Raw genomic sequence first — 144,179 nt, 5'->3', positions numbered from 1 at the left:
TTAATACATACAGTTGAAGTTTGAATAACTGTTCCTTCCATAGCTGTAGTTAAAACCAAATGTCATATTTCAAGTCGATTCCCGAGTTCCTAGCTTTTTTATTCCATTATTTTCATGAATTTTGCGTTGCTTTAGTAGTACCCTGTAAAAAAATAAGAAAATAAAAAAATAATTTGAGTTTTGACGTCTGGAATTCAAATTATGTTTTTCACAATCACGTGTGTGTATGTGCATGTACGCGTGTGTGTTTGTGTCTCTGTGCAGGCATGACTGTGTGTGGGTAGGTGTGTGTGTGTGTGTGTGTGAATGTGTGTGTAGGATATGGACGCAACCTGGTGACGGTTTTCGCTAGAGGAGCAGCATCGGCAGGGGCCGGTCGACGGTGGTGCTGCAGAGGGAGGCGGGGGAGAAATAAAATCATATAAGAACATCAAAACAGTCAAATGAGAGCAATAAGCAATGTGAATGCTCAAAAAATACTGTCTTTTTACAAGAAAAGGCCTTCTGTAGAAATAGCTGTAGAGATTCTTGAACGATGCAACTTCTTCTTAATGTAACTTTAAATTTCGACAGTCATTGAAATACTTAAGTAACGTTTTACCCGAGTAGCATCAACTCATTTGCCGATCATCGGCCGTTCATCGAAATCCGATCAAACTTTGATCGGCCGATAATCGGATTCCGATGTGTTTTCATCAGAAATTGCTCCAATGTGTCTCATCGGCAATAGTAGAATCCGATTATCGGAATCCGATGAATTTTGCTCCCTATACCGATGAGTTTGGAGCAATATACGAACAGTGCTGTTCCGAGGCGATGAATTTCGGATGAAAATTCGATGAGATTTGGAGCAATATACGAGCAGTGCTGTTCCGAGGTGATGAATTTCGGATGAAAATACGATGAGATTTGGAGCAATATACGAGCAGTGCTGTCCCGAGGTGATGAATTTCGGATGAAAACACGATGAGATTTGGAGCAATATACGAGCAGTGCTGTTCCGAGGCGATGAATTTAGGTTGAAAATACGATGAGAAGTAATAACAACCGCAATATAGGGACAAGCAGGAGGAAAAAAAAATTAACAGTTGGAAGATGGGTCCGCCATCTTGGATGATCACGTGATCCTTCCGCGCGAACTTTAAAACTGTCAGAAGGGGTATTTTCAGATGACGTCATTTAGGACAATTATTTAATATATTTTAATTTCTTTTAATAACTTGCTTACTTAATTTCATAACTTTTGACGAACGTGATTCATGAACTCAATCTACGTCGCTTTAGCCATCAATCGAACCCTAGACCTCTGGAATACGACATTCATACGCTAACCACTAGACAAGTAATGCTCGCTCCAAGGAGGAAAATAATGTATTAAATGGAAAATCATTTGTGGCGCCATCTACCGGGGGCAAGGCCATGACAGATTTCTGAACGGAAAGTGAGAATTTTATTCAGTGAATATACTTGTGGCGCCGGCTAGTGAAGAGTCGGAGTCGATCATTTTGCCCATAAACCGAGTCGGAGTCAGTAATTTTGGGAGTCAAATTGAACGGAGTGGAATTGTTTTGGAGATAAAGAGAAATCATTCAAGAGTCGGAGTCTCATTTTGTTCGCAATTCCAGTGAGGTAATCGGGGTTGGAATCGTGCAGCTAAAGTTGAATTGATTTTGCAGCAAATCGGAGAAAAACCCTTCCAAAATCCAGGAGTCGGATTCGGAGTCAAAGTCTCATTTTTCCTCCGATTCTCAACCCTGAATGTTGATCCGTATAGCCTTATGTTTGATCAATAGTCGGATATTCGAATAATAAAACTTATCCTATTTTAACAGTTGTGAGATTTCCAAAAATTTTAGATTGGGAAAATTTTTATTGGAAAATTTAAACGACCTACTTATTTTAAGATGAAATGTAACTCGGCAAAGTTTCATCGGAAAATTTGATGGTTACGATCTCTTTTTCCGATAAATTGTAGCTCAGCAAATATTCATCGGAAAATTTGATCGTTACGATTTCGTTTTTCGATGAAATTTCGCTCGGAAAATTTTCATCAGAAAATTTGATCGTTACGATTTCGTTTTTCGATGAAATTTCGCTCGGAAAATTTTCTTCGGAAAATTTGATCGTTACGATCTCATTTTCGGATGAAATTTCGCTCGGCAGATTTTCATCAGAAAATTTGATCATTACAATCTCTTTTTCTGATGAAATGCAGCTCGGCAAATTTGATCGTTACGATCTCTTTCCGATGAAATGTAGCTAGGCAAATTTTCATCGGAAAATTTGATCGTTACGATCTCTTTTTCCGATGAAATGCAGTTCGGCAAATTTTCATTGGGAAATTTGATCGAAAGGATATAGTTTTCCGATAAAAAACAGTTCATCGAAAACCGTTCTCGGACGATATCAGGGTGCATTACGCAATGAGTTTAGGAGGAGTCGATGATCGGCCGAGCAAAATCCGATGAGTTGATGCTACCTGGGTAAGTATTAAAATGACTGTCGAAATTTAAAGAAAGGAGCCCAAATTTAGCGACTTAGCAAGAAATTGAAGAGCCTCGCGATTTCACTTTATTTTATGAGTAAGTCCATCCTTTTGCAAAGCGTGTGAAAGATGCGTTCCATCACTCAACGAAACTCGCTAAACTTGGCGACTTTTCTTTAAAATTCGGGAGACAATAAGACTGAATACTTTGAAGAAGGGGACACGAGGGCAAATAGTTCATGTGTCCAGAAACATGTTTTCCAATACTCTTTCAATTGCTAATTGTTTCGGATTTTTCTATTATTACACTGTTGAATGGTTTCTTGGTTAGCAGTTTTGCTAATTTATTCCAACTCAAATTCCTTACAATGAGTGCCATTTTTCACTCAACTCCCCTAAGAGATTTAAACATTGTCAAGGTGTATCTCATCTAACCAGAGCTGCATTATAGAGTGGTTTGACAATTTGTTCAAGACTTATATCATCATTGGATGGAATCATTTGTGAATCGTGAGATATTCATGACACGTTTTCGCAAATAAATACATTTTTTATATTCAGAGACGAAATATCAAAACCTAGAAATTGCTTTTCTAAGAAAATACACCCATGATTTATTTCCGATCTGCTACCGTATTCCGATTATTATATCCAAGAAAGTAGGCTGCGCACATTTCAACGCTACGTGCTAAAAGAGAGAGTTGAAATTATTCGTCTCCTAACGCACTTCTCTGAAAGTGAGATTGAAAAATGTATTAAAGTGATCCGTCAATACAGAAGCAAAAATATTTCTGCTGATATGAAATCTAAAAGGAATGGAGTTTTATGGACTTAAAGAATAGATCTGGAACAGGGAAAAAAGGAAGAAACATAGATGACACTTTTAAAAGGTTTTTTCCCTATCATAACTATAACTCAGGGGACAGAAGAAATGTACGACACAACTTGATAAAACTTTAGAATAGTTTTAGGACAACAATCACCTAGAGCATTTCGACAGACATCGTTATTTTGAGCATATGCAACATTTTGCTAACTTTATTGAGAACCGCACCTTTCCCCCTCCCCCTCCTTCTCTCGACATAAAACTACATTATTTTTTCTTTTCCTCGCTAGAAAATCAGGAGTGATTCTTGAGTTTGTTTTAACATAAAATAAAGGTTTGTTTTGTATAGATCACTCCCCCCCCCCTTCCCCGTTTGTTCACGTTTTTGCACAGAATTTCCGCTTATCGTAAGATGAAAAGAACAATGTTACATATGAAGAAGATACGTGTTGCTTTTGTCAAATGGAATTCTGAGGCGCAAATTAAGATTACTGTCAGTTTTTTTTTTCAGCAACCGTTTCTCAACCCTTTTTCTCATCCCTCCTTTAATTCCAATTTACGAAATATCGTGAAAGGGGTTTTTATTTAACCCCTTGCATGATATTTCATAATATATTTGTATTTTTAGGGTGAAAAATGTTTCCTTAATTCAGACACTAGTTCACTTTAATTAATTCCAATACTTAATAAAAAACGAAGTTCTGGTAAAAACAAATCTAAAAATTAAGGAAATCGAAAAAAAAAAACATAAGTTGGTAAAACACGTTAATTCAACTTTTGCTACCAAAGCAATAATTTTCTTGAGCCGAAATTTTCGCGAAAATGAAAATATCAATGATTTTGTGAGATGATAACGTCTCGATTGTATGTACAGAATCGGAAGCTGAAAAAAGTGCCACAACTTTTTTTACGCAAGCTTAAATTTTTGCGATAACGAAAGACAAGTAAAAATTGCGAAAATAAGTGCCATTACAGTGATATTTTTAATGTAAAATTTTTTCGAGCAGGCACTTTGGACATGAGAAAATGTGAAGGCCCTTGGAGGAATATACTCTCAGCAAAACAAGAAGTTTTCTTTTTGTTTTAGATGTTCATATGTGTTTACTGATTATGTATAACAACAGTAAACATTCCTACAGTCTGTATTTAAAAAGTAAGTTCAAACTTAACTTTTTAACTGAATAAAAAATTATTCTCTTTTTTTCCTTCGTTTTACTCGTACTCTTGAATTTTTAAAAAAATAAATGGTTAAAAATTAAAAAAAAAAAAAAAATACACCAAGGGAAAGGGGCTAACAAGCCATCTTTAAAAGTGTTAAGTTAAACTTCTCCAGTTACACATTTGTTAATGCAAGTTTCATGAGATTGAGTATAAAATTATTAGAGTTTTCTCCTTTTGAAAAAATATTAAATATTAGTGGTACTCGCACGGCTTTGCCCGTAGTAGAAAAATTATTAGGTCATTCGGTTCGCCCGTATATTTACAAACAATGAATGATGAATTTCTCGTTGATGTGCCATGTTAATTTGCTTATCCATGTTGTGGTAATCTACTCGTTTATGTTATGGTTATTCGATCGGTAAAATATGCTTCAAATTGTCGAATTTTTGAAAAATCGTTTCGAGGTGCTCACTAGAGAGGGTCATTGTCCTATGGTAAAAAAAAAAGTTTCCGATTACTATCGGGCAAGAAAAAAGGTGCCAAATGACGCGTTTTAAGGTTGTATATAAAATTTCATTTTAATCAGGAGTTCATTTTTTGCCTCCAGATTGAGTTTGAAAAACCCGTATTAATGAAAAAAGTCTATTTTCATAACAAAACTGAAAAAAAAAAAATAATTAGAACTTTGATATCTTGAATTCAAATTTTGTTTTTCGCAATCCCGAGTTGCGACAAAGCATTAATTGGGGGCTATTGTTTCTAGAAACAGCTCCTGTTCCCCCAAACCTACACCTCCTCCTGGGCGTTTACGTATGTATAGTTGTGTGTGTGTGTGTGTGTGTGTGCAGGCGTGTGTGTATGTGTAAGCGCGCGTGCATGCATGTGTAGGCTTGTGTGTGTGCGTAGACCTGTGTGTATGCACGTGTGTGTATGTGTGTAAAAGCTTGTGTGTATGTGTATGAGCGCGCGTGTGTGTAGGACATGGACGCCATCGACCAGGAGAAACGGATTCCAGGAGGCAGTGCTCGGAGCCGCGCCTGCAGAGGCCGGTGGGCGGTGGTGCTGGTGTGCCTGGTCTAAGCTGAAAAAGGAACCAAACGCCAAGGACGGTGAAATGAAAGCAATAAGCAATCGTGATTGCTCAAAAAAAACAAAAAACAAATATGTATATAACACTTTAAGGTCGTCGAAGTAATTATCATTTATCTACAAAAGCGTTTATGATAACCATTAATTTTTAAAATTGAAAATATTCATATTAAAAAAACCTTAAAAGAACTTCTTATCTAGTTTTGGCATAAGTTTCCGGGACTCCAGTTGGTTCTATATTAAAGATTCTCTTTTTGCACAATCTAGTGGAAACTTACGTCAATTCTAACTGCCCTTCCACAGGGGTGCCATACCCCACACATGCTGGGATGAACCCACCCCCAGAGCAAGAGCCCCCCCCTCCCAAAAAGAAAATAATAGGATCCAAAATCTGTAAAATCAACCTTCTTAAAAATTTTAATGCCGCAGTCAGCGCCATGAACCCCCCTGGTGGGCACCCCTGCCTTTCAATGCCCTGTGTGTATGGCATGGCAGGCATAGTAAACAGTTCTTTTTTGCCTGAAACAAACGGTTGAATATCTTCTTCGGAGATTGATTTCAGTATTCGTGGATCAGACATTTTTTCCATTCATTGAGATCAATGTAAGATTCTGCATCAAATTTAACAATAAGAATTCGGAAAAATTGTCTTTTGGGAGTCTATTTTGAACACTACGAACTTCTAAAATCCAACGGGCTGCCAATTCACGGATGTGCTGTTCCAAATATGTCAGCATTGAATAAATTGAATTTTAGGACATGCGAAAACACTGTTTCTTTGGATTACGGGATCTATTTTGCACTTCAACTCAGTGGATCTAATTGCGGTGATTTTGAACAACTGTCGAGTCATTCTGCACATAAAGGGTAACTTTTGATAGCAAACCAGATTGGAGCATAAAAGTTGAGAACATATGTTTGAAAAATTATTAAACTTTCAGAAGGAGATTCCACTGAAACATACAAATGTAGAATTCGATTATCACGAGTTAGTCATAGAACATGATACATTTTGCTCGGCTTTGGCTCTTGCCAGAGCTGATTTTCGTGCAGCTTTGCGCTTCCGACGAAGCATGTTCTCTCAATTATTTCTGATGTACTGCTGAAGCAATAGCTACTCCAGTCCTGTCGTTTACTTCGCATCTATCACATGTCCGTGAAAGCAAATTAAAAATCCACTGTATTGCTTGTAGTAGTAAGTTTATCGATATAAGTGTTTGTAGTTTGAAGCTTGTAAAGAGGTCCCTTGAATTCATCCTCACTGTACGTATCCGATAGAGGAGATGCGATGACGTAATGATACTAAAACTGTCTTCACTTTCTTCTTGAGACTGAATCTGCAATTTCTTTCCCTCTCCATGCTTTTTTTTCCGGCCAAATGTAGTCTTTAATAGTTTTGCATTTGCAAGATGAAGTGTCAAATAGCAGTTTACTACCTTGGTAAAATGATTCTGATTATTTTCTTAGTTATTTTCGGATAGGATTTCGAAAGATTGCTGCTGCATTTCTAGAGCTAGATTTTTAGCAACTCTTACTCATTTATGTTGCACAGTAGGCAGGGAGCTTTTTACCTTATTCACTCATTTCAGCCAATTCTAACACCTAAAATGGCAAGTGTGGATTTAAACCAGGTGCAAATTGAATATTTCATCACTTGTTTCTGTAAACGAAGTAACATTTATTCTTATTCCAATCTTACATGGAACGTATCCTATTTGGGTAAGGAAATTCAAACTTCAAACTCAATCCGGAGGCAAAACGACTTATCAGATAGGAATAAAACTTCAAACCTGTTAGTTTGAGACCATTTAGCACCTTTTTAATCCCCTGCCCCTTGACATTTCGAAAAAAAATGTTTGATCCATCCTTGTGTTCACTCTTCTGCTACGAATTAATTGTGTGCCAAATTTCATGAAAATCTGCTGAACGGTCTAGCGCTATATGCGTAACAGAGATCCAGACATCCAGAAACACAGACTTTCAGCTTTATTACTAGTAATAAAGAAGTATAGCATTTTCTTAATAGTTCATACAGGGATTTTCATATTTGACAAAAAGACACACCACCTCTACAATGACGATTACCGATCCCGGATCACCTAAAAGAATTTGAAACTTTAGTCACTGTCGTGTATATGCCATAAGGAAAACATTCTTTGCGTATTTAGCAATAATTGAGGCAGTGGGAAGCAAAATGATGTAAGTACCAAAATTAAAACTTCGGATAAAGACAGTACAAATAATAAGGAAACCTGTCTTCTGCTTTAGGGCTAGGGATGGTACTAGTAGCTTTGGTGCGTGCTGTTATAAAGCATGATTTAGAAAAAAAATCAATTAGGGTTACCTAGGGTTTGAACTTTGAACGCGTTTCATTTGAAACTTTAAAAAGTCCACTTGCATCCAGTTGCTTCTCACTGTCTCAATTTTAACCTTTAACACACTCTGATCTGTTTTAAATAAAAAACGAAATCATAATTTCAATGAAACCAGAAGCAGCCCTTTATTAAATTAAATTTAAGTTTCCCGAAAGTATTTCTTGACTTCTAAATTGTGATAAAAATTCCAGTTTTGCGAAAACTGGTTTGATGTGTTTGCTTTTTGAGAAACTACTACGCAGAGAAAAATCACTAAATGCTATCTCAATTCATTATAAATCAGTTCAGTTGTAGATTTATTAATGTTTTTCATTTATAAAGAATTCTTCATCATTATACTAATTTAAATTTGCTTTGAAAACTATTGTTTTGTTGCCAATTTTGATAATCTAAAAGTTTTTAATGAGCTTTAAAGGGAATATTTTTAGAAGAATGCTTAGAAAATAGAATACGTATTGTCATGAAATAATGAATAGACATCATGTTTGGATTTGTATCGTTATAAATACGTGACTAGAAAAAAAAATTAAAAGGTTCGCCTTTAGAGCAGCACTGAAATGAAAATACGATGCTAGACTAAAAGGTTGTAATGGAACTAAAAATGCATTTTTGATTATCTGAAAACTTTTTTTTACATTAGGTTGCGAATATTTTGAATATAATATTAATATATGATCTATATAAAGAAGTCGGGACTGTCGATTGTTAAAAGAGCATTCTTATTTCCTAGATGGTATTAAATGTCGATTCGATTTTCGAAAACTTCATGCAAGGAACAAATAGTAAAACCCTTTGTAAATTGAAATCACTGTGTTTAGTACAAATTTGCGGCGATAAAATGATTTTATTTTTTTTTACTTATCAAACAAAAATTACTCACAATATACATTATTATTCTAAATTATACCGCGCTAATGTGTTACAAATATGAAGCTTCTGTACTAAATGGTACTGATTTTTGCGTGGGTTTTAAGTAGGATATTTTTTTTCTGTTATGAGATGTTTACAAATCGCTCAAAAACTATGGTGTAATAAAGTAGAATTATGAATAATGAAAAATAATAATAGCCTTCTTAAAACATTATATGAGTCAAGGGGAAGCAAAGGGATGTAAGTTGCAAAATTAAAAACTTGAAGATAACCAGTACAAATGGTAGGTGAACCTCTAGTCTGTCTTGGGACTAGAGATAGTACTTGTAGCCCTGGTGGGTACGGTTATTCAGCATGATTTAAAAAAGAAAAATTCAATGAAAGCCTACCTAGGAACGCATCTTTAAATGCGTTTTACTCAAAACTTCAAAATGTCCACTTACATCCCTTTATTGCGCACGGCCTCATTTAATGTTCTTCTCAGAAAGGAAAGGAAATAGAAATATTTCGCGTTCCTTAGTAATTTCTTCTATTCGACTTCATTAAAAAAGTACACCACCACTGGAAAAATAAAGCTTTTAATCTTTGAATCCCAAACATTCAACAGCATTTGCCACCTTGTAAGAAATGATTCTTTTTTTAAACGGTTTCTGTTTGATCAACATATTGGTGTCGCAGATTTATCGTAATATCTAATTTACTTTGTGCCGATGGCAAGTAATATTTACTGAGATTCCTGTTTAATAATAGTTTTGTAAGAAAATTTTAAACTTTCTGAATGTTGAAGGAAAAACGTATTAAATATTTTTTGTGAAAAAAAAAGAAAAAAACTTCATTCTACTTGAAACAAAAATTTAAAATAGTAAAACACGCTTAACTGACGTCGCGTCGTAGTCTTATGGAAAGAATAGTAGTTCGAAATTTACGAATCCATTTACATTCTTCCTGAAAAGGGCAAATTTATCGTTGAAACAAAACTTTCATTAATCAATTTAATGGCATCTAGTAGCCCGAAAACTCAAAAAAAAAAAAAAAAATGGCGCTTATCGTTTTTAAACAGCCAAATAGCTCTCAATGTTTCTAAAAATACTACTTTCTGCACCTCTGAATGTTAATGAAAAAAGTATTCCTATTCTTAGCTCTTTTCAAACTTTTCATCCTTTAAGTTATTAAACACGGGAATACGTTCATAAATCAAATGAATATCTTAAAAGAAATTACTAAAAACTTTTTTTATCGTAGAAAAAAACTCTTTTTTCTAAGAATAATATGTAGCAGTCTAATTTCGTAGTTTTTCACTTTCTTGTGTTAGAAAATATATTTCCACGCAAAAAATAGCAAGAAAGAAAAAAGGAAAAACGGGGTAAAAAAGATACCAGGATTGAAAATTTTTAATGCATTTTTACGTTCGTAAAGTATGGAAGACCGGATTTTGTTGATCCACTTTTTACATTTTAACTTTTCTGATTTTTGTTACAAAATTCCTACTTCAAAATAACATATTATGCAACACTATAATTATTTTCCTATCAAAAAGGGATTTCAAAATCTATATTGACATTTTTGCTCCAAAATAACATTTTAGGTAATGCCTTTACTATTTTCGTATCGAATAACAATTTCAAAACCTCTGTTGACACATTTTTTCCATGTAGAAATGTACAGTGCTGACCAAATTATTAGACTAAGACTGCTTTAAAAGCAAATTCTTTATTGATTACATAACTATAGAGACATTAACGAACAGTGAAATAATTATCTAATATTTAGTATGCATTCCCTTGTTCTTGATGAGCATTTTAAGTCTTTTTGGCATACTTTTCACAAGGTTTACACCATTTCTTAACCTTTTAAAAAAGGAGGTAAAAAACTGTTTATACTCACTATTATATTTATACTCACATACACATGCTCACTAATTACCTAAGACTAACTTTTAATATAACAGAACACACTAATAAAAAGAACTAGTGAACTGTTTAAACTGATTGAGGTTATGTTCCTGGTAGGTAGATAAACAAAGAACATAAACAAAGCAGACAGTGCTGCCACCTGAAAACATTAAATTATGCTTAAATAACGTAATATTAAGTGTACAGAATGTACTGTACTTTAAGAGTAAAATAAAAAGTATTTTAATACAAATATTGTACAAAAAACGAAAAAAAGCCCTCTTTAGTCAAATAATTTGGCCAGCACTTTATATTCCTCTTTCATTTTAAAATGAATCGACGTGACGTAATTCGGGTCAAGTTTATATACAAATGAATAAACTGCTATGTTGAAGCAATAAGCAAAGAAATGAAATTAAAAAACGCTTGAAGAAATCAAGATGAGTCTTTTAAAATGTTTGGAGTGGGCCGTGGTAGCCCGATCGGTAGAGTGTCGGATTCGGGACCGGAGGATCCCGAATTCGAACCTCGATGGTCGAAGACCCACCGTCGTCATTGAGGGGGACTGGGGGACGTTAAATATGCTCGTGGTCTCAATGTCCTCCAAGTGAAACGATACCTCTGGGGGTGCTAGCACTAGGTAGCTATTAGCTCCTGGACTAGTTCTAAATTCTCATTAACTGTTCGATCCGGTGATGGTGCTGCCATCTATAGGTATATATAATAATGGAAGCAAGGCACTTAGTATGCAGTCCTCGACAAAAATACAGTTGTAGTCAGCTGTGACTCTGAATAGGAATAGGAATGTTTGGAGTACTAGCCCTAATTATATGAAAAGCAGAAATCTAAGGCCAATACAAGAATAAGAATGGTTCTCTTTTCCAAAATACCAAGAGTGGATTTCAGGAATTTTGCATTTTTGGATGTATTTGTTTGTGCTTTCCTTATAAAAGATATTCAATACAAACTCTATGCTCCCCCTCCCCTGAAAATTTTTGAAATGATTAAACTAACATCAACTATACGAAATTAGTAAAGGGATCAAACATAAAATATTAAAGTACCATGGAATACGCAGGAGAGCACTTTAAATACCCATACTTCCGATGTTTTTGCAAATAGATACAAAAAAGTATTTTACAGAAATGATAGTCATTGAAAATCTAAAATATCGTATACTATCGCAAGTAAGCATTGGTGGCCAGGTTGCCAGTTTTTTTTTCTGGTAGCGTATGTTACATTCAAACTTCTGATACTATAAAGGCAAGTTTTTTTTTTTTTTTTTTTCATTTTTTAAGCCTGAATTGATATGAACTATGCTTGCAACAAAAAAAAAAAAAAAAAAAAGGATTAAACAAAATTAAAATTTAAAAAAAAAAAAAAAAAACCCTTCGAATTTTCAAAATTAATTTGAATTCTGAAATTTTGAATTCAAATTATGTTTTTCGCAATCACGAGTTGCGACAGGGCCCTAAGCATTGGGGGCTACTGTAGATACAGCTCTTGTCCCCCCAAGCCTACCCCTCCTCCTGGGCGGTTACGTGTGTGTGTATAGTTGTGCGTGTGCGTGTGTGTGCAGGCGTGTGTGCATGTGTAGGTACGCGTGCTTATATGTGTAGGCTTGTATGTGTGCGTAGACCTGTGTGTATGCACGTAGGCGTGTGTGTGTGTATATGTGCATGTGTATGAGCGCGCGTGTGTGTGCACGTGTGTGTAGGACATGGACGCCATCGACCAGGAGAAACGGATTCCAGGAGGCAGTGCTCGGAACCGCGTTTGCAGAGGCCGGTGGGCCGTGGTGCTGGGTGTCCCTGATACAAGCTGAACAAGAAGTTCTGTCTAGAACTAGACGAGCCTACTTTCCCGTATACCCATACTACTTTCTAGTACCTGATCAAGATTCTCAAAAATAGCAGTTATTGTTTTTATGCGAATAAGAACAGATTTGTAAGCGATTATATGATGGAATAATGAAAATACTATTGAATTCATTTCAATCAATTTTCCAAATATCTTCGTTCAAAGATTGGAAGCAGGATTTCGGTTTTTGTTCTGAAAGATAAATCGAAAAGCAGTTTTAGAAAATTGTTTTGTATGTAAAAGTATTCACTTGTAGACAATTGAAGAAAAATGCTTCGATTTCTTAAAATTACTTGTTATTGTACATTTTTTTTTGTCGATAAATTCAAATTAATAATGTTTTTAGCTTGAAAGTTTTACAAAAGAAAAAGAAAAGACATTTGAATTTTTGACTTTTTGAATTTAAATTATATTTTCCACGATAACGAGTGTGCGTGTGTATTTATGTGCAGGCATGGCTGAATGTGTGTAGGTGTGTGTTTATGTGTGTACGCGTGTGTGTAGTAGTATTACACACACCCTTAATGTGTAGTAGTAGGCGTGATGTTTTTGTAGGCTTGCGTGTGTGCGTGTAGGCGGTCATCTTTGTGTGTGTGCAGGCGCGTGTGTATGTATGCAAGCCTGTGTGTGTGTGTGTGTGTGTGTGTGTGTGCGTGTAGGCGTGTGTGCGTTGGATATGGACGTCCAGGAGGTGCGGATTCCGGTGGGCAGTGCTGATGGTGGAGAACCAGCATCAAAGAAGCTGTACCTGCAAAGGCCGGTTGACGGTGGCACTCGCATAGGCCCAGTTCCAAAAATCAAAGTACGTCATTCAACGGTTTGTTAAAAATAAGAAGAAAAACGTGATAGCCAAAAAAAAAAAAAAAAATAAAATAAAATAAATAAATAAATAAATAAATAAATAAAACCAAATTTTGTCGCTATCTTGAATATAAAAACTTGAGACCTGTGATAGTAAATTAAAATAAACTGTTGACTTTTGAGCCATAATTTATAACTCATCTAAAAAAATTAGATGCGTAAAAAAAAAAGAAAAAAAACCCGAACAAATAAAATAGCAGCAACTTTTAAACAAAGCAGTTAATACACTTTTTTCCATTTAAAAAAATCTTAAACAGCTTTCAAAACGGAAAAAATAATAATTAAATATTAATAAGCTCATTAAAATAAAGACATCATATCAAAAAAAATCGTCTTTTTCCCCCTGTTGCCAAAAAAAACATTTTTTTAAATGAATTAATTGCACTCACCAAAACAAAAAACAAAAAAAAAAAAAAAACAATAAAATGTCAACTTAAAGAAATAATTTTCATTGTCAAAAAAAAAAAAAAAAATCGTCTGCGCATATCTTTATGTAGAAACATAAATGACTTCGAGTTTATTTGCCAAAAATTGAGTACCTAAATCGAAACTTAAGCGTAAAAATAAAAACAAGTCATATAAACAATAATTAATTCACATTTAAAACCATAGCTGTGGAGTCGGAGTCGAAGTCAATCTCATTTTGAGATAAAGGAGTCGAATCTTTAAGAATCGGAGTCAGTCATTTGTCCTCCGTGTATACATTTTTGCCAAAGCTACGAGTCAAAGTCGGGGAGACGGAGTCCGATTAACTGTCGGGCACAGGAGTCGGAGTCAGAGTCAAGTGCCCCTAAATTCTCGGAGTCGAACTCTGGAGTTTAGCGTCAAGAGTTATTTCCAACAAAATTTGTTTGAAGTAAATCCGCTTTCAAGTACAGAATCTACATTGACTTTCAAGTTTCCCCGTAGGCGCTATTGTTAAGGGATTTGAACTGTTCAAAATTGAACGGAAAAGTGTTCAAATCAAAAAGATATTTCACATACAAGTTTTTCATCAAAAGCTTTTTCCTACAAAGTTTGTTTGAAGCAAATTCGCCTCACAGTTCGGAATTGCCTTGAATTTCCCCGTAGACGCTAATGTTAAGTTTTTTTGAACTGTTCAAAATTGAACAAAAGTAGTTCAAATCAAAAAGTAAAATATGGGAATGGGGTGTCCTCGCCGAGATCTTTCGAACAAAAAAAGTTTTTTCGAATCGGACTATTCATTCAAAAGTTATTAGGGGAGGACAGACAGACTGACAGACTGACCGAAAGACCGACGGACCGACAAACATTTTTCCTGATCTCAATACCCTACTTTCCAATTTTTAATTTTTCGATATTTATTTAATTATTTTAATTATTTTTGACATTTTTTGTCTTTCGTGATATTTTTAAGATGCATTGAGCCTTCTTTCATGCTTTTTTCTTCTTTTTCTGACTTTTACTGGGAAAGTAGGCTAAAAAGGAACCACAACATCAAGGATGGTCAAATGAAAGCAGTAAGCAATCGTGATTGCTCAAAAAACATCTTGTGAATAGTTTGTTCACAGCGTGCATCCTAGTGGATTAATTACGATATTATTTATTAAAATTGTCTTCTTCTTTTCTAAAGTCGTTAAGCATGTCGTATTTGTTGAAGAAATGTACATTTAGCCAGAGTGTGAAAAATAGACCGCAGCGAATGCAAAAGTGAAACCCCACGTAATCTAAAATGAGTTTCCCTGGTTTTAGGACCGCAGCCCGTAACTCAAAGGCCATTTACTGTCCATAAATTGAATTCGCTTTTCTGATTCCCACCTATGCAGTTTCTGGGGAATGCAGTCTACAGATTAGCTTCTGAGAAAACGAAATCGTAAACACGATTTTCTATCTGTTTTGAAAAGATAGTCAATTTTTCTGAGATTACCAGTCGTCGTCATTACGGATTATACGATTCTTTTTCAAATGAACTCTAGGTTTATTGCAGTGATTCTCAACCTGTGTTTCGCGAACCACTAGTAGTCCAAGAGCATCCGCGAACAGTTAATGAAATTTAATATCTTTTCTGGGGGGAGGGGGTAAAAATTAAGGCACATGCTTTTTTGGGTTCATCTAATGCCCCTATCATCCAATATAATAGTTAAGAAATACTATTTATTTTGCTTAGCATTCGAACGGTACCAAATGGTCATCGGTAGTGAAACAATTGAGAACCACTGGTTTAATGCGTTTAGGTGATTTTTTCTGCTAAAACCAAACGGTACCAACATCGTTTTAAAGAACGGTATCACAAATATTTCTGCCACATCGTACAAAAGAGCTCATTACAGATATATTTTTTTTTCCCCCAGAAATCAATATTTAGCATTGAAAAAGTGTTTCCAGTCATTCCGCCCCGGTGGCAGTAATTATGTTTTCTATCTGTGCGGTTTTTAAATTATTGCTATGATTAAAATTTATGGCTCAAAAGCCTAGAGTTCATTTGAATTTATTATAAAATGTCTCAAGTTTTTATATTCAAGATTGCGACAAAATTTAGTTTTATTCATTTTTTTCAGCTATCACGTTTTGCTTCTTATTTTTAATAAACCGTTGAATGTCGTACTTTGATTTTTGGAACTGGGCCTATGCGAGCACCACCGTCAACCGGCCCTTGCAGGTACTGCTTCTCTGATGCTGGTTCTCTAACATCAGCACTGTTCACCGGAATCCGCTCCTCCTGGACGTCCATATCCAACACACACACGCCTACACGCACACACACACACACTTGGATACACACACGCGCCTGCACATACACAAACATGCCCGCCTACACGCACACACGCACGCTTACAAAAACAACACGCCTACTACTACACACTACGGGTAAGTGTAATACTACACACATAAGCACACACCTACACACATTCACACATGCCTGCACACAAATACACACACACACTCGTGATTGCGGAAAAAATAATTTAAATTCAAAAAGTCAAAAATTAAATGTCTTTTTTTTCTTTTGTGAAACTTTTAAGACTAAAAAGATAATTAATTTGAATTTATCGATAAAAAAAATATGTACAATAACAAGTAATTTTAAGAAATCGAAGCATTTTTCTTCAATTGTCTACAAGTGGATACTTTTACGTACAGAACAATTTTCTAAAACTGCTTTTCGATTTATCTTTCAAAAACAAAAACCGAAATCCTGCTTCCAATCTTTGAACAAAGATATTTTGAAAATTGATTGAAATGAATTCAATAGCATTTTCATTATATTACCATATAATCGCTTACAAATCCCTTCTTATTCGCATAAAAACAATAACTGATTTCCGATACTTTTTCCTGTGCGTTTGAAAGAAAATGTTCTGAACGCGTAAACCGAATAAAGAGGACATGCAAGATACATAAGCAAACGAAGCAAATATTTTCTAATAATATTTTCGTTGAGAAAAATATTGAAAAATGATTTATTCCTTTGATGCTAAGTATACAGGGTGTTCCGGTTTAAACTGCAAAAACTCTATTTTCGCAACCGCAAGTCCTAGATACATACTTCAAACTGCAAAAATGTTCCAAATCAGATGCGGAGTTAAGATATTGAAGTTTTGAAGCAAAAATAAAAATTAGTCAAAAAGTAAAAATTTCAACTTTTTATACGGTTTAGAAGAATGACAGGTTATTAAAATAAAAAACAACAAGGTATTACATTTTTCATTGCTATTCAAAAAATCATGCAAATATTATGTCGTGATACGCAGACACACACTAATAAACCTCGAACTATTTGAAGAACCACACTTTGCACACATATAACTTTTACCGCTTGTTAACTGCTATATTTCCCCCAAAAAAGATGTTATTGACGCCGAGTGTAAAGTGGTGTAAGTCACAAAACGCTGTGTTTCATATCTCGATGAATATTGGTCGTACTAATTTCAAACTCTTTGTATTTTTATTGTTTCTCAATGGAGATTATTTCCCTAAATAAAATTAGGGGACCTGGGGCCCGTATAAAAAGTTAATTTTTTAATTTTTTTACTTTTTTTAATTTTTATTTCAAATTTTCAGTGTTTTAACTCTGCATCTGCTTTTGAAAATTTTTGCAATTGAAAGTATGCATCTAGGACTGATGGTTGCAAAGACAGAGGTCTTGCAGATTAAAACGAAACACCCTGTATATAACTTTATGCAATCTATTTAGAAAATGATAAAACGGAAATTACTTGGCAAAACACAATGATGTGCCTGATAGTAAATAATATAAATCCGCGGATACGGATTAATTGTATCTATATCCGCGGATACGGATTATTTGTATCTAAATTCGCGAAAACGCATGTGGACCTCAACCGTTTTGCCCAGTTTAATCCCAGTCCAATTCCAAATTTGTGACGGAAGGTATTCCCGGAAGGGTAGTGGTACAACGTCTTTAAAATTTCCATCAAAAGCAGGAAAAAAAATCCAGAATAAGAATGAACGTGAAAGGCTTCATTCTTACAATAAATACAGAACGTGATTTATTCATAAAAGTTCTAAGGAATAGTTACTGCCGTAGGCAGGTTAACGACGGCAACTGCAATTTTTGATTTTTTTTTTTCTTGCAGGGTTGCCAACCTGGTAGAAACTATTTGAGGAGCATCTGTGCTGATTTTGAAATTTTGCGGATCAGCTCTGTATTTTGTATGAGAATCAATCTATATACATAACAAAATAAGATGTTTGTGTGTGTGTGTGTGTGTGTGTGTGTGTGTGTGTGTGTGTGTGGCGCGCATCCCGGGAAAACGGTAAGGCCTAGAAAGATGAAATTTGGTATACTGGTGTAGTTTTTGCTGAAGTTGTGCACATCGGGCTTCGATTTTTTATATTTTAATTAGAAAGAAGTTATTTAATGTTTTATGTGATTTTTAGCACTTTTTCGTACTTTTAACCTCAAAGACCCCGAACCAATCGCGCCAGACAAATATTTTTTGTACTATAGGGTCGGAAATTTAATTTTAAATATGATGAACAAAAAAATTTTGAAAATAGAGCAATTTTTGTATTTTTTATAAATTTTTGAAAAAAACCTTTATTTTGCGTTTTTCTCTGGGTTTTATAATTTTCTAATATCATCCTGCGAGAAGTATCAAAGCCTCATTTCTAAAAGTTAAGTTGGTAGTACTAAAAACATTTCGCCCTCTTCAGAAGAAAAAAGTTCTTAAAAATACGCAATAGTTTTTTTTTTACAATTTTTTTAATGCTGAACACATCATGTCTTAACACGCATCAGTCGAAAAAAAGCGTTCTTTAATCTTCTAAGGCTCTGACGTCACTACTTGGATTTCGATTCAATATTTATGACGGAATCTTAATCGCAAACAATGTTAATCTTTTTTTTTTACTATATAGCTTACTTCTAATTTTATAACGTGATGACCACGTGTTTTTCCGGCAGCGCTTGCTTTTTTTTTTCCTTTTCTTTGTTTTATTTAGGGATTGCATTTATTTCTTTTTTCATTCTCCCCCCCCCCCAAGCTTGACGTTTTGTTGTATCTATATTACGTTACATTTCATAGTTGTGCGCATTTAAGTCACTAAAAACAGCGAGATTTTTTTTCTTTGTCACTTACTTTACTTTGTTACTTTTGGCACACTACGGGGAATTTTGGAGATAACTTTTTTCTTTTGCTCTACTTAAATGAAAAAGCGGTTGTTTGAGTGATCTTTGTTTTTATTAGGAAATGAGATGGAGGTTAAAATAAATAGAGATGGATAAGAAATTTTAGAGATAGATCGTATAGGTATATAGCCGCCAAATGCGTCAATCTTGGCGTAAAAATGTGAATGACACAAAAAAAGATAGAGCTGGATTGATTAATACTGCTGCCAAATTTATTTAAACAGCCGCCAAAGGCGGCAAACTTGAATTAAAATGGTAAATGACAAGTTAGCCAAACAGCTGCCGTAGGTGGCTGCTTGCATAGAAAGGTGAATGGCGTAAAAAGGCGAACCAGCTGGTCGCCGCATGCGGCTAGTCTTCTATCTATACATATAATAAAATAAGATGTTTGTGTGTGTGTGTGTGTGTGGCGCGCATTCCGGGAAAACGGTAAGGCCTAGAAAGATGAAATTTGGTATACTGATGTAGTTTTTGCTGAAGTTGTGCACCTCGGGCTTCGATTTTTGATATTTTAATTAGAAAAAAGTTATTTAATGTTTTATGTGATTTTTAGCACTTTTTCGTTTTTTTAACCTCACAGACCCCGAACCAATCGCACCAGACAAATATTTTTTTGTACTATAGGGTCGGAAATTTAATTTTAAATATGATGAACAAAAAAAATTTTGAAAATAGAGCAATTTTTGTATTTTTTTATAAATTTTTGAAAAAACCTCTATTTTGCATTTTTTTCTAGGTTTTATATTTTTCTAATATCATTCTGCGAGAAGTATCAAAGCCTCATTTCTAAAATTTACGTTGGTAGTACTAAAAACATTTCGCCCTCTTCAGAAGAAAAAAGTTCTTAAAAATACGCAATAGTTTTTTTTTTTTTTACAATTTTTTTAATGCTGAACACATCATGTCTTTCCACGCATCAGTCGAAAAAAAGCGTTTTTCAATCTTCTATGGCTCTGACGTCACTACTTGGATTTCGATTCGATATTTATGACGGAATCTTAATCGCAAACAATGTTAATCTTTTTTTTTTTTTTACTATATAGCTTACTTCTAATTTTATGACGTGATGACCACGTGTTTTTCCGGCAGCGCTTGCTTTTTTTCTTTCCTTTTCTTTGTTTTATTTAGAGATTGCATTTATTTCTTTTTTCATTCTCCCCCCCTCCCAAGCTTGACGTATCTATATTACGTTACATTTCATAGTTGTGCGCATTTAAGTCACTAAAAACAGCGAGATTTTTTTTTCTTTGTCACTTACTTTACTTTGTTACTTTTGGCACACTACGGGGAATTTTGGAGATAACTTTTTTCTTTTGCTCTACTTAAATAAAAAAGCGGTTTTTTGAGTGATCTTTGTTTTTATTAGGAAATGAGCTGGGAGGTTAAAATAAATAGAGATGGATAAGAAATTTTAGAGATAGATCGTAAAGGTAGATAGCCGCCGAAGGCGTCAATCTTGGCCAAAAAGTGTGAATGGCACAAACAAAGATAGAGATGGATTGATAAATACTGCTGCCAAATTAATTTAAGCAGCCGCCAAAGGCGGCAAACTTGAATTAAAATGGTAAATGACAAGTTAGTCAAACAGCCGCCGTAGGTGGCTGCTTGCATAGAAAAGTGAATGGCGTAAGAAGACGAACCAGCTGGTCGCAGCAGGCGGCTAGTATAAAATAATTAAACCTCTATTCTAAAATTGTTTTTGAACTCTGATAATCATTCTAAGCACTAGAGTTTAAAATAATTATTTTTGAGTTGATGTAACAGCTTTAAGCACTATGTCATGCTTTAAATAAGCGTCGGTTCGCGGATTCCATCAAAAGACGTATCGTTTTTTCGAGTAGTTATCCTAAAATTGCCAGAAAGATGGGAAATGTAATGACCAACGATGGATAATACTTCGGAAACTGAACATGAAACTATTTTTTCCCAATAAAGCGTCAAACTTGAAAAACAAATAATTTAAAACTTATTTGTACAACAGATAATTCTATAAGAAATAAAATTAACTCAAATGAAATTCAATAGTGTTTTTGCTACACATATGACGCAGTGAAAAACAAAGGGATGTAAGTGAACTACTCAAAGTTTCAAGTAAATCCTCTTTAAATTTCAGATCCTAAGGTAAGTTTTCATTTTTACTTCCTTTTACAAAAAAAAGAAGTATTGTATTCGCGAAAAATTTTCGCCCAAAAATCGACCTTCATTTCCATTTTGCTCACCTCCGAATGAATGTTGAGTTTTTTTTCGACTTGGCTGGACGTGGATAAGTGCCTAAGAACGTATAGACACGCGAAATATCCATTTTGACGATTCCCGAGTTAATTACAACGAGTTTTCTCGTGACGTCTGTATGTATGTATGTATATATGTATGTATGTATGTGCGGATGTGCGGATGTGCGTATGTATGTCGCATAACTGAAGACGTTAAGGCCTAGATACTTGAAATTTGGTACGTAGACTTCTAGTGGGGTATAGTTGTGCAACTCCCCTTTTGGTTGCATTCGGGTGTCTCTAAGGGGATCTTTTGCCCCTTTTGGGGGAATCATTGTTAATTTCGATGTAAACTCAAGTGGTGTTACAATTTGGCGGACACTTGGCGATATATCGCCAGTCTTTTGTTTGCCAAGTTTTGTCGCCAACTTGGCGACAAATTTGGCGATTTGTTAAATTATTTTTTTAAAATCTGGTTTCAATTTGGTCACTGTTGGTGATATTTAGAGAGTAAGCTATTGAATCACATAAAAATTACCAATAATGGGAAAATGACTCTAAAATGGAGTAAAAGAAAGTCATCATGTGGACATCAGCTCGTTTTTTTTTAATCATGCTGTATAGCAGACCCTAGTTGGGCTACTAATACTATCTTTTATCCCAAGACAAAAGAGAGGTTCACCTACCAATTGTACTGGTTATTTCCAAATTTTTAATTTTGTCACTCACATGACTTTGCTTCTCATTACCTCACATGTAAAATATAGAATTGCAATGTTTAAGACTAAAAGATTCGTTTAAGATCCGGCATACTTAAAACGGATACAGACACAGAATTCATTTTCCATCTTATATCCGTGAATACGGATACGGATATCAGGCACTCCATTGGTAAAAAGTTTTAAAAAAGTCATTTCTTTAAGAAAATGTACAGGGTATCAAATGATCTAGCGAAGGATCATTATCATGAAAATAGCACAACTCATGTCGACATTTGAAATTAATTAATCAGTTTAAATATTTCCGTTTACAAAAAATCAGTGCACACGATGATATTTGTTATTAATTTTTCATTTATTTGTGTATTAGTTAAGTGACAATAGTTTGCTCAACAGTAATTTATGAACAGTTAAAAAATTGTTCGTGCGGACAAGTAACAGAGTGAGGAAAAAAAACTCTTAAAAACGTTCTAAGCATAAAAAAGAAGTTACAAATACAGAACAGGCATAAAATGAAATATTGATTAAAAAAATTCATTATCACGTCTTCAATTTCAGTATTAAAAAAACAATATTTTTTCTTCTAATCAATAATGCAAATGTAAGGAAGATAACTTTTAACAACTCAACTTAACTACCAGAAGCAAATAATGAGACTTGTATTGTTTGCTAACTAGAATGGTAAGTGGATAGCTACGCACGAAAAGTTATTGAACGTACATTTGGAAAAAAAAAAGTAGGTTCAAAGTCATAATTGGTTGTTTTTACTGGTCTTAGAATTATTTTAAAAAAAAGAAGGAAGTTTTGCTTCTTAGCTTAAAAAGCAAAATAATAGGTATTTCCAAAATTTAACGCATTAGACAGAGTGTTGCAATAGCGCTAATTGTGTGATATTTTAATAATTTACTGGACATAGTTCCATAAAAACTCAGAAAAAACTGTTATTAATGATTTAAAATACTTCAATTTAATTCCTTGTCGACAAAGCAAAATTGCTTAAATCGCAAAAAAAGGACGTTTTTAAAAATATTAGGAATAAAATAAAGTATGCGTGTTTGTGTGTAGGGGTACGTGTGTTTGTGTGTAGGGGGGTTGTGTATGTGTGTAGGCATGTATGTTTGTGTGTGTGTGTGCATTGTGCAGGCATGAGTGTGTGGGGGGTATGTGTATGTGTGTAGGCATATGTGTTTGCGTCTGTGTGCAGGCATGAGTGTGTAGGTAGTTGTGTGTCTATGAGTGTGTAGGTATGTGTGTTTGTGTGTGTATGTGTTTGTGTATGTGTATGTAGGTGTATATACGTATATATGTGTAGGGGCGTGTGTGCGTGTAAGTGTAGGATATTAACTCAACCTGGAGACGGCTTTCGCTAGAGGTGCAGCATCGTGAGGAGCCGGTCGACGGTGATGCTGTGGAGGGTGCTGGTGGGAAAATAAAATCATAGGAACGCCAAAAACAGTCAAGTGAGAACAGTAAGCAATCGTGATTGCTCAAAAAAAAAAAAAAAAAAAAAAGAGAGAGAGAGAGAGAAAGAAAGAAACAAAGGGAATAAGAGACATAACCTTGCTAGCAGAACAAAAAAGTTTGTTTCCTTTTCGAAAATAAGTTCCATTTATATTTCCACTTTGATTTTATTCTCGAGTTAAATTATCAAGAATCGTTTGGATGCGAAAGGTAAGTTTTGGATTCCGGATTTCTTAAAAACAACTCCTACAGCTCTCTTAATGCTCGTAGAAACTTCGATCAAACTTCATCTTATGCAAAAAGTTCCAAGCTTTTGAATGATCTATACAATAACTTAAGCATGGGCATGAAATATTTATCCCTCAAATTATCAAAACTATGTGAAAAATGAGCTTAAAATTGCAATAGAAAAAAAAAACAAAGCCTATGAACATGTTTTTGTTTAATTCAAGACTCCAAATTTTAAAACAGAATTTAAAAATGAAATTAATTTTTTAACTGAAATTAACAATAGGTTATTGCAGGAAACATCTTGCTGTATTTGAATCAGCTGCTAACTGAATTTTTGTTGAAACCATGTGTCGGATGTGGTTTGCACTGTTTTCATAAGCATTACCCACACATTAACATAAAAAACTCTAAAGTAAAATACTGATTACAAGTCTCATCACGTCAGAGTATCTTTCTTATAAACTTTTTTTTGGAAAGCAGTTTCAGAAAAGAACCGTGTTACAATGAAAAGAAATGCATTAATCCTCCATTAAGTACTAATAAACGTTGTCAACAAAAAATAGAAATAGGCTTTCAGTTTTTTTTTTCATTTTAAATATTTTTTACAAGGCATTAATCTTTTTATTATATTTGGATATTGGGGTTGTTTCCTTCAGTCAAAAGTACTACTTTTAGTCACTAAAATTGATAGAATTAGTAAAAAAAAAAAAAATAACATGGACCCAGAAAATACTTTTATTCTCCCAACAGTTATGTTTTAATTAATTTTTTTAAATGTCCGATTTTGAAAACAAAATGTGGTCTTTATGACGTCACAAATGATGTCTTTTGGCGCATTTTACACTGCGTTTCCACGTTATGATAATCAAGAAGCGAATTAAAATTGCGCTCTACGCTTGCTATCAACCCTATCGTTGCCAATACACTTGAGTAAAGCTACGAATTTAATATTTTGTTCTGTGAATGGCAACACTGAATGGCATCTCATCATTTGGGATGTCACACGACAGAAGCGTAAGCAATGAAAGCGCACCGATTTAAGTTTTTTTTTAAAAATATTAAACTTAAACAAAATATTTAAAAAATGGTCAGATCTATCTTTTTAAGCATGCTCTTTCAGAAAAAAAATACTTTTAAAATTTTGAAAACGACCCCATTCTCATTATATTGCAGTTCTCACAATCTGAAGGTCGTTTTGTCCTTTTACTCATCACTTATTTTCTGCACGGTTTAAAAAAAAAAAAGAAGAAAGAAAGAAAAGAACAAATGCGTGACAGATGTTACATTTTGAAAATAAACTTTTTCTTTCTTTCTTTTTTCAATTCCATCCTCTATTCATGGATTTAGAATTTCAGTTCGAAAATGTATTTTCGTCTGTCCGAAAAAAAAATAAATAAATAATTCGTCACGCAAGCAGAAGTTCAGTGAAAGCCAGAGGTAAATGTCGAAAACATTGATAGTTTTTACCATCCGAGGCCCCTTCTTTCTCTCGGCATAATAATAAATACTACTGGAAAGGAATTTTTTGACATGAAAGCAAACATGAGTGCTTACCGAACCAAAACGAACTCAAATTTTGTTACATATTCAAATTATTATTCCCTCAACGCGCATTTTTTTTCAACAAATGCTAGCAAAAAATTATTATTATTATTTTTTTTTTTTTTTGAGCAGTCACGATTGCTTATTGTTCTCACTTGACTGTTTTTGGCGTCCTATCATTTTATTTTCCCACCGCCACCCTCCGCAGCATCACCGTCGACCGGCTCCTTACGATGCTGCTCCTATAGCGAAAGCCGTCTCCAGGTTGCATCTATATGCTACACACACGCGCATGCATGCACAACTACACGCAAACATACACACACATGCACACACATACACAAACACAAACATACACAAACTCATACACACGCGCGCGTACACACACAGCACTGCATACACAACATGCACACACATGTATACATATACACACACTCATGCCTGCGCACAGATACAAACACATATGCCTACACACACGTACACATAACCCCAACACACAAATACATAACCCCACACACACAAATACGCAGGTCTACATACACACACTCGTGATTGCGAAAAACATAACTTGAATTCAAGATGTCAAAATTCAAGTTATTATTATTACTATTATTATTATTATTATTATTATTATTATTTTTTTTTTTTTTTTTGAGCAATCACGACGAGAATAGTTTGGTGCGTTGTTTTTTTTTTAAATTTATTTATAGAGATTAATTTTCGTCATCATAGTTTAAAATCGTCTGCGTTCATTTAAGGCTTAAGTCAAACAGATTTTACCTTAAAAATCGAGGTTTTTTTTCGCAAAATCACGTTTTTTTCCAGTAAAAACACGGATATATTGAATGAATTTAAACTGTAAAAACAATTCAAAAACGTTCCTGGAAAATAATGGGCAAATGAAGTTTCCAATTTATGCAAATAATGTATCCTACAAAAAACATCAAGGTTTCCCGCTAAAATTTAGTAACCTTCCTGGAATTATCCTGGAATCTTTCTGGAAAATTCAGTAATCTCCCCGCTTACAGCCAGTCTACTTTCTGGAACATTCCGAGAAAACTTAGGTAGGTTTAATGTGTTAGCTTGGCAACTTCCTGCTTTACCAAGAAAGTTCCAAAAGTAGTATTGCAATCCTGCCCAAAACTAAGACAGAATTACAAACAAGTACCATGAATCTAACTCGCCTGCAGTTCTTTCAAAGCTACTGATTCCAGAGGCTTATTCGCTGTCATTAATAGCATAGTCAATCTTCGCGGGTTGTATCGATTGAAGCCGCTACCACTTATTAAATAAGCCCAGTTAATATTTATACTGGTAGCTAGAAATCTTATCCACGACATTGAGAAGTCTGCGTTCGGGCAACTTGTAGCAATTCAGGAAACTTTTTCACAAACATACTTGATTTTCTCAGTAAGTGGATAAAAACTTGTGAAATCCCAAAACGTTTCACGGAAATAAGCAGGAACGTTTCGGAATTTTTTGACAGTGTAAGAGCAAAACTTCATCTAAATACAACATTTCCAGGTTACCAATTCCCACCATTGAATACTGATAAGAAGCAAGAAATATCATAACTGTAAACGCTGTAAATAATATCTTAATGATAAGTGTACGGGTGCAAATTGGTCATAATGAGTATGATATCTTAATTACCGCATCCTAAGGACCATAAAATGTTTTGGGGTTAAAATAAATAATTATAAACTGCATCCATATTTAAATGCATATTTATCTTTTATTCTCATGGAAGAAAGTGAAAATAAAAATACTTTCCAAAAAGAAACGTTTTCTATTTGATTATTTAAAAAATTTTTGATCAAGTGAATGAATAAATAAAAGAATGAATGAATAAAAGAAGGCTAATAAAGCAATAAACAAATAAGTAAATAAAAAAAATAAATTGATGTATGAAAAAAAACTAAATAAGTGAGTATAATTGCGGAAGAATAGGAGAATAAGTGAATGAATGAGCAATAAGTAAATTAATAAATGAAGAAATGTAAATAAATCGATTAATAAATGAATATGTAATTGATTTAATAAATAAGTAAATAAAAAAATTGATGTATGAAAAAAACTATATAAGTGAATATAATTGCAGAGGGATAGGGGAATAAGTGAATGAATGAGCAATAAGTAAATTATCAAATGAAGAAATGTAAATAAATGAATTAGTAAATGAATATGTAATTGATTTAATAACTAAATAAATAAATAAATAAAATAAATTGATGTATGAAAAAAACTAAATAAGTGAATATAATTGCGGAGGAATAGGGGAATAAGTGAATGAAGTGAGCAATAAATAAATTATTAAACGAAGAAATGTAAATAAAGGAATTAATAAATGAATATGTAATTGATTTAATAAATAAGTAAATAAAAAAAAGAAATTGATGTATGAAAAAAACTAAATAAGTGAATATAATTGCGGAGGAATAGGGGAATAAGTGAATGAATGAGCAACAAGTAAATTATTAAATGAAGAAATGTAAATAAATGAATTAATAAATGAATATGTAATTGATTTAATACATAATTGAATAAATAAACGAAATGAGCTCTCTCACTTTGCTCCATCCACCATGCCCATTTGATCTTCATATGTACCTTTTTCTTCATTGGGATAGCCTACGTGCGTCACTTCATAGTTAAAATATTACCGGATAGGTGGCGCTAAAAACAGAGTAAATGTTCCATCATTTCTCTTAGCTCCGCTGTTTCATTTTGCCCCGCATTCCCCTTCGTACTGTTGATAACAATGAAATATCCAGTACCAAAAAAAAAACAAGTAATAATAATAATAAATGAAAAAAATAAGAAGAGATGAAGTATTCATATCTTTTCTCCTGACTTTAAATTTAACAACAACGTTTACAATTGAAGCAGTGAAAAGTAAAAGGATGTCAGTGGGCATCTTGAAGTGTTACAAGTTCTGTAAATAGTAATTATTTTTGTGATTAATTTGTTGTAATCTAGCTAAATTTGGTGTTTATTCCGTTATTTTTCATCTAAAATTATCTTAGTAACGAAACCTGTAAATAGCTTCTTATAATGTACATACAATCCCCTAACATTCGACTGAAGTATATGAACCCCAGATAACATTTGTGAATGGAATAAAAAGAAAACACGAGAAGCATGACGAATTTTGTGGAAATTCTCCCTGGGATTTATAAATAGCCACAGCCGACGGCGGGATGAGTTAGTCTCGAGTTAGTTTTTGCTTGTGAATCGTGTCAGCGGTGCGCTGGAGAGCATATTCTAGCTCTGTTTTGTGAAGCCTTTGAGCTGTGTTTTTGAGTAGTTGGATGTAAATACATGCGCCATTGTTGACTTTACGGTGGTTTTTGGTATTTCCTTAATTGCTGATGATTGATTTAGCAGTTCTAACTACATTTCCTGTATATAGCTGTAAATAAATCTCCTGTGTTTTCTCAAGAACTGTGTCGTCATTTCAAGAAAGTTTGAAGCTGCACGGAACTGGTAACAGAAATTTTGGGTAAACGCGTTTAAAGATAACGTCCAACGTAGGCTTTCATTGATTTTTTTCCTAAATCAACACCACCTACCAGGGATACTAGTACCATGTCTTGCCCCAAGACAGAGAAGAGGTTCCCTTACTTTTTCTACTGGTTATGTCCTGATTTTTAATTTTACCACTTACAACCCTTTGCTTGGCACTGCCTCAATTGCACTGTATATTAACACAAATATTTTTAAAAAAGGAGTAGTACCTTTTTGCTAAACAAATAAAGGAAATATTGCAACATAAGTAACGAATGACTACCTCTGTGCTTGAAAAATAAATGAAGAAATGCCCAACTCTTTAATGCACAAAAGTCGGTAAATTATTAAGGACACATGTTTCGGGGTTACAAGTAAACCCGTTTCAATGCAACGAAGAGAGAGCTTTTGAATGAAGTGTTATAGGATGAGTATTTTCCTCGAATCCCCTCTCATTTATTACGACGTTAATTCGCACAAAATGACAGAGAACTGCATACTCCTGTTGCGAGATGACAAGCAACCCTTTTGGCAATAAAAAATAAGTGAGCTTATGGATGAATAGATAACCAAAAACGTTTTGTCGGCAGTCTTTTATTTATTGGAGCAATCACGATTGCTTATTGCTTTCATTTGACAGTTTTTGGCGTCCTATGATTTTATTTTCCCACCAGCACCCTCCGCAGAATCACCGTCGACCAGCTCCTCACGATGCTGCTCCTCTAGTTAAAGCCGTTTCCAGGTTGCATCCACATCCTACACTTACACGCATACATACACGCACGTACAAACAAACACATACACACATACATACACCTACACACATACACACACACGCACACATAGAGACACCTACATACACACGCATACATACAGATACCTACACATACACACACACCTACACACAACTACCCACACACTCATGCCTGCACACAGACACAAACACATATGCCTACACACGCATACACATTCTCTCCCCCCTATCACAAACACTCACACACACAACTACCCACACACGCCTACATACACAGACACACACACACACACACGCCTATATACACACACGCTCGTGATTGTGAAAAACATAATTTGAATTGCAGATGTCAAAATTCAAATTATTATTTTTTTAATTTTATTTTTATTTACATGTATTGAAGCTTAGTAAACTTTAAGCTCGTATTGTTGAATAAAAAAGTTCCAGGCAAATTTAGTTGAATTTACGCGACACTATTTTAAACTGTTTCTTTTTTAAAAATTGATAACATTGAGATCATTTGTGTTTATATTTATCAGTCCCTACTACTAATGAAACCGAAAATATTTCTTTTTACTTCATCATCCATGAAATGACTTTTATATTAACAATCTTAATGCATGTGAAATACACCGCCAGTTCAGTCATTTCCAGACGAGGTCTGCAGTTTCGTGCTAATTAGCACTCATCAGCCCGGCATAGGAAAGTGACTGAGCTGGAGATGGAAAACTTCTTAAGGAAGCCAAGAGGGTCAAACAAACTGGTAGCTAATGTAGAATTAGGACAGACCAGACGAGTGACCGAAACAATGGTTCGGTTCAACTCGAAGATTGAACGCGAGGCAGGGTATATTCAGTAAATTATTGGTCTGCTAATTCTATATTAGCTATCAGTTTGTTTCGCACTCTTGGTAAGAGGTTTTCCATTTCCAACTCAGTCACTTTCCTATGCCGAGATGATGAGTGCTAATAAGCAAGAAACTACAGTCCTTGGCTGGAAATGACTGAGCTGGCGGTGTATTTCACGTATTTTTACTTTAGCCGTGGCTATTGGGCGGTAATTTACTGAATAATCTTAATGCATGTTTGCCAAACATTTAAAATCGCCGAGCTGAAATTTCTCATTTGCCCCTCTTTCATTTAATTAATGCAAAAAAGTACATTATGTTCATTTATAATGGCACATTGATTTGATCAGTCTGAATCAAATGAATGAAAATGCATAACCAACAGTGTCTATTATAGAAAAGTATTTATGTCACATTCACTATTTGCTTTATCCTTGAATGATTTGCAAATAGATTTAGAAATCTTGAATACGTAAGCGTAAACATGGATCGCGATAAATTATCGCGAAGGGCGCTGCTTACCATTATTTTTCTTATGCTTTTTAAAACTATTTTCAGTTAATATTTTTATTTTATTATCCTTAGTATAATGCTTGTTATTATTAACGCATGTAAAACATTTGTTGAATCTTCAAACAGCTTTGTACAGCGTGTGATGTGAATAGAGTTTGGAAAAATGGAATACTATTTTGAAAAGTTGGTGTCAAAAAATGTAGCTAAGAATGAATTCGCAACACCAGAGCTCGAATACGCTACCTTGCGATGATTAACAATACTACCGAAAAAGGTAAAACATTCCATTCCACGTGTTTTCTTTAGGGTAAATTACAAGCTTCAGACAGAGTTTATGGTGTAATGTAATTTCAGAAGAATAGAAAAGAAAGTTTCCCATAAACACGATGAAAAATTACTGCGATTCACAAAGCGACAAAGCAAGTTATAAGTTACGGCATTTGTTTTTTTTTGACCTTTTTCATCCGCCATTAGACAGTGCCTGCAGCGCCCCTTATAGTTTATTGGAGTTGCGAATATGCGTGCGTTTTAGTGACAGACATTCATATTCCGATTTTATTCCATATTAATATTAAATGTTTTTTATTATTTATCGTCTGCTTTTCTTTAATATTCAAATCCGTGCTTCAAACTACTTCAACTTTTCCTTTGCAGTTACGACTTCCTTCTCCTCAGATGAGTGAATTGCACTGAATGGAATGTATTGAAAATGTTGTTTTGTTCATATTGAGAATAAACAGTATGTGTTTGTCAGAAATGTGTCACATTATTATCCCGAGAATTGAAACTTTAGAAAAATGCAAAAGTGTTTTTTTTTTTTTTTTTTTTTTTTGCATTCGTTACGAAAAAGTTTGTTTGAACTACATTATAACTTAAATAAGTTCACCTCAAAGTGACACCTTTCACTGTAACCAGAAATATATGAAACAAATATGTAAGGATTCAAGGATTTCGTTACAAAAGTATGTAGGAGGAAAAATGAAATGCTTTTCTGAACAGTTGATATCAAAAAAAGGTTGACATGAATGATTATGCGTACGTTCCGTGATAGGTATTCAAAATCTGACTTTATTTCATTTTATTTATAAGGTTTCACACAAAAGGGGATTTAATAACGCGAGAATATATGTAGAATTCAACGTTTTGCAAAACATATGTTTTTTTCACTTCCTTTTACAGAAAAGGAAGTATTGTATTCGCGAAAAAAATTTCACTCAAAAATCGGCTTTAATTTACATTTTGCTCACCCACGAATGAATATTGCGTTTATTTTTCAACTCGACCGCACGTGGGCATATGCCTAGGAACGTACAGACACCCGAAATATCCATTTTGACGACCGCCGAGTTAATTACAATGAGTTTTCTCAAAATGTCTGTATATACGTATGTATGTGCGTATGTGTGTATGTAAGTCGCATATCTCAAGAACGGAATGTCCCAGAAAGTTGAAATTTGGTACTTAGACTCCTAGTAGGGTCTAGTTGTGCACCTCTTTTTGGGTTGCATTCGGATGCTCCAAAGGGGGTCTTTTGCCCCTTTTTAAGGAAAAATCATTGATAGTTTCGATGTACATTCAAGTGGTGCTATAATTTGGCAGCCAGTCTTTTGGTCGCCAAGTTTGGTCGTCAACTTGGCGGCAAATTTTGCCATTAATATTTTTTTTTTTTAAATCTAATTCAATTTGGCCACTGTTGGTGATATTTAGAGAGTAAACTATTGAATCACATTAAAACTGCCCACAATGAGAAAATGACATTAAACTGGAGTATAAGGAATTCATGTGATGCGCACATCAGCTCGTTTATTTTAGTGGTAAAGAGATCTTAGGAGCAAAGTGGCAAAATTAAATATTTTGAGATAACTAGGACTCGACCGATGCATCGGCCTGGCCGATGCATCGGCGCCGATGGTTCAGCAATTTAGCCATCGGCATCGGCATCGGCATCGGCGGCCGATGCTAACTTGCTAAAAACATCGGCCCATCGGCCTTAAAATACATTGAAAAGCCGATGGATTTGGCCGATGTTTTTGAAAAAAAAAAGGACCTTTCTGTTTTACTTTTTAATACAAAGTAAGAGGAAATATTGCTCTCCTATAAAATTTACTCAAATTTCAGAATGAATTTCTATTTTAGTCACTCCTAAAAGAGTTTTTAATTCAAATACCAAACAAGTTAATTATTGTGTTGTTTCTTGCAGCTGGATGTACGTATATATCTCTCATAAGTCATAACTCAAAAATGGTAAGCTGTTGAAGGTTAAATTTTCGCATGTGGGGTGTGCGTACGTTCTAGTTGTGCACTTCCCTTTTTGTTTTCGATCAGGAGTTTTGAAAAGCCTACTCATTCTTTGTGGCTATTAATTACTTACTTCAATGCAAAACTAATATAGCGTCTGACTGACGATCCTTTGGTGAAATATTGCCGACCATAGAAACAAATATGAGATGGCAAAACCGGTTTTGGGGTCATTTTGTTAGATTCCCGTTGAACCGACGGTAATTTTTAATTTTTCAATATTTGAAATATGAATCACAGTAATGAAGTCTTTTCTGTATCGATTCGGCGGAGTTAAAAAATTGAGGCCAGTGGAAATACATTTTGGGGCCCTATTTCTCTATCACAGAAGTGTAAAACATTTATTATAAGCATTTTTGCAACTCCTACGTTGCCCCTATGGTTATGGGGCCTCTCGCGCAATTGCAACATTTGCTACATTTTAAATCCGCCACTACACGTCCAAACAAACTCAGGTGCAAGTTTTAAAAGGTTTTTCTGCTCCATGCTTATGATTATTTTGAACTCTATTTTTTATGACTATTTTTTGAATTTCCGAAAACACTTGCCTGCTCTCTTCCCACTCCCTCAATTTCTGAAATTAAACTCTAGTTGTGCTTCTGAGTTGTTTAAAACTAACACCATTCATAAAATTAAAGGTTTTCTTTTTCAAACTTTATCTATTGTTTAGAAAGAATGTAAAGCATTAATGTAAGAAATTGATTCAAGACGTTTTGAATGGTGAAATAATTCGGAAATCAAAGGGACTTATGAATTTTTTCTTCGGAAGTGCTGAAGTAGATTCAGAAACTCTTCCGAGGCGTTGGTGGTCGCGGTTCTGTACTAAAAAAAATGAGGCCGAAGTTGGGGCCGAAGTGTCAGTTACTCCAAAATCAGAGGGTGACCCTCGCCCCGCTAACCCTCCCTCGTCGTTTCAAGCATTTCGTAAATGTTTAACGATTATTTATTTTGATCAAGAAATGTCATTTTGCGTATTTCTCATACTTGTTTCACCTATATTTCGTAGTGCACGATCTTTTTTGCATCATTAATAGCGATCGATTTTTTTTTTCTGTTGTAAGTAACTATTTTTATGTATTTATATAAAATCAATGAATAAGATATTTTCGTTTTTTATAGAAAAGTTTCAAGGATTTTCTATTATGTAATTCTTTTAAATTCCAGAAAATTATTGTTAAATTGAAAAATTTAATTTGAACTTGTTTGTAAAGCTTCATATAAAAGATTAAACAATCAAATTGTTCAATATTATGTGTGCAAACATCAGATAAAGTAGTATATGTATTCAGTTATTAACTTGGTGTAAATATTGAGTTTGTTTATTGTAGCTGCGTTTTAAGAACCTCGCTCTTTTCATGGCTATTTCTTTTTTCAGCAAAATTTATGTCACTGTTATAGCTTTATAGCTTTTATGAAAAATGCAAACTTTTCTATTCATAAAATTTAAATAAGTACAAAAATATTCCTATTATGATTTAATATTGTAATTTATCTGTTACCTTTTTTTGTTTAATTTGATGATTAAAAAATGTCTACGTGCAATCTTTCCACTTTAATTGCATAATTTGTTGAAGGTTTCATAGTTTTATTCTTTTTTTTTAATGATTAAACAACATAATTTAATGTTTTTTAACTGTGTTTAGTGCACCTAAATCCATACATTATTACAATATTACTGAAATTTTAGTTATATGTTCAATTTTAAAAACAAAAACAAGTCAATTGGTTATTAAAAGTCTCTTTGCTTTTCTTACTTTTTTTTTCTTTCTTTTTTTTCTTTTTTTTTCTTTTTTTGGCTGTTGTTCTTTCTTGTTCATCATACAGCAGTCAAAAAAAGGAGAAGCAGCCCTATACAGATTGTATGTAGTACGATCCAAAAGTTCGGGGATAAGCTGTAAAAAAACCTTACCCATAATAGTTCTCATTACCGTAGCACATCCACCTTCAAAAGGTCACCTTGAAAGACTATGTACTTCTGCCAGTGTCCATATAACTTTGGAATCACTCCTAGAAGCCATTTTTCGCTACCTTTTATGATGCAGCTTTATTTTCCCCTGGCGGAAGAAAAAGGTGTCCATGCAAATGCTTTTTTTTTGCTAGGAACAGGTAAAAGTCATACGGAGCTAAGTCCGACGAAACGTTATGTTATTTGTTTGTCATATCAGAGTATTCACCAATCGAACCGTGCATCCTCAACATGAAAGTCGCCTTCTTCTCCAGGATGAATTTAAAGCAGCAGTGCAAGACGCCTTACAGGAGGTTGCGAAAAATGTCTTCCAGGAGTGCTTCTAAAAGCTATACGAACGTTGGCAGAAGTGCATAGTCGTCCAAGGTGACTATTTTGTAGATAGATGTGCTTCGGTTATGTGAACTATTCAGGGTAAGGTTTCATACAACTTGTCCTCGAACTTTTAGATCATACTACGCACGTATGAGTTTTCAACCTACTATTAATTTCATAACGTTTTTGAGTGACGCAAGTTTACGCGCATGAAAACATCACAAGAGAATTTGCGATAATTATCTGAGGAGGCGTTCAAAATGGATATTTCGGTCATCTATATGCTCTTAGGTACATATGCATGTACATATGTGCCGAAAAAGTTTAAATTGGGTGATCGTAAAATAGAAATTTAGGTCGAAATCTGATTTTTTTTTTTTTTTTGTGATTACGATTCCTAATTCGTAGAAAGGAAGCAAAGTGAAATGACTCAATGATCCTTTAAATCCCTGATAATCTCATAAATTTATTTCTGTTTGATTTTTTTTCCTTTTTTTTTTTTTTTTTTTTGCCATCGGCCAACGGCATCGGCCATCGGCATCGGCAATCGGCCATTTGGAAGAAAACAATCGGCCATCTTTGAACAATTGGCCAACAATCAGCATCGGCCCATCGGCCAAAAAATGCCATCGGTCGAGCCCTAGAGATAACCACTACAAATAGTAGGGGAACCTCTCCTCTGTCTTGGGGAAAGAGATAGTACAAGTAGCCCTGGTAGGTGCTGCAGTACAGTATGATTTAGAAAATAAAAAAATCAATGAAAGCTTACCTAGGACGTTTTATTTAAACAGGTTTTACTCCAAACTTGAAAATGTCCACTTACATCCCTTTTGCTTCTTACTGATTGTAATTTACTTAGAATTAATAGGTGAACCTAAATTCCGTTGTAATGCTCAGCATTTTTTGGGGGTGGGGATCGAAGTGGGACTGATTTTGTGGTAAAGGAGTCAAGGTTAGAGTCTTTAAATTCCTGAAGTCGAAGTCGGAGTCACAATGATTTTGAGATAAGGGAGCTAAGGCCGGGAAAGGAATTTGGAGGTTTAAAATTTCAGGAGTCGGGGTCGGAGTCTGAGTGATTTTGAGGTAATTTAAATGGAGTTCGGAAATTGATTGATTTCAGTCGGAACTCAGAGTGTTTCTGAGTCTTGGGAGTTGAAGTTGAGAGATTGATTTGGGGGCTCAAAATTTGATTTGTCGGTATTGTAGGAGTGAATTTGGGGTATGGGAGCTGAAGTCGGGAGTGGGATTTGGAGGCTTAAAATTCCAGGAGTCATTGAAGGAGTCAGACTGACTTTAAGGTATAGGAGCTGGAGTCGAGAGAGGGATTTGAACGCTTGAAATTCCAGGGTTTGGAGTCGAAGTTTGGAGTTTCACGTTCATAACGGCAAAAGACTTGGAATTGGCAATCAATATTCCAGATGAATGATTCTGAAATAATTGAGCTAGACCGTCTTTTAAATTATATCTAAATTCGTTTCTATTGGGAAGATCTTCCAAAGAACCAACAATTTCCAAATGTGTGCCATAATCTATCGAAAATGCTTCATCATACAACGAGAAATCGTTTTTGAGGACATCAAAATTCTGAACTGAAAGAAATCCATCTAATGGAATGTACACTTCACGAATCGCTGACATAGTTCTCACCATTGAATAAAATTTATCACCGTTTTTAAGAATATTATTTAACACTTCCTTGTTCCACAAATTAGGAGGGACCAACTTCATTTGAACAATTGAAGCAAATGCCATACCACAACACTGAACACCTGCATAGATTGGTTGAAACATACTGCCTTGATGAAAATCAGCGCGCACAATTTTTGCATGCACTCTCCTTGGATTATGGTTGGGATTGAAGGCAGTGAACGCAAATGGCAGGAAATCTCCATGATTTCCCGATGCTTCAATTTGCATTTTCTTGACATTGTATTGAGGCTCAAATTGATTTTGCTTGTGCATGGTTTGAATTGGACTTGAAATTGAAGGAATCGTATCTTCGTGCTGCATGAGTTGAGCTGGAGCTAAAGCTTGTTGAAGAGGAAATTTGTGAGTAACATCGATGAAATTGAGAGTCAATTTTACTTTTCGAGAGCCAATTGCTCTTTTGATGATTCGGACAAATTCATGAAGTTCATCACTTTGAATAACACACGCTTTGCCATTCCCTGATTTTGCAGAAGCACCTTTTTTACCACACGAATGAGAGTCAGCAAAGAAGTATCTGTTATTAGATTTGATAACTGCAAATGACTTGAATTCGGTGAACAATATTGCTGCTGTGTGATCATTGAATAAACTGCTGAGAACTTCACTCATATGCATCTCCGTTCTTTCTCTTTTCACGATCATTTAAAGTGACAATGATTTTTTGATCATCGTTGTACTCAAGTTGGAAATTTTCACCAAACATTGAGAGATCGCTTTTAAAACTATCAAAATGGTGAAGGAGAAGGTGCTTAGGAATACTTTGACTTAGCCTTCTCACTTTTGAATAAAACACGTCACCATTGACGAGAATATCATTCAGGATGAAAGAATTCCATTGACTAGGTGAAATAAGCCCTGACTTCACAATTGCAGCCAATGACATGGCTGTTGATTGTAAGCCAGCATAGCCTGATTCAAAGGCAGCTTCACCCTGATTAAATTCAGCATGAATGATTCTTGATTTTTCGCTGATTTTTTTGTAAGACTGAGGCAGCAGCTGAGGAGGAAGTTCTTGAGGCTGACCCATTTCATTTTTCTGTTGGTTACCTTCGACTGGTCCAGTTCTTACTAAATCATTTTCATCGAGGTGGACATCTTTATTGATACTTACATTAGGATACAAAGGATTATGTTCGAGGAGCCAAGCGAGAGCATTGAATATTCTTGTGCGATCTATTTTGTACTCTTTTGTGATGTCCAACTTCTCAAGCTCTTCAGAGACGATGATTATATTTGAGTCGTAAGAAGATCTTGGTAGTGTATCGATTTTTTCTGTCACTTCAAATATATCTTGAGCAAAAGTGTTGCGAGACCTCTGAAACCATATTGACCAAATCTGCCATCAAACTTGATTATTTTCATAAATGCATGAACTCGAGACAAAAGTTCAACTTCTGATCTTGTGAGTATTTCAATTTCTTTTGGTACAGGACCAGGATCAAGCCGATTCCAATAAGCTTTTGGCGGGAAAAGACGCTTCTTTGGATCGGCGAGATTAGCCTTGCAACTATGACATAAAAGAAGGGAATCTTTGACTTTTAGTTCATTCGGCAGATATGCCTTTGGAGCTTCAGGCACCTTGAATTTTACAACTTGATTTGGGTAGCAAATTTTTGTGCACACGTCGCAACATTGGTCAGCATAGACGTTGATGGACATTTTAAATGCTTCAATTCTTTCCATTTTAGCTGCTAAAGCTGCGGCATTCCTTTCACGATTGACTTGCAGATCAATTTCTACTTTTTTTGCAGCTTTCCTTGCACGAACAAGCATCTGAGAGTCATTATTCTTTCTTCTCCGTTAAATTTTTTCAATTTCTGTTTCATTTGCTTTTAATTTTTTATATCTATCGCGACATGCTTGTAATCTATGCTCACGAGCAATAGGGCTTTCAGTTTGAAGCACAATATTATTTGCTTTCTTGAAAACATATCTAGCACGATCTTTTTGTCGCCTCGCTTTTTTACGTTCTTCTAAAATATCCATTTTGGTAAAGCAAGTACGGTTTAAATATTTGACGGGCAAACTAATGATATCGTTCTTTTTAAAGACTTTTGCTGTACTTGCTTTTTCCTTCTATCGTCCTGTTGCCACACGTCCCATCCAAAAGTCTATTCCTAACTCCTTTTCAGTGGAGCGCCAAAAGCTTTGTTCCGTCAGCACACGAGGATCCTCATATAAGTAAAAAACATTTGTATTGAAGGCTTATATTTAGCTTATATAATAACTTAATAGCCAAAATCCACAACACACTCCCCTTTCTTCCGCTGGCCATCCCCAATATCTTCGTCTCTCGTCCTGTTACTACACGTCCCTTCCAAAAGTCTAATCCAAACTCCTTTTCAGTGGAGCGGCCTAACGCTTTGTTCTGTAAGCACACGAGGACCATCTGATAAGTAATAAATATTTTTCCTTAGGTGAGATTTCTCGTGTGCTAACGGCAAAATGCGTCAGGCCGCTCCGCTATAAAGATTATTTCATTGTTTCTGGCAACAATTGAAAAGCGGAAGTGTGTTCAGTTTCAGCAGGCTAAATTTAACCCAGGAAAGCGGAAGCAAAGTGTGATAATTAATAATAATTAGCTTATATAATAATTTAATGGCCAAAATCCGCAACACACTCCCCTTTCTTCCTCTGGCCACCCCTAATATCTTCATCTCTCGCCCTGTTACCACACATCCCTTCCAAAAGTCTAATCCAAACTCCTTTTCATTTGAGCGGCCTAACACTTTGTTCCGTCAGCACACGAGGGTCCTCACATAAGTAATAAATATTTTTTCTTATGTGAGACTCCTCGTGTGCTAACGGCACAATGCGCTAGGCCGCTCCGCTAAAAAGATTATTTCATTGTTTCTGGCAACAATTGAAAAGCAGAAGTGTGTTCAGTTTCACCGGTCTAAATTTAACCCGGCAACCGGAAGCAAAGTGTGAAAATTATGACAAAAGTAAGTACAGAAATGTCTTTAATAAAAACCAAACCCATTTAAGTTTTCTTTTGTTAACAATTATTTGATAGTATAATTCAATAACGCACTAACATCTGACAACTATACTATATCGTTTTTTGCTGACTTGCGGCATAGTTCCTACATTCAAGACCGCTATCTCTGGGGTGCGGTCTTGAAACATAGCTAGGGAATGCCTGTTACTGATGATTAATATAGCATTTCTATCTAGTGGTTTAAAACTCATTTTAATTCTAGGTTCTCAAATATCCAACAATGTATTCGGTGAGTTAAACTATATGGACAGTAGATGGTTGGTCGTTAGAATGTGCAAAGTCAAAAGGAGTCAGGGAGGAGCAACTACCTCTCCCTAGAAGAGAAAATTTGATACCTTCCTCTAACCCCCCTCCGCATCTCCCTTATGTGAAGAAAGTTTATTTCAATTTTTAAGACTTAGGAGTAGAACTATACTGTCGTGCTAAGCACAGATGTGGTATTTGAAAATTTCATTAAAATTGAATTATTGTCACCAGCTGGTTATTATTACCTAAAGTTACTTAAATCTCAAGTTTTTGGTAATTTGTGACAGCGAATTACCGTAAAATGGTCCAACTATGGGCCACTTTTCGATGTTTTCAAAGAAAATTCCGTGTACATCTTTAATTTAAAAGTTTTGAGACTTTAGCAATAATAGCTATACATCTCGTCTTTCAAGCGAAATGTTTAAAAAAAATCTCAGTTGGAAAGAAGAGGAAGGGGAATTGTCTCCAACTATAGGCCACTTAATTTTAAAACTAGAAAACACACCGAAAACTTGATCTGACTCATTGTTGTCAGAGGCTACAAGTTGCCCTCTGCTTGAATATGTGTAAAGATTTTTTTTAGTCCATCATGTCCCCTTTTTTTTCAATTTTGTAAGGTTTAATCATCACATCTCGTTTCGAGTGAAAAAAAAAGTTCAACATGGTAAATGTAGGCAACGTGCTTAATTGTCTGCCTAGGTTTTGACTTAGAAACATTTAAAAACCAGAAAAGTCTCACCAACTAAAGGCTAGGTACCAAAACTTAGTTCTCAAAAGGGGGATTTTTTTTCTCCTTTTTGAAGAAGAAAAAAAAACCTTTTTCCGTAAAAAAATACGAAGGTCTGACAAGGTTTAAATATCAACAAAAATTTTGAAAACGGAAATGTGAAATCACATTTCACATTCCAAACCTCATCAAAATAAATAATTTTTAAAAATTACCTCAGTTTATATTTGATTCAGATTTTAGTCAGCACCTATGAATGCACAAACTCCTATGAATACGGGCGAAAGGACGACTTCCAAACTTTTTTGTCTTTTCTTGCCATTATTCACAATAAATAACACAAAATATGACGAAAGCATCCATACAGAGGATAAAATGAAGCTCCAAGCCACTAAAAACCGTGATAAACAGGTGGCCCATTATTGTACCGCAAAATTCCCATTTTCGATAAATGTTGAGAGCTTTTGAAAACTATGAAACATTTTAAATCAACAAGCAGCTTAATTCATGACTGACAAAACAGTAAAGCAAATTTGAACTTACCAGATCTTGGAAAACAGTATAACTGGTCTTCCCAAAGGAGACTTTTGGCTCTTCAACGAGTGAGTGGAATCACGAACTAAGAAAGACTAAGTTATCTAAGGCATACAACAACAATGGCAACCTCTGATAAAGCGTTTTTAGTTTCCTAAATAGTTACACTACCTGGTGTTTTTTTTTTTTTTTTTGGAGCTCGTAAGTTTGAAAAGGAAGTCACTACAGAGCAAAATCATCGCCATGGCAAAATTGGCCCATTGTTGCCCTCTTGGCACAAAGTTGTACCGCTTTACGGTAACAAAAAAAGGCTTAGATAAAAAAGTGATATTTGCTTATTTTGTGCAGATTGCTAAGGGAATTTGAACGCAAGTGACAAATACTACATTTAAAGTCGTATTTGCGACAGCTACCTCTTTTTTTCTTAGTAAAGATGTAGTTACAATTTTCATGCTCTAGTTACACTGCATTTAATAATGTAGTAGTCTATTGTAAGAGTGCTAAATTTTAGTTTACTTTAATTTTGAGTTGTTGATGTTTGTAGATAATAAAAACTAAATCGACCAAACAAAAATGTTCATGTAAAAATTAAAAATTTCCTTTTTAAATGTTTATTTAGAAGGCAAATTCATGAAATGAAATGCGTATAAAATATTCATGTATTTAATTCTTAAAAAAAAACCATACACACACACACAAACACACAAATTTCATTCTAGAGTTATTGAAATGTATATTTTTTATGCATGTAGTAAAAATCATCATCACGCTTATTAAATGAATCTCGAAAAACAAATATTATTATCTAATATTTTTATCTAAATAAATAAGCAAGTAAAAAATTAAACTCTTTATATTTATCCATGTTTATTATAAAATTTCTTTCAGCATAATATTTAAAAAACGTGTCTGGTTCATTGTAGTAAAAACTGGAGGTTACGCCTTTCTTTCCTCGTTATTTTCAAATCAAATATCGTCTGTTGTTAAAATTAACTTATTCGCTCAGCTAATTTGCAACTCCAGAGCTCGAATACGCTGCCTTGTGGTGATTAACAATACTAAAGAAAAAGGTAAAACATTCCATTCTACGTGTTTTCTTTTAGGAAAATTACAGGCTTCAGACAGTTTATGGTGTAATGTAATTGCAGAGGAATAGAAAAGAAAAAGTTTCCCACAAACACGATGAAAAATTACTGTCATTCACTAAGCTTCAAAGAAAATTACAAGTTACGGCATCTGTTTGTTTTACCTTTTTCATCCACCATTAGACAGTGGCTGCAGCGCTCCCTACAGTCTATTGGAGTTGTAAAATAAACACAGAACAAAATATTTCTCTGGTTAAAAATTCTGAATGTGTGAATTTCAGATGATGGAATTTTCTGAAAGCAGAGTCTGTTAAATTTGTGTCAACAAAATAAAACGGCTATGTCTCTTAGTCCAAATAAAGAAGATGTGTTCAGTGTCATTTAGTAAAACATTTAAAGCGTTTTACTAAGCTATTTTTGTCGTATCAGTGCAGATATCCCAAAATACATGACCACTAGTATTCATTTACGGTGAAATCAAAATAAAATGTAAAAACGTTATTAGTGACAAAACTCATCGTAACTACATTCATTATTTTAATTAAGGACTTTATTCAGAAATAAGCACTTGCGTACCTTAGACCAATTATTTACGAAACGACTACCGTGAGTCACAAATCAAAGAAACGAGTAGTAAAATTTTAATCATGAATTTCTCATTTTATGCTCCACTTCAGATACCACCTCCCCTTTATTCTCCTAATCTGACCAAAAACAGCATATGTTTTTCTTTGGTGAGAGGGGCGAACTTAAAAGCAAATTCCAGGGTTCAACCCAGTGGGGAGGGGGGGGGGGAACCACTATCTAGTTTTGCGCCTATGCTTTCCCCTTTCTAACGAGAATTCAGGATACGTCCATGCTCGTTGGGTTAATAAGCATTACTTTAAAATAAATCATATGTTTTGCAATATTAATTTTAAAAAAAAAATTTAATGTAGTCAACTTGAAAACAGTTTTTGATAATTACTCCATGAAATGGAACATATTTAAAAGCAAAAGACAAAAACATGCCTTTATAGACTTGGTATTAAATTGCCAAAACGAAAAATTTAATGATTGTTCAAGAGAGTTTAGCTTTATTCAGCTTATTAGCTTATTTTTAGTTGTCATCTAACCCAAAGAAAATGTAAAACAAAATCGTTTCTATCTTATTATATCTGTCGTTTTTAGTATCATTTATGATGAAAATTTAGTCAATTTTGTTTAGTTGTTGTCCTCCAGGTTCGTTTTAAATACCATGTTCAATGAGAATATTGAAATATTTTATTTCAGTCTCGAATTTAATCCTGCTGCGGAATTCGAATCCGCAACGAAATGTTTATAAATTTCGAAACTACCTTTATACGAATAAAGCTTTATTTTTGCAATGTACATGAGTGAAATCTGAAACTTAAGTGCCCAGTGCTTGAATATTGAAATACATTATTGTATGGTCAAAGAGTACTTATCCAGAAATGTTGAAACGATTTTAAAATTATTCTCTATGGAACAAAATATGCTTTTCATATTTGAAATTGGATTTATAGAAATATGGCAACACGTATTCTGCTGAAGTGTCGGAATGATTCATAAAATTTCTTTGTGCACAACTTAATAAACACATTTAATTTTTGTACCAAAACTTTAGGAATCGATCGAAACAAATTAGATATTTCATTCTTATTTTTTGCCAGAGTAGAGAAAACCAACCATTGAATAAAAACTTAAGCCCAATGGGGGTGTTTCCTTCAGACAGAAGTCTTACTTTATTCCCTGAAATTGATAGAATAAGCAAAAAATAATAACATGAAGCCAGCAAATACTTCCATTTTGATAACATTTAGTTTTTAATTTATTTTTAAAATGCTCGGATATTTAAAAGAAAATGTTTCACCGTGTGACGTCAGAGTGAAGATAGTCATCTTGAATCGGAATGCGCGGTTGTCTTTTCTGGCAAGATATCGCCTTATGTTGATTTGTCACGGCGAGGATTTATTAGTGGAACGAGAATTGTTAGTTAAGTAAAATATTCATTCGGCAATATTTTGCAATATCCTGAAACATTGTTCTAAAACCCTAATGATATACTAACGATCTGTTAGCTAGTGACGTCAGCAGTGACAATGAAACGAGCAACTGAACTATTTTTAAAATTATTTTTTTTAACGAGAAAATGTGTCAAAGATTGGAAGTAAAAAAAGGAACCTAGTTTTCGAAAATTCTTTTTGAGAACAGAATAATTTAAAAAAATGGAAAAAAAACCCGATTCCATTTCAAACGGTCTCATGTGTGCATCCCATCACTTACTTTAACGCCAATTTAATAATAATAGTAGAGCCTTGTAAAGCAAAGAAAAACTATAAATATTTTTACCACAAGTTTGCTGCAAAAAACGTTTCATACGGATTAATTTTCCCAATATTGGACATTTTAATGCAATTCAAGGGTAACTCTCTAAAAATCGCCAATAAAATCCAAAATAAAACCAAATTTAAAAAAAAAAAAACCGCCGAATTTGTCGCCAAGTTGGTGAAAAACTTGGAGACCAAAAACCTGGAGATATTTCACCAAGTGTTTGCCAAAGTATAACACCACTTGAGTTTGTATTGATATTAACAATGATTTCGCCCCAAAAAAGGGCAAAAAACACCCTTAGGAACATCCGAAAGCAACCAAAAGAGGAGGTGCACAAATAGACATCTATTAAGAGTCTACGAACCAAATTTCAACTTTCTAGGATGTACCGTTCTTGAGTTATGCGACATCTGTACGTACATACGCACATACATACATATACATACGTACATACGGACGTCACGAGAAAACTCGCTGTAGTTAACTCGGGAATTGTCAAAATGGATAGTTCGGTTTTCTATAGGTTCTTAGGCACTTATCCACGTGTGGTCGGGTAGAAAAAAAAACTCAACATTCATTCGAGGGTGAGCAAAATGGAATTTAGGGCCGATTTTCGAGAGAATTTTTTTTCGCGAATACAATACTTCCTTTTTTGTAAAAGGAAGTAAAAAATGTCAACATCGTCAAAAACATCATTTGACACATGACATTCAAAACATTTGGAAGTGAAACTTTTTATGCAACAGCTTTGAAGTTTAGATTGGCTAGCTGCTGCATGACGGAAATGACGTAGTTGTTCTGTGTGGCGAAAAGTCGCACATGCGCTCTTTTCCCTCTTTCTTTCTCGCTGTCCGTAGTTCCCTGCACTGCGTTGAGTACAGCTGTTGGTTATTAACAGAGCATCCGTTGAAACACATGTGCATAATCAACGCTATTCGAGTATTGCTTAGTGTTCTCGTAGTTTATGATAATACTAGCAGTACCCGCACAGTGATGCCCGTGCTAAAAATTTAATGGAAGTCCATTAAATTAAAAAAAAATTGACGCCCCCTCCACCTCTGATGTGAAATGATCGTTTTTCTTTGTATAAAAAAAACCTATTTAAGTTTCTTTGGAGTTTATAAAATTTTTGGTCAAATCATTAAATTAGATTTACAGTTACTTTAAAACTCTATTTAACGAGTGAAGCGGTTTTTAATGCAATTTAAAATATTTCGCCAAATAAACAAAAAAAAAAAAAACATCAAATAATGTCTTTCAAATGCAAAAATAATTCCGCAGCTCTATTGTTTTTCACCAAACTTGCCCAGCAACCACGCTATCATAATCCATCGGTCTAACGAAAAAAAGAAAAAAACATCCCGTGGAACATTCAAAAATCATCGTCAGTAAAAAAGAAGAAAATGTCATACATTTCACTCGGATAAAAACAAATCAAGTTTCTTTTCTTTCAAAACAAATCGCCAAAACAATGAATTAAATTAACGGTTGCCTTAAACAATAATCCTAGACTGAACCTGCTCAGAGCCTAACTTGCCAAGCGACCACGCTACCGGAATCCAGCCCTTTTGCGAGTGAAGCGGATGTTTTTCTTTGGAAATAATAAATGTTTCGCCAAAAAAACAAAAAAATATAAAATCACATTAACAGTAGCATTCAAATCTTTATATATTAGGAGCTGTTTAAACCGGCTTTGCATGGTCTACCTTGAGAACAAAAATTGTCTCAAGTGACATATATTCAACAATTAATTAAAAGAATAACTTAAGTAAAAGAAAAAAAAACACCATGCAAAATTACCCTTCCAAACAATGACGACAGATATTATAATAGTTTTAAGAAATTAAAATGCGAAAGATGGATTTTAAAAGCGTAATCATGGAAACATGAAATAAAATAAGTTTAAGGAATCAGATGCAAAATAAGAAAATATAGATTGGATTCAAAAAGCGTAACCATGGAAACGCGAAAATAAAATGGTTGACAACCTGAATCAAAATGACATATTTCGTAATTGATTTAAAAACGCTTGTAACTTTTTTTCCTTTGAAGATAGAAGCTTATTTTTTGCGACCATTGGTCGAGAGAGATCTGGAGTAAAAAATCTCGCTTTTTCCAATGCTGTCAAAAAGAAAACTGAGGGACGATTCCTTCACTTTTTATTGATAGATTTAATGAAGAAAGTAGTGCCTAAATTTCAGCTAAGCCTAAAAAAGTTTGAACTAAAAACACAAATTACTCCCGCCGTAAATAAGTTAGAGCATTGAAATAAATTGTTTTGAACGCAGAAAATTCTGTTCTTTTTAGCGATATATAATACAGTGAAACCTGTGTAAGTTGACCACTCGCGGTGCAATACTTAGGCGGTCAACTTAGACAGGTGGTCAACTTATAAAGGGCGGTAATGATTGTTTTTATTTTCTGTCATTTCTTGTGTCACCATGTATTCATTTTTTGATGAATTCACCCTTACACTTTCTGTTCAACTCACTTCCATTGTTTAACATTATGAAACACTAATTAAAAATACTATTCAAATATTTTTGTCATTTTTTCCTTGTTTTCAACCATATTAGACACTAATTCTAGAAATTCCATATGCGCCCAGCTAATTTTCTCTGGTTTTCTTCCTTCTCAATTAATTTTCATATTTCATACTTTCTATTAATCTCAAGTTCAGTTAACTTTCTTTTTGAAGCCTTTTTATAAAACTTATAGCAACAAATTCGACTCTCCCAGTAAATAAAGGCAAAATTAAAATGTTCTATCTCTTAATTCCTTGCACCAGAAATATGTAACTTTACTCTTCAGCAGGCCCAGATCTGCGTACCCGCAGTGCGGGGTCCACGTACTTAAGGGGGCTAACGGCGATAGAAATTGAAAAAAAACGAGCACTAAGACTTGTTAACTTTACAAATAGACACTGCTGGCTACTAGGGAGAAACCCCACATATTTTGTTGCCAGGGGGCCCAAAATTTATAGATCCGGACCTGATCTTTAGCATAATTCCAGTGTTGTCACAACATATTGCAACTGAAAGAAAAGACTTTGCACTTTTGTACTCACACCTATTTTCTTTGAACAGAGAGTAGGCTATCTTAAATAGAACAACGAATGAAAAACAAGTTTGGATAACAGAATAAAGAATAGCATAAGATTTATGCTGCGGTTTTATTTAGTTAGTAAAATGCTAGTCTGTTAGTAAAAGCATTAAAAATTTTCTTGGAAAGCTATCAGAAAAAAAAGATACATAAATAAATAATAAAATATAAAATAATCGCTAAAGAAAGTTTTGAAAAATAAACCAAGTGGTCAACGTACAAAGGTTTTTTTTTACAATACTCCAAACCAAATTTGGTGTATATTAGTGGTCAAGATAGACAGGTGGTCAAGTTACAGAGGTTTTCTTTCAATATATAAGAAAGGCATAATTCCGTTCTTGACAAAAGCGGTCAACTTAGACAGGTGGTCAACTTACAAGGGCGGTCAACTTTACAGGTTTTACTGTATTAATATGTGCAAGTAATTTTTCACCCCTATAATAGCCAATAATAGGCAATTCACTTGAAATTTGGGCCTAAATTTGAATAAAAAAAAGAACTATTTATCGGATTTTTTTCGAATTATAGCCTAGGTTACTCAGTAAGAAAGCACCTTTCATAAAGTGAAAGAATTTTTCAAATAGGTTTGGTTCCGGAGATTACCTCGAACATATAAACACACAAAAGTTCGCCCTCTCTCTTTATAATATTAGTAAAGATATTTTCTTGATAAAAATATAGTCTTGTAATGGATATGCTTGAAACGTTTAGACCGGGACTCGATCCAGGATCCGATGAATCCGAAGCATAAGCACTCTTTTAATTAAAGCACTGTAATTGTTATTTAGATTGCCAATTTTGGGGAGAAATCATTGTTAATTTCGATGTAAACTCAAGTGGTGTTAGAAATTGGTGTACACTTGGTAATATATCACTAGTCTTTTGGTGGCCAAGTTTTGTCACAACTTCGCGAAAAATTTGTTTTTTTTTTTTTTTTTTTTGTTTTTTTTTTTTTTTTTTTTTTCAATCTGAATTCAATTTCTGTGCAGCAATATTACTATGGGTACAAAAACAATGATTTCTCTTCTTAAAAACGAAGACGATGAAGCTTAGTGACGCATATGGAAATAATTTCATGTAAATAAATGAATAACAAGCACAATAGGTTGCTTTTCAAAAGTAATTGATGAACATTTAAGGGGGTCCGGGACACATTTTGAAAAATTTTTTATTATGTACTTTAGAGTTTTGAAATTTTTTGAACTGATTCATCATTTATTTAATAAGCAAAATCATAACATAAATATGAAAAAAATTATCTTTTTATTTAAATTTAATTAGTTTTTTTCAAAAAAATGGGGTTGCTTTAAATTGCTATAACTCAAAATATTGTTGGTCAAGTTTCAATTTTTTTTCAAAAAAGTATGCACAAATATCTAAGCTTTAATATTTATTCGGCGATTTTAAAAATATTAATTCAATAAAAAATAAAAAATATTTGAAGAAAAATTTCAAAAAATTCGAAGATACTTTTTAAAAAAAAAATCATAATTTTTGCAATAAACGTTTTTTTCAAAATCGCCGAATAAAAATTAAAGTAAATTGCTTGAAAAAGATATGCTCCAAGTTTCATTACTTTATCTCTATCGGTTTCTGACTTATAAGAGTTTGAATGCAAGAAATCGGGAAAAATTGCATCATGGAGAAAAACGCGTTTAAAGTTTTAAAGTTATGTACACATTCGTTAGATGCATGCAACAAAAATAACTATAACTTTCGTTCTATTTAAGGTAGAAACAAGATTCAAACGTCCTCTTAAGCAGAAAAAAACGGAGCAATTTTTCAAATTATAAAAAAAAATTGCAAAATTTGAGGATTTTTGTGTCCCGGACCCCCTTAAAACTAGAAAATCATCCGTCTAGGTATACGAATGAATGTTGCTTTTTCACTTGAATGAAGCAACTGCTTGTTTGGGGATATTTTGATCTTTGAAATTTCGGTCGCATAACTTTGGGCAACTGTTCCTTTCTGGCAAAATGAGCGAGGTCAAAATACATTAACCTTTTTTGGTGTCAACAAATTGGCAGCAGTTAAAGAGAAAATATCAAGAATCTCGGTTATTTTCCCGTAAAAATATATACAAAATACAATAAACATTATAAGTTGTAAAGTAATTCATTTGAAAAATAACTTCATTGCTGGTGACGTAAGAGCGTTACTCGATCAATGATTTTGGCTCTTATATATTTGCGGATGTTTTCCTGTAATACAAAAGTTTCACTTCTATCGTGTGTCTACTACACTCACTTTTTTTAATTTACATTAATTACCATATCATTAATTTATGGTTCTCCATCCAATTGTTTCAAGGGTTGAAACGAAAAATTTACCGGTAATTAAAGGACAAAGTTGATGGAATAGTCATAAAAAATAAATAATAATAATAACAATAATGAAAAAATAAATTTTGGGAAAATGGAAGTATTTTCTGGCTTTTAGTTATTATTTTATTGATTTACTAGCTGAATTGCCCGGCTTTGCCCAGTTTACCTGGAAAATAAAAGTTATGTCAAGTGAAGCATGTTCAACAATCAGGGTTCAATAAGAGAAAAAAGGTACTGTAAAATTTCCCGTCAAAATAATCATTCTTAAAGAAAAAAGAATGCAAATCAAAAATTTCCGAATAAATTAAACGCATCCCTCCATAAATATACCTCAGATTTTTAAAAGGAAAAAAAGAAGGAAGATAATAAATCTCCAAATAACAATTCGCACCTCCAGCGCTCGATTACGCTACCTTGCAGTGATTTACAAAACTGCCGAAGAAACTAAAACATTGCCACGTTGCGTTCCAAGTGTGTCTGTTGACGTAAACACAGGCAGTTTGTTCTGAGTATTTATTAACACAATCGATGTGTCTTAGTTTGCTTTCAGCTACAGAAATAAATTCGTCCTTTAGTAGTATTCTCGAGCTTCTCAAAATAATGTTAACTTTCCTTATTTCCTTCTAAAATATGAGTTGATTGAGAAATGGTGAAAGCGAAAACTCTGGATTAACAAACTTGGATAACGTTATACAAAGTAGAAAGTTTTATTGTTTTGTATGAATTTTAAGAATATGAGTTTTTTTTTAATCTTAAATTATTTTAAGTAACCTTATTTTACAGCAGCATTTAGTTGGAATGAACAGTATGCAAAATATTTTCTTGAATATATTATCGTAGAGCAAAATGAAAAATGTTTTTAACCGAGAAAGAATTTACTTTATTCCTTTTATTCTCAGCTGAAAGGTTTCGCCAAACTTGGTTAGGGATATAGTTTTGGTATTGTGCGAGCAAAGTAGCCTTGGCGAGATTTCACGTTTTTAGTTAAACCATTTTTAATTTTTATCATGAGTGGAATAAAATGGTAGTAAGATTACAGAATTGGATAAGTAAAAAGGAATAATGGTCAATCAACTGAAATGAAAACTACCACCATAGATCCGTAAGAATTTTGTAGATGATTTGCATAACATGACATAATTAAATCGTAACTCAGAAATTAGAAACATCGAAACAGAAAAATTTTAAATAACCGATTCGGGAATTCGAGAGCAATAACTCAGCTACAAATGCAAAACAAAAAGCGCTAGCCAAGCAAAGCAAAGAATTATCATCTTCTTTTGGTAATTATTTGTAATGTCACATTAAATTTTCTAGCATTAATTAATATTCTTATCAAGCCACAATTATTATTTAGTTTTATCAACAATTGATAAATATCGAATTCAACATCGTGAAAATGACTGCGTTGAACTACGAACTACGTAGTTTGCATTAATGTTTGACGTTTAGTAATACTTCTTGAATTCTAATCTCTTTCTACGTGGGCCAAAATATCCTCAGGACTTAAAATATTGATTCAAAAAAGATAAAACAAAAAAAATCATACATACGAACAAAAATCACAACACTTTTAGCATTTTCTTCGTTACCACGTGCGTTTGTTTTAGTTTTTTCGTATGCCATTAGACAGTGACTGCAGTGCCCCCTATAGTTCGTTGGAGTTGCGAATACAAAGGGGAAATTTTTACCTCGAAACAAAAACGAAATTTTATTTAATCACAGCAAGGCTTCACTTGATACGTGTTTCTATTGATAAAACGCGCATTCGCAACAACAACAAACTATAGGGGACGCTGCAGTCAATGTCTAATGGCGGACGAAAAAACTGAAACAAACGCACGCCGTAACGTATAAATTGCTTCTAAACTTAGGATATGACAGAAATTTTTGTTCGCAGGTATGATTTTTTGTTTTTTATTCATTTGAAAAGATTTTTCGAACTCTTTTGGTTATTTTGACCCATGTAGAAAGAGATTAGAAATCAAATAGTATTACGAAAGTAAAAAAATAATGCAGAACACACAATAAGTTGTTCTGAAGCAGCCATTTTCTCGATGTTGAATTCGGTATTCATGAATTTTTGGTTCGCTTCCAACAGCATTTTCATTTTGTACTGTTTTTTCTATACATTAGTACATATTATGTCCAGTTTCGTGACATTTCCGGCATTTGTTGACATTTTTGTCACATAGTGCACATACGTGACAGAATGTCAAGAGTAACATTTAACACTAGATAATTTATTTCTATGACTATATGATTGGATATCAAAAGAAATCGTCATTCATTTAATTCATTCGTCACGGAAATGATTTAACTGATATGCGAAACATTTTCAAGATACATTATTCTTTCACACAATACTAAAAGCACAACTCTATAAACAGATTTTTGGCGAAATTCTTCCACCGATAATGTCAGCTTTTGCAGAACAATAAAGTAAATTTGGCGCGATATTTAGCGATAAAAATTCCAAGCTTTTATTTTTTATTGTTCATATTCTTAACGTTCTTTCTGGATTTTTCAATCTGTTCTGCGATAAATATTTTCAAGAAAATTTATTTGCATATTGTCCATTTCAGTTGGATGCTATAGTAACAAGGTTTTTTAAATCATTTATGTGAAATTAGCTTAAGAAAAAGCAGTAATTTTTCAGTATGGCTCTATAGTATCCAGTCAATGTTGTTAAGTCCGCTTTTTTTCATCGAATTGAAAAACTGATATTTATTCAAATTCACTCAGAACGAGACAAATGAAATGTGTACTCACAGTTTATATCAGATATTTTTGATGTTACGCTGTTGCTGATGATGATTCCAAATGATGAATTAAGCAAATAAAAAAAAAAATACACATAACAAACTGTTTGTTTTTCCCAAAATGAACACGTGGAACGCAATGTTTTAGTTTTTTCGGCAGTTTTGTAAATCACCGCAAGGTAGCGTATTCGAGCTCTGGAGTTGCAAATCGAGTAAAGCTTTGGTCACAGTCGAGGAAAAAAAGCAGCAACCTTCTGGATGATTTTATTCACGCTAGTTTAATTCGCAACTCCAACAAACTATAGGGGGCACTGCAGCCACCGTATAATGGTAAATGAAAAAGGTAAAACAGCGTAAAAAATGCTAATAAGCCTAGTATTTTTTTTGTATGCCTGACTTTTTTGTTGTTTTTTAATTAATTTTTAAAGTCTTATGGATATTCTGGCCCACGTAGAAAGAATAGTACGGTGCAAATAGACCGAAAAAAGGACTAACATCAACATCCAAAGTAAAAGTTTCCCGTCAATTCCAAATTGCTGTATACTGTCCACATATTGTTTGGTAAAAAGTTACACCGTTTTCAGCGTCGGGTATGGGGGGGAGGGGGGAAGAAGTTGGTAAATTAGTAGTTTTTATCAGTTTTTCCGAAATATTTAGAAAAAATAAATTAGTAGTTATTATCAGTTTTCCCGAAGTATTCAGAAAACTATGGTGTTTAGCGCGAAAAGTGAAATATACAAAATAATCTACAATAAATTACGAAAAAATGATCCTAAACATTATTTTGTTAAGTGAACGGTTGCAGAGTTATAATAGGTGAAAAATAGAAATTTTTCGTATTTTTTTAGATTTTTCGGAAAAAAAATTCACTATCACTCAGGAAACTAATTTTTTGTATGAGTAGTGTTTTGTAAAAGCAAATTGCGATTTATGGAGCAGGTGGTATGTTTGTGATTAGCCCTTGAAGGAACGACAAACTCACCACCTACTCAAAAGGCTCTACTTTTAAGGGAAAAGAAACATTCATGGACCGTGGTTAAATAAATCTGCGGCACGGAGAAACCCAAACTTTCTTTAGACAATGCCGTAATAGGAATGAATATATTTTAAACATAGATGATTTTAAATTATAAAAATTCATAGCAATTAAGATTTATAGTTATATCATTTTTAATAACATTTTTATTATAAGTGCAGCTTTTGAAGTTTTTTCTTTAGAAAGTAGGCATATTTGTCTGTATATTACAACCATATTTTATCAAACGTTTTGACGTTCGTAAAGGAGTTCAATACTAATGTTTAATGTGGAACGTTGAATGTGACATATTGTGATGAAAAGTATTCAGCAGGATTCTGTCCTCTTCAAGCATACCACCGTCCTCTTCTCGATCTTCGTCTATGATATTAGTGCCCCTGTTATTACTTCCTAGACCTGAGCAATTACTGCACATGCTTGAACATTTTAGACCAGTTATGGATGCATTCGGCTTTTTAAACGCGCTCGCGCACTATGAGGGAAAGTAATTCCTAGGGAGTTGCAGAAGGTATTGTTGTAATTGGTCTCAGGTATTCACCAATCTTCTTCCACTCCCACTGGAGGTAAATTCTATTCCTCATCCAGCCGCTGCTGAAACAGGTGGTAGGTTCTATATGAATGCTGCCTGGTAGCTGTTGAAGTGAGGGTAAGCCAGCTTGAACAATGAATGTATGGGCTGCTTTGCAACAGCCTGCAAGTAACACTGGTAGCGACAGCTATCTAGATCTTCAGTATTCTTTGCTCCAAACATCGCAAGAAAGAAATACTTTCCTCCCTCAGCCACTGCACTGTGGTCAGCTTTGGAATCGTTAAAGACTTAGAAGCTTCGTACGAAGAGCGTTGTTGGCTTACACTTTCCTATACGGTGAAATGTTTCCCTTCTTGTAGAAAGATGGTACAATGTCACATCCTGTGAAGGGGTATATTGCAAAGAGTACACCCTTCATATCTCCAATGCTTCGCTGAATGTCCGAAACAGTGCACACCTTCTCCTGCTGATTGCCTTTCTTTGATACCACCATTTTCAACTTGTTTTCTGATGGTAGACTAGTAAGTCCATGTCATCACCGATCACACAAGCTTCAACTCCATTCTTAGCTTTAACGATCGCTGTTAAAACTATAAATAAGTCATCGTTCACCCGATGTTGATGAACTGCGCAACCCCCTCTTTGCAAGTACATTGTCAGGAGAGAAATTAGGCCCATTTTTTTCTTCTTAGTGTTAGCTAGAAATTCACTTTGGTTGACAGTTACATCGATTGAGTCTTCAACTTTGACTTCAATGTTAGTCGTAGAACGTGATCTACATAATTGTTCTTCATCTTTTGCGGTTCCTTGCTCATATTCATCAAAAACAAGTTGCTCGCCTATAATGAGCAATTACGTAATTTATGTATTGTTCGCAAATCTGTCTGAAGGTAGCTGGGAAACATCAGAAAACACGATGAAGAAGGTGATGATCTTCATCAATGATGTAGGACGCTTTTTCTAAATAAGGGGTGACCGATAATTCATTTGAATCTGGAACCAAAACAGACACTACTAGGAGATTTGCTCCCCTTCCTTATCAAGCCAGATTCGTCGAACAAGGGTCGAGGATATGCACGTAATTCGAATTAAAATACAGTCGAGCCCGCTTATTTGAATATCGGTTAAAAGAATGTCCCCCTTAATGTAATACATTTTCAATGCACCAAACCAATGTAATATGGTTGGTTTTATCTCGGTTTTTGGAATATCCCGCTTATTAGAATATTTTTTCGTGGCAAAATGGCTATTCACTTAAGCGGGTTCAACAGTATTTCTTAAAGTCTCTCGTATTTTCTTACAGTGCACACCATCCGATGTGAAAGAGTATTAGACAGGGGTGCGCATGGATTCAAGTAGAATTTTTTGAAGGCACACTCTCAGAAATGGACTTTCAAATTTGACGAAATTTTCTTCGTTTCTGACGAAACCACTTCCAGGGATATGCTCCGAGCGAACATTTCGTCAAATTGAAGAAACTGCTTTTGTTAGTGGTTTGAGGATGCGAATTTCGTCAAATGTAACGAAATATTTCTTCATTCTAGTTTCGTCAAATTAACAATCATTTTCGTAGTTTTGAGAGCATTAGTTTCGTCAAATTCATTTCGTCATATATGAGGACGTTAATTTCGTAAATTTTTAAGAAAATTTATTTCCTTTTTTTGTTCTTTGGACACATTAGTTTTTTTTTTTAATTTTTGAGAATACAGTCGAAACTCGTTAATTCGAACACGCTTAAAACAAATAACTGCTGAAATGAACTTTTTTGCAATCCTTGTCTTATTGTTTATTGTTTTTCGGATAAAGCGAACCACGTTTTTAATCGATTTTAATGGTCCCTTTAAGTTCGTTATAACGAGGTTCGACTGTATTTTATAAGATTTGTGTGCGTGTGATCAAATCCTAACTTTAGACTCTTACCACCGTAGTTTCCCACTTTATTGCGTATAGTCACTTTCACAGGCCCGTCATTTACGGGGTCAGGGGGTCAATTGACCCTCCCCCCCTCCCGTCTTGAGTTTTGAACATTCATGTTTTTACACATCACTGGCCGTTGTTTTAGTTCGTTTTCTGTAAATTTTTTATTGAGTACAGACTCTTTGTCATATTTGGGAAAAAACTGAAACAACGGGCCTGCAGCCCCCCCCCCATAAAAAAAGACAAGTGATTGTTAAAAAAAGAGGCACATAAAATATGTTAAGCAAATTTTTATTTATGTAAAAATGCAAACAAACAACTTCTTAAAAAAGGTAAAACAAATCATTGCAGATTAAACTCCCCATGGTATCTAATTAACCCCCCCATAATGGGGGTTTTCCTTCAAAAATTCTAATTTTTGTCGGATATTTTCCAAATTTGGCACAGAGGTTCGTTATTGGAGGCTCGGGAATTCAAACAAGGTCGTTTATGTCCCTCTATGTGGGGGGAGGGACAGACAACCCCGCATTGGGGGTTCTCCGTATTAAAAAAAAGTTTTTGTCCGATCTTTTTTAAATTTGTCACAGAGGTTCTTAGATGCTCAAGAATCACGCAGGGTAGTTTTCATCACTTTTTAAGGGGAGGGGGGGGGGGGTCCTTGAAAAAAATCCAATTTTTGTTGGATCTTTCCAAAATTTGACACATAGGCTCTTTGATGCACGGGGATTCACGCAGGATGGTTTTCGGCCTTCTATGGGGGGGGGGGGGGGCAACCCCTATAAAAAAATCCAGTTTTTGTTGGGTCCTTCCGAATTTGGCAGAGTTTCGTTATTTGATGCTCAGGAATTCTCATAGGGTGGTCTTCTTTCCGCTATGGGGGGCAACCCCCATACGGGAGGGGTTCTTAAAAAAAAAACTGTTTTTATCATATCTTTCCCAAATTTGGAACAGAGGTCCTCTGATGCTCGGGAATTCACACATGGTAGTTTTCAACCCTCCATGACGGGGGGGGGGAAGCAACCCCGCATTGGGGGTTCTCCTTATATAAAAAAAGTTTTTGTCTGATCTTTTCTAAATTTGCCATAGAGATTCTTTGATGCTCAGGAATTCATAGAGGTTAGCTTTCGTCAATGTATGGGTGGGGGGGGGCAACCCCGATGGGAGGTTTTCCTTGAAAAAAAATCATTTTTGTCGGATCTTTCCAAAATTTGGCATAGAGGTTCGTTCATTGATGCTCAGGAATTCTCATAGGGTAGTTTTCGCCTCGCTATGGGGGACAACCACCAAATGAGGGGTTTTCTTACAAAAATCCAGTTTTATCATATATTTTCCAAAATTGTCACAGATGTCCTTTGACGCTCGGGAATTCCCGTTTTCGTCCCGCTATGGAGTGGGAAACCACGTGTGTGTGTGGGGGGGGGGGGGTCTTAAAAGAACCGAGTTTTTGTCTGATCTGTTCCAAATTTGGTACATTTGTCTTTTGATGTTTCGGAATTCTCATAGTGTAGTTTTCATCCCGCTATGTGTGGCAAACCCCATAAGAGTTTTCCTTATAAAAGTCCAGTTTTCGTCGGATCTTTTCCAGATTCGGCCCAGATATCCTTTGATGCTGGAAATCCACATAGGATAGTTTTCCATGGCGTAGTATTCATATGGGGTACTACCCCATGTGATTAAAGAACCTATGTGCCAAATTAGAAAGAGATCTGACAAAAGCCTGGATTTTTGTAAACTCCCCTAATTGGGGAGGGGGTGCCCCTAAAGCGGAAAGAATATTTCAAACTGTTTGAACTACATCGCTACATCGCGATGTAAGGATGGCGACGCATCACGATGTAGAAATTCCTACATCGCCCTGCCCCTACTGGGAATATAAAAGTGCTACTTCCTCAGCAGACATTGGGGTTCTGGAAAAATAAACCATGTGCTACTTTTATGCACAGTTAGATCGATATATGCTAGGGGGGAAAATTGCTGAGAAGTTTCTTCTTCATTGCATCGCACGAAAAAATTCAAGAAAAAAAAATATTTTTATCCAACTTATACCACAAATTTCAAAGAAAAAGTACAATAAAATGGACAACTTTAAGTTAGTTCATATTTGTTCTAAAATTAGGTACAGAAAATAAAAATTAGATAATCTTAAGAAAAAGCTTACCTTTTTCTTTTTCCAGTTAATTATTTGTTTTATTAATTTTGCTTGTATGTAGAATGTTTATTTGGCCAAATTTATGTTTAATACAGGAACTTTATTATTGCATGCATTTCATACTTCATACTTTGAAAACAATTCTCTGCCGAAATTGCAAAAGGTATTTGAAAATATAAATCTTAAAAAAATGCAGATGTGAAATAAATCGTTTGGTAAAATTAATTTAGTGTAATGTTTGTTAAATAATTATAAAAATATACCTTTGCTTTTTACCCCTAAGTTTTTATTTTTATTTCCAAACATCTGTAACATGAAATCAATGTATAATATACGAACATTTAGAATATTGTTATAATTATGAAAAAGTCTTCGTCTGCCCTTGTTCCGATTATCTCCGTGATGTTGGATCCATCCTAAAAAAGTTTTTAAAAAGAGAATATATACATAATAAGTAAAGGTTTAAGTCCATAGGTGTATGCTCTCATGCACATGGATCTTTTTTCTATTTCGAGGAAAGTTTTACGATTAAATTCAGCAGTTTATTTCTGAAATAAAACATGTTTCTCACGATTTCTTTCAAAATCTGAGTTTTTTTTTCTTAAGTTAAAAAGCTATGATTCACTTGTGACTTTGAAAAGCATCTGATTTAATTTTCATATTTTTCAAAATATATGATTATTTCAATGCTGACAGCTTTTTTTCAAGCAGATTGCAAGAATGAGTTATTTTTACTGCGGATGAACAAAATTTTTATTTAGGCAGCTAGACTCTCAGTTAGTTTCTGAAATTAATTTCTGAATAATATTCTAGAATTAGAGTTTCTTCAATTTATCGAGAATCAGCATTATTTAGCCATTAAACGAGTTAATTCTTTTGCACATCAAGTCGTGAATTTTCATTTTTTTGGGCTATAAAAAAATCAAGAGTGCGAAAATTGTTGATCTGTGATTTTTTTAAAAATTTATTTTTTATTTTAACCGATAGCCCAAAAATACACCGTTTTTTTTCCGATTTTCGTGTTCAGTTTTCTTCACGAATGTTTTCTGAAGTACTCTCCCCCCCTACCTAAATTAGTTCCAATAAAGTACTTATGAATTAAGTAGTACTGAAACTGGTGATTATGATTTTATTTGCACATTTTTCAGAGATTTTATTGTGCTATGTTATCAATAAACAACATTTACTTACCGAGCTTTACCTTCTTAAACCACTATCAAATTAGAGTCAAAAACCCAGGGGCTCCAACACTCGAAGCAACGCTCCATTTCATAAGTTAATTAGTAATTACATAAAGCTACCTTCTAGCTGATGGACTTAGTAGAAAAAAAAAAAAACTGATTTTTCTGCTATACTGGGGGTAGAGTACTTACAAAAATGGGGCGTAGCTTAAGGGCGTGTGTACTTCGGATTTTTTTTAACTCAACTGGTAATGATTTTAAGAGGGGAATGCTTGCCAAGTAAAGTTGTTAATTGAGAGTATAGTACCTGGAAATCTTTAAAAAATATTCGAACAAAATCATAAAATCATCAGAATCAATCACTAGTACAAAAATATTCAAACGTAGCTCTACTTACTAGTTTGGGACGGATACGAAGGGGAGTATCACCTTTTAACTAAGCATATTTGATTTTTAAAATATGCAATTTTCACGCAGTAAATAAAAAAACGCCAAGGGAGAAGAGCTGCCAAAGATAGGGGAAACCCAATAACAAAGTGCATTTTCTTGTTTGTTTGTGTCTTGAGAACTAATTGACTGATATCAATGGATTTTTTTTTTCAAAGGTATATAATGAAAATAGGGACTAGTTTGGTGAGCAAAGCTTGTGACATATATAAAGCTTATCATATATTTTCATTATCCTTTTAATTTTTCATATATTTTCATTATCCTTTCAATTTTTCAATTGAAGTTCGGTTAAATTTTCAGACATTTTACTTTATATCCAGCAAAATCACAACTCCAACTAAAAGATTTGGATTTATTGGTAGTTCATCTATAAAATGCTTCTTAGTCTGATTTAATGTAGACCGGGATTTCTCACTTTTGTTGACAATTTCTTGAGGCGGCAAATATGGCAATAAAATTAATACTGCATTTATTTTAGCTGTAGAAACTATGTATAATGGAAAAATTCATAATTATGACAAATCATGTAACACAATTTGACATAGAAAAACTTATAAATTTAGTGCATGAAGTGGGAAAATAAACAACAAAAAATGCTTATTATTGTTATTTCAATTTTCAAACATGCTATACTATCTTTCCTTTTTTCTCTTTTTAAATCGAGGTTAAACATTAAAACTTCACTTCAATAATTTATTTTAATTTGCGGAAAAATTGAAAAAATATTGAAAATATTCTGCTGAAATATCAAGCACAAAGATAGAGTTCTTTATGGAAATTAATATTTTCTCTATCTTAAAATGATTTTATCAAATTGATATTTACTTTACTTCATGTTTTATGCAAGTAAAAAAAAAAAGGCTGCGCAAATAATGAACATAAGCACTTATTGCTAGAAACATCTGCCGCAGGGAAAGAGATTATATAAACAACGTGGGGTAAGCTGGTAAGCATATTGGGGGATTGGTATATAGTATTTGTTTAAGAAAATAAAAATGCAGAATGAAACAAATTTGAACTATTAAACTGAAAAATACACTTCGTTTAACAGAATTATTTTTGTAAAATTCATTGAGAGGAATGAAAACACATAACCATGTGATATATTCCATGTTGAAATTAAAAGCTTCAAAGTTCTATGCCTTTTATAAAAGCGCTGTATTTATCATCTGTGTTAGTTAAGTTACGGTGAAGGTTTTTTTTTTAATGAGTTTAAATTCGTACAAACTCTTCAGTCATGTTTGTAATTTTTTTAACGAAATAAAGGAAGTACGCTTTTGGAAACAAATGTCAACGAACCAACATTTTCTTTTACAAATAAAAAAAACAACGCTAGCTAAGCCTAACGTGGAGGTCACTCAAAGTTATCACACACAGAATTCTAAACCTAATCGAACCGTTCGTTTTCAATTTTAATGTGTTTTAAATACAACTATAAACACAACACTAAACAAAAATGTAACAATACATAAAAGAAGGCACATTGCACATACAAATTTCAATAAATACTAACCTTTTTTATGAATCCTTTAGAATAAATTGAGGTAAGATAATTTAACGAGCAAGTACAAGATTGAAACGAAAACTCCCAGAATGCACTGCAAGGTGACGAAATCGGGACGAAATAATTTCGTAAAAAATTTGAGATTTCTGGTTTTGTCAAATATCACGTGATTCGGTGACGAAAGGATCGTCGAAAATAACGAAATAGTGCTCGAGGATTGCCGAATCGTCAAAATTGAGCGTTTCATTTTTGACAGTGCAGTGTGAAATTTTCTGAAACTATGAGGAAGCTCGACCCTTCTTCCTCCCCAGTAAAAACTCTTCAAACATGCATACAAAAATCATTTAAATCATAGATGAAAATTACTTTAAAGTTTTTTTTTTTAATAATTTTTCAGTTTTAGAATGTGTTGTCAACCCAAAAGCTTTGGAAATTTCTGAAATTTCGGATCACAAACACCCTTGGTATTAGGGTTCACACATACAGTGGTGTTGTTAATCATCATAGACTTGGTAATAGAGGTTAGAGACTGAACAGCTAATTTTCTTTTCAAGTGTATCTCTGAATGTTTTGTTCTCTATCTTTTTTGAATCTAGTAGTCTAACTTAAAGTGCTTTATCACAATTGACGCAAATTGCAGAAAACCGGTTCTCGTTCCCAGTATTTCTACGTTTCTAACCCCATGTGGTGCCTCTTAGTTTCTTTTAGATTAGAAAAAGATTGTAGAGTATTACTTTTTAATAAAATTGTTTAGTTATTACTGTTTACGTAGTAGTTAGAATCGGGGGGGGGGGGGCACGGCAGTGCCCCTGCCAAGTCGAGCGCGAAGCAAACACTGCCGTACCATCCTTTACTGGAACCATTTCGCGGCATTTTCAGGCCCTTATTTGAGAACCTTCTGATGAGACTAGAACGCAGAAATTTTCGTCAGCCCGTAAACTATAATCACATACTTTAAAATCTGAAATTTCAAGTCTGTAGCTCATTTAGTTCCAAAGTTAAGCGAAAGCAAAGTTTCGCATTTATGACACTCACTCACTCACTCACTCACTCACTCATGATCATAAAATAGAACTGGTACTTCCCATAAACTCAGAGAGGTGAAATTTGGTACAGAGTAAGGGTTTGATGACTACAAAAATGGAAAACTATAAAACCTAGGCTAATCGAAGATCTGAAGTGACCCTGATTGAAAAACATAAGAGCCCAACCAAACTATTAGATATCGATATACCGCCTTTGCAAAAAATATTCAACTTGGTAGGCCGCTTCATTTGATGTCAAAAATCGAAAGTCTGAAGTATCTAATGAAGAACCCCCAGCTGGTCTCAGCTGTATTACAGATATCATAATACTCCCTTCTACTATTGGTACATCAAAAAATCGACTGTCATTGCAAAAGTCCAGCGTAGTGGGAAACATCTTCTAATTTAATCTAACCTAACTTTAGGCTACTTGAACATTACACAAATTAAATGTTTCTACAAAAAGAAGTGAAATCCCACCAAAAACATTCTGTAAAAAACTAGCCAAGTCTCGATGGAGCTGCTTGTTTATCTCTAAAAAGTAATGAAATCTAGACAAAGTCATGACAAGTCTAAGGTTCCTTACTGCGATTTCTTTATTATTATAGTTAATGTTGTGTGACTTGGCCGTTAAAGGGTACACAAGGGTACAAAATCAGGTGCTCCATGACACCATTGCACCAATCTGTTGCCAGAACCGCTAACCATTGATGATGGAAAATTGCCACTTGGAAAATGTGTAAACAAAATTGACTTGTACCCACGAACGTATAAAGAACGTTTAGCTGCCAAGTCACACAACATTAACTATAATAATAAAGAAATCGCAGTAAGGAACCTTAGACTTGTCATGACTTTGTCTAGATTTCATTACTTTTTAGAGATAAACAAGCAGCTCCATCGAGACTTGGCTAGTTTTTTACAGAATGTTTTTGGTGGGATTCCATTTTCCAAAAAGTCTTAAGAATGCGAAAATTTTCTACTTTTACACCCGTTGTAACTCTGGAACCGTTCACTCAACAAAATAATGTTATGACCATTTTGTTCGTAATTTAGTGTAGATTATTTTGTATATTGCACTTTTCGCGCTAAACAAACACCATAGTTTTCTAAATATTTCGGAAAAAATGATAAAAACTGCTAATTTACCAACTTCCCCCCCCCCCCAAAAAAAAACCCGACGCTAACTTTTTACCAAACATTATGTGGACAGTATACAACAATTTGGAGTTGACGGGAAACTTTTACTTTGGATGTTGAGGTTCATGTCTAATTGCACTGTACTAAAATGATAATTCAATATGCATTTTTAAACGTTAGAAATTAACGCAAATTTCATAGTTTGTAGTTCTGAGCAGCCATTTCCACGATGTTGAATTCAATATATTCATCAATTCTTAATGGAACTACATTTTCAGTGTGGCCATAAGAGTGACAAGATAACGAATTAATGCTAGATAATTTAATTATATGACATTAAGAATTATTAGGAAAAGAAGATGATACTTCTTTGCCCTACTTGGCTAGCGCTAATTGTTTTGCATTTGTAGCTGAGTTACTTTTCTCAAATTGCCGAATCGGTTAATTTAAAAATTTTCTGTTTCGATTTTTCTAATTTCTGAGTTACGATTTAATTGTGTGATGTTATGCAAATCATCAACAAAATTCTCACGGATATATGGTGGTAGTTTTCTTTTCAGTTGATTTATGTACCATTATTTCTTTTAACTTATCGAATTCTGTAATCTTTTTACCATTTTATTCCATTCATGAAAAAAAAAAAACAATAATGGTTTAACTGACATGCAAAATCGCGCCAAGGGTTTTTTGCTTGCACAATACTAAAACTATAACCCTAAACCAATTTTGGTAAAACTCTTTAGCTGAGAATCAAAGCAATAAAGTAAATTGGCACACTATTTTGGCGATGAAAATTCTCGGCTTTTGTTTCTGCTTCAAATTTCTTTTTTGCTTAAAACATTTTTCATTTCGTTCTGCGATAATTTAATGAATAAAATATTTTGCATTCTGTCCATTCTAACTAAATGCTGTAGTTAAATAAGGTCAGTTAAATTAATTATTTTTAAACTGGGCAGAGATGAAAACCCTAATTATTCTGTTATTATTATTAAATCCTTATTTTTAGTTTAACAAAAAAAAAAAAAAAACATATTACAAATTCACACGAAACAATAAAAACGTTTTACCTGGTATTACGTTATCCTCTTTCAAAAAAAAAAAAAAAAAATCTTCGAACAGACGAGCGTATTTGTTTTTATTCATGCAAATGCGAAATTTGTTAATCCATAGTTTTCTTGTGTTTACGATTTCGCCATTTCTGACAGTCAACTCACTTTTTAGAGGAAAATAATGAAAACTAACACTATTTTGAGAAGCTCGAGAATACCATTACGGGAGGAAACAAATTTCCGTTGCTGAGAGCAATCTAAGATACATCGAATGCGTTAATAAATACTCATAACAAAAACTGCCTATGTTTACCAACAGACACACGTGGAACGCAATGTTTTATTTTTTTCTTCAATTTTAGAAATCACCGAGGGGTAGCATATTCGAGCGCTGGAGTTGCGAATACAAAATCGGGCAAAAAATAAATTTTCGGTAGAAAATTTCGATTCCATTAAGCTAAAAAATGTTTGAAACTTTTCTTCTGATGATTTGATAGCCTTGTTTTTTTTTTCTTTTTCTTTTTTTTCTTCTTGAGTATTTTTCGCGGGCTTTCAGATGGCGCTAAAATTCAACTGGTCGGATAACTATTTCGGGTGGAAAGAACCATTTAATGCCATCGGGCCTTTAAATTAAAATTCGAACGGTTTTGTTCTTTTTTGGCTTTTGAAAACCTTCTACGTTCCTTTCGGATGTCCAAGTACCTCCCTGCCGAATTTGGTCAAGATCCGACGTAAACTGGATTTGTATAGGGAACATACAAACGCATACTATATTTTTTGTTTTATTTGTGGATTTAATTATTTGCTCATTCTATTAATTACAGAAACTGAAAGTAGAACTTTTGTTTGACGAAACATTGCCGTTCAAATACATATGGTATCGAAGAAAGAAGAGGCAAATGAGAACACAATATAGACGCATATCTTTAAACATCTATCTATAAACACACAATTCCTACTTGCAAGCCAAAAAGCGCCCCAAAACAGTTAAGTCTCTTTGTAAAGAAAAAAGAAAATGTTATCAGATCATGTACATTATATTTTTTAAAAAAGAGACCATTTTTGAGCATTTGATAAAACTCTTGACTAAAATATCAAGCACTTTTAAGTTTTCCAGAATAACATTTAAACAACGCTGAGAATCATTGCTAAATGGCGATATCATGCCAAACAAGACAACCACGCGGATCAAAAAAGGCGGAAGCTTTGATCTACATAGTGACTCAAAGCACTTGAGAGATTCAGTGAAATCGACTTTGATGATGTACTTAAAAATACTGTTAGCAATGCATTTACCCAAGTGTAGCGAAATGGATCAGAAAACAAAAAAGTATGTCTTATAAATGATCAAATTCAGAAAAGAAGTTACCAAAGGATGGTCAAGCGGAAGGAAAATATTTAATTTAAGCGAGTTCGAATTCTGAGACCTTTCAATTTGCTATATATATTTTTTTTAATCACTAAAAAAAGGACATTTCTTTTGAGAAAAAGCAGGAATTTTCAAACAAATATATTTCTTTTCTCTCCCTTTAACTAAATTCTTACCGTTCTTTTCTCCCTCACAAACGCAAATGTACTTTGACAGAGACAAAACTTTGAAGCTAATGACATAGAATGCGAGCTTTCTCTTAAGCTTTAACTGATAAATTTTATTGAAAAATTAAACGATTTAAGATTTTTTTAAAGAAGGTATTTACAAAATACTTATGAACTATTTTAGGAAAATATCTTCTGTGCAAAGAGCAAAATCGTATCTTCTTTATCACATTCTTTTCGTTCTTAAGATGATTAATTTAGTTTTCTGAAAGAAAGCATTTATTTTTTGTCATTATATTAGAGTAATTAAACATTTTTTTTCTATTTTGTAGAAAAATTTTATTTGTGTTATCCCTACGTCTCTTTTGTTGTCTTTAGTAAGGTTTTGATGGTATGATGGTATATCATTTCTCTATAACGTTACAATTATTATAAATTAACAGTTCACTGATCGATACATCATTAAAATTATAAAAGTTACAGTGAAAAGTGTAGACAAAATAGTAAATCGTCCTATGTCTTATGCATTAGAACGATTAGGGCCAAAACATTCAATGTTGGGAGCCTTTATTTTTCCCCTCGCAACTAACAAGATTAATAAATAACATTAAACGAAACAATAATAAAAATAATAAGAAGAAGAGAAAAATTAAATCATCTAATAAAAAAAATTTAAACTGATATTAAATTTCAGACAAATAATAAATAAAATAATAATAATAATAATGATAACATTAAATATAACAAAATAATTATTATTATAACAATGGCATTAAATATAATAAAATAATAATAATTATTATTATAACAATAACATTAACTATAATAAAAGTAATATTTAAAACGAGCTGATGTGTGCATCACATGACTTCCTTTTACACCAATTTAAAGTTATTTCCCCATTATTCTCAATTTTAATGTGATTCAATAGTTAATTCTTCAAATATCACCAACAATTTCGAAATGGAAATCAGATTTAAAAAAAAGAAAAAAAAAATCGCCAGATTTGTCGACAATTTGGCGAGCAAATGCTTGGTGATATTTTGTCAAGTGTTTGCATAAGTTATAAAACCACTTGAGTTTGTATTGAAATTAATATTGATTTCCCCCCAAAACTTGTAAAAGACCCCTTTTGGAACATTCGAATGCAACCAAAAAGGAAGGTGCACAACTAGACGCCACTAGGAGTCTACGTACCAAATTTCAAATCTCTAGAACGTACCGTTCTTGAGTTAAGCGACTGTTGAATGTAATCGCTTTCTCCATTGGTTTAAAAGAAAGAACTGTGCTTATTTCTTATTGGAAGAGACATTTGCAGCTTTCCACGGAGTTCGCAAAATCTCTTCTTTAATCCACCATCGGACTTAGGCGAAAGCTTATTGCTATTTGAGAAACATCATTGGATACTGAAAATCTGCCCTCTATTCTATTTAAAGAGCCGCAGTCTGTTTATCAGGGCTTCACTACTTTCTCTATGTCTTGCTGTATGTGTGTCCCCATGTTTCGTATTAAACGTGTTTGTTTATGTTCAGCTGTCTGAATCTCTGCTTTACACAACCTTTCAGCAGCGACATACATACGCACATACATACATACATATATACACACAGACGTATGATTCAATACTTTGCTCTCTAAATATCACCAACAATGGCCAAATTGAAACAGATTTTTAAAAAAATGGCAAATTTGACGCCAAGTTGGTGAGAAAAACTTGGCGACCAAAAGCTTGGCGATATATTGCCAAGTGTTTGTATAAATTAAAACACCACTTGAGTTTGCATTGAAATTAACATTGTTTTCACATAAAAAAAAATGTAAAATACTCCCTTGGGTACATTCGAATGCAACCAAAAAGAGAGGTGCACAACTTGACCCCGCTAGGAGTCTACGTACCAAATTTTAACTTTCTAGGGCTTACCGTTCTTGAGCTATGCGACATACATACGCACATCCGCACATACGCACATACATACATACGTACATACAGACGTATGATTCAATAGTTTACTTACTAAATATCACAAACAGTGGCCAAATTGAGAGATTTTAAAAAATGAAGAAAAGAAATCGCCAATGGTGAACAAGGGACTGGTGATCTAGCGCCAAGTATATCGCCAAATTATAACACCACTTGAGTTTACATCGAAATTAACAATGATTTCCTCCAAAAAGGGGCAAAAGACCCCTTTAGAGACACCCGAATGCAGCCAAAAGAGGAAGTGCACAACTAGACCCCACTAGGAGTCTATGTACCAAATTTCAACTTTCTAGCACATGCCGTTCTTGAAATATGCGACATACATACGTACATACGGATGTCACGAGAAAAGTCGTTGTCATTAAATCGGGGAATATCAAAATGGATATTTCGGGTGCCTATACATTCTTAGGCACTTATCCGCATGTGGTCGGGTTGAAAAAAAAAAAAAAAAAACTCAACATTCATTCGGGGATGAGAAAAATGGAAATTAAGCCCGATTTTTGAATGAAATATTTTTTGCGAATACTTAATTTATGTTAAAAGAAAGTAAAAAACAATCTACCATTACCGACTACTTTTAACCTAAATGCCCGGACTCGCAACTAAATGTTTTAAAATGAGCTAAAATGGTATGTATAATGATTTTGCTTTCGTAAAATAATTTTTAAAAGAGTCACATATCTACTACCTTCAGTTTTTTTCTAGATGAGTTTTGCTTTCTATGTGTTTCCCGTATTTTACGTTTTTTTTAATCTAGTCCCTTGAAAAACGTAAAATTGGGGTTTCGCTGCAATTTTATTATGCAACTCGCTTGTTAATATCAGTTTTAGGTAAGAGAAATGATTTATTGAAGTCTAAAAGGCCTTACATATGACTATAACAGCCTGAGGGCCTTTGATAGTAGTTTTAAATGCATTTGCAAAAACTGAAAAAAAAAAAAAAAAAAGAAAAATTAATTTGAAGTTTGACATCTTGAATTCAAATTATGTTTTTCGCAATCACGAGTGTGTGTATGTAGGCGTGTGCATTTGTGCGTAGGGAGTATGTGTATATGTGTGTAGGCATATGTTTTTGTGTCTGTGTGCAGGCATGAATGTGTGGTAGTTGTGTGTATGTGTGGATGTCTGTATGCATGTGTGTATATGTATGATTATGTGTGTGTTTGTGTATGTGTGTATGTGTGTGCGTGTGTGTGTAGTTGTGTGTGTATGTGTAGGTGTCTGTATGTATGCGTGTATGTGTATGTATGTGTAGGTGTGTGTAGGTGTACGTGTGTAGGTGTGCGTGTGTGTGTGTAGGTGTATGTGTGTAGGTGTGCGTGTGTGTGTAGTTGTGTATGTATGCGTTCGTGTGTAGGACATGGATGCAACATCTGGAGACGGCTTCCGCTATAGGAGCAGCATCGTGAGGAGCCGGTCAACGGTGATGGTGCGGAGGGTGGCGGTGGGAAAATAAAATGATAGGACGCCAAAAACTGTCAAATGAAAGCAATAAGCAATCGTGATTGCTCAAAAAATCAGACGATGCCTTATCTTAATAAAATAAGTAAGAAAAATAGTACAGTTGAAAAGATAAGAACCGAAATGTTTTTTAACATATAAAACACATGATTATGGAACTATAAGGCTTTTCGGTGTAAATAGCACTGGTACTCCATAATCAGAAAAAAAAAACTTTTTTGTGAAATCAGGAGCGTTTTTATTTCAACAACCGCTAGGCTTCAACTGCGGCGCTTTTATAAATTTTAAGGCAGCAAGATTATTTTGTTTTCACTTATGTTTGACGCATAAAATATTTTGAGTAAAATAAACAAATTCGAAGTCCCTCATACGCAAACCCACTTCACTTAAATATGTACATTCAGCTGTTTGTTTTCGTCTTTCAAAACGAAGAGTAAACCTTTTCCAAACATAATTATTTGTTTAAGTAAACAAGGACGGTTTGAATGACCATGTTCTCCAAATCTAAAATATTAGATTGAAGAGCTTTGGAAGTATAAGTACAAATAAACATGTTTCAATCCGTGTTATTCTTGAATTTATCTTGTTCTTTAGAAAATTCTTAAGCTAACAGAAAAATTAATGCCGGAATCCTTAAGTGCTTTAAAATGTTTCATATTTACACTTGGTAAACAAAATATGCTTTTAAAGAATTTAACTTATGTATATGAACAGATGGAGAAATTGATGTTTACAGCTAAAAATTAAAATTCGACTGCTTTTTATAACGCAACTAGAAAATTGCCCGTCATGGTCTGACGAGTGCAAATTGCTTCTTTATTAGAGATATTTACAGTAAAATTTGATTTGTTCAAATATATATATATGAGAGAAAAATGTTTAGCATTGATTGGGGAAAAAGTTGATTTCATCATTTCCGTAATGGCTTGAACTTAAAACGGACCGCCAAGATATTTTTTACTCAATGCCTGACCAGCAAAGCAGTTGCTTATTGGATCTAGTTTTGTCTTGTTAAAACAATCACTTCTTTGCTTCTCAGAAGTTAAATCAAAAAATAGTATCTTATCCTCATATAAATAGTAGCCGAGGATCGAATAACCCGCGTGTTTCAACAATGAAACTCGCGCCACGGCATGATAATTTGTTAATATGTTTTGGTTGTGTTTAATACGCAGGGAAAGACTTTATTATGACAAGGCTGAACTCGATCTGGCAGTTTAACTGTTTTATTGGTAAGACTGTGTCATTTCAGGGGAATGAAGAAACGAAATAATCGTCAACAATGAACGCTACCTACTGGAGTTTAGGGTTAATCCACTGGAGTTAGGGCTACAATTTCAACCATCAAAATATCACCAAACGGGCATTGGCTTCGTTCAAATGTAGAAGCAATTTTCACCCGTCATACCTTGATAGGCGACTCTCTCTGTCTTTCTAGTTATAAATAAAATTATTTAATTTTAAGTGATGCAACAATGAAATAATGCCGTCTCGCACGCTATCGTGCGAGTTTCATTGTTGGTGACGTCAGAAGCGTTACTCGATCATTCGCTATTATAAATATGAGGATTTCTTTCTTTTATCTTTTACTAGTGGTACCCGCACGGCTTTGCTCGTAATAGAAAAATTAAAAGGTCTTTTTCTTCGACTGTATATTTACAAATAATGTGTGGTGAATTTTCTCGCCAACTGGCTTGTACCCATGTTACAATTCCACGCTATGATAATTTCGTATCTCGCCACTTGTGCCCATGTTACGATTCCACGTTATGATAATTTCGTAATTTACTCGTCCATCTTGTGATAGTTTTGCTCTTATGGGAAAAAAAAAGAACCACATCGAATTTTCGAAAAATCGCTTCGAGATGCACACCCCCATGCTGCAAACTAACTTTGTGACAAATTTCATGAAAATCGGCAGAACGGTCTAGGCGCTATTCGCGTTACAGAGATCCAGACATCCTCCGGACAGAGAGACTTTCAGCTTTAATATTAGTAAAGATTACACTTGCTCTGTAGTTAATGGCTAGGACGAAATTTCCAGTTGTTTCCTATAACAAAAACCAATACTAGTAATAAAATAGTTACTTTTTTAAGAAGGGTATCAAATTAATACCAAGGCAGAACTTAAGCAAGCATAAATCAGTGGATATTGGACGTTTGAAGTTTATTGTTTATAGGTTTTCTTTGATTCAAGTCATTAAATTTAAAGACGTCTTTGGAGGCGTTTTTTTTTTTTTTTTTTTTTTTTCACCAGGCGCTAGTTTTTAGTTTTGAAAACACACATCGTTTGTCCTAAGCAGAGTCACCGGTCCTTAGCAGCAGCAAATCAAGAAAATACCAAATAATGCTTTACGGCATTGAATGCGTCCTTGATGAGGGAGGAACTGCACTCTCTTGTTTTTCTTTGGAGGCCGCTAAATATTTTGCACACAATTAGGCAAAGTTCGGATTTCTGAAAAACGGTGAGAGGTGCAAGTACGTAAAAAAATTACAGATGCTTTTATTTCAGTCAAAAACATGCAGGAAACACATATTTTTACCGAAAGGACTTTCTTTGCTCGGTGCGGTGTAATAATTCAAAAATTTGAGTATTTATGGCAGCCGATACACTTAGATTTCATTTATGTAGACATTGTCATGCCTCGCAATTATGATACTGGAAATAGCATTTCTCTCATTGATAGGTAGATAGTTGTCATTCCACTGCGAGCGTTGCTGGGATGGAGTAACGTATACGATAAATAATTTTGTGCATGTCCTGGGGTACAGAGGGTGTGGGAAACCCATTAAGGGAACCGTGGACCTTGAAAGCTTTTTCTTTTGTTTATAAATTTTGAAATATGAAACTGGGCATAAAAGTTAGTAAGGTTAATAGCATGCAAAATATCAAGCAAAAAATGCAACAATATAAAAATTTAATTAAAATTAAAAATTTTGAAATTTGAAATAAAAATTTTAAATTGCTCCATGCGACTCAATTTTTGCTCTTTTCTCAAACAATTTGCATTTTATCAAAGAACAGAACATTGCCAAGAACTTTGGGTATCCGTCTAAGGATTGGTCCATTATTTACTGCAAAGTATTTTTTTTCGCGTAATGCAATAGTTTATGTTGCGAATATTACATAAAAATCAAAACTTTAATATTTTTTAGCAACATAAAATTCTTTTAAACCTTAATGCATACCCAGTTTTATCAAACTACTATCGAAGTATCATATTCTGAAATTTGAAGCGTATCGAATAAAAATTAAGTCGCATGGAGCTTTTTTCAATCTGTCGCATCGAATTTTTCAGTCCGAGATAAATGACGTTAAAGTCTTATTTCATCTACATTTCATGTTCTTCATATTTTAATACCTCCCGAAAGATATTTTCACGATGACTAAATATTTGACATTAATACCAATGTAAGAATTTATTGAAACTTAGTTTACATGTTTGACACTTAGTTTTACTTAGTTTTTCGACTTTGTTTACACGTTTCACAGCCATTTTAATGGAAAATACGCTCTGTTTACTTTTTTTAAACGCATATAACTTTGCGATAAATCATCAGATCAACAAGAGGTTTTTTTTCATACGATTCAGCACACTTCATATATTGTTACTTCCACGGATATAAAAAAATCATATTTTTGACCGATTTGAGCTATTTGGAAGGTCCATGGTCCCCTTAATTCCTCAGATCAGTTCATGCAAAAGGAGAAATTCCAATTGGGCAACTATTGAAACCCCAATTGCGCAACTACTTGAACTCCCACAAGGCTATCGGAGAATCAGCACTGGCTTGTCACTGGAAGAGTGAACGTGTAAATACAGTTGAGCCTCCATATATCGAACTTCCACATATCAAAATTTTCTATGCATCGAAATCCCAGCAAATTTTAATGTTCATTACATAGAAAAATTGTTTCTATATATAGAAAAAATCTCTATATATCGAAATTTTTTTCGAGACATTCGTAGCTTTTTTCTCCACTTTAGACCGTTTGTCTCATGAAAAATGAAGGTTAGGGGAGAAAACTATGTTTACTAAAGGTTGCTAAGAAACTTATAAGAAATCTGGGTTTGAGGGTTGTGTAGGTCGTTGTCCCGTTCTGGTGTTCCTAAATTCCCACAAGTTTGTTTCAAATCTTAGTTATAACCGGTAACACTGTAAAATCAGTTTCCTTTTTGTCTGTTGATTATCATTCCTAATCTTTTTAGCTTCAGTAAAAATCATTCAAGTTAAGTAAATTGATTTTTTACTTTTCGCTCGATTACATTGTCAAAACGAAAATCCCCTCATGTTGCGAATCAAGTTGAACTGCCGAAGAATGAAGGTGTATGAAGGCACAAAAATGCAATTTCTGTTAATTTTTCAGTTATTAACTTACGTTTAATCCGATGCTCGTATAAATTAGAAATTGGGTTTCATGCACGAAAATTAACTTTAATTTTAATGTTTTAGGAGATTTTTATGATAAAATAAGATCGTTTCTATATATCGAAATTTCTATGTATCGAATGTTTTTCTGGCAATTTGCTACTTCGATATATGGAGGTCCGACCGTATGTGTATTAAACAGTGATCTACTAAAAGGCGAGTTATGTAGTGAATATACCACATCTGACATCACTACACAATAGGGAAAATCTGTAATCTTTGTTTTCGCTCCTAACTTCATTTTGTGTTTCAATTTTCCGTTACATTTGTAAATATTACAAACAATTTAGAAAGCAAGATTTTTAATTCATGTGATGGATTAAATTTCCTTGTTTCTGAGTAATCTTTTCATTTATAACTATCTTAACATAATTATATCAAAGTAAATTGAGCTTGTAGTTTATTAATAGAAAATGATTCAGTTTCCATTTCAATCATAGTTTTAAAATGAAAATCGTCTTTTTTTTTCTTTTCTTTTTTGGCTACAAAAATATTTTTTAAAAAACCTTTTTGAATCCCTACACCCGTACTAATAACACCAATACTAGTCTGTAACACTAATAATGCTACAGAGGGAGAGACATTTATTAGTTAGATGTTTTTTGAATTAAATTTCAGGCGCTTTGTTCATCCCCCCCCAATAAAAAGCCCCTGACGACTTTATTCCTTTTATCCTTTCTAATTATGTCTTTAAGTCTCTACTTAATCAAGTAAATAAAATTTATAACCTTTAACTTAAGCTATATGTCTTGGAAACTAATTGCATTCAGGCAGCATTTGTGACAAAAAAAAAATCTTAAAAAACATTTTTAATAGCCTAAAAGTTTTTCTGGAACCTATCCATAGTTTGTCACTCGAAAGTCCGAGAAAAAAACTATAATTGCAAAAAAGAAGATGTTAGCATCAAATCATTTTCTGAAATACAGCAGCTAAGAAGCTTGCGTTATTTCCGCAATCTCTTTGAAAGTGAATGTTCTTAACGCAATCAATAAGAAGTAAAATTTTTCAGAACATTTAGCTCCTACACTGCTTGACAATTGCTAAGGAACAATTACGTTTTTTGGAATAGTTAAGAATAGATAATGATTAAAGAAACAGAACGAAATATATAGTTAGTAGGGAGGATGTACCTTTATTATAAGTACAAAATAATAGATATTACTGCATTAATGAAGTAAAAACTTAAAAATAAAAATAAAATAATCCTACTTAGATAATTTTCATCTTACACCAAAAAAATAATCTTGGTCAAAATGATGGAGACATGAGTACCTTAATATGATGTATGATTACTAAGGACACTGATGCACAATTTACATCTGTTTTCCATGCTCCCCATTAATTATTGAGGAGTGCTTGGGGGATGTTTTCTCACTCCTCTCTCAATGCGGATTTGAGTTCTTGTACTCTTCTGGGAGGGACGGTTTTTCGCCCAACACGTCTGCAAAGAGCCTTCCAGGTAAGTTCAATCGGATTTAAGTCGGGAAAGTTGCCGTGTATCGTCGTCCGTAAAGAGAATATCTGGACCGACAGCCCCCTAAAAAGACGAAGATGGTCCAGCATAACATCGCTGCAATACATTCGCGACGTATCGCTTTCTTATTCAAAAATGTGAAGCTGTGTTCTGCCATTGTGCATGATGCCTGCCCACACCATGACGCCTGGGCCGTACCGATCACGTTCGCAAACAAATTTTTATGCATAACGTGTTCCACGCTCTCTCCACAGTAGTTGGTGACCAGAATCCTCCGACTCAGCAGCTGTGTTTGTAAGCACAAAAGTCGTATCTGCAGCTGGGCTCAAAATAAGAAACTGCTTTTTAAAATTTATGCCTCCATATATTTGATTTCCACTTTTTCAGAACTTCTTAAAAAAAACTTCTCAACCAGAAATGACTCCATACATTGTATATATACGTAAAATAGGTTATAAAGAACCCCCTCTTGACAATAACTGAAGTTTGATAAAAATTGCTGATAACGACATCTTAATGCTTCTGTTTTTAGTTATTTCCAACATAAACATTTTAAAAGGAACTAGCTTTTGTCCGGCTTTGCCCGATCCACCTTGAAAATAAAAATTGTGTCAAGTGACGTATGTTAAACAATCAGGATTAAATAATGAAAAAAAAATCAATATTTCCTTTCCAAACAGTGACGACAAATATTAAAATACTTTTAAGAAAGTAAATTGAGAAAGATGGATTAAAAAAACGTAACCATATAAATCCAAAATAAACTAAGTTTAAGGAATTAAAATGCGGAAGAAAATGGTTAACGATTTAAATGGACATGATATTTTTTGAACTTGATTAAAAAAAGGCTTGTAACTTTTTTTTCCCTTTCGAGATAGAAGCTTAGTTTTCGACCATAGGTCGAGATAGATCTGGAGTAAAAAATGTTACTTTACCAATGGTGTCAAAAAGGACAATTTCTTCACTTTTTATTGATAAACGTAATGAAGAAAATAGTGCCTAAATTTCAGATAAACCTAAAAAAAATCGAGCTATAAACGCAAATAACTCCCGCCGTAATTACGTTAGAGCATCGAAACAAATTGCGTAGAACACGAAAAATTCTACTCTATCTAACGATATATAATATTAATATGTGCAAGTAATTTTTCACCTCCATAATTGGGACTTTATGTGAAAATTGGGCCTAAATTGGAATGAAAAAAGAACTATTTATAGAATTTTTTTCGAACCGGTCTGCAAACCTTTCCGGAGCTAAAAGAAAGATCCTGTGAAAATTTCAGTGAAATTGACCGGGTAATTCCCGAGTTTTGCGCGTTTAAACAAACAGACGCTTTTCGGAAACTTCATTTTATACTATGTAGAGATTTAGAAAATGATTAGCAAAACCAAAACGAAATATGAAAATACTTCCAATGAGGACAATAGAGAAAAATTCATTTAAAGTTCAATTGCAATATGTTGAAATACATATTGTTTTAAGTGCATTGTTCCATGATTTTGCTATACATTCTGATATTACTTGCAAACGAAACAATATGAAAGAATTGCTTTTATGTTCTCTGCTTCCGTAAGAAAAGTAATAATGTTAGTCCGTAATGTTGATGATGATATAGGGGGAATTTTCAAATTCATGGTTTTTATTTCTCTTGCTTTTTATTCTATATGTAAATTAGATAATGATTAATCATACCCGAATGGAGCAAACAAAACACTTCAGCTGAGGACACTAGAGCAAACTGTATTAATTGTTCAATTTCATTACATATCGTTAAAAGTGCATTGGTTTCTCCTGCTTTCTTACATTTTCATTTGGAAAACGAAAAAGAAAATAGTAATGAAATGGTATTCGCTTTATTTACTGCTGCAGTGCAATTTTTATGAGATGAATGTCTTGCTCTCCATTGGAATTGCATGAGGACATCAGTTAATCGCAGTGAAGTGACGCGAGAAAGGAAAAAAGTCCGTACCGGAACAAGAAGAAAAAGAGGTTTGCATCACTCAAGTATGTTGGCTAAATATCTATGGTTACAATTTTTCCGTTGCCTTTCTTATGCAAGAAAGATTTATTCATTAATGAAAGAAGATTACTATCGAAGCTATTTTTCGCAAACAGACTAAGACGAAATAATAACTATGAGTAGAATGTTCCGTCATTGTATTGTAATAGAGAGGCAATTGAATATGTATGTTTTAGATTAAAGAAAATTAAAAAATTAATAATAATAATTTGAATTTTAACCTCTTGAATTCAAATTATGTTTTTCGCAATCACCAGTGTGTGTGTGTGTAGGCGTGTGTGCTTTTGTGTGTGTGTGGGGGGGTATGTGTGTTTGTGTGTAGGGTATGTGTATGTAGGCATGTGTGTTTGTGTCTGTGTGCTGGCATGAGTGTGTGGGTAGTTGTGTGTATGAGTGTTTGTGTGTTTGGGGATGTGTATGTGTCTAGGCATATGTGTTTGTATCTGTGTGCAGGCATGAGTGTGTGGGTAGTTGTGTGTATATGTGTAAGTGTCTGTATGTATGCGTGTGTGTGTATTTGTTTGAGTGTGTATGTGTTTGTATGTGTGTATTTGTTTGAGTGTGTGTGTATGTGTTTCTGTGTAGGTGTGTGTATGTGTTTGCGTGTATGTACGTGCGTGTATGTACGTGCGTGTATGTATGCGTGTTAGTGCAGGATATTGGTGCAACGCTAGAGGAGCAGCATCGTGAGGCGGCCGGCCGACAGTGGTGCGGCAGAGGGTGCTGGCGGGAAAATAAAATCATAGGAATTCAAAACAGTCAAATGAAAGCAATAAGCAATCGTGATTGCTCAAAAAAAAAAAAAAAAAAAAACTGAGGGGGAAAAAAAAAAGTAAGAGGCATAAACTGTTTTTACAATCGTTGATTTAGAAAATGTATGATGGTTCTGAATGCCCATCCATTTTGTTAGATTATAAAACATGGAGGCATAAATACGTACGTTTTAAAATATTGTTACAAGTGGACCACTTCAAGGAATTCTTTAAGTGACAACACAGTTCTTGGGGAAAACACAGGATATTTATTTACAGCATTGCAGCTATGATCAAGAAATGTAGTTAACAACTGCTAAAGTAACTATATCAGTTAGGCAAATATCAATTAACACCGTATTTACATCAAAATATGTGAAACACAGCGTAAAACAACCACAGAGCTGAACGCTTTCCAGCACAACGTGCGTTCGGTAAAAAAGCAGACTAACTCTCTCTGAAGCTCATTGACATACCACACGAATGTTTATAACCACTGAGAAATTTCTACGCGATTCGACGCGTTTCCCGAAGCTCCCTTTCTTTCTCGATTCATTCACAAACCTTATCGTGGGGATCATATACTTCATTCGAATATTAGGGGATTGTATAATCATTATGTTAAGTTACTACGATAATTTTGAATGAAAATTAATAGAACAAACGGCAAAATTAGCCCAATCACAACAAATTTGATAAAAACAATTACTGGGCAATTCCATGTCAGATCAATCACTTTTTGACCTCACCATAAAAAAATAATAATAAATTATCTTGTCATATGTATCCTTTACACCAATTTTCGTTGAAATTGGAAATGGTGAGGTCAAAAATTGATTGATCTGACATGGGATTGCCTACTATTTGCAAAATGTTAACAATATTACCCCAAGCGTAACTCAACATGTTTGGTAATTCATATGTATTCATTTTAAAATTTTTAATACTGCAGAAATTTAATATGTGCTTCTTACTTCTCATCTCAGTCACTAAATTTCGGTCAAAAATTTTGCCCCAAACTAGTGCTATATTTAAACACGCTTTAAATGGCTATTGAAATTGATGCTTTTAAGATTTTTTTTGAACATTTTTAAGGGGTCTAAGGACCTTTAACCTTCAAATTTTTCCACTTTCTGGAAAAAATATAAGTTATGCATAATTTAATTTTGAACAATTTGATACCTTATTTATTACCATACGCAAAATACTTTTCAAGTTATCGTAAAAATGCGCAAACTTTCTCCATAGAGATTTATGTTAACAGCAGCTGTTAAAGCCTCTTTTTCTCAGGTGCCGGTTTCTTGTTTTGCGTGCGTGATATCTCAGTAAGTGTCCTATGTGTTTCCGTAAAACGTTTCATGCATGTTTCCCTAATTTATTTTTATATTCTGAACCTAAATTTTAACTAAAAATGAAAGACATTATTTTTGAGCAATCACGATTGCTTATTGCTTTCATTTGACTGTTTTTGGCGTTCCTATGATTTTATTTTCTCGCCAGCACCACCGTCGCGTCGACAGGCCTCACGGTGCTGCTCCTCTTGCGAAAACCGTCTCCAGGTTGCGTCCATATCCTACACACACACACGCATACACACACACACACCTACACACACTCATGCCTGCGCAGACACAAACACAAACTCCTACATACACATACACACACTCATGCCTGCACACAGACACAAACACACGAATGCATACATACACGCGCGTACACACACACACACAGCATTACATACACAACACGCGCGCACATGCATACATACACACACACGCACCCATACACATGCGCCTACACAATCACACACGCGCATTCATACACACACGAACGTGATTGCGAAAAACATAATTTGAATTCATGATGCGAAAAATTCAAATTAATATTTTTTTTCTTTTTAAAAAATATCTTCGCCCAAATTTTTGGAAAATTTTGATGTTAGCTTAGAGCATTTCAAAAAAATAAATGAATAAAGTAAAAAAAAAAAAAAATAGTTTCCCACAGGTCATAAAAATAAACCAGACAACGATGCATTAAAAGTTTTACAGAAATATATATGACTTTCTAAGATATCACGCACGCAAAACGAGAAACCAGCGAAACCGGCACCTGAGGAAAAGAAGCTTAAACAGCTGCTGTTAACATAAATATCTAAGGGGAAAGCATACGCATTTGTACGATTACTTGAAAATTTTTTACGTATGGTAATAAATAAGGTATCAAATTATTCAGAATTATTATAACATATTAATTCTGAATAATTTGATACCTTATATTTATACCTTATATTTGATACCTTATATATTATTATAACAGAATTATTATTATACATATATTTTTTCCAGAAATTCGAAAATTCTGAAGGTTAAAGGTCCTTAGACCACTTAAAATAAATAAACCCTCATTAATCCGGACCCTATTCAATCGCACTTAGCTCCTGACAGCTATTTAGATGTACGTACGTACTGTATAAATTAAAGGCAATTTTTTTGCCGAAAAATACAGGGTTAGCGTAAAAGAATATTCTGGTTTTAAAAATTTATATTTCATAAACTGTTATACATAGCACTATAAATGATACATAAAAATAGAGATGAACTGTCAAAGTTTTTTTTCACTCACAAATGTTCGATGTTTGCGCCTTTCGTAACGCGACACACATCTATAACATATATTTTCACTGTCAATTTTTCGCAATGCTAAACATATGCGGTCTTTCAGTTCTTGCAATGCTGTAGGCAATGGTGGTGTATAATCAATTTTTGACGAAAAATCATAAACAAAATCACATGGGTTAGGTTTGGGGATCTGGCTGGCTAACGCGTAAGGGGTAAATCATCATCACCTGCACGGTCAATCCAGCGTAGCGGAACATCAGTGGCGCTGCGAAGTGGGTTAGCTAGCCCCTAGGTAGTGTTTTTACCCCTAACCCCCTATGGGGGGGGAGTTGGGGGGTAAAAACACCGGTCAGAGGTTTAGGTTTTAATATTTTTGCCGCTCCTAAAACAGTGGTTAATACACGAGTAGACTGTTGTGACCAAAAAATCCTTTCCGTAATAAATTTCTTTCTGCGTTAGTGAGAAACGTGCACGTTTCAGTTTTACTTAAGTTCAAAAAAACTTCCATAGTTTATCTTTATTTTTATGTATCATTAATAATGATGAGCGTAATAGTTTATGAAATGCACATTTTTAAAACCATGATATTCCTTTATGCTAACCCTGTATTTTGCAGACTGTATTTTGTATTTCTGTGATGTATTTTTATAACTTTCTCTTATTTTCCTGTTTCATTCCCTTGAAAGTCATCCGAGTCATCGGATGACTTTTCATCCAGAAGTTCACATTTCTTTGCATTGAAAAAGGTATTCCTTGTAACACTGAAACACGTATCTGCAATAATTTGCAATTTTTTGTGCTTCATAACGTTGGATTACTGATTTTTAAATAAGTTATTTTGTCTAATCCGTACTTTCTTTTATTCGGATGTCCTGTATCCCCTATTAGTCTACGTTAATGAGGTTCTACTGTTTCTTAAAATATTTTGCAGTTAATTGAGTGCATTTTTTCACCAAGCACTCCCTCTAAGCCAGCACAAAATTAATTCCAAAAGTCCAGGGCTCGCACAATTTTAAGCCATGCCCCATTTTGTAAAGACTCGTTCACCAGTAATCACATAAATTGTCTTGTAGCTAATTAATTGCGAGTTCTTAAGAAAGCAAACTGATCTTAGTGTATACTTGTGAAAGAGTCTTTACAAAAGAAGGCGTGGCTTAGGCGTGGGCGAACCCCGGATTTTTCGAACTACTTTAAATTGAATGAGAGCATTTTTTTCACCACGATATACCTCATAAAGCAGTACTAAATTAATTCCAAAAATCCATGGCTCGTGCACCTTTAAGCCATGCCCCATTTTGTAAGTACTAGTTCACTAGTAATCACATAGAACTATCTTAAAGCTAACTAATTGTGAGTTCCTAAGAAAGCAACTGATCTTTTGATATGCCGACTCCAACAAAATGGGGCGTGGTTTAAAAGTATGCCAGCCCTGGAATTTTCGAATTAATTTAGTACTGGCCTAAAGAGAGAAGATGGAAGTTCTTGGTAGGTTATTTTGTCTAATCCATACTTTCTTTAATTCGGACGATCTAGATCCCTTACTCAGTGGCGCACACAAGGGAGGGGTCCAAGGGGTCTGGACCCCTCCCATAAGTCTTGATATTTTTCCTGATTGATTACGATTTTATGTATTTTGTATGTAGAATAGTTTCAAACAAAGGTAAAAATATTTTCAGTTCCAATGATAAGTGAAAAATAAAATCCTCATGTTAAAAGATTTAAAAAATATTGTGAACTTTTCCTATAATGAATTGTCTCTAAGAAGCAAAATGGAGGTCATAAATGAATACAATGTAATAACCATATTTTTAGTTTTGTAATTACAGATTAAAATTACATTCTATGAACTTGAATCCATTTTTTAATTATAAAAATAGTAAAAGCGTAAATTATTTTGCTTTCTGGTTATTTATTTATGCTCATTTCCTTAAATAATGTTAATTATTTATTCAGTAGTTTATTTATTACTGTTTTTCGTTCTCGAGAATCGATTAAATAAAGTCAATATGCTTGACAGCGTGGTTTAAAAGTATGCCAGCCCTGGAATTTTCGAATTAATTTAGTACTGGCCTAAAGAGAGAAGATGGAAGTTCTTGGTAAGTTATTTTGTCTAATCCATACTTTCATTAATTCGGACGACCTAGATCCCTTACTAGTCTGGGTTGATGAGGTTCTACTGTATCTCAAGAAACTTTGCAACTAATTTAGAGCGTTTACTCACTAAGCACTCCCTCCTTCTCTCCCTAAATCTGTACAAAATTAATTCAAAAAATCCAGGGCTCGCCCACTCTTAAGCGCTGCACCATTCAAGGACCAATAATCACACAAAACTATCGTGTAGCTAATTGATCAGGAGTTCATAAAAAGCAAACTGTTATTCTGTTATACTGGTGAAAGATTACTCTCAAAATGGGGCGTGGCTTTAGAGTGGGCGAGCCCTGGATTTTTAAAACTAATTTGGTGCTGATTGAAAGAGAGAAGAAGGGAGTGCTTATGGAATAAATGTTCTTAACGAAATGCAAAGTTCCTTGAAATGACTTTAAAATGTCCAAACAAAATCATGAAACCATCAGAAACATTAAACAGTTGAATGATATTAAAATGTAGCAAATAATTTGGAATGGAGGGAGTTTAAGAAAAAATTAACTTTCCCTGTATTTTATCTTGTTTTTTTCTCCTGTTAAGGTATTCATTATTTTTCTCGTCCGATTAGTGTAATTATACACTAATAAACTAACTAATTAACTAATATTAACAAACTAGTTTCCTTACTATGCCGTTTCTGAAGTTCCTTTTATTCACTTTGTGATTGGAAAATATTCAGTCAGAATGCAATTGCTCAAATAACAATTTTTAAAGGGCTTTTTTTTTTGGAGCTTCTGCGAACGATTTTTATCATTCGTGACGGGTGAAATTCAAGAAAGGTAAATTATTGATGAAAAAAAGCCGTCTCCAACAATAATTATTATCGTCTGTTTATTTCATGAGAAAAATGCGAAGTTCATTTTTATTTCCTTCCTTCTCTTTCTCCGTTTCTTGAATTAGTTCTGATTGCACATTCTTTTTGTTTATGATTTTTGTAAATGTTTGGAATATTATTTAATTTCTGCTCAAATACAGTAATTAAGAATGATTATTTTATAAACCATATTGAATTTCTTAAACCAAACATATTAAAATTAATTAGTTTGAAATTATGTTTTTCATTTTAAGTTTATGTACTTCGAAATAAATATTAAATAGGAGAAAAGGAAACACTTGTGAACACTTTTTTTTTAATTTCTTAATTTCTCAGAAAATATTTTTAATTTCTCACAGAAAACGGGTCCCCATGATCGAGTAGTCTTTTCTTTGTGCCAAGGAATTTTTTCAGATTTTTTCAAAAATTATTTCTGTACTTTATGAAATTTTTAAAAATAGTCTTCAATTGTTCACATGTGCCCCTTTAGGGGACAGATGTGAACAAGCTTGGGGCACATGTGAACACGGTTGAAAAATGCAGGACGAGCATCATATTTCAACGAAAAAGTCGTTATAATGAAGCACATACGTATACTAATTACATTCAAGGGTTTGTAACCTGTACTGTGTCAGTTTGAATTTTACAGTAGCTGTCATTTAGAAAATATCTTTTCTTAATTACAGAACTCTTCTCACTGTCATTTTTTAAAGTTTCATAGCATGTTCTAATCAATGGATCGAAGAGAGAAAAATTTTAAGACTAAACAATAAAAAGAATATTTTATTATGTACAGTATATTCTTGTTACATAGTACGATTAAGCTTCATACAGAATATGATGATGAATTTTAAAAATTTTCTAAACTTCAGTTTTTAGTTCAAGAAAAATATTGTGTCTTTATTTTCCTTGTAGTATTATATATCACAAAATTTTTAGCCAACTATTTAATAATTAACGAATTATTAAAAAAAATAGCAATTATGTTATAAGTATTAACAATAAATTTACTAACTGATTGCAGCAAAATAATAACTATAACTCTCTTTTAACACTGTAATAAGCATACACTAATGTTTAGACTTGCGGAGAGGACATGGGAGCAGTACACATGTGCCCCTACAAGTTACGATCACACGTGCCCGGCATTAACCTTAGAACTAACTTTCAAAAGTAAAGAATTTTTTACTTAATTACAAAATTTAAACATGGACAAAAATTTACGTGAATTTTTATGTAATGGTTTGCAATAGTTAAATTTAGCTTATTGGTTAGTTTAAAATGTATTTTTTATTACATGAGGAATACAGTGATAAAAGTACTCCAGCAACTGCTAAAACTAAGAAGCTGTCACCCACAGGAACATAAACTGGCTCCTTGCTCTGAAAGATAGTTTAAAAAGTAGGGCTGGTACTGCTATTACTTGAGAATTTTTTAAGATTGTTTGCTTGATGTTATCCTAGTACAACATACCATGTTCACATGTGCCCCGTGCTCACATGTGCATCCTTTTCCCCTATTTTGTAAAAAAAAAATTCTACAGTATTTTTTATTTAATATTACGATTGCGCGCGTTTCTTGCTTCGCAGATTTTTTTTTTTTTTTTTTGAGGATGTTTCATGCATTATGGCGTAGTTAAAAAAAATTACAGTTTAGTTTTTAAAAAAAATGCATGATATATAACGCAAATAGAACATTTCTAAAGATTTACTGAAATTTTAGAAATTCATTAGTTCGTTTGGAAACAAGAAGTATTTTTTTACACAGCATAGAAATTCGAAAAGAAAAAGCAAAAAATCCATTCAAAGGTTGAAAGGAAATGTTCTCCTTTTTGAGTTTCACATAATGGTATTTAGAACTCGATGACACGTCAGAAAAACACATCAAATATTTCGATAAACGAAAAAAAAAAAAAAAAAAACCGGCCAGAACTAAACTTGCCTACTTCCCCGTTATACCAACACCGAGTTTCTAGTATCTAATCAATATTTTCCAAATTAGCTACTGCAAACTATGTCAATTATGCCTGTTTAACAATTTTGGCTGATTTCTAGAAACAAAATACGCCTTCCGCATCTGATTAACCAACAATCAAACAAACCGACAGACACATTATCCAAATCTCAATGCCCTTCTTTTCAGTTTTAAATGTTTCGATATTTATTTCATAATTGTATTTATTTCCGACTTTTTCTATGTTTTTAACGATATTTTAAGCATGCATATAGCCTTCTTTCATGCTGTTTTCTCCATTCCTTTACTTTCACTTGAAAGAAGGCTAAAAAATCAAGCACGTATTAGCGTACGTTGAGTTTTGAAACATTTTAATATTATTAGGGCGCGTGAGACTATTAAGTCGCTTTTGTAGACTTTAAAGGGACATTAAGTGCGTGACATCAAAAGCGTAAAACGACACAACATAAAATAAAGTTAACAGCAATTTCAAGTGGATTTAAATGAACTTATGCGTGCTCGATTATGAGCACTTTGCAAGATTACCACAACATGGCACTTAAGTGCTTTCAAAGTACATTTCAATGTGACAATACTTGAGTAAAAAATAGAAGACGTTATGTTTTCTACGAACTACGCCCTTATTTACTTCCTTTTCCAAAAAAGGAAGCATTGTATTCGCAAAAACAATTTCACTCAAAATTCGGTCTTAATTTCCATTTTGCTCACCCCCAAATTAATGTTTTTTTTTCAACCCGACCACACGCGGATAAGTGCCTAAGAACGTATAAACTACCGAAATATCCATTTTGACATCCCCTGAGTTAATTACAACGACTTTTCTCGTGACGTCCGTATGTATACGTACGTAGGTATGTGCGGATATGCGGATGTGCGTATGTATATCGCATAAGTCAAGAACAGAATGTCCTAGAAAGTTGATGTTTAGTACGTAGACTCCTAGTGGGGTCTAGTTGTGTACCTCTTTTGGTTGCATTCGGGTGTTTCTAAAGGGGTCTTTTGCCCTTTTTTGGGGGGAAATCATTGTTAAGTTCGATGTAAACTCAAGTGATGTTATAATGTGGCGGACACTTGGCGATATATCGCCAGTTTTTTAGTCGTCAAGTTTTGTCGCCAACTTGGCGACAGATTTGGCGATTTTTTTTTAAAAATCTGGTTTCAGTTTGGCCATTGTTGGTGATATTTAGAGAGTAAATTATTGAATCATATTTAAAATTGCTAGTGCAGCGACCAACCGCCGGACGCAGCGAGAAGAAGTCAAGTCCAGCGAACTGCTACCATTCGGCCGCCAGTTGGCGACGGGGAAAATAAGGCAAAGTCAAGTTTAAACACGAGTGAAAAACGATTTCCAAGAGACCTGGCCGAGATGTGATAGTTATCAGCTGCGATGAAATTGTGAAGCTGTGACTCGCCTTTAGATTTTACAAGTTTCAATTTTAACCTTTTATCAGTGTTTAGCAATTTAGAATGTTTGAATAAAATGTTTTATTTTTACACTGTTATTTTATATTCGGAGTGCTACAAACTGGTGACCCGGACAGAAGCTAATTGAGAAATATGATATAAATTTGGAATTTTTCTTAAAGATGTACGTATGCGGTTGAGATTCTTTTCTGTTCGATTCTCTGTGATTGGTCAACCTGTTTGGTACAATTAGAGGAAATGCAGGAGTTTAGCAAATGTTGTTTTAAGTTCTGGTGCTGTTTGTTTTGTGTTGTTGTAGGATATTCCTCAGGCCCCAAAACCTTTTTCAATTGTATTTAGTTAAGATAGAGTTCGGTCGCACAAATTGGTTAACATGAGTGTTGAAGACAACAATAGTGTCGGCGTGACGACGCAAATATCACATTTAGCAGTGAAGATTCCACCGATATGGAAAACTGGAATTAAGTTGTGGTTTATTCAGGTCGAAAGTAATTTTGAACTCGCGAAAATCACGAATGACACAACTAAATATAACTACATTGTTGCGGCTATTGATCCAGAAACTTTATCAGTCGAATCGGATATTTTGTTCGCACCGCCGGCAGCAGATAAATACGGTGCATTAAAATCTCGGTTAATAGCGAAATATTCCGAGTTCGAGGGGGAACAGATCGTCAATTGGTCTCAGGCCTGCAATTAGGAGATAACAAACCATCTTATTTGCTGCGAAAGATGCGAGAATTGGGCGGGGGGTGCAAATGTTACCGATAATTTTATAAAAAACTTGTGGCTACAAAAACTACCGTCGGAAATGCATGCTATTTTAGCAATTAGCTCAGAGACGTTGGACAAGTTGGCTGAAAGGGCAGATAGGATTGCAGAGGTGCGTGCTGCCTCATCGGACAGTGGTATTTTTGGTGTCGGGCAATCGACTGCAGCCACTTGTGTGGTACAGAGTGTCACCGCGGAGGAGGATTCTTGTAAGCTACGAAATGAGGTCACGGCTTTGAGAAAACAGATGGAAGGACTGACTAATGGGGGGAAACGAGACCCTTCTGCTGAAGGAGTTCCTTACAGGCAGCGTGTTCGGTCACGGGAGAATTATAACTGCGATGAGAACTATTGTTTTTACCACGCGCGATTTGGAAATAGGGCACGAAAATGCCAACCTCCCTGTTCTTATGCTGGTTGCAGGCAGGGAAACTTGCAGTAGCGGCTGCCGATCGAAGTATTTCGACGTCAGCCGCTCAGTCGCCTCGTTTGCATGTCTATGATAGAAAGTACAATTATAGGTTTCTTATTGATTCTGGTAGCGATGTATCCTGCTTGCCCCCTCCATGTAATTGGAAAATCCGCAAACCTGATCCCCTCCAACTAGTAGCTGCTAATAATTCAAAAATTTACACCTACGGATCTAAAACAATTAACGTAGATTTGGGGCTGAAGAGAGTTTTCACTTGGAAATTTTTAATTGCTAACGTTCCTGTTCCTATTATAGGGGCCGATTTTTTTGAGACATTTTGATCTTTTAATAGACCTCAAACAACGCAAACTCATTGATAATACCAGTCACTATACGCAAACAGGTATAATTTACAAATCAGCTAACTATTTTTCAGTAAAACTTATTTCAAACGATTCAATGTATCACCGTATCCTAGCAGAATTTCCAGAACTCACGAAATTGGCCCCCGGGGCAAAGTTGGTTAAACATGATACGGTACATTATATTGAAATTACCGGTCCGTCAATACATAGCAAACCTAGGAGACTTAATCCAGAATTACATGAGGCAGTGAAAAAGGAGTTTCAGCTTATGGTTAATCAAGGCATCTGCCGGCCATCAAAATCTCCTTGGTCATCACCCCTTCATGTTGTTTCAAAGGCTTTAGGGGGTATTCGACCAGTTGGAGACTATAGGAGTTTAAATGCTCAAACTATACCAGATCGATATCCCATACCGCACATACAAGACTTTTCTAACGCACTTTACGGTAGTACTATTTTTTCGAAGCTTGATATAGTGCGAGCTTATTTTCATATACCTGTGCACCCAGAGCACATACAAAAAACTGCTATTTGCACCCCGTTCGGACTTTTCGAGTTCCCTTTTTTTAAATTTTGGTTTGTGTGGAGCTGCTGAAACATTCCAGAGATTTATGAACAGTATTCTCGGTGACCTTGATTTTTGTTATGTTTATTTGGATGATATTTTGATATTTAGTAATAGTGAGGAAAAACACAAAACTCATGTAAGAGCGGTTTTGGAAAGACTAAACGATTATGGGCTAACTATAAATGTGTCAAAATGTATATTCGGGGTGGCAGAGATTTCTTTCTTAGGACACTTAATTACGAGTAGTGGCAAAAGGCCCCTGCCGGATAAGGTCGAGCCAATTTTAAAGTACCCACAGCCAAGAAATGTTAAGGAACTGCAAAGATTTTTGGGATTCTTGAATTTTTTTCGCAGATTCTTGCCACAAATAGCCCGGCATCAGGTGTATTTAACGGCGTTTTTAAGAGGGGCTAAGAAAAACGATAAGACTAAGCTCGATTGGTCAGATAAAGCAAATGAAGAGTTTCAACATTGCAAAAAATTGATTGAAGATGCTGTTCTATTGGCACACTCAAAGCCGGATGCAGAGTTGATATTACAAGTCGACGCGTCGGATTTCGCAATTGGGGGATCATTATCGCAAATAGTAAACAAGCACTTACAACCGCTTGCTTTTTTCTCTAGGAAGCTGTCACCGGCAGAAAGAAAATATAGCGCTTATGATAGGGAACTGTTGGCAGCTTATGCTAACATAAAACATTTTCGGCATATGGTCGAGGCGAGAAAGGTTTCCTTGTTCACTGATCATAAGCCGTTAACGTTTGCTTTCCAGCAAAGTTCGGATAAATATAGCCCAAGACAGGCGAGGCAGTTAGATTTTATATCCCAGTTCACCACAGATATACGACATATAAGGGGACCTGATAATATTGTTGCAGATGCACTTTCTCGGATAGACGCTATAGTCATGCCGAACCCCATTAATTACACAGAACTCGCTCAAGCACAACAAAGCGATCCAGAGCTAAAACTGTTGATAGAAAAATCGGGAGCATTAAAATTAAAGAGAATTACCATACCAGAATGTGAAATACCTATTTTTTGCGATATAGCAACCGGTACGCCTCGGCCGTTTGTACCCCAGCAGTTCCGCGAGATAGTTTTTTCCGCCCTGCACAATTTATCACATTTAGGTATCCGCAGTACATCAAAATTAATAAGTTCAAGATTTGTATGGACTTCTATTCGAAAAGATTGCGTTAAATGGGCTAGATGTTGCATTCCTTGCCAGAGATCAAATATAACCCGACATACAAAAGCACCAATAGGGAAATTTTCGGACCAGTCACAGAGATTTTAACATGTGCATCTCGACCTCGTAGGTCCTCTACCCCCAGCGCAGGGAAACTATTATTGTTTAACTATGATAGATAGGTGCACACGTTGGCCAGAGGCTGTGCCGATACCTGACATATCGGCACAGACGGTAGCAAGGTGTTTTTTTGTTAACTGGATTGCTCGTTTCGGATACCCTGCTCGTATAACTACCGACCAGGGTAGACAGTTTGAAAGTGCACTGTTTCACGCTCTCTCTTGCTTTCTAGGTGTTAAGAGAATTCGATCCTCTCCATACCACCCACAAGCAAATGGCTTAGTGGAAGAATTTCACAGACCGTTAAAGGCCTCTTTAAAGGCATTTGACACTCAAGAGTGGGCAAATGCACTGCCCACAGTTCTTCTTGGATTCCAGGCTGCATTTAAGGAAGATTTGGGCGCAACAACAACAGAGTTTGTATATGGGAGGACACTCCGACTGCCAGGAGAGTTCTTCGTAAAAACGGGTATTGAAGGTACCCCAAAGGAGCTGGTGGAGGAACTCAAGACACATTTTGACAACATACGACCTATCCCAACGAGTTGCCACGGACATAAGTCCGTGTTTGTACATCCACACCTAAAAGACTGTTCTCACGCCTTTGTTCGCCACGACGAAGTAAGAAAACCCCTGCAGGCACCATACAATGGACCGTATAGAGTGATATCGAAAAAAGAGAAAACTTTTGATCTGGAAATTAAAGGAAGGAAACAGACGATATCTATCGACAGGCTGAAACCAGCTTTTTTGTCTACAGACTGTTTACCTGTGGTTAAGAATAGGGGCGAACAATCTGCGTCTAATGTTGTGACTACACGCTTTGGAAGGACAGTTCGGCAACCGTCTAGATATGGTATATTCGATGGAACTGTGGGGGGAGTGTGCAGCGACCTAAAGCCCTCGATCAGTCTCTTAAGTGGCGACACGCTCCAGCGTCCGCCATTTTGTGTCGTTCCGCAACTTTCTCCCTATCTCAATAGTAGAAAAGTACAGAGTTTCGCTGATTGAAAAGTATTTTTTTATCAACGAATGTTTGCAGGTTTTTAAGTGTAACTTAAGTAACTGACAATATACGTGCAGAAATGTTGAATTTTATCTTAGTAAAATGTATTTTTTTATTATTAAACCGCATATTAGTAAAAATGTGTTTCGAAGGAATTTTCGATATTTTTAAGAGTAATTTCTTTTTTTTTTTTTATTATTTTTTAACCACAAAGACCTTCTGAGTTACAAACTACCTGAAGTGTTTTTAATATGTGATTTATTATTAGAAATTTGGTGTAGTAGAAAAGTAGTGAGCTAAATTAACTATGTTATAAATTGTTTGTAACTTGAGCAAGAGTTTGAACTTATTCATGTAAAGCAGTATCATTTATGTTACTAATGTATGTAGTTTTCTTATGAAAAATTACTCACATCTAAAAAATTGCAAAATTTCTTTTTGCCTGAACTACTAAGGTTTTATTTTCAGCACGATTCTTCCTTTTCTTTTCTTTTTTTGTATTTTACCAAACTTGCTTGTTTCTCATGACGATTTTACGTTAAAAAATGCCTTTCATTCAAACCAGATTTTTAAAGATACTACTAGTTCTTAAAAAATCAAAAATCAACAATAATGAAGTGTTTTAACCAGTTTTAAATCAATACTAGCCTGCGTGCCCGGCGTTGCATGGGCTACTTAAAAAATGAAAGAGCTGTTCAATTGATGTTTTTGTATTATTCTGACATCAGTTTCTAAAGCGCTAAGGAGTAAATAATTACGCGTAATGCAAGGTTTGCAAAACACCAGTAGAGCATATTTTTGGCAAAAACCTTTTTAACGTTAATCATATTTATCAATAATACAAGTTATGAGAATTTTCAATTAGCACAAAAGATGAAAATATAGGCATTCTCAACTATAATATGTGCTCACTTTAAACTGAATTAAATCTGATAGAATGTATCTGAAATATTTATGTATAATTACAATCAGATTTTTACATAAAATGACACACACTTTTTTGTTGATTACGTGAAACTAAAGCACCAAGACTTATTAAATACCAATAAGCATTAATGTAATATCAAGCCATCAGATTCCAATTAAGCTTTAGTTAAAATCCTTAAAACAATCTTTTTTATTCAACTCTGTTTCACTTAAAGAAATCCAAACAATCTTAATTTAACGTGTTCTTTTAACGATACAAACTGTATTGCAAAAATCGAAACAGGAAGGAAAAAGAGATTTATTACAATTCGAAAACTCACTCATGTGACGGAAAAAAGTCCAAGAAAATAAACATAATTAGTCGCACATCCTAAATGTATTTTTCATATGCTGAAAAGAGTTAAGAACGTTGAATGTGAAAAAAATAAGAAAGGACAGACGATAAATATCCGAATAGAGTAACCAATTTTAAACTAATTAAAAATGAAATTCTAGATGGAAACGTCGTTTTCAGATTTGGACAGCAGCCAAAAAAATCTCTTTTGACACAATTATTAGAATTTTATTTGCTCACCCATATGCAAAATGCAACAGGAAAGAAATAAAAATTCCTGAATAGCGTTATGTTAATTAACGTTTTAATTAATATCTCCGCTAATTAAAGTCGTACAATTATGAGATTGGTCCTATTGTTTTCTTTGGAAAATTTCGAATTGATCGGTATCTCGTTTGACTCCCGATTCGCAGTGGTTCTCGAGAAGATCGATCTTCAGACAGACAGACAGTCAGACAGACAGACGGACGCGAACAGATTTTAATATTATAGTGGATTAAAAAACAATAATAATTGAATCATTTGACACCAATAGGAATTCAAATAAAAGAGTGCAGATTACATCTTTGACGAACAGTTATAAATTGCTATAATGAATTTTAATAAATTAACAGACACTAGAATAAATCATATATTTTTTTTAATTGAAAAATTTTCACGTCGAAGTAATAATTAAACAAAAACAGCATTTTTCCGGACAAAAAAAAAAAAAAAAAAACTTTCAGATAATTGTATGAATTGGCTTGAGTTATATGTTACTGCAATCTCAAAGAACCTTAATTTTTTTAATAAATAATTTCACATTTTTAATATCTTGAGATTTTAGCACAAAATAGATAAATAATTAACTTGGCAACACACTGAAACTCATGGCTATGACACAATTAAAAGCAAAACTATGTTTTCTTAAAATAATTTTGCTACAGTTATTGAGACATTTTAAAACTAACTAAATAATAGAAAATTTGCATCTTTACTAATAATAAAGCTGAAAGTCTCTCTGTCCGGAGGATGTCTGGATGTCTGTAGGATGTCTGTGACGCACATAGCGCCTAAACCGTTCGGCCGATTTTCATGAAATTTGACACAAAGTTAGTATGTAGCATGGGGGTGTGCACCTCGAAGCGATTTTTTGAAAATTCGATGTGGTTCTTTTTCTATTCCAATTTAAAGAACAAAACTATCATAAGATGGACGAATAAATTACGAAATTATCATAACGTGGAACCCTAACGTGGGCACAAGCCAATTGGCGAGAAAATTCACTACACATCATTTGTAAATATACAGGCGAACCAAAAGACCTTTTAATTTGCTATTACGGGCGAGGCCGTGCGGGTACCACTAGTTACTAATAATAAAGCTGAAAGTCTCTCTGTCCGGAGGATGTCTGTGACGCGCATAGCGCCTAGACTATTCGGCCGATTTTCATGAAATTTGGCACAAAGTTAATTTGTAGCATGGGGATGTGCACCTCGAAGCGATTTTTCGAAAATTCGATGTGGTTCTTTTTCTGTTCCAATTTTAAGAAAAAAACTATCATTAATTACGAAATTATCATTACGTGGAACCGTAACGTGTTCACAAGCCAATTGGCGAGATATGAAATTATCATAACGTGGAACTGTAGCTTGAGTACAAGCCAATTGGCGAGAAAATTCACCATACATTATTTGTAAAATACAGGCGGAACCAAAAGACCTTTTGATTTTTCTATTACGGGCAAAGCCGTGCGGGTGCCATTAGTTTGTAATATTAGGCTCAGTAATTTTGGGAATTCAAGCTCCAAAAACGCAATTTTAAGCGATTTTCGATGCTGTTGAGTATTTAGGGGCTTTCAATTGGAAATATCTCAAAATTTAAGATTTGAAATTTTGAAGCTGCTTTCCATAATGCTTTCCGTGTGTGTGTGGGGTGGGGGGGAGAGTTCGAAAGAGCAGCATTTTGACTATTTTCTTATTTTTAGACGAACTAGGAAAAAAGAGGAAAAAATGAAAGAAATAGGACAGGGGTGGGAGGAGTAGAGTTAGCTTAATAATAAGCTGTAACCAGGGCCGTGCCGTCCCTATGTGCAAGGTCGTGCGGCGCACGACGGCGCCAGAGTCAAAAAGGCGCCGACCTCTACCAATCAAAAATGCTCCAAATAGGGGGGGGGGAATAACCAACCCCCCCAAAAAAATTAAATTGAACTTTCATTATATCTATAAAAGTACCTGTGAAATTATATACAGTTCATTAAAACAAACAATTCTCCTTTCTGCCTTTCTATAAGGGGAAAAAATGCCTTGTTAGAAATAAAATAATTAGCATATTTAAATTTTGACGGCTTTGTTCTCTTAAACTCAGAACTATCAGTTTTGAAAACAGGGCAAATATTTTACCGCTGCTAGCAATTTATTAGGTGCCGTTACATAGTTAAGCTTTACAATATTTGAAGGAACTATATATGATTTTAGGGAATTCCCCTATCATACCATAAAAATCAACAAACTATCAGACAACTATCCTATCCAGCCACAGTTTTCTTCATCCTTCATTTTTTTTACCCATAGGTAAACGATACAACTTGTGACCCGATTTTGAACTGTTGGAACATCCAAATGCACTACACCAAGGCATCTTCACATTTAAGATAGCTTTTGATGAAAATTACGAATAGCAAAGAGAAAATATCTGGTTTTCCGCACAGTGAAATCACACAGGCAGCGACACAAAATGGCGGACTGAGCCCACGTGATTGCCCACCTCCAATCGCAGTCGGAAGCAGCACGCAGTGCATAGATCAAAGTGTGTCGCCACTTAAGAGACGGATACAGGGCTTTACAGCGACCAACCGCCGAACGCAGCGAGAAGAAGCCAAGTCCAGCGAACTGCTACCATTCGGCCGCCAGTTGGCGACGGGGAAAATAAGGCAAACCCAAGTTTAAACACGGGTGAAAAACGATTTCCAGACTTGGCCGAGATGTGATAGTTATCAGCTGCGATGAAATTGTGAAGCTGTGACTCGCTTTTAGATTTTACAAGTTTCAATTTTAACCTTTTATCAGTGTTTAGCAATTTAGAATGTTTGAATAAAATATTTTATTTTTACACTGTTATTTTATATTCGAAGTGCTACACTAGTAATGGGGAAATGACATTAAATTGGAGTAAAAGGAAATAATATGATGTACACATCAGCTCGTTCCTGTTTCATTCTCCTTGTCCGTCAGATCTGTTTCTTCTTTCTCAACCGCAATCTTAGCTTTTCCCGCAGCTTTAAAATTTCGTCATAGCAATACATTTTAAAACCGTTTAATTAATTTTCACTTGACATCACATATCACATGAGTTTAGTCTTAGTAGTGTTAAATAAAAAACGGCAGTGCTTGTGTATATATGTATTGGCATAGTCGTTGCCTGTTTCTGACCAAATTGAAAAGGTAATGCAGAACTAAATTTTAGACACAGATACTTTATTTCAGATCCTGAAGCAATCTGAAGCGTTTTTTTTTCCGAAATTTGAAGTCCTCTGTAAATGAAATGATTTGTCCTAAGTCGTTTCAATATCTGTATCATATGAATGTCCCTAAAATCTACTCAAATTCTGTTTCTGAAGTTCACGGAAAATAAGAACACATGTAATATTTATACTTAAAATACATGTAATATTCGTTTCAAATATGTTTTTAAATTCTAAAAAAAGGCTTGTTGAACTGCTTACGGTATATTTTTGAAAAGCAATTTTAGCATTTACATTTATGAAACTAGGTACTGTATTAAAATTAAATACATAGCACTCCACACTTTCCTTGCATTATTATCGAAGTAGAAAATCGCCGTCAAGGTATGACCGGTGAAAATGCGCCTACATTTGAAGGAAGCCATTGCCTCTTTGGTAATATTTTGATGGTTGAAATTGCAACCCTCACTCCAGTGGATGAACCCTAAACTCCAGGAGATAGCATTCATTGCTAACCATTTTTTTCTTTTTTTCACTCTCCTGAAATGAATCTGTCTTACCAGTAAAAAAGTTAGGTTGCCGGATCGAGTTCAGCCTTGTCACAATGAGGCTTTTCCCTGCATGTTAAGCATTATCAAAACATATTTTCAAATTATCATACCGTGGCGTGAGTTTCATTGTTGAAACACGCGGGTTACTCGATCATCGGCTATTATTTACGTGAGGATAAGTACATATTTTGATAAAGCACAGCTTAACAACTGACACACAAACTGAAAAAGAAAAAAAAAACCTTTTTTTAGGAGCAGAACGAAATTTTAGAAGAACTAGATGATAAAATGCATGGCAAAACATGTCAAAATGACTTTAGGCATAACCAAAACATACATTTTGGTTTGCTCGTACACATGCCCTAAAACATTGTACGTCACGACAAAACTTGTCAAAATAGTTTCAGGGATTTTGAAAAAGGCAATTTGGTTTGCCCATAAGCAAGCCTCAAAATTTATATGTTACGACGAAACTTGACAAAATGGTTGCAAGGATGGTCCAAATGGGCATTTTGGTTGCCTATACGTAAGTTAAAAACGTATATGTCACGACAAACCTTGTCAAAATTTGTTCCACGATGATTAAAATAGAATGGCAGCGTGGTAACTGACACTTGAGCACGAATTGTTTCATCAACTTATGTTTCTTTGACTTTGTATATAGGTATAAAAAGTAATTGTCTTGTTTCTTAAGTAATATGTTGCTTAGACAAAGAAAATGAAGCATAATCGATGTATGTTTTCTCATAATATAAACCGTTAGAGCTATTAGTGCTTGTTTTCAGTTTAAATTTAGGTTTTTCTTTGAGAGAGAGAGAGAGAAAAGATATTACACGTTTAACTTTAAAGCAAATGCCAAAACTCATTGAAAGTCTCTGCCGAAAATTATTAGTGTGTTATGAGCATTGTAACTCTTGACCATCTGATTGTTTCAGTAATTTTAAAGAAGTCTATCTTAAAAGAAAATTCACTCCGTCCATCCTAAAAACAAAATCTATTTTAAGGATTATTTTGGAATTTTTTGGATTATTTTTTTGCTCGAAATACATCTAACTTGAAATTCAGTACCAGCATTTTTCATGAAATACAAAAGAAAAATATGTTTTTCTCTTATGTAATCGCATTTTTCTTCTATATATTTTATAATAATAATAACAACCATAACAATTACTATAATAATAATAATAAAACAATTTATTATTCTTATTGTTTCATTATTATTATTATTATTGTTTTTTTTTTCATCATTATCATCATTATTTTTATTTTATTTTTACATTTTTATATATAATTATTATTATACGTTGTGGGGATAACCTTTACTCATGATCTTATCTATTTTATCATAATACGATTGTTAAAAACAAATTCAGCTTAAAAGAGTAAATAATTTTAATAAATATTTAACACATGTTTTTAAAGAAAAGTATTTATTTTTCTTTTATTTGTGTGAAATGCGTAATGTATTTACTCATAACTGGATTACAGTTTAGAAAATCAACTGAACAAATATTCACATCCCTCTTCATAGATATAATACCGAATGATCGAGCAACGTTGACGTCATCTACAATGAATCTCACGCCACGTCATGATAATTTGATATTTTTTTCGTAATGTTTGACATGCTTTATTTTGACAAGGCTGAACTGGATCCGGTAACTCTACTGTTTTACTGTTAAAGCTGTCATTTCAGGAGAATGAAGAAACGAAAAACATGGTTAGCAATGAACGCTATCTACTGGAGTTTAGGGTTCATCCACTGGAGTTAAGGTTACCATTTCAACGATGAAAATATCAGCAAACAGGCAATGGCTTCGTTCAAATGTAGAAGCAGGTTTCACCCGTCATACCTTGACGGGGAATTCTCTAGTTTTTATGAATGAAAACTATCACGTTATCGCGGCATCGTAAGGTTGAGCAATGTTCATGGCTTTTGCAGCAACGCTAAATTTTCGTTGTTTTGACTATTTAAAAAAAGGATAGTACTTTCTGTTGATTGGCTGATTAGCCTGTTTTTATTGATACAAAAGAAAAACTAAAAAATTAAGCTAAGTAAGAAAGGTGCTGATATCATATATATATATATATATATATATATATATATATATATATATATATATATATATATATATATATATATATATATATATATATATATATATATATATATATATATATATATATATATATATATGGGTCAGTTCACGGTGACTGACGTTACAATTTGACTCTATTTTTAACTTCCAAATTCAGCGCTGTCTTTAAATTAAATTTTGTTTCTTCTGAAATTGTTCGAAAATGTCATGATATGGTACATCATTGCCCCCACACGTGTTTTCAGATTTGAGGAAATTTTTTTGTGTGAAATTGAAGGGAATAAAAAAAACGTCACTGATGTTACGCAGAAGAGACATTGAGAAAATTGACTTATATGCAATTTGAAATTCTCTTCAAACTAATAACGTAAAATCTAAACAAATTTTTCCCCTTAAAGTATAGATTTTAGACTTGATAAAAACACTTCGTTTTATTGGAAAAACTTAAAAACGGAGAGTATAAAAGTTATTTAACACCCGTGACTGATGATACGAAGATTTTGTGACTGATGTTACATTTACAATAAATTGCTGCAATTATAAATTATTTATCCATAAAAATGAAATTAGCTCGTGTTTTGTTTAAAATTGTATTTAAATTACAAGAAAAGTGCATTTATAAAGTTTTAAAAGATATATTTTTGGTGTATTTCATAAAATAAAAAGTCCTCTTGAATTTATTACATCTAATGTGCTAAATATTTTAACCTTTCTCGTGTGAATAATAAATTTCATCCACATTGACAGGCTATGTCCAATGTCTTTCTGCTTGGGTCTTGACAGTCACTAAATACTCTTAGTTTTTAATTTCAATGTGATATTCTTCAAGTGATCGTTAGTGATAATCTTCAAGAACCCGTTCTCCTGTAGCAGTCAACAATTTTGGAACAAGTTCTGCTGGAAGTGATTCCATCCTTTACTGCAAAGAAAGTGTTGTTGCTAAGCAACTGCTGCAGCTTATAAATTAAAAAAAAATTTTGAAAAAAAAAATAGAACCGACTTCAAAATTGCTCTAAAAAGTGAAAAATAATTTTATTCTTTAAACACCATCGATAATACTTTTAAACATAATTTTTGAAGTTGACGCAAAAGCGATCGATAAAATCATTCACAGCCATAACTTAACTACAAGTATAAATTTTACCAGGTCCAGTTTCTTCCCTACCACATTCATTACGCATTGATGACAGCATATTTAAGTAGCGATATAAATGCTTCGTTCCTAACTTTGAATGATTTTATGATAAAAATATGAACGAAGCATGGTTACAATGGATTTTACGTTTTGTTTTTGCGCCAACTTCAAAAATTATGTTTAAAAGTATTACCGATGGTGTTTAAAGAATAAAATTATTTTTCACTTTTTATTAGAGCAATTTTGAAGTCGGTTCTATTTTTTTTTTCAAAATTTTTTTATTTCATTCTTTTTAGTGTAAATGTAGATATTTCAGTAAAAGTAAGAAGTTACCTAGTAAGAAGTTCGGTTCTATATCACTGTATTGCTTTAGAAAAGCCTTTATTAAAAATTATCATTACAATTACTATTAATGTTACATGGCACCAAACTTTTCTAACAATGAGTTTCATATTGTCGCGTAGATGAAGATAGCGAAGACAATGTGAAAGCCAAACGAAGCGAATACTTGAGAAAGTGCTGAAACTTTCCAGACTTGGAAAGATACAGAAATTAATAGAACATTCGAGAAAATACGGGAAACAGTAGAAACGAAATTTTAGTAAAATTCACTTTGTCCTAGTCAGGATTTGAACCCGGGTCGCTCGCGTGGGAGGCAAGAAGTCTACCACTGAGCCACCGTTATCCACGGATGAAAAGTGCGAACTTCGCTACAATATCATTTTAATTGCATAAAATTTACTGTTTTTTGCCCATAACTTTTTTTCTAAAGAACAAATATGGTATAACAAAATAATGGGACCTAAGTTGAGCCATCCCCCATCCATCAAAAAAAGAATCATACAAATCGGTTCACTAGGTGAGACGCTATGAGTGGACAAATAAAAAAAAACATACATACGGTATGAACTGATAACCGCCTCCATTTTGAAGTCGGTTAAAAAAAAAAATTACTCAAAAATAACTCTTAATAACATGGCTGCAAGTCGGATGGTGATAGCTCTGAAATTTGCATGAAGCTGTGACATTTAGAAATATTTCTGTGTCTATGATATAGCACTTTTTTTTCAAATGAATTATATTAAGAATTAGTTGTATATGTTTGCCAAATTTCATGTTGGAAATTTTTTTACGGCTACGGTTTTCTTTTGTGAAAATATAACAAAGAGTGCTTTTGATTACTAACATATTTTACCAAGGTTTCATTATTTTGAAGAGGGGTAATGCAGTTAATAATTAAAACCTGGGACTTCAATACTTTAAATTTGTTCTACTATTGTTCTACTTCATCATCTAATTTCTCTTTTTAGTTCCATTCTGAATTAACTTCGGTAATTATGCTAGGTTTTTTAAAATTATTGTACTTTTTTTATCGTCCACTCTTTTTAGCTTCTACTTTGTTTTACTTTTTGTAATTTTCATGTTTTTCTTTATTATCTCGCCTCCTTTTTTGCCTTTCTGCAGCAATCAATGGTATTTGTGCGATTTGTTTGAGGTTTATTACCGAAAAGAGAAATGTGACTGATGTTACATATTTTAAATAAGTTTTAAATAATCAAATTCAAGTATTTCTAAGTATTTAAGAAATTAATATTAAAGATATCATCATAAATGAAAAGAATATGACTTTTTATTAATTTTCGTTTGTTTTCGTTTAAGCAATGCAAACTTTTATACGATTTTGTGACTGACGTTACATTAGTATGAGGCCTAGTTTTAAAAAAAAATGTTAAAAAACAATTATAACAGTTTAAAGTTTCTTTATTCGGCTAATCTCTTCCAGTATAAACTAAATTTCAATAAAAAATAAGATTGTAGACATAACAATTAAAATCCTAAGTGAAAAAAAGGATTAACTTTTAGAGCCGCTTATATAACGACACATGGGCATGAGGTAATGTTGTTCCTATTTGCCTATTAAACTTACAAAAAATGCGTTTATAACTTTTTTTTGCATAGTTTTATAAAAATACAGTCTTTTTCTCCTCCCTCATGAAAGAAAAAAAACACTGATACAATGAAGTTTTTTTTTTTACTGTGATGTCTCTAGTTTCATGGAATCGCCCATATATAGTCATTCCATAGTGACGAACGTAACATTCAGAGACTCTGTTTCGTTGCATAACATGAGTTTAAAACGTCTAACAATCATTTACTTGTGGTTTTGTGGAATTTTGTGAAATAATATAATTTTTGTGCAATATTCATGCAATAAAACACAGCATAAATCACATAAACTGGTTTTTGAAACTAAATTACTATAGTGTGACGAACGTAACAATTTTGCAACCTTGAATTTGCAACATGAAATTCAGCTCTCAAATTTTCTAAAGTTTAGGTAGATATTATTGTAAAAACAGTGCAATGCCATATTTTCATTCCTTAACTTTATTTTTCATGCAGAATATTACTCATTTTTCTTATGATGTAACAGAATGGAATATTTCTTCAAAATATGACTTGTGACGAACGTAGCATTGAAGAGCGTAAGTCTGAAGTTACGTTCGTCACGGTGAAAACTCGTGTAGTTTTTAAGACCGTTACGTGTCTAAAGATTAATTAATACTTAAGCACTGATACTTTGTCCTAAAAGTAACATTTATATCAACAATTTTTCAACATGGATTAAATAAATGCTTTTTTATTGTCTTTGTGCGAATTTAATTTTTTTTTTTCTCTGTTTTGAAGTGAAATTTTTTATGCGAGAGCTTTGATTTTCTGATCCCCAACATTTTTGTGTGACGGAAGTGACGTAGTTGCTTTTTAAGTGTTGCCAGAAAAAATGAAAAATGATAACGTTTAAATTTAATTTTGTCAATAAAATTAACCATTTAATTTTAAGGCTTCAGTAAACATATATTTGTGGATTTTGCTCACTTTAAACGTTTCAAATAATGCAGGTGTTCCAAGATTTCGTTGATTCAAGTCAAGAGCGTAATCCACATTGCTAAGGTTTCGCCTTTAATTTAGTTTGTTAACTCTTATCATCAAAATTAACTTTATTATTACTACTAGCAGTACCTGCATAGCGATGCCAGCGCTAAACATTTAATGGAAGTCCGTTGAATAAAAAAAATTGACGCCCTTTCCCCCTCTGATGTGAAACGATCCTTTTTCTTTGTATAAAATGCGTACACACCTTTAAAAGAAAACTATTAAAGTTTCTTTGGAAGTAAAAATTCTTTAATCAAACCGTCATATTAGATTTACAGTTGCTTTAAAACTCTATTTAGCGAGTGAAGCGGTTTTTAAAGCAATTTAAAATATTTCGCCAAATAAACAAAAAAAAAAAAAAAAAAAATCAAATAATATTTTTTATACGTAAAAATAATTCCAAACTTTATTGTTTATCTCAAAATTTGCCAGCAATCACGCTATCATAATCGATCCGCCTAACGAAAAAAAAAAAAAAACATCTCCTGGAACATTTTAAAATCGTCATTAGAAACAAAAAACGAAAATGTCGTACTAAACTCTATTTAGCGAGAGAAGCGGTTTTTACTGCAACTTAAAATATTTCGTCAAATAAACAAAAAAACACATTGAATAATATCTTTCAAATGCAAAAATAATTCCGCATCTCTATTGTTTATCGCCAAACTCGCCCATCAACCACGCTATCATAATCCATCCGTAGAACAAAAAAAAAAAAAAAAAAATCCCGTGGAACATTCAAAAATCATCGTCAGAAAAAAAGCAGAAAATGTCAAAGTGTTAAAATCAAATCAAAGTTTCTTTTCCTTCAAAACAAATCGCCAAAACAATGAATTACATTTATGGTTTATTTTAAAACAATAATCCATAGACTGAACTGCTCAGCGCCTAAAGCCTTGGTTTCCTAGGAGCGAATACGCCTGGCGTCGGCGTCGCTCCTCGCCGAGGGGAAAACTTGATTCTTCTGCGCATGCGCGCCCGAGTTAAATCGATTGACTTTGATTTCAGCGTTATGGCGAGGAGCGATGTCGAAGATAGGCGATTCGCTCCTGGGAAACCAAGGTTTTAAGTGCCAAGCGACCACGCTACCGGAACCCATCCCTTTTGCGAGTAAAGCGGATGTTTTTTCTTTGACAATAATAAATGTTTCGCCAAACAAACAAAAAAGTAAAAAATCACATTAACAGTAGCTTTCAAATCTTTGTATACTATTAAGAGTTGTGTTGACCGACTTTACCCAGTAAACGGACCACAAAAAATCGTCGTTAAATAGAGAAAGTCGTTAAGTAGAGCATCGTTAAACAGAGAGCCAGCTGTGTGTATATATATATACAGTTGAGCCCGCTTAATGGAATAGGCAGTTTGCCAGGAAAAACTATTCTAATAAACGGGATATTCCATTATTCGGGATAAAAATAAATCACATCAACGGTGTTGTACATTGAAATTTTATTACATTAAGCGGGATACTCTATTATCCCATATCCCATTAAGCGGGCTGTATATATATATATATATATATTGTTACAAATCCTGTAAATAGTAATTATTGTAGTAACGTAACCTGTAAATAGTTTCCCGTAATGAATATACCACCCCTTTTTCATATGGCTAAAATATACAACCCCTATTCCCTTTTTGTTCATTGATAAAATTTGATAACGGTCAACGCATTTCGAGAAGCGTGTGGAATATTTGAGAAAATTCTTTTCGGTGTATTTAAGCCGTTAGCGATGGATAAACAGTTAGTTTCGTTTGAGATTTCGAACGGAGAGCATTTTGCTCTGTTTATAGCGAGGCATTTCGCTGTGTTGTTTTCGTATTTGGAAGTAAATACGTGTGTAAACGTTGAGTTTACGGTGTTGTGTGATAATTGCTTAATTGCTGATGAATAATTTAGCAGTTGTTGAAGATCTTTCCTGTACATAGTGTAAATAAATTTCCTGTGTTTTTATCAAGAACTGTGTCTTCATTTTCAAGAAAGTGGAAGTCGCACCGAATCCGTTACAATTTGGCGCCCAACGTGGGGCTACTTCTGGACTTTGAGTAAGTGTGACTTTGGACATTTTTTTTCATAAAGACTGTTTGAATTTATAGACTTTGTTTTTATGGTGATTACTCGCGCAATGGATGACCAATTAAAACAACTTCTGGAAGCAATTAATGCTGCGAAAAGCGACTTGGCTGAAAGTTTGGCTGCTAATCAAGAACAATTAAAAAATGATATGGCGACTAATCAAGAACAGTTAAAGAATGATATGGCGGCTAATCAAGAACAATTAAAAAGTGATTTGACTGCAAGTTTTACTGCAAATCAAGAACAATTAAAAAATGACATTGCGGTTAGTCAAGAACAATTGAAAAGTGATTTAATGGTACTGAAAAATGATTTAGCTTCTAACCAAGAGGAGATTAAAAACGACCTTACTTCGGTAAAGACTGTGATGGAAAATAAATTTAATGAGATAGAGCATCGAGTTGATGCTTTTGATGAAAAGTTTGAAACAGTAGAAAACCGTATCGCAACAGTTGAAAATCATGTGGATGAGAAAATAAAAAACATGGAAAGGAGATTGGCGATCGCGGAAAGCAGCTCTGTACAGTTTGGCGCTCCCACATCGGTTGCTCAACCGTCCATTAAACTTGCCACATTTGATGGGAAAACTTCGTGGCAGGTTTACAAAACTCAATTCATGATAGTGGCGGAAGCGAGCGGATGGGACTCTGCTACCAAGGCCTGTCATCTTGCAGCATCCCTGAGAAGTGACGCAGCGGACATTCTTCGGACCCTTCCGGACAGCCAGCGCCTGGATTTCGCCGCCCTCACATCTGCGTTGGAGCTTCGCTTCGGTGAGAAGTGCCAGAAAGACTTCAGCCGACTCCAGTTGAAGTCCCGTTTCCAGAAAACTGGGAAAACCCTGCAAGAGCTAGCGGCGGACGTCGAGAGTCTGTCTCATCTTGCTTTTTGCGACTGCCCAGCGGATGTTCGAGACAACCTGGCACTCAACTACTACATCGACGGGGTTCGAGATCCGGAAATCCAGAAAGCTCTACGGATGGCGGATGTCAAAGACCTGAATTCTGCCGTTGTGTATGCGATGAGATACGAGGCCGCCCAAGAAGCAACCCGTGTGGATCGCCATCTAATCCGGATTCAGGAAGCTGATGAGTCTGATTCCAGGTCGTCCCACCTCGCTGAACTTGAGAGACAACTCGGTGACTTGACAAGACATCTGAGCAGCATAACAGCCCAAAAGAAACAAGAACAGAAGTGCTGGAAATGCGGTAGTGAAGGACACCTGCGAAGGAGTTGTCCGGCTCGCCAAGCTACGCGAGGGAAGGAAATCAACACCACTAAAGCTCTGCAGATTTCCTCTTCTAGTAGTGGCAGTGATGGGCTTTTCATTTACGCACATGTAAATGGGAACCCCTGCAGACTGATTGTTGACACTGGAGCCAATGTGACAATCATTGGGACAGATGTGGCTCGTGAATTTGGATTGAAACTGCTGTGGACATCGCCACGCGTAAGTCTCCAGACTGTGACAGGTGACAAAATTGAGATTGACGGTAAAGTGGACTTGGAAATAGTGTTTGGGAATGCCACCTACCATCATACGGCATTCGTCGCTAATATCACGGCCCCCTTCTACATCTGTACAACGTTGGAGCTCCTTTCGAACGAATTGGGATCGACATCCTGGGTCCTCTACCAAGAACTGCTGATGGGAACAAATACATTCTTGTTTCCATCGACTACTTCACCAAATGGCCGGAAGCATATCCCATTCCAGATCAAGAGGCTACTACCGTAGCAGAGACTCTAGTCCAACATTGGATCTCGAGATACGGAACACCTTTGCAGATTCATTCCGATCAAGGGAGGAATTTCATCTCTGCTGTGTTTAAGGGCCTATGTCAAATTTTCGGAATTGAGAAAACTAGGACAACACCACTACACCCACAATCGGACGGCATGGTGGAGAGATTTAACCGCACAATCCTAAATAATCTCTCGCTTATGGTATCCAGAAATCAACAGGATTGGGACAAGAAGCTACCTTTGTTCCTGCTGGCCTACCGCAGTGCTGTCCACGAGACTACCGGATTTGCCCCATCTCAGATGCTCTTCGGACGAGAGCTTCGGCTACCTTGTGATCTCGTCTTCGGTCGTCCTCCGGATGCGCCTTCATCACCTGAGGAGTACATCCAGGATCTCCAGGCCCGGTTGGAAGACGTTCATAACTTCGCACGAGAGCGAATCAACATCGCGGCGGAGAAGATGAAGACCCGATACGACACAAGGTCTACTGGACATGAATTCAACGAAGGCGACAAGGTTTGGTTATGGAATCCCATCCGACGGAAAGGTCTGTCACCCAAATTGCAGTCGCATTGGGATGGACCCTACAAAGTCGTTAACCGACTAAATGACGTCGTAGTGAGGATCCAAAAATCACCTAATGCAAAACCTAGGGTTGTACATTATGATCGGTTAGCCCCATACTATGGCCATAGTTCATGAGTATTACGTAAACAACCATGGTTGATAACATAAAAGTTGTAGATAATTTTTGCTTTTAATGTTTAGTAATATTTCTTGTTATTATTGTGTTTTTTGTATCTGTTAGTTATAATTTGATGTGTGGAATTGTGAACTTGTGATAGAAGTTTGGCACCCTTTCTGGGGATTGTACTGCCCGGGACGTGCAGTCCTTAGGAAGGGGGCAATGTTACAAATCCTGTAAATAGTAATTATTGTAGTAACGTAACCTGTAAATAGTTTCCCGTAATGAATATACAACCCCTTTTTCATATGGCTAAAATATACGACCCCTATTCCCTTTTTGTTCATTGATAAAATTTGATAACGGTCAACGCATTTCGAGAAGCGTGTGGAATATTTGAGAAAATTCTTTTCGGTGTATTTAAGCCGTTAGCGATGGATAAACAGTTAGTTTCGTTTGAGATTTCGAACGGAGAGCATTTTGCTCTGTTTATAGCGAGGCATTTCGCTGTGTTGTTTTCGTATTTGGAAGTAAATACGTGTGTAAACGTTGAGTTTACGGTGTTGTGTGATACTTGCTTAATTGCTGATGAATAATTTAGCAGTTGTTGAAGATCTTTCCTGTACATAGTGTAAATAAATTTCCTGTGTTTTTATCAAGAACTGTGTCTTCATTTTCAAGAAAGTGGAAGTCGCACCGAATCCGTTACAATATATATATATATATATATATATATATATATATATATATATATATATATATATATATATATAGATATATATATATATATATTTATATATATATATTTATATATATATATATATATATATATATATATATATATATATATATAGATATATATATATATATTTATATATATATATATATATATATATATATATATATATATATATATATATATATATATATATATATATATATATATATATATATATGTATGTATGTATATATATATATTTATTTATTTTAAATTGAAAAAAAAAATGTTATTGTAGATTTTAAACAACAGACTCAAAAAACCATGACGCATCCAAAAAAGTACCGGTAGAATAAAAATAATCTTAGTTTAACACATAACACATAATGTTAGTTTCAATTTGATGGTTTAAAATAACTATCTAAATAAAATTCGTTAAAATGAAATTTAGATAGCTATAATTACAAAGTTAAAATACGGGCATCCAACGCAAAGCGACGTTTCCATGACAAGAACCCACGAACTCCCTCGCCCACGGGTCGGAAAACTCCTGCTATTTACACTAGATGTTAGTCACCCTGCTTCCGATCTTACGGGAATTTCCGACAAAATATTTCAATAAATATTTAAGATTTAGTGTTTGAAAGTGGATTTTGGAGATATAGTGAGGGAATTGAACATTGATCTGTTTGCCCGAGTGTCTACGGGAGTGCCCTCTCTTCCCAATAATGTTTGTGGGAATTACAAGACTCGAAAGGATTTGTTCGGAAGATACTTGCCAGAAAAACTCAATCTTTTTACTGCCTTTAACCAAAAAGGAAAAATTGTATTCGAGAAAAAAATTTCACTCAAAAATCGGGTGGATAAGTTCTTAAGAACATATAGACACGTGAAATATTCCTTTCGACGATTCCCGAGTTAATTACAACGAATTTTCTCGTGACATCTGTATGTACGTATGTATGTATGTATGCGCGGACATGCGTACATGTGCGGATGTGTGTATGTGCGCATGTATGTCGCGTAACTCAAGAACGGTAGGTTCTAGAAAGTTGAAATTTTGGTACGTAGACTCCCAGTTGGATTTAGTTGTGTATCTTTCTTTTTGGTTGCATTTATATTGTAATGGATCCGGTGAGACTTCCAACTTTCTTGAAAGGAAGGCACAGTTCCTGATTAAAAAGTAGAGAATTTATTTACACTATGTAGAGGAAAGATCGTCAACAACTGCTAAATTAATCATCAGCAATCAAGCAAATATCACACCACACCATAAACTCAACGGTCACACACGTATTTACTTCGAAATACGAAAAACAACACAGCGAAATGCCTCGCCATAAACAGAGCTAATACGCTCTCAGTTCGACCTTTCGGGACGCTTTTATAAAAATCGGAAAGTTTCCACAACATTCGAAATTCTTCTCGAAATGCGTAGACCGTTATCAATAAAAAAAAAAAGAAATAGGGGATCGTATACTTCAGCCGAATGTATAGGGACTGTATATTAATTACGGGAAACTATTTACAGGTTACGTTACTACAATAATTACTATTTACAGAATTTGTAACATTGCCTCCTTCCTAAGGACTGCACGTCCCGGGCAATACAATCCCCAGAAAGGGTGCCAAACTTCTATCACAAGTTTACAAATATACACATTAATTAATAACTAACAGATACAGAAAACACAATAGTAACAAGAAATATTACTAAACATTAAAAGCAAAAATTATCTGCAACTTTTACAATATCAACCATGGCTGTTTACGTAATACTCATGAACTATGGCCATAGTATGGGGCTAACCGATCATAATGTACAACCCTAGGTTTTGCATTAGGTGATTTTTGGATCCTCACCACGACGTCATTCAGTCGGTTAAGGACTTTGTAGGGTTAATCCCAATGCGACTGCAATTTGGGTGAAAGACCTTTCCGTCGGATGGGATTCCATAACCAAACCTTGTCGCCTTCGTTGAATTCATGTCCAGTAGACCTTGTGTTGTATCGGGTCTTCATCTTCTCCGCCGCGATGTTGATTCGCTCTCGTGCGAAGTTATGAACGTCTTCCAACCGGGCCTGAAGATCCTGGATGTACTCCTCAGGCGATGCAGGCGCATCCGGAGGACGACCGAAGACGAGATCACAAGATAGCCAAAGCTCTCGTCCGAAGAGCATCTGAGACGGGGCATATCCGGTAGTCTCGTGGACAGCACTGCGGTAGGCAAGCAGGAACAAAGGTAGCTTCTTGTCCCAATCCTGCTCATTTCTGGAGACTATAAGCAAGAGATTATTCAGGATTGTGCGGTTAAATCTCTCCACCATGCCGTCCAATTGTGGGTGTAGTGGTGTTGTCCTAGTTTTCTGAATTCCGAGCATTTGACATAGGCCCTTAAATACAGCAGAGATGAAATTCATCACTTGATCGGGCAAAGGTGTTCTGTATCTCGAGATCCAATGCTGGACTAGAATTCTCTGCTGCGGTGGTAGCTTCTTGATCTGGAATGGGATACGCTTCGGGCCATTTGGTGAAATACTCGATGGAAACAAAATTTGTATTTGCTCCCATCAGCAGTTCTTGTTAGAGGACCCAGGATGTCGATCCCAATTCGTTCGGAAGGAGCTCCAACGTTGTACAGATGTAGCTTCCCTCTGCTTCTCTTCTTCGGTCCTTTACGAGCAGCACAGGCGTCACAAGACTGGCACCACTTCTCCACGTCATCCTTCGTCTTGTTCCAGAAGAAGCGCTCCCGAACATTATTGAGGGTTTTCAAGATACCAAAATGTCCTCCAGTCGCACTACTATGTATTTCTTTCAGAACATCTGAAATCCTTGATCGGGGAAGTAGTAACTGCCACCTTGATGTTTTGCCATCATCAGATTCCCATTTTCGGTACAGTACGCCGTTCCATAAATGGAGTGAGTTCCATAAAGCCCAGTATCTTTTTGTTGCAGGGCTGAAGATGGAAAGCCTGCCAGCTAGGGCGCCGACTCTCACTTTCCATGAACTCCAAAATTGGTCTTATGTCGGGGTCTTCAAGTTGATCTTTTCGAACTTGTTCGTCACTCCATGGATCAGGTTCTGATGATGTTGGAGTCCCTGTCACCTGATAGGCAGTAGGGCTAGTCGTTCCATACTATTTCTCGATTCGGGAACAATAATTGCAGTTCTCAGGACAGGGTCTCCTTGATAAAGCGTCTGCATTACCGTGAGACAACCCTTTTCGGTGCTTGATCTCCATGTCATATTCCTGGAGCCGCTGTATCCACCTGGCTATCTCGCCTTCTGGATTCTTGAAGCTCAAAAGCCAAGTTAACGAGGCATGATCTGTCCGAAGCAGAAATTTTCGGCCATAGAAGTAATGATGGAAGTTTTCTACAGCTTTCGCTATGGCCAGTAACTCTTTTCTGGTGACGCAGTAATTTCGCTCCGACTTTGATAAGCATTTGCTCCAATAAGCGATGACATGTTCACTGCCGTCAATTTCTTGGGATAAAACAGCTCCGATGCCCTCGTTGTTCGCATCAGTATAAATGCATCTTCGCATTCTTTGGACCATTCAAACTTTTGCTTGCTCTCCGTCAGCTTATGCAAAGTTCGTGTAATGTTGGAAAAACCCTTTACAAGCTTCCTGTAGTACGTGCGGAGCCCCAGGAAACTTCGCAGCTGATGGATGTTTTTGGGACGACTCCAACTCTTGACCGCGGATACCTTTTCTGGATCGGTTTGTACACCCTCAGAAGAGATGATGTGACCAAGGTAGTTCATTTCCCGGCGGAACAAATTACATTTGGACGGGCTTAACTTCAGATTGGCTTAATTAAGCTTTTGCAGCACTTTCCTAAAATTAGCCAGATGTTCATCGAAGCTGGACCCACGATGATGATATCGTTTAAGTAGACCAGACAGGATTCGTATGAAAGTCCTCTTAACACTGTCTCCATAAGACGCTCGAACGTAGCTGGTGCATTGCAGAGGCCGAAGGGCATCACTTTAAACTGCCATAAGCCTTGTCCAGTTGTAAACGCTGTCTTCTCTCGGTCATCAGGGTGTATCTCAACCTGCCAGCAGCCGCTCTTCAAGTCCAGGGTCGAAAACCACTTGTGTCTGGAAAGAGTGTCCAAGGTGTCGTCTATCCGTGGAAGAGGGTAACTGTCTTTCTTGGTGATTTCATTCAGCCGTCGGTAATCGACACAAAATCTGGTGGAGTCATCTTTCTTTCGGACCAAGACGATGGGAGAGGCCCAAGGACTGGATGAGGGTTCGATTAAATCATTCTTCTTCATCTCTTTCAGGAGGGTCTCAACCTCTTCCTTCTTGGCGAACGGTAGTCGCCTTGGATGCTGTTTAATAGGGAGGTGTTCTCCAGTGTAGATCCTATGCTGCGTTAAATTCGTATGGCCAACATCCTCCGATGTAGATGAAAACAGATGCTTGAAGTCGTCCACCTAATGTTCCGCAGCAGTTCGTTGGTCTTTCGATAATGACGCACTCCCAATTAACTTCGATGTCAAGGACTCAGAAGACACAGTCTCGGGGTAATTGATTCTTCTAATGATGCAGTTTACTGGAGTACAAGTTGCTAACACTTCACCTTTCCGGATATTCCTTGGTCTTGCACTCACGTTCGCGACTCTCACAGGAATTACATCCTTAGAAAGGTCCACAAGCGTAGATGCTACCAGCACTCCTTTTAGGCTATTGCTTAGGTTAGGGTATTCAATGAGTCCAAATCGAAAACTACTTCTTTCTTCAATGGAGCGAGGTATTAATAATTCTGACTTTGAGGGAATCAATAAATCTGTTTGGGCTATTATTTGATTAGCGGATTTTACATCAAATTCAACGCTGAAGATGGCTATGTCTTCTCTCACCGAGTGCAGTTCATTAGTCTTGAAGTCAAGTGTGAAGTTGTGTTTCCTTAAAAAGTCCAATCCGAGAGTGAAGGGGTCCGTGATATCAGCAACGAATACCGTATGATGGTAAGTGGCATTCCCAAACAAGTCCACTTTACCCTCAATCTCAATTTTGCCACCTTTCACAGTCTGGAGACTTAAGCGTGGCGATGTCCACAACAGTTTCAATCCAAATTCACAAGCCACATCTGTCCTAACGATTGTCACATTGGCTCCAGTGTCGACAATCAGTTTGCAAGGATCCCCATTTAGATGTGCGTAAATGAAAAGTCCATCACTGCCACTACTTGTAGATGAAATCTGCAGAACTCTGGTGGAGGTGATTTCTTTCCCTCGCGTTGCTTGGCGAGCAGCACAACTCCTTCGCAGGTGCCCTTCACTACCGCATTTCCAGCACTTCTGCCCTTGTTTCTTTTGGGCTGTTATGCTGTTCAGATGTCTTGCCAAGTCACCGAGTTGTATCTCAAGTTCAGAGAGATGGGACGACCTGGAATCAGACTCATCAGCTTCCAGAGTTCGGATCGGATGGTGATCCACACGGGTTGCTTGCTGGGCGGCCTCCAACTTCATCGCATACATAACAGCAGAATTCAGGTCTTTGACATCTGCAATCCGTAGAGCTTTCTGGATTTCCGGATCTCGAACCCCGTCGATGTAGTAGTTGAGTGCAGGTTCTCTCGAACATCCGCAGGGCAGTCGCAAAAAGGAAAAGATGAGACAGTCTCTCGATGTCCGCCGCAAGCTGTTGCAAGGTTTCCCCGGTTTTCTGGAAACGGGACTTTAACTGAAGTCGGCTGAAATCTTTCCGGCACTTCTCACCGAAGCGAAGCTCCAACGCAGATGTGAGGGCGGCGAAATTCAGGGGCTGGCTGTCCGTAAGGGTCTGAAGAATGTCTGCTGCGTCACCTCTCAGGGATGCTGCAAGATGGCAGGCCTTGGTAGCAGAGTCCCATCCGTTCGCTTCCGCCACTATCATAAATTGAGTTTTGTAAACCTGCCACGAAGTTTTCCCATCAAATATGGCAAGTTTAATGGACGGTCAAGCAACCGATCTGGGAGCGCCAAACTGTTCAGAGCTGCTTTCCGCGGTCGCCAATCTCCTTTCCAGGTCTTTAATGATGTCGTCTTTAAGTTGATGAAATTTTTTATCTTCTTCTACCGGGGGGGGGGATTTATTTTCTACAGCATTGCATCGGCCTTCAACGGTACTCAATTTTTCTTCAAATTTCTCTTCTATTTTATTTTCCACTGCGATGAATCGGCCTTCAACTGCCTCAAACTTTCCTTCAATAGCGTCAACTCAATGCTCTATCTCATTATATTTATTTTCCATCACAGTCTTTACCGAAGTAAGATCGTTTTTAATTTCCTCTTGGTTAGAAGCTATGTCATTTTTCAGCACCGTTAAATCACTTTTCAATTGTTCTTGATTAGCCGCCAAACTTTCAGTCAAATCACTTTTCACAGCATTAATTGCTTCCAGAAAGTGTTTTAATTGGTCATCCATAAAAAGTAATCACCATAAAAACAAAGTCTTTAAATTCAAACAGTCTTTATGAAAAAATGTCCAAGGTCACACTTACTCTAAGAAAGTCCAGAAGAAGCCCATTGTAACGGATCCGGTGAGACTTCCAACTTTCTTGAAAGGACGACACAATTCTTGATTAAAAGGTAGAGAATTTATTTACACTATGTACAGGAAAGATCGTCAACAACTGCTAAATTAATCATCAGCAATTAAGCAAATATCACACCGTAAACTCAACGGTTACACACGTATTTACTTCCAAATACGAAAAACAACACAGCGAAATGCCTCGCAATAAACAGAGCTAATACGCTCTCAGTTCGAATTGACTGTATAATTACGGGAAACTATCTACAGGTTACGTTACTACAATAATTACTGTTTACAGAATTTGTAACAGTATGTTTCAAAGGGGGTCTTTTACACCTTTTGGCGGGAAATCATTGTTACTTTCAATGCTAACTCAAGTGGTGTTATAATTTGGCAAACACTTGGCGATATATCGCAAACCTTTTTGGCGGTTTTCTTTAAAATATGGTTTTAATTTTTCTAGTATTGGCGATATTTGGAGAGTTAACCATAAAATCACATTAAATATGCCAGTATTTGGAAAATTAATCTGACTAAAACGTTTTTTTAAATTTTTTTGCTGCGTTTTGCAACAAACTTGGGGGTAAAAGCATGTAAAGTTGTATCTTTGCCCACTCCAAGTCCAAGGCACTATTATCATTAAATTAGCGTAAAAGGAAGTCATGTGATGCACACATCAGCTCGTTTTTTTTTTTTTTTTTTTTTTGTGATTTTTGAACATGTTTCCGAATTTTAAGAATAAGGCGTGCGGGGAAATTTAAATGTTTTCTATATTTTTGCCAGTGAGACACAGGGGTGCCCTCCAAAAAGCAAAGGCGCACCCCCCAAATATCGAGATGACCCTCCGCCCCCCAAAGAAGAGCCCGCCTCCAAATGAGAAAAATAGCCCTCAAAACACCTCCCTAAATTTTTCAATGGCGTGGTTTGCGCCATGACCCCCCCCCCCCCTTGGTGGGCACCCCTAGACAAATGTTATTCCCTCAAGTTTCACAGGAGAGAAATTTTGATTCGGAAAACGGAAGTGATAGGGTTTTTTCAATTTGAACTTTTTCTTTTAATGACTTACTTTTTATGGGGAGTTAAAAGGAAAAGGCTGGTAAAATTTAAGTATTTTTGGCATGAATACCGTGAGTTTTGAGAAGGGAGGTGGCATGAAGTTATGACTGATTTTGACAAGGGGGACAAAGAGGATAGCAAAAAGTGTATCACACATTTCAGTTGAAATAAAAGTATTTCGTAATACAGCATATTCATGGAATAAACGTACCATGTGATGGGAGGGTAGGAGCGGGTAAAGTAATGTGTGACACTTTGAGTTTAATCCCTTTTTTTAATGTTTTGTTATTGAAATAAAATGTTTTATCAAATGCGAAATAAAATTTTTTGCTTATCGAGACGTCAAAGTTGCGTTATTGATAGCGATGCAAAACTATTTTAATTGTTTTATTTTCATTTAAATTTGTATTGTCAAGTATGGAGTATAAAACTCAGTTTTTTAAACTTTTACCAGATTTCATTGCCGAGAAAGATCCCCCGGTGAAAAAATATAGGAGTTTCAATGCAATGAATGAAAGTGTAACTTCATTTATGAAGAATCCTATACTTTTATAATTTATTCAAGGATGGAATGTATACTCAAAAGGTTAAGAATATAACTCATTTATACGTTTGAACTTCTCATGAATGTCAGCCAATCAAGCTCCGCATGAAAAATATAATACGAAGATCTATTCATCCCGAAAGGTCCCTTCTATTGTCATAAACAAGATTTTCTTCTACCTATACTTTTCAAAGAAAATACGTTTCCACTTATGACTCTAAATTGAAGACGAAAGTTCGCGAAAATCTCATTTATAATTGAACAATTTCTCGAAGCACTAACTTTTTCCACCTTTTCACACCTTTTGCCACGTGTCTCTCCCTTTTTTTGTTTATTCTATTTCAGATAAAAGCATGACTTCAGTAAAAGTTAGAAATAGTTAAGAAAGTACTAACGAAATTTTTTCAAATAAAAATTTCGTTTCATTTGCATCTCTTTCTTTGAAGAGATTTATGTACTATTCGAAATGCTACAAGGCAGCATGTCTTAAATTGTGTTTCGCGGAATTTGTTGGTTCCACGAAGATCAACCAAGGGTTTCATTTTATTTTATTGAATGGGGTGGTTTCCTTAAGTAAAAAGTACTACTTTTAGTCATTTAAATGGATAGAATGAGCAAAAAAAAAATAATAACATGGACCCAGAAAATACTTTTATTTTCCCAAGAGTTTTCATTTTCATCAATTTTTTTAAACTGTCCGATTTTGAAAACAAGGCGTGGTCTTTATGACGTCACAAATGATGCAATTTGGCGCATCTTTCTACGACGTTTCCACGTTATGATAATCAAGCAGCGAATTAAAATTGCGCTCTACGTTTGCTACCAACTATATCGTTGCCAATACGCGTGAGTAAAAATGCGAATTAAATATTTTCCACTGTGAATGGCTACATAGAATGGCATTTCATCATTTGTGATGTCATCCGCAGGAAATGTAAACAATGAATGCGCAATGATTTAAGTATTTTTTTTTATAAATATTAAACTTAAACAAATTATTTAAAAAATGGTTAGATCCCATGTTTTTAAGCATGTTCTTCCAGAAAAAAAATGCTTTTAAAATTTGGGAAACGACCCCCAAAAGTAGTCTATAAATATATGTTTTGGATGAAGCATTCAATCAATATTTTCCAAACAAACATCAGTGAAAACGTCAAGACGAACAGTAAGGTAATTACTATGGCCTGCGACTATGTTTTTATTGGTAGGACATTAATTATGTATTTATTTTTAATGTGTTACTTTTAATAACAATAAGTATTTTCGGAGAGTTTTTTTGTTCTTATTGCAACTGAGCGATTTTCGAATGTTGCATTCGAACTATACTATTGAAGAAAAACAAAAGAGATTTCGTGGAAAAAGTGGATGTTAAAAACGGTTTCACTTATTAACGAAATTGGGAAACGCTGCTGTAAGGTAAAGTGACCTAAAGCTGACACCAAAAAAAAAAAAAAAAAAAAACAGTTTCTAAATTTGATGTTTTTAGATTAAAACAAATATTAAATGCATTACTAATATTCTAAAGCAATTCAGAATGGATATTTTTCTTTTAAACAGAAATTAACACTCCATCTGTTTTTTTTTAATAGATAATGGTTAAGGGTTGAAATCAGCTATTTGCAAACTTTTTGTGTCCCCGCCCCCTTCCACCCGTTTCTATAAATTGTTGTGCGTTCTTTAACTGTCTGCATACTCTAATCTCATAACATGTATCCAGAACTTACCCAGATTTACTTAACAAAAATACCATATTTCATAAAAGCAGTTTTTAAAGCAGCAGATCATTTTACTACTTTCAAAACTCGTCCAAAATTACATAAAAATAAATGTATAAAATACAGGTTGTCTGAAAAAACTGCAACACACGTTAAAAATTCATAGAAAAGCAACCATTTGTCGAATGAATGTGCGTTTTCGCCATTATACTTCACAGGTTCTAGAACTTTTCATTACACCGTAAAAAAAAGTGTAATTACAGAGCTGGCAAAATTATTAGACTAAAGAGTTTTTTCTTGTTTTTTGTACACTTTTTGTACTAAAATACTATTTATTTTACTGTTAAAGTACAGTATATACTATACACTAATTATTACGTTATTTTAGCATAATTTAATATTTGCAGGTGGCAGCACTGTCTGCTTTGTTTATGTTCTTTGTTTATCTACCTACCAGGAACATAACCTCAATCAACTTAAACAGTTCACTAGTTATTTTTATTAGTGTGTTCTTTTATAATTAAAGTTAGTTTTGGGTAATTAGTGAGTATGTGTATGTGAGTATATATAATAGTGAGTATAAACAATTTTTTACCTCCTTTTTTAAAAAAGTTAAGAAATGGTGTAAACCTTGTGAAAAGTATGCTAAAAACACTTAAAATGATCATCAAGAACAAGGGAATGCATACTAAATATTAGATAATTATTTCACTGTTCGTTAATGTGTTTATAGTTATGTTATCAATAAAGAATTTGCTTTTAAAACAGTCTTAGTCTAATAATTTGACCAGCACTATATAGGTAATTGCTGTATCTAAACAAACTTTGTGTGAGGTGCGTAGTCATTTTTTTAAAACAGATAACAGCACCTTTCATTAGTAGAGTTCAGTGCGTGTACCGTTTATGGGCATGGAATGAACGTGAGTATCATTTAGATGTGGTGTATTTCTCATGACGTATATTTTGCTTACTCTGACGATACAGCCATTAACGTAAATTGCTTTCAATTACACTTTTTTCCTTTAGTTTAACGATCCTTATACACTTTTTTTACGATGTCAGAAAATTTTTTTGAACCTGTGAAATATTATGGCGCAAACCGCACATTCATACTACAATTTCGTACTACAACTCTTCTATGAATTTTTAACACTAGAAAGACGGAGGAGCCTGTGTGGCCCCTCGCATAGTTTGTTGTTTAACAACTCGGATAATGTGTAACGGAACGTAATGTAACTTCCTGACTTTTCATTATATGACACTATTTGAATGCTTGTTTAATCATTTTATCATACGCCTCATAGTACTGTAAATATTGATCCTTATACCTAGAAAGACGGGAGGGGTCACAGTGGCCCCTAAGCTTTTTTACAATTTAAAAATTTTTTTTTTCCCTTTCTCCTAATTGTTCTAGCATAAAAAAGGCCATTCTCTCTAGTTTAACCTGTAACTTCCGCTTTATACAGCCAGTTGGATATCCAAGTGCTATAAACAGTACTGACTGCTTACCAGCATAATGGTAGCCATTGCTCTTGAAAAGAAAAACTGATCCAAGATTTTGGCCAGTATAGAGAGCAACACTACAAATAATTGCATACTAAGTTTTTACTTAGTCATGAAAGAAGGTGCATTGGGCATGTGGACACACTCAAGAAGAATTTTTAAAATAATTCACCCCCAAAATGGGTAGGGGTCACACTGACCCCTTCAGTCTTTCTAGGTATACAGAAAATGTCAGTCGTTCTAGTGTTAAAACGTGTCAATGACTTTTCAGACACACATTGCACAGCACAAGAGAAATATTTGTACAATATTAATGCGATGGTAGGCTTACTTAGAAGCTTCTAAGTAAGCCTACAGGTTCAAAAAATTCTTGAACATGTGAAATATTATGGCGTAAACCGCACATTCATACTACAACTTCATACTACAACTCTTCTATGAATTTTTAAAGCGTGTCAAAGACTTTTCAGAGACACAGTGCACACGGCACAGCACAAGTGAAATGTTCACACAATATTAATGCGATGGTAGGCTTACTTAGAAGCTTCTAAGTAAGCCTACAGGTTCAAAAAATTCTTGAACCTGTGGAATATTATGCCGCAAACCGCAATTTCATACTACAACTTTATATTACAACTCTTCCACGCATTTTTAAAACGTGTAAAAGACTTTTCAGACACACATAGCACAGCACAAGTGAAATATTTACACAATATTAATGCGATGGTAGGCTTTTCAGAAGCATAAGTTATCTCAAACGATACGAAGCCTGGTATTACTGAAAATGTATCAATGGTTTTAATATAAGTTTCTGAAAACCGAATGCTATAGCTATGAAGCTCTGCTAATTTTTATTTTCTGACATCGATTTGTTTTAACATTTAACCCACGTTACCATCATATAATAAAAATGAAATGATGGTAACATATGCATACCCTCTTTACAATTATTCCATACCTCCCTACAGGAAAGCTAACAAAAGAGTGGAAACCACTGCTTTAAATATTTGTGTGTGTGTGTGTGTGTGTTTAATTTAAAGAAGCCTTAAGAACTCTTATTCAGGTGTTATCTTTGGGGCACTTTATCTTAATAATTTTTGAAAGGGATTGAATTACAAAATCAGACTTTTGCTACGTTCAGTAATCAATCGTTTTCAATCATTTTTATTAAGAGAAATCCGTCGTATTTATTTACTATTGTTATGACATAATTGAGTAGCTTTTGCGTGAGAATTCAGCCCACTATTTTTTCTAACAAGTAAGATACTTCAGATTGCAATGTCCAGTATATTTAAATGCGAAGCTAACCAGGAAACATCACGAGTTCAGTAATCATGAAAAACGTTAAAAATGGTCGCATTCGAAAGAGTATCTTTAGAAAAAAATTTGACCCAAATATTGTGTGCCCTCGTCCTTTTGTTTTTGAGATATGGGGGGTCAAAGTCTGTCGAAATCTTAAGAAAATTCGCCAAATTTAAAGACTTGGCAAGAAATGGAAAATACCACGTGATTTCATCGCGTGCGTCTAGCAAGACTCTCATTTCCATTTCTGGTCATCTGCAAAGCGCGTAAACGATGTTTCGAATTAACCCTTTACTTGTGTGGGTAAAATTAAAAAGTAACTATGAAGCCTGTGAAATGGAAACTAGAGAGCTTTATCCAGAGGAGCTACAACTTTATAACGAAATTGAACGTAGGATTTAACTTTGTAATCGTGATAATAATGCATTTCAGAATTTAAGTGTGTTTTACTTAACTAATTTAAGTTTGTACTCTTGTAATGAAATGTGTTGTAAGTAATTAATAATTATGTACGAGAATTAATATGAATAAGTTAAAAAAACATGCTTATTAAAGCTTATATATTGGAAATAAAATGGATAGTTTTTGATGTTGAAAGAACATGATCATGGATTGTAGTATCCCAGCTCTTATTTATTTTTTCAAAAGTTATTATCATTCATGAAGTTTTATTGTCTGACCACTGCTAGCGAAAATGTTTAATTTAAAATCGAAAAAAAAAATAATTAAAAAAAAAAGAAAACAACGGATAGTAAATGTCAAAAATATGCCCAGCAAAACTAATGATGTCGGAAATTACTTTATAACAGTTTCTTATCAAAAATTTTACAGTCGACGTTCATTACAACAACCCCTGTAGTTCGAAAAAGTCTCTCACTGCATCTGAAAGTCGCTATAACGTAAATGCACATCATATTGCATGTTATTTAGTCATTTTTAAAAATACTGAAGTCACTTTTACCAATTATGTTTCACGTTAAAAGGGAATTCAAATACGAGCAAACCAAAAATTAATACAGTTTTTTTTTATTTGACTTGTTAGAGGGTTTACACATAACTTGAAAACGATACACATAACGAAAAACACACTGGAAATAACTGACAGAAATCGTTTTTTTTTTAATTTGAGAACATGGTTTGAAATCTTTAAAAATGTCGTTTTCTTCGCATTTAGATACTGTTGAAGACTTCAGATTTACGACTTTTCAAAAAAAAAAAAAAAAAGACTTTAAAATGTGTTTACCGTTTCTCTACGGTTATCATATTTTTTTCAAAACAGTTTCATCATCGAAAAAAAACTCTTTCAGTGGAAATATTTCACCCGCAGAAGCATAAAAGTTTTAAACATCAGTTTTTTTAACAGTCTTAAGAATAACAAAACATTCCATTGTTTTTACAATAAAATAAAACAAATATTTCGGGCTGTGGCGTTTTCCCCTATACAGTTGCACGTTAATATCCCGGAACACAAGCCCCTAAAAATTTCAATGCCGCAGTCTGTGCCACGACACCCCTCGCCATGGTAGTCACCCCGAGTAAAGAATTAATGCGATATTTCTCATGCGCTTTGGTGGTGACCAAATATGGAAGTGAAATGTCTTGTCAGATGCAGATGTTGAATTCGCGCCGTACCTTCCATTTCTGAACAAAACTCGCTAAATTTGGCGACTTTACTAAAAATTTCGGCAATTTTTAAGACATCATATTTGATAACGTGGTCACGAGGGCACGTAGTTTCAGTGCCATAAACATGTTTTCCAATGCTCTTTCGAATGCCACCAATTTGGAATTTTTTTGAATTTCCTTGATCGTGATGTTTCCTGGTAAGTTCAAGTTTTTTTCGACTCAATAAAATCTGGAAGAAAGTGTTTAACCATTCGCTCACCAACCTTTCTGTTTATATAATTCTTGACTTATCATCTGTTTATGTCTTGTTGGAAGTTAATCCGCTTATAGATATTTTTTCTTTCCTTTTTTTGGAAAAAAATCTTTTAGATACCTCTTACACAGAATCTGAGAGCACATACGAATACATCATAATATTTTGTAATGGGTTCTAAAAATACCTTAAATATTCGATGCGAATTCTCCCAAATCCTCTACTCCAACGCAACCATAAAAACGAATACCCGAACTTATTATTAGTAGAAATATATTTGTATGTTATCCAAATAGTCTGTTCACTTAACTTTCATTTTCTGTTTCAAGTTTTACATCAAAAACGACATTGTTTTGAACGCAGCAACAGAGTAATATCATATATCTCAAAAATACTTTTGCATTACCTTTAAAATTGGTATATATAGCAGTGTTTTTTTTTTTTTTTTCTTTTTTTACTCTTTTGAGATTTTTTTTTTTTGGAATAAATCTTGGTTCAATTTTACTTATTTTAAGCTCGTCGGAGAGCTTTGCATTTCTGGGCATCTTATTACCGGGTACCTCATGCGTGGTTTTTACTTAAAATGCTGACATTTTAGTCTCAAAATATGCGTTTTTCTATTTCTTTCTCTTTTCAGTGGTACCATTAATTTTTGTAAAATACATATAAATAGGTTACAATGAAAGTGGAATAAGTCAAAACTTTTACGAATTGGTTTAAGCCTGAGTTTTGGTTGCTTTTTAGTTTGACTATTATTGCCTATATTATATATTGACTATTATTGTTTGACTTTATTAAAATATGCGTTTTTGCCATTTCTTTCTGTTTTCAGTGGTACTGTTCATTTTTGTAAAATACATATAGATAGGTTACAATGAAAGTGGAATAAGTCAAAACATTGTTCTAAGCCTGAGTTCTGGTTGCTTTTTAGTTTGACTATTATTGCCCCCCCCGCCCCCCCAAAAAAAAGAACTGAAATATATTGCTCACTAAAAGCGCACAAAAGTTCTCCACTGACCAATCTGATGGCAAATGCTTTTACAAACCCCTAAATTGCTCGAAACTACATCCGATTACTTATGCTGATTACATTTTAAGTACTTTGTATTGTGCTTTTTAAAGAAAAAAAAAAGATTAAACAGTACTCTCTTTTTTCTGAACTCATAGGGCCAAACAAAAGTGTTCAGGTTATAGAGGTGTTCATTATAGAGGGAGGCTGAACAATGCATGTACATGCATTCTAATGGACCATGTTCAGTCGCGCGATTGATCTAAAAAGTCTCAACTACTTTGCATAGTGAGCTATATCAGTTACTGAGATAGTTGTGCTGAGTTTTGTACTAGTGGCTAGTGCAATGTCTTATTCAACTTAGTATGACCTAAACTCTTGCATTTACTTCTTTCTTTTTAATTTAGATGACAAATGTTTTTACAAACCTATAAATTGCTCGAAACTACATCAGATTACTTATGCTGCTTACATTTTAACTACTGTGTATGTGGCTTTTTAAAGAAAAAAAATTAAACAATGGACTCTCTTTATTCTGAACTCATGGGACCAAACAAAAGTGTTCAGATTATGGAGGTGTTTATTATAGAGGGAGACTGAATAATGCATGTACATGTATTCTATTACGTTAATGGGCCATGTTCAGTGGTGCGATTGATCTAAATAGTCTCAACTGCTTTGCATAGCGAGCTATATCAGTTACTGAGATAGAGGTGCTGAGTTTTGTACTGATGGCTAGTGCAATGTCTAATTCAACTTAGTATGATCCTAACTCTTGCATTTACTTCTTTCTTTTTTAATTTAGAAAGTTTTAAATAACATTCAACAGTTAAGTTTTACAATACAGCTAATAGTACAACATCTGAAAGGGAAAAAAAGTAATTTTTTTTTTTTTTTTGTATTGTGTATTTTCAAGCAAGGTACGCGTTATCATACAAGTGAAAATGTTTTCGGTCGATTCTCAGCCGCGTTTTACTGTAAGAGATTACAGTACCTCAAAAATGATAAAACGATCAAAAAAAATTTTATTGTTTATTTCAAAACAAAAAACTATTCTGAACACAGGGGAAAAGTTTCATTGCTTTAGTTCAAATATTTAAAAAGTTATGAGTGGTTTTATGCCATGTTTCCTATATGTTCTTATGCAAAAGAAAAACTTCTAATTGCTTTTTCTCGATGATGGTTTTTTTGTGTTTTCATGTCATTAGAATCCCTAAGAATTTTTCTATTAAAGATACAGCTTTAAAGTAAGACTTTTTGCAATTGGGATAACATATTTGACAAAACTGTGCATTGGATAAGCATTTTATAAAGAACTCTAATGTTTAGAGCATGGGAAACCTTTAAAAACCAAATTAAAAAAAAACTTTGATTTTTTACATAATTAATCACAGAAAATGTTCTAATGAACTCATAAGCAAATGAATGCACAGATTTTTAGAAATAATTATAGTGATCGTTTTGCAAAAGTACATCCGGAGCGAGGATGGGAGTCGAACCCACCGCCTCAAGTGTGAGAAGCAATCGCTTAGACCACTCGGCCACTGAGACCCTAATTAGTAGTCTTAGTAAAGAAAAAATTGAGGCAGTGAAAGCTACCTGCATTTGTCGCACGCTGTGTCTCACTCAGGTAGCATGCGACACGATCCCGAACTGACAAAATTGCAACTGGTTATTAATATGGTGATTTTTTATTACTTTCATGTGTTTAGTGACACTCCCAAGTATAAGACAAATCAATTGACGTAAGTATTACCAAAATTGGCCAAGGCGTTTAGCCCCTACAAGGTCGCATAGGAACAAACGTACATACATAGACTTATAACTACATTTCCCACATTTGCGTCGCACACACGCTGTCGGGTAAAAAGAATCCTTTTCCATGAATTCGAAATCATACCTTTCATTTTTCAGCATTTTTTCGCTATTCATGTTACATTTCTTTGCAAATTCAGAAAGACGTTTTTTACTACAAAATGACCTTTCGAAAATGAGAAAAGTTGGCTCGGAAACGAAAAAGATGCCTCGGGATTTGCATAAATCTCCAAAGAAAAGTCAGAAAAACCGTGAAGAGTGAAAAATTTGTCACAGATTTTGTGACACTCTTCAGACTTGTAAACTGGCTCAGATAATGCAATGAAATCTGACAGGGAGAAAACCTTATTTTCGCAGAAAGGAAATGAAGAGGTTTTAGAAAAAAATCTCAAATCAGACAATAAATTTCAGTATTTATTCCGTAAAACATTAGAAAGATCCAAAGAAGTGTTCTTTTATTTCCAAATCTTAGTTACTCTGATAAGGATTTGACTTTTTGTAAAGTTAGGGAAAATAACAGCAGGTGAATTCCAGCGGTAACGCAAAAACGTTTTTTACAAAAAAATCGATGGATTTCTGTCTGTGAGCATATAAAAATACTTATTTTTTCTGTTATACACATCATGGTAAGTTGCTAAAAAAGCCAAAACCAATATTTTTTTTGTCAGGTACTTTTTTTTTAAATCAATCTTAAAAAACGGTAAGGGAACGACATTTTAGCGACATTATTTTTACGCTATCATATTCTTCCCAAAAGTTCAGCTAAATTATAAATAATTATTTATTCTTAATTAATTAATTAAAAATAATTATTTAAAGCGTATAAATTATGCATTTGTTAAGGGTAACGGAAGGAAAGTAACGGAAGGACAAGAAGTCCAAAGCAATTAAACTTGGTAAATTTCAATTAAAAAAACATTTATTCAGCTAATACAGCAGTCTGAAACAATGATATCTAATGCCTGAGCCATCTATTACACTTCTGAATTCTTTAAATACTCAAAAATTTTATCAGTATCCATGGAACAGTTATCTTCTTTCTCATCAAATATAAAGATCATTTCCACATTATTATGCATTCTCAAACAAGCTATTTCTATCCCTTTATCTTCTATATGAAGTACGTGTCCAATATTGATCTTTGTTCATTTTTTCCCTTCTATCCAACTAACAAAACTTGTCAAAACGTTAATGAATCATTTGGCATACTTTTTATGAATTGGTGTTTTTGATGCAGCTGTATCTTCCTTTTTACTGTTATTTATAACTGTCCTCAGTTTGTTGACTTTGAAGTGAAATCTCCTTCGATTTGTTGAAGTAGATTTGTTGAAGTATTTACTACATTCAATAACTTAACTTGTTACAGGGTTCAAATAGGGCGAATTTTGTGTGCCAGGATAATTATAGATATTACACCATTTTTGTGAAAGTTGATCTTTGAATTCACTGATCTCTTCGTATTACGTTTAACAGTTAAACCAGTGCTCTCAACAGCCCTTTCCTGTGACTTGTGGAAACAAATCTGAAAGCAGTTTCAATATTGTATTGTTCCAATATAAATATGAAGTTTGTAAGCAATTGTTTCTGCTTAAATTGGATTGTCATATCAAAAACATGTCATACCAAAATGATTTTCACTTGCTTAGGAATTTTTAAGCGTAGTTTTCATGATTTTCATCACATTCAATAGAAGAAATAAAATCACAAAACATTTTTTTTTTTAATTTAAATAAAAGTTTATTTTTTAAATAAAAGCACTTATGATTTTTGCTCAAAGATTATTTATGTTTTAATTGTGACTACTAACTATAAACAATAGTTTGTTTTCTACCAGCAGTCTTAAATATTACCCTTTATCAGCTTATAGACAAAATTTCCGTTACCGTATTTTTTTTGTCCTTCCGTTACCAGTAAAAAACATAAATTAAATATCTATTAAAATTATAACTATGCCTCCTTGACAAGGAACAAAATTATGCGTTGCATAAAAAAATATTAGTTCCTATACCCCATAGGTTCTTGGCGAACTAATTGAGATGTAGCATTTCGGTAACGGAAGGACATCAAATTGTCACACTAGAAATAGACCTATTTCATAGTTGAAAAAAAAAGACATTTAAAAATACTTAACAAAAAGTTTAACTCGATATTCAAAAGATAAAAGTCAACCTAAATATTGTTTGCCGATAATAAGTTTATTCAAATTACAGTATGTAACAAAACAGAGATTTTTTGCTCTGTAAAAACATCAAGAGAAAACTTGATTTTGCACTTGATTTCCTGAAAGTCATCAAAATATTTGGGAAAAAGAGGTTAAGATCCAAGAAATTCATTTCTTTCTGAAGAAAGTGGTATATGGTAAGTTTCAGAATATTAATTTTTAAAATTGTGTCACGTCTTCTTTTTTATGGAATTCACCAGCAATGAACTTTCTTCATTCTAGCGAAAATGATACAAATCATTTGCGAAACTTTTAAATTTGTGATATTAGTTATAATAATTGCAATTGATTAATTATATTTTTATATTTCTCCATGAATGTGTGCACAATGAAATATCACTGATTTGTGCGTAAGTAATTTATGAAAATTTAAGGGGCTATTAACAAATTTTGTAGCAGAACTTGTAAAGAAATGATTTCTGAAAACCACGAAAGAGATGTTTGCGGTTATCTAATTTACAAATCCACACTTTCTCCATCTTCTTAATTGTAGTTTCTAAGCAATATTTCTAGATCAAGATAAAATTGTCAAAATTTCATTTTGTAATTTTTCATCTTACTGTTTATGACAAATAACATGATTTTCATGAACATTCGTATAAAAAATGCATTTTTTAAAGCGAAAAAAAATGTATTTCACAGAAATCAATTATTTTTCTAACAAAGAAATCAGAAGTAAGTTCGTGCTTTTTACAAGAAATTGAGTTATTCAAATGTAAGTTGATTTAAAAATACTTATTTGTTGTGTAAAGATTCCATTTCAACATTTTTCGTGGAATATTTTACTACGAAAGCTCGCGAAAGTATTTCTTGGAATGATAAAGTAAAATTCGGTAGTGCTCAGTAAGCAAAGGACAGAAAAAAAAAAAATTAATAAAGCGTCACAAGAATTTTAAAACTAACTAAACGTGCTTGCGTAATTAGAAGTTGCTTAAAAAAAAATTTTTGATGCCCCTCGGAAACACTCAGTTACAACATATTTGCTTTTCTTTTTTGGCAACAAAATCATTCAAATTTTTTGAAATATCACTTGAACAAATTTACGTAAGAAACGAAAAAAACGTTCAAATAATGCTTCCAAAGCACTTTCTTATTGAAAATAAAATATGTACATTAGGATATTAATGTTTGCACTTCTCCGCAGACGCTGAGGCGCTCTTCAAAAATTCTAGAGTTGTCGTTGTCAGCTGTAGCAGACTTCTATTCACTCTCCATGATGAGAAATTGATGAAGAGAAAACTCCTTATAAATGTAGCAGAAAAGAGTGTAGAAAGTAATTTCGCAATTTTAATTCAGGGTGTTTCAAAATGAATAGCGGGGGTTTTAACATGTTGTAATATTTATTACACCAAACTTACAGCCACAAGTGATATATCAAATGAAAGAGAAACTCAGTTTTGTTTGTTGGCATCAGTGCGCATGCGCGTGGAATGTTTCTGTGGAATCCGCTAGAAAGCGCTTGTAGCAAAGAGGGCGACTAAAGAACAGAAAGCGTTTTGTGTTTTACAGTTTGCAAAGACGGAATCTGTTGTTACTGCGCAGGGTGCGTTCCGGATTAAGTTCGGTTGTGATCCACCAGGTGGCCGTAAGGGGCCTAATGACAGGGCTTGTTTCCCAAGGCCTCCACGGTCACCCGACCTAACGCCGTGTGATTTCTATCTTTGGGGGTTTATTAAGGACCGTGTGTATGTGCCCCCACTGCCAGCCGACCTTCCCGAATTACGGAACAGGATTGAATCAGCTGTTGCAGCAATTACTAATGAGACACTCATCAAAGTTTAACTCGCATATCGCCTTAACGTGTGTCGAGTGACGAATGGTGCTCACATTAAACACTTGTAGGCTATTATGAAAAACTTTTTGAGTTTCTCTTTCATTTGCTATATCACTTGTGGTTGTAAGTTTGGTGTAATAAATATTATAACATGTTAAAACCCCGCTATTCATTTTGAAACACCCTGTACTTTTTGTGCAGTTATAATAACGGTGGAAAGATATCTTTAATGTAAGGGAAGAATAGTTCTTGTTTAAAAATGTTACTTGATCAATAACCTATAACAAAGGAGAGGGGTGAGGGACAAGAACTACAGCACTAGTTGGTTGGTGTTCTATTGGATTTTATATGGTACATGGACCTTGATAAGCCATACTGCACCAACGATCGTTTCAGAGACGAAAAAAACTGCCCAAAAAAGTGAAATTGTTCAACGAGACAGGGACATAAAACTTATAGAATTTTGAAAAACTTTGTCTAAATAAACACAGTAACGGTGTTTTAAATTTTGAATAACAAAGCACACAAGAGAAACAAGAAGTTCTGTCTAGAAGTAAACGAGCCTACTTTACCGTATACCAATAACGACTTTCTAGTATCTGATCAGTATTCTCAAAATTAGCTAAAATCGTAAATTATTTCAAACATATTTTTTGAATATTTTAAGCTGATTTCGAGGAATAAAGTATGCCTCGCTCATCTAAAGAGTTAGATAAGTAAAAAATAAATAAAACAACAAATAAATAGCAGTCTTCAATCGCTTTTAAAAAGGAAAAAAAAAGAATTCAAATTAAAAGCTCATTAAAATAATCATATCAAAAAAAAAAAAAGTTTGTTTTTCCCCTGTGGCTGAAAAAAAATTTTAAGAATGAATTAATGTACTTTCAAAAATAAATAAAAACAATAAAATGTCAACTTAAGGAAATAATTTTCATTGTCGAAAAAAAAATCGTCTGCGCATATCTTTATGTAGAAACATAAAGATATGCGCATATACATTCCCCGAAAAGTCCGCAAGTCTGCCAATATTTGCAGAGACGGAGTAGGACTTATTATTTGGTACAAGAATCGGAGTCAGAGTCGAATTTCCAAGAGTCGGAGTCAGCCATTTTTCCTCCGGGTATAAATTTTTGCCAACGCTACGAAATCAGATTCAAAGTCAGGAAGTCGGAGTCCGAGTAACTTTTGGGCACAGGAGTTGGAGTCGGAGTAAGGAGCACCAAAATTCAAATTACCCAAATTGGAGTCGGAGTCGAGAGTAGGTCGCCAAGAGCTATTTCCAACAAAGTTTGTTTGAAGTAAATCCGTCTTTAAGTTCGGAATCTATATTGACTTTCAGATTCTCCGAAAGCGCTAATGTTACGAGATTTGAACTGCTCAAAATTGAACGAAAACTTATTCAAATCAAAAAAATATTTACGATACATGTTTTTCATCAAAAGCTTTTCCTTACAAAGTTTGTTTAGAGCCACTTCGGCCTCTAAGTTCAAGATTTATTTTTGCCTTGAATTTCCCCGTAGGCGCTAATGTTAAATTTTTTTAACTGTCCTCGCCGAGATCTTTCTAACAAAAAAAATTTGTTCGAATCGGACTATTCATTCAAAAGTTATAAGGGGGGACAGACAGACAGACCGACAGACATTTTCCCCCATCTCAATACCCTACTTTCCAATTTTTAATTTTTCATTATTTATCTATTTTATTTATTTTTGACTTTTTTTTTTCGGGATATTTTTAAGATGCATTAAGCCTTCTTTCATGCTTTTTTCTTCTTTCTCGAACTTTTACTGGGAAAGTAGACTAAAAATCAATCTCTAGAAGGAAGGGGAACAATTCTACCGCATTGGCGTTAAACCAAGAGATCTAGGGGGCTTGACCACCCCCCTCCCCGATTCACCTGCTGCAGTAGTTAGTTTGTATTAATATTTTTTTTCATAATAGTTTAATATACCAACATGTTTTACCACTAATGAACTGAGAGAGCCAAACTGAGAGAGTTGGTAGAAATTTAGATTTTTGCAACGCTATAAAACGCTCATTTTATCGTAAATCGTACACATTCTATTTCAAACAACGTTTGCAGCATAATCAATTAAAGGGTGACTACAGTATTTGTTGGGCGTAGATTAAAATCTGTTTTTGCACCAATTGTCCTAAGTGATTCACTTTGTGCTATCTTTCGTTAGTTAATGTTCTTGCATTCAATTTGTGGATTAATTACCTGCTTGGCGCTTAAAAAAATGAACGTAAATAACGAAAAACACATGTTATCTAATGAATTAGTACTTCAGGTAGGAAAGCAATCTTTAATTTCAACAAAAATCCATATACGAAATCCATGTAAAAAAATTATAAGACGAAAATATGACTTTTTTTTTTGGCGTGCTTTTTGGAACATTTTTAAATAAAATGTAAATTTTCTACTGAAAAAGGCCAAATGAACAAAACTAAAACATATTTCATTAAATTATAGTTTAAAGTGCATATTTTATGAAAACAACTAGCAAAAAGTGACATTTAAAGACATTAATATAATCTTTCGTTATCAGAATACATTTTTACATACTCATAAGAAAAAAAAGATGCGGTGAAAACAAAGAAATACGCAATTAAAAATGGATGTTGATTAAAAATGAGCTGATGTGTGCCTCACATGACTTCATTTTTCTCCAATTTAATGTCATTTTCCCGTTATTGGTAATTTTAATGTGATTCAATAGTTTTCTCTCTAAATATCACCAACAGAGCCCAAATTGAAACCAAATTAAAAAAAGAAAAAAAAAATTAATTTGAATTTTGACATCTTGAATTCAAATTATGTTTTTCGCAATCACGAGTGTGTATGTAGGCGTGTGTGCTTGTGTGTGGGGTATGTGTGTTTGTGTGTAGGGGATATGTGTATATGTGTGTAGGCATGTGTGTTTGTGTCTGTGTGCTGGCATAAGTGTGTGGGTAGTTGTGTATATGAATGTGTGTGTGTGGGGGGGGGGTATGTGAATGTGTGTGTAGGCATATGTGTTTGTTTCTGTGTGCAGGCATGAATGTGTGGGTAGTTGTGTATGTGTGTAGTTGTGTATGTATGTGCGTGTGTAAAGGACATGGATGCAACCTGGAGACGGCTTGCGCTATAGGAGCAGCATCCCCGGGTGAGGACCCAGTCGACGGTGATGGTGCGGAGGGTGGCGATGGGAAAATAAAAAGATAGGACATCAAAACAGTCAAATGAGAACAATAAGCAATCGTGATTGCTCAAAAAAAAAAGAAATCCGCAAAATATGGAGCCAAGTTAGCGACAAATTTGACTAGCGATGAAACAGAAAGATTGGCGATTTATCACCAAGTGTCCGCCAAATTGTAACACCACTTGAGTTTGCATCGAAATTAACAATGATTTCCCTCCAAAAAGGAGCAAAAGGTCCCCTTAGAAACACCCGAATGCAACCAAAAGGGAAGGTGCACAACTAGATTCCACCAGGAGTCTGCGTACCAAATTTCAACTTTCTTGGACAAACCGTTCTTGAGTTATGCGAAATACATACGCACATCCGCACATACGCAAATACGCACATCCGCAATTACGCATATCCGCGTATACACACATACATACATGCGTACATACAGACGTCACGAGAAAACTCGTTGTAACTAACGCGGGAATCATCATTATGGATATTTCGCGTGTCTATACGTTCTTAGGCACTTCTCCACGTGTGGACGAGTCGAAAAAAAAAAACTCTTCATTCATTCGGGGATGAGTAAAATGGAAGTTAAGGTCGATTTTTGAGTGAATTTTTTTTTGCAAATACAATACTTCCTTCTTGGAAAAGGAATTAAAAAAGAATTTCAAGAAGTTAAGCTTTCGAAGAACTAAACAACAGTTTAAAAAGTTTTGATAATGCTCAAAAAACATCATTCTGGGAATAATAAAACTGAAAAACTACTTTGTTTTCGCAAAAAAATTATCATTCAAATTTTTACGATTCTAAAATAGAAATTTCCCACTCAACAAAAAAGAAAAATCAAAAGTTTTCAATTTAAGTACTTTTCGGAAATGTATTTTAATGATCACCATTTTTAACGCTCCGATCAAGTTTAAAATTCGTTAAAATTGTATGCCCTTCATAAAAATTAAAAACAGAGAGAGAAGGGAAATTTCCCTTTCAAGAATACATGTTTGTTTTCTATCATATTATGTTTCTGAAAACTATGTTGAATCACATAAATCCCAAAAGCATTTAGTTTAACTTAATTTGAAGGTTTCTAAAAAATGTAATGTAAAACTTTACAAACAATATATGAAATGTTTATAACTTTTAATGTCTTTATTTGCAAAAGAAGAAAATACTAAGAAACAAATTTTAAAATGCTTAAATGCGCTGCTTGCAAAATATGTTTTCAAGCAAAATGTTTGTTAGCTGCTGACTTATTTTAACTTTACCTTATTTTTCTTAGAACAGGAATTAAAATAAACGGAGCAAGCCCAAAGATTTGCTTAGCAAAAGCTAATCCAAGACCCCTAAGTCACGTGACTCAACTACGACGAATGGTTGGAACGTTTTACGTGAAACAACGAATGAAATTTTATTCTCTCAATACTTAGGCTTAAAATCTGTCACGTGACTTGGGGTCTTGGTGTCATGTATCACGGGAAGCGGGAAGCATTTTGCTCTCCAAGCAACCATTTCACTTTGAAAAGCTTCCCGCCAAACAGGTTAAACAATTTAAAAGATCTATCCATATTTCTGAGGAGTTGAAAGTGAGAGGAGGTTATAATGAAAGCAGGTGTGATGAAAGAGGAGAAGAGGGAGGATGATAATTTGGAGGATACTTGGCATGCAAACTAGATATCATAACTTTTTAAGGCTGAGGGTTTTGGGGTTTAGTATGAAGGCCTTTTTTTTTGTGCGGAAAAGTTTAAGGTTTTCTTGGCGGGGAAATTTTTGTTGGGTTGTTTTTGATAAGATGAAAGTCTACAGTCCCTACATTTTATCTCTTCTGATGTTATTTTTATACAAATACAAAACAAACATACCTTTGTTTGCTTGTTTGTTTTTTAATATAAATACTTGTGCACCGAAGAATACACAAGGAAAAAAGGAAATTTTTGTCTTTAATCCTACTATCTATCTTGTACCAACCTCCAGATTATTTTATCAAAATGTACTAAAAATACTTTAATCCAGTAAGTGTTTTGTATTTATACTTAGCAAGGAAAAGAAAATCATGCTCTAGAGATTATGATCCTTTTGGTTTTTGAACGCCGACGCATTTACAGTAGACCCTCGTTTTATGCAGGGGTTACGTTCCTCGGAAATGCCGCGAAAATCAAAACTACGTAAATTAAGACTAAATATTAGTCGTAAAATAGGGTTTAGGTTCCGTAGATTAAAAAAATGCTTCATTCTAGTGATGACTAATCTTTACTAATAATAAAGCTGAAAGTCTCTCTGTCTGGATATCTGAAACTCTCTCTCTCTCTCTCTCTCTCTGTTTGGATGTCTAGATCTCTATCTGTCAGGATCTCTGTGATGCGCATAGCGGTTAGACCGTTCTGCTGATTTTCATTAAATTCGGCACAAAATTAATTTGTGGCATGAGGGCGTGCACCTCAAAGCGATTTTTCAAAAATTCGATTTTGTTCTTTTTTATTCCAATTTTAAGAACATTTTACCGGGCAAATTATCATAACTGGAACCGTCGCATAAAATGTCTTCAGTGGCCTAAGCTCGATTATTAGTACGCAAAAACGCAACTTATTACTTGTAATCTGCAATCTTTAAGAGTTTGAATTTTTTAAAAGAGGGCAAAATTTTATCTGTTTCATTGCCGCATCCGCGTAAAATAAAATAAAGGTGTCAAATCTTAAACCGCGTATAATCGAAACCGCGTAAAACGAGGTTCTATTGTACGTAAAAGTTAAGTAAATTGGAAAGGAGAAAACAGTTTTTTTTTAAATTCTTATCTCTTTTTTTTTTCTATTCCGTGGGAGTAACCAGCATTTGATTTTTTATATAATGACTGCAATCTTTAATTATACATACCCAAAACTAAAACAAACTTGGGTAAATAGTAGTAAGAAACATTAGGTTTTAGGTAAATTTAAAAGTAAGCAGTGATGTATTTACTTTGTGTGAGTTCTATCGCAATTTTGAAAGGCCCCGAAAGTACATCGTGACCGATCCCAAAACCTGTAAATTCAACTTTAAAATTAAAAGCAAATATTTTATTGGAGGTAATCGAGGAAAAAGGAAAGAGACCAAGTGGAGTTCATCAGCCATCAATATGAGCGTCTTCTAGTACTTACGAACATGATAATTACCACATAATCACACGCTTCTAAACAAAATGTTGTTATTAAATTATCAAAATAGATCAAATAATTTCTTATTTTAACGCTCCTCATGTTGGTTTAAAATACAGTGGTGGTAAAAAAATTTCATCACCCGCGAAATCCAGACGTTATTCAAGGCCATGCGAGTAGAGGTGATTCTGCCAGTCCCTGGCTGTCTTTTGAAAGTACGCAATCTTTGGAAAATGGTTGATCTTGGAGAAAAAAATCATAAATACCGCTTTTATAGAGAATTTTGAGATCTACAACTTTGGTCCGAGGTACTTTTCGATAAAACTTACCGATTTCGAGAAAAATCCAAAAAAAAAAAAAACCCTAACATTTTTACCTTTGATCCCGAATAACTTTTTTAGCTCACATGGGCTCGATGGTGACTTTTGGCAGTTTATTTGTAATGGCAAACTCAAGGTCTATATAAAGACTTGACTCTGTTGGAATTTATGTTATTTGATCACCATTTTTATATCTAAATTGACCGGACTATGATATCTATATAATTAGTCGAGATTCCAACATCAAATTATGCCATTTCAACAATCTTACCTCCTAGTATTTTCTAATCCTCCAAATAAAAAGCATTTAGTTTTCTGAACATTTTTTTCCCGTACGTTCTTCCATCTGGGACAATCCAATCTTTTTTGCGAGTTATGATAATCGGTAGAGGTCAAGATGTAATTTGCAAAACAAAAAAAAACCTTTGGAAGGGGGTTGCCAAAAAATCCCTAAAATGGCATGTTTACGGCTATTGCTTATCAATGTCGGAATTTTTAAGAAATCCAAAAGGTCTAAATTTAAATTTTGAGCAATAAAATTGTTCTTTTTTTACACATTGATGAGAACTTTTACGAATTTTTATTCTTTAACTCAAGCCTGATTGTTGAACATGCTTGACACAATTTTTATTTTATACTAGCCGCCTTAGGCGCCAGGCTCGACCTCGCCGCCTTCGGTGGATCGTGTAAACTGCCTGCGGCGGGTTGATTTAAACCACCTTCGGTGGTGTACTTTGAAGGCTTCACCGCCTTCTTTCCGATGCCTACTGAAAATTGAAAACTACTTTAAAAGCCTTGCTTGAATTAATTACAAATATTTTATTTGTTAACAAACATAAGATGGCAACAGTTAAACATTTTAAATCAGTGAAATAATATTTCCTATCATTTCCCAAGAAATAAAATAACGCGAAATACGCAGACGGCAGTCTATTACGATTTATCTTTCTTTTGTTGCAATTATAAAACTATTTTTATTCACAAAAAAAAAAAACAAAACAAAAAAAAAAAAACAGCGCCCATAGAGCGATTGGCACCAAAATCGAACCACCTGTGAACATACGGATTCACTTTTATTCCAAATTTCATCCAGAACGTAGCATAACTTCTTGAGATATGGCACTCACAATGAAAAAAAAAAAAAAGAACTTTCGATTACACCACCCCCTTTTCAGCTGTTGACACCAAAATAGAATCAGCTCTTATACCCTCTATGGGCTATTTATCGATAAAGTTTTGTTTGATTTCGTGCATTATTTCTTAAGATACAGCAGTCACAATTGACGACAAAAATAGACACTTTATAACTCAATTCTATAGCTCAACCGCCGTATGAGTTAGACCAAAAATGAATCAGCACCAGTACCTGTTAGGGGCAACATATGGACCAAATTTTGTTTGATTCCACCAGTTACTTTCGTGGGAAAAGCAAGCAAGCATAACTCAAGAAACGTCCTATTGCTCCACCCCCCCCTTGAAGAATTCGCGCCAAAAACCAACGGGCACAAGTTCACATAGGGGCACAAATGTGTACCAAATTTCGTTTGATTTCATGCGGTAGTTTTTGCTGTAGAGCGGCCACAAAAAACTGGTCACACACAGACGTGACACACACACATACACACGCACATGCACACAGAGAGACAGACATTTTCCAAAAATAGTCGAAATGAACTCAGCACACCTCAAAACGTTCGAATCCGTCAAAATTCGAAAATCGAAAATTTGCACGAATCCAATACTTTCTTCTATATATTAGATATAGAAGAAAGTAAAAATAGAGAACTTTGGGTCAAATTTACCCTGAATGACTTGATTTTAGTAGCAGTGTGACTTCAACACACCTTATGCACATCAATGGTGTTTTAAAATGAACAACTTTGGTGAAGCAGTTCGGGGAGGGTGGCGCAAAGCAGGTAGGTTAACGAAGAACGATCGAAAATTGTAGTTTTCGGCTTTTTATCGTAATAAGTTTTTTTTTTTTAATTTCCTAAAAGGCATTGTGAACTTATTATTTCAAATCCAATATTTATTTATTACCAAACATTACAAACACTCGAAAAACCCGCTTTGCCCTGCCAGGCCTAAAGCGGGTAATCTGTTCGGGTAAAGCGGTTAACCTTTGCTAATTGTGATTTGGTACATTTGCCTGCCAAATATGAAGTGATAAATGATTAAATCAACATACTAGCTAACTCTCATTATATATATTTTTTAAGTTGGATTTTACATTTAAATTGGATAAATATAAGTCAGCTCATTTCTTTATAAAACATAAAGAAATAATTGATTAAATCAATAAACTAGCCAATTGTCATCATAAAAACCTTTTTAACGCTAAACTTATCCCATTTAAATAGAAAATTTAAGTCAGTACATTTGCTTTGCCCAAAAGAACGTGTTTTGTTTCAATAATTATAACCCTTTACTTATAAAGAAAAAAAAATCAAACAGAAAAACCATTGTAGTTTATTGGTGGATAGTGTCAGAATAACGTAATTTTATTGAGAGTAAAAATATAAGCTGATCTTTGACTAATCACAAACAGCATACCGTCAGTTTTTATAAAAAATGTATCATTTTTTAATTTTAAGTCTGGGTACGCCTTGCCGCTTCACCACTGCTTCGCTGGGACTGATTGAAACTCTGGGGCATTCAGGGAAACTCAACATACGTATGCATTGCCGCTTGCACACCATGCGTGGGCAGACGAAAGCTTTCCCGCTTTGAGCGACCCACCCGTTTAGGTCACCGTCCCCTACTATAAATTCAAAACATTCAAAGATAAAACCATTTTTAATAATATTACTACTCTTTTGCACTGAACAACCGCGATGTGGATTAAAAACCCATTTATTGCCAATATACTCAATATAAAACCTTCGAATAAGCCATAACAAAAGTATAAAACTCTTTTGAAACAATATTTAATTCATCCTTACAAAAATTATTACTGTTATTGCAAGTCTGGTGCAGTTTAAAAGATGAATTCTTTCAACTGTAAAAGAAAGGCGGTGTTCGCACTTATAGCATGTGAAATACTTATAGTTTTAATACACACATATCGGAAATAAGAAACAGTAATATCAAAAAGCACAAATTGCAAACTACTGATGACACGTGTTTCGGTGTGACAATTAAAGCTTTTCTCAGTGCAAAAGAAATGAGCTTTTGCATGAAACGACAAAAGCCAAGAGCCAAATAAGCAGGCAGCTTAAAAACTTAAAAATAGTGGATTAACCAAACACCAATGAGAAAGAAAAGTAAACGAAATTTCGCTTGAAAGAGCATCAAAATTATGTGAAAGAACAATTAAATAAGTCCAGTATTGCCCAATATTGCTAGGATTCGAATTACAATTTTAATTTTAACTCTTATCAAATTATCCAAAAATGCCCCAAATATCACATCTGACTTTTGAGAATTTTTCCATGTTTTGAGGAGCAGTTCTAAGTTAGTTAATGATCTTAAAGCTGTTCCGTATTTTTCTAATGTCTGGCTACCATATTTATAAGTTTGGCCTTTCACAGCTTATTTTATCTATTTTGCACATTTTTATTTTTTTCATTCATTTTTATCTGTCTTGCTTTGTTTTTTTTTTTTTTTTTTTTTTTTTTTTAATTTGATTTCGATTTTGTAATACGGTTGAGATCCCTTCCTCCTCTTTCTCCTATTTATCTTTATTCTTCATTTTCCGAAATTTTTGTTTTGGTTTGTTTTTTTTTTTTCCATTCAGCTTTTTCTTTTTCTTTCTTTTTTCTTTTTGCTGGTTCATGGTTATTGACATTTTCTTTCTTGTTTTAGCTTTGTGGCTAAATCGTCGTCCAATCGAATTCTCTCTTTCTGTAGCTCATTATTTGCGTTCCCTGTTACACCAAAACATCGTGTCAGTAGTAATGTGCAATTTGTGACTTTTGACATTGTAATTTCTTATTTTACTTTTTTTGCACAAATGTATTTATTTATTCAACATACACAAATATATATATTTATGAAAAGAAGTTCTCAACTTATGTCAAAAAAAAAAAAAAAAAAAAAACTCACCACACTTGCTGCTAAGACTGACAAACGTTTAGTTTTCTTTTTGTTGTGGAATATTGCTGTATATTTTGTAGTTAGTTTTCAAAGACAAAGCAGTATTATTTGTAATAGTTTTCTTTTTTTTTCACAGCAAATTACAATTTTAAGAACAATGCATTCAAACTACAATTGAAGAAAACTCCCCGAGAAAAAGGGACACAAAAAAAGGGTTTCACTTTTTGAATAAATTAAGAAGTGCTGTTCTAGAACACAATAGGCTTTTCACACTTTTCCCACATTTTCAAAGCTCTTTTGAGTAATAGCAGTTCATATTTTCATTTAACCCTAACCTCTCAACTCGCCTCTTATACAAATTGTTGTCGCGACAAATACACATTATCCTTTGAGAGGAAGAAGAATACCGACAAAGTCAAGGGCAACAAAAGGTGAAGCCAACATGGAGATGACTTACTGTGCTTCAGCAAATTCATAGATTAGACCTCCAGAAAAAAAAAAAAAAAAACTCTTAGATGCAACATTCTAGAACCTATTTACCTTTCCCACATAAGTTCTGTCCAGGTATTTTCCGTGAGAAATAATCCTGATTTATTCTGCTTCATTGTTTTTCCTCCTTTTTTATTTATTTATTTTTCAAAGGAATTTAGGTTGTAGGTTTTGAGCGTTGAATTTGTTGTTTTTCCTTTGAGAAACTTTAAAATTGTGCTTAGCGGAGATGTGAGTACAGTGAGAAACGGAGAATAGTGAGACGACAGTAATTTGTTTTCTGTTTATATATTTTCAAGCCTTCCACAGCTTTTTAAAAAGTCACGTCGACATTAGGGCGGTTCAAAAATACATGTGAAAAAAGTTTCTCCTAGATAACAGGACACCCCTCAATATTTTTAGATTTGTGGATAGTAATATACTGGAAGAATTTTAGCTTCCTATGTCAAGCAGGGGCGGATACAGAAAACCATTTTAGGGAGGGTCATGCTGAAGAATCACCCCCCCCCCCCTCCGGAATGAAACTAAGGTTTTGGGTACGAAAAATTTCTGAAACTGTTTAAGGGTCAATACAAAGAAGTAAATCAGGCTTTAATAATGTACCTAATAAAACGTTACAAATTAATTTCATAAGCAATGAAATGAAGTAATAGTTGAAATATTTACTTTCAAAATTAATTAATCAATTGAAAAGATACTGTCATTGTTTATATTTTATGCATATCAAAGGTTTGAACACAATGTGGGCGGACACTGTTGTCGACTGCGACGGGGGGGGGGGGGGGGGTCATGACCCCCTGAACCCTCCCCTTGTATCCGCCACTGATATCAAGTGAAAGAGGGTGCTCAACCCCCTCCCCCAAACTTCATACGTATAGGGAAGGGGGTTAGAAAAATGCATTGAACAGAAAAAACAATGCTACGTATTATCATATACTAGTAATATGTATATGTATTACAATAAAATAATTAATTACAAAAAAAAACAGCTTGTTAAATTAAATGTTTCTAAATTTGTTGCATTTTCTATTTTACGGCTAATGTTAAATTAAGGGGTCATTTAACACCCTCTTAAAATCTGAGTAGGAAGCTAAAACTTTTACAACATAATACTAATAGTAAGTGTTAAAAAAAAAAAAGTAGGGGATGTCCTGGACTCTAGTTGAAAAAAAATTTTTTTGACCACCCTAGGGTATACCCGCTTTTCCCCACCCACTTTGTCGCCCAAAAGCACGTTTTCCCTTTCAACACTTATAACCTGAAATTGAAAAAGGAAAAAAAAAACGGAATGACGTAGGTTATAGGTGGATGGTGTCAGAATAACGTAGCATTATTGACAATAAAAAAAAAAAACCTAGTTTTCGACGAATCACAAGTTACGTAACTTTAGTTTTTTTCTTCTTTCGAAATGTATCATTTTTTTGTGTTTCAAGTCTGGTTACGTCATGCTGTTTCACCGCTGTTTCGGTGGGAATGATGGAAATTCGGTGAGGAGGGGGGGGGGGTTCAGGTAAACACGACATACGTATGCACAACATGTCGCTCGGCAGCATACGAATGCTAACTCGCTTTTGGCGACATAAATTCTTTCGCCCCCCCCTCCCCTATATAAAGTGGGTGTGCCAAATAAGGTCACTTAGACTAATGAGGCCGACACACCATTTTTCTGTTCAGGACAGCAAAAACTCAACAGGTTGTAATTTTATCATCATGAGAGAGCCTAGCTGATGGTAAAGCAATATCAACAAGCAGTTCGTTATCAACAGGCAAAAGTGAGCAATAGTTATTAAAAAAGAATCTTGCAGAAATTTCTTATCTTGTTTTACGGAATTTTTTTTCTTCCTGGCAAACAAATATTTTATGCTGGTAAACTGTATTTTACGAGCATAAAATATTTGTGTATTGCCTAATTCATGTAATCGGCGAATTCGAATAGAAACATGTAGATATGCTGTCCCTTTCTCCTGTGATTTAATAACCCTCTAGTGCCCTTGTTCCTATTCCTATTCAGAGTCACAACTGACTACAACTGTATTTATGTCGAGGATTGCATACTAAGTGCCTTGCCTCCATTATTTTATATACCGATAGATGGCAGCACCATCACCGGATCGAACAGTTAATGAGCATTTAGAACTAGTCCAGGAGCTAATAGCTACCTGGTGCTAGCACCCCCAGAGGTATCGTATCACTTGGAGGACATTGAGACCACGAGCATATTTAACGTCGCCCAGTCCCCTTTAATGACGACGGTGGGTCTTCAACCATCGAGGTTCGAACTCAGGACCCTCCGGCACCGAATCCGACACTCTACCGATCGGGGTACCACGGCCCTAGTGCCCTTGTTAAGAGACGGAAGGATCAGGAGAAGGATATGATCATGTGCAGCATTTCACATGCGCGCCGTAGTCAATGAAAATGAAAAGTAACGACTTACTGCCCAACCACAGATTGCATGGAATTTTCAAACGTCCAGATAAGAAATCTATGAATAAGAGGGAAACGTAAAAATTTGATGTGCGAATTCCGCTCATTTGAATGAGACTCTGCTTCTGAAAAAGCTGACATCGGTAAAAAATAATAGATTCGTCCATTTCCGACTGTAAAACGGATGTTTGTCCTCCCATACAATCCGTGGTCAGACAGTATCAGGGCCTCGAATGTGATGTTTGATCTTTCTAATCTTCATTAAAGCTAATGAGAAATTTTTGATAATGTTTTTGAGTTATCAAATGCAGTTTCATATGTTTTTTTTAA

This window comes from Uloborus diversus, chromosome 7 (genome assembly GCF_026930045.1).
Source record: "Uloborus diversus isolate 005 chromosome 7, Udiv.v.3.1, whole genome shotgun sequence".
In the NCBI taxonomy this organism is placed as follows: domain Eukaryota; kingdom Metazoa; phylum Arthropoda; class Arachnida; order Araneae; family Uloboridae; genus Uloborus; species Uloborus diversus.
Note: the sequence above shows the minus strand (reverse complement) of the source record.